The 127,517-nt window shown below is 30.2% G+C and overlaps 4 protein-coding genes across 7 annotated transcripts; all 4 read right to left on the bottom strand.

Annotated features, from left to right (window-relative positions):
- Positions 1–6,549: 6,549 nt before the first annotated feature.
- LOC111036473 lies at positions 6,550–9,840 on the bottom strand. The gene is made up of 2 exons (XM_022318501.1): positions 9,539–9,840; positions 6,550–7,919 (listed from the first exon to the last, which is right to left on the bottom strand). Exons 1-2 carry the CDS (start codon positions 9,677–9,679, stop codon positions 6,636–6,638), a joined length of 1,425 nt encoding a protein of 474 aa, XP_022174193.1. The 5' UTR covers positions 9,680–9,840; the 3' UTR covers positions 6,550–6,635.
- A 6,496-nt stretch (positions 9,841–16,336) lies between these two features.
- LOC111036467 lies at positions 16,337–21,433 on the bottom strand. 2 transcript variants are annotated; one of them, XM_022318493.1, is made up of 5 exons: positions 20,940–21,433; positions 20,554–20,819; positions 20,120–20,489; positions 18,545–18,838; positions 16,337–17,647 (listed from the first exon to the last, which is right to left on the bottom strand). In XM_022318493.1, the coding sequence occupies exons 3-5, from the start codon at positions 20,351–20,353 to the stop codon at positions 16,721–16,723; spliced, it is 1,455 nt and encodes a 484-aa protein (XP_022174185.1). In that variant the 5' UTR covers positions 20,354–20,489; positions 20,554–20,819; positions 20,940–21,433; the 3' UTR covers positions 16,337–16,720. The 2 variants fall into 2 exon arrangements, with proteins under 2 accessions (XP_022174185.1, XP_022174184.1); XM_022318492.1 differs by having other exon boundaries at positions 20,120–20,444; positions 20,940–21,432.
- A 3,388-nt stretch (positions 21,434–24,821) lies between these two features.
- Positions 24,822–28,609, bottom strand: LOC111036470. The gene is made up of 6 exons (XM_022318497.1): positions 26,260–28,609; positions 25,745–25,924; positions 25,617–25,679; positions 25,519–25,555; positions 25,310–25,411; positions 24,822–25,229 (listed from the first exon to the last, which is right to left on the bottom strand). The coding sequence occupies exons 1-6, from the start codon at positions 26,408–26,410 to the stop codon at positions 25,181–25,183; spliced, it is 582 nt and encodes a 193-aa protein (XP_022174189.1). The 5' UTR covers positions 26,411–28,609; the 3' UTR covers positions 24,822–25,180.
- Positions 28,610–28,673: 64 nt separating this feature from the next.
- Positions 28,674–79,402, bottom strand: LOC111036469 (hemicentin-2). Of its 3 annotated transcripts, none has more exons than XM_022318494.1 (12): positions 78,968–79,402; positions 37,132–37,318; positions 36,503–36,963; positions 34,367–35,542; positions 33,692–34,275; positions 33,183–33,335; positions 32,097–32,391; positions 31,843–32,017; positions 30,913–31,088; positions 30,594–30,764; positions 30,210–30,392; positions 28,674–30,129 (listed from the first exon to the last, which is right to left on the bottom strand). In XM_022318494.1, exons 1-12 carry the CDS (start codon positions 79,005–79,007, stop codon positions 29,951–29,953), a joined length of 3,780 nt encoding a protein of 1,259 aa, XP_022174186.1. In that variant the 5' UTR covers positions 79,008–79,402; the 3' UTR covers positions 28,674–29,950. The 3 variants fall into 3 exon arrangements, with proteins under 3 accessions (XP_022174186.1, XP_022174187.1, XP_022174188.1); XM_022318495.1 differs by having other exon boundaries at positions 30,919–31,088; XM_022318496.1 differs by having other exon boundaries at positions 30,913–31,076.
- Between the last annotated feature and the right edge of the window lie 48,115 nt (positions 79,403–127,517).

Genomic DNA, 127,517 nt, shown 5'->3' with positions numbered 1-127,517 from the left:
TAAACTATAGTACTACATTAGTCTATATAGCAGGGGTGGCCAAATCACGGCTCTCGTCACAGTCGTATGCGGCTCGCGGTCTTATTTACAAAAACAATTTTTTTGTATACATTTATAAAAAAATGTTTTTATTGTATTTATTTAAGGATTTAGTATTATAGTGGATAGAATATAGATTAAATCAAACAAAAAAAAAATTAATTAATATGAATAATAAATTAAAAAATTAAACATTAAGCTAATTTTGTTTGCGTGGTATTTTTTTCGTGTCTACTTTTTTAGTAAGCTTCTTAAGATCTGGTTGAATTGATGTAAGATCAGTTCTTAGTAATTCTGTAAGATGATCATCAGTCAAATTTGAACGATATTTTGACTTAATTATTTTCATTGTTGAATAAAGTGATTCACATGAATACGTCGTTCCAAAAATTGATATCAATTTTACCGCACAGTTTTTAATATTTGGGTATTTTAATATAGAAATATGCTTCCAAAATTCCAATATAGAGGGACAATTTTTTATAAACTGCTTAAGACCTTCATCTTCTAATAACTCCAAGAGTTCTATTTCGAGATCCGCTTTAATTGTTTAATCGTTTAACTGTTTATCGGCTGTTTGCTATCTTTATTACTTTTGTGGTATAAAAGTACACTAGATAATTTGGCTCTCGATATAATTTTATTAATACATGCGGCTCGCGTACATAGTCATGTTGGCCACCCCTGTTATATAGTATATACTACGATTTCGCGGGTTTTTAGGTGTGTCAGTTGTGTCACCTACGCGAACTATATTAAGGGGCAACTACGTAATAATTCAAATAGTATATAAAAGAAATTTACGGCAGTTCCTGCTTTGGTTCACCCAAATAGTGAAAATTTGATTAATTAGCAGATTACTCGTTAAGGTACACTGTCGTCGGTTACCGTATGTACCCTATAAATTCCGTGTAACTATGTAGCCCGTGTTCAGACATTTATTATTGTTCGCTACGGTGTAGAAGTTGAATATTATTTTCATATCTATTCGGTGAACTTATACTATAAAATATAAATAGTATACCTAAAAAATAGTGGTAGATCAATGTAGGGATTTAAAATTTTAAACATGGCCCACTGGTTGGATAAGATTGGTGGCCACTAACTTACACAGGGGTAAATGTGGGGGGACGTAGGAAGACTCAGTCCCCCTACCTCTGACGGCGATTAAAATGAGTCTCCTTTAACAAATTAGGATTAACATTATTCACTGTTAAAAGTGGAACAAGTATTCTTACACCAAGCCTGTGCATAAACGATTTAAGAAGTTGAAGTTGATCGTAATTCTAAACTCATTTTTTATGAGTGTCCGAATTTCAAATTTTGAAAAATTCCATAATACTCACGAAAATTTGCATATTTTTTTGAGTTAAAAATTCATTAAAAAATTTTTTTAAGTAGAAGTGTGTAAATTTAATACAAGATTCCTCATACATTTTCTACCTTAATCAAAAAAATAATAATAAATGTGTACTGGAAAGTCAAATTAAATTTTTATGAGGGTTTTTAAGTTCAAATTTTGACAACATTTATTAAATTCAAAATTTACTGACTATATTTTTGTAGTTGGAACATTTTTAATATCTTCAACTTTTATAGCTAAGGATTGAAAATTTAAAACAAGGTTGCATGTAGGTAGTTAATTCTGTAACCAACAATTTATTTAAAAATATAAAAAAAAGTTTTATTTCATAGTAATTTTATATTAAAATTTGAGCGAAATTACTTATTTAAATAAAAAATAACGATTTCAGTTATTTTGTTGAAATTTAAAAATATTATTCGTGATTACTTGAACCTTTTTAGATTAGGTATATACCTATATACTATTATAATTTATACACACAATGACATTTTCAAATGCAATTTTTTCAACAAAAATGAATTTAACCTACTATTAGTATTATAAGAGGCATTATTATGCCTCTTAAATAGTAAAATTTACAAAAAGCTAATAAAAAAAAAAAAAAAAAAAAAAAAAAAAAAAAATAGTAAAATAATAGTTACCATAACCACAATTTTATCATAAAATATACGAGTACCTATACTTAGTAAAATTAAAGGCTGGTAAACCGTCTTCATCGGTCAGAAACGTTTTTCGTATACAATGATTCTAATTCATTGAATTCAAATTTAAAATACCTATTACAGTGACTACCTAGACACATTACGTACAGCACAGTGTTAACCGGTTTTTTAAATGTATTTTTAACTTACTGATTTTTATTAAAATAAGCTTAATAAATAACAAGTTACTTTTAATCAAATCCAAATTAAGTTAATTTATAAATAATTGAATAATAAATATAATAAAATTATTATTAAAGACTCATATATTGCATAAACATTTACTTTATATTATTTTAAACCATATTGTCAAAATTTAAACTTTAAATGATTATAAAAAAAAATTGTGCCTATGCATTTTTAATATTATTTAAATGTTATTGTAACAGCATATCAAGAGTCTTGTATTAGATTTTCATAATTCTTGACCCAACTAATACAATTTTATTGACATTAATAGAAAAATATTGAAAACTGAAAATGTCCGTAAACAACTATTAAAACGAGTTAAAGTTTGAACATTTTATATTTTTATCAAGCATAGGATATGATAAAACAAACATTTTGTGTAAATTTGTGTTAATAGTTATTTGATTTTGTATTATAGCTAAATAAGAAAACCGTTCCACGGGAAATCAAGTGTATATCCATGTCATAAAAAATTTGAACTTCAAACCCTTCAAGACCCTCATAAAAATTTAATTTGACTTTCCAGTACTCATCTTTTTTTTTTTTTTGATTAAGGTAGAAAATGTATGAGGAATCTTGTACCACATTTTTAAGTCTTTGATATAATAAGAAAATTTTTTATAAATTTCTAACTCAAAATAATTTGTTAATTTTTGTGGTTGTTACAAAAGCACATTTTGCTTGGCTGATGAGTTTTCAAAATTTTAAGTGTAATATTTTAGCAATAGGTACCTGATGTTTGTAGATTTTCAGTTTCATTAAGTAATTTTTGGACTCTTGTAATGACTGGTTTTTTCTGTTTATCTGTGATTAAACTTCTTTCTCTTTGTTGCTTTGAACATGAGCTTCTTTGATATTTTACCGATTTCCATTTTGATGAATGTGATTCAGTTGATGTTGAAGGCAATTGATTAATTACCAAGTGTTATTTGCCTCAATAATAACCATACAGTTATCAAAATGATGATCATTGTCTTCTAATAGCTTTTCTGCTGGAAAATGTTTTGATGAATAATCACACTCAATATTTGTATTTACTTTTCGTTTGATTTCATTATTTCCAATTATTTGATTCAACAAAGTTATCTAACGTTCCATTCTTCAGTCCCAATTTCTTTGGAATTTTTGAATTTCTTTTCTTTTTTCGATTTATGAGTTCTTATGTGTTTATAATACACTCACCTTTTATTTGGATGTCCTATGCTACATAATTTATGCATATACAATAGTCGATTACATAAAAAGCAATAAACCTTTTGCTACAAGGTTGTAATTTATTGTACTTTGTGTATTTTCCATTTTATTATCTGTATCCTGATAATGGCCATCTAATTGTATGAAAACCTCAATATCTTCACTATTATACATATCTGATACATTACTTAGAATCCAATTCTTGATTTGTTAACTACACATTACTTTTTTTTGTTCAAATCAATATTTACTGTTTCTAAGCAATAGCCTATTAGATTTTAGGTAAACGCACTCTCCTGTAGGTTCTGATTCCATACCTAAAGTTGATGCACTGCTTCTTTGTGATGACTTTGACATCAACTTCTTTGTTTTTGTAAATATTTTAACAGATTTATCTTATTTCAACTGATTACTATAAAAACTAGTTACACACAAAATTTGTTTTTTTAATCCTGTCAAGATTTTGAATTTATCAATATTATTTTTAAATATCCCATAGTACCGAGGGTATTCGGTTTTTTCAATAGGTTCTGGATGTAATTCTCTTACAAATGTTTCGGTATCTAATATATCAGTTTCTTCCAATTTGGAAAGTATATATTAATTTTTGAATCCATTTAAAATGAAATTTTTTTTAGCCCTTCAAGTAATTTTATTTTAAAACATTGTTCAGACTCTTCAAAAGGATCATGGTGATCAGAATCTTTTGTTAGAATCAATGTTATTATTTTCAGTTATACTGCCCATAATAAAAATATAAACTTATAAACTTATTCAGTTAGATTTTAAATTCTGGAAAAAAAAACAAGCATTGCAATTTAGTTGCTTGTGTATTATAATTTATAATTCAATAAATTAAAAAAGTATCAATATAGTCTTGGTGAAGTACTTAATTATTATAATTATTTTATTTTATTTTTTTATGTTGTAAATTATAAATAACAATTTATTGTTAATTATATACATATATATAGTTTAAATGTATAAACTTTAATTTAATTGAACCAGACCAGGGGCACAAAATCTTTAACAGGATATACTAGATATATATTATAATATTTGTGTGTTACCCTTTGTATTACTTTGTATAACTAACCTTTGTATTACTTATAAGTTATTATTAATCAATTACATTTAATTTAGACTATCAGCAAAATAGTTGTTGTAAATCAAAATTTTTGAAAGTCGAAAGTAACTAAAGTGAATTGTAAACGACACGACTATCTAACTTGAAGACAAATATTTCTAAAAAAAAAGGTATAGGAAGCATATTAAATTACAAGGAGCCCTAATGAATCTCGGAACGACTCTGATAATATAACTCATTGTGTTAGTTAAAAAATAAAAACGCCAAATTAACCAAAGTAAGTAATGAAAGGTAATTATGTAAGAAAAATAAAAAGGAATAAATTTAATGAAATATTTTTAAATTGCATTATCAGTGGCATGCTTAGAGTCCATATTAATGAATTGTTAAGAGGATTCTACACTCCACTGTTGTATTTAATCTAATCACATTTTCAAGTAACAATAGATTACCTATATTCATTGAATATAATTCAGTGAATTTCATTGGTTTTAATTTTTTTAATTTTTAATTTTAAAGCTAGTTATAAATTGCATGTTTGCAAAATAAGCATAACTCCCATTTAACCAATGATTAACTCAGAATGTACATTTTACTATGTTATGCGTTTGTAAGATCAAGATGGAGACAACACATTGCGGTTTAGTATCCTCTTAAGTTAAAAATATGTCACTTCAAATTAAATTTACATAACAGTTATTAATGATTAACCCTTGATTTTATTTTCATTATATATTTTAATTAATTAATGTAGTTGAGTATATATACATAGAAAATATATTATTAGTTAAAAATATTCTCATTTTTCAATTAGGTAGGTACAGGGTACCTCCTAATAGTACAATATATCTACTTAAAATTTAAAACCATGTTTTAAAGTATAACTATATTATACAGATTGTCTAAAGCAAAATTTCATTTTAGCATCGTTCTGGTAAAATCAATACAATTTTTCTATAGTATAGGTATTAGGTACCTACCTACATTAATTCCCTTAACAATTAGTACCCTTATTAGTACCAATACCGTGCATTTTAAATGCATAATAATATTTAATAATTTAAAGCACATAATTACATACAATTGTTTATAGTTTTGATCCTAAGAACTTATGAGCTTTAGCTCTTAGATATAATATAATTCTAATTATGAACGTTTAATCCTTATAAATATAAAGTATTTAGGAACTTACCTTGAAATTTGTATGAGATGTAAGGATGTAAAATCAGGAAATATAAAATATTGTTTTAGTAAAATGAACACATGTAAGATGTAACAGTGTTTACTTCACTATACTCATCTATCATATATGTAATAAATTGTTGCAAAAAAAAATTTAAAAAATACCGATGCTAAAAACACACACATAAAGATAAGAAATCTAAAAATATCTACACAAAGATATTAACACTTTCGCCTGTACATAGTACATACTATCTAAGTTCGTGCTTCATCGGGTCTTATCAAATAACATGGCTTATTTTTTTTAACACGTTCTATTATCATACCACTGTAGCACATACACGTAAATTAATACTTTCAAAATTTCAAATATTTAATTTAATATTTATACGCAACTCTCAAGTCCTCAAGACTTCCGAAAAATTCCTCGTAATTCCTAAGACTTTCTCATAATTCCAGAGAATTCTTTGTAATTTCTACTCTTGTACACATAATGCCCAACAGTGGTTTACCCCCATTAAAATTCAGTGTGTCAGTGCCGATTTTGTTGAATTTTGTGAAGACGTATTCACATCACACTCGAAAAAAGCTATTATCTTTATACTACCTCACGCATTTTTATACTTGTGTTATTTTCTTGTGGGTGCCGGTTCTGCTCACAACACCCAAGCTCCACATTAGCTTAAACACATACGATGCATTTATAAATGAATATACTTATTTTTTTTAATTATGATTACGGGACTGCGGGGACAGAGACCATACAATATATTATTGAGTATAAATAAGACTTATTTAAATATGAATGTATATTATTATGATGACATGCGAAAATACATACAATTACAAATCTTAAAATAAAAAAAAATAATACATATTAATCGGAGAAGTCTGAAGTATCAAACATCACAGCATCATCTGCATCTAACATTTCGTCTATAATCCAGTCGATTTTGTACAATTTATCTTCCTCCTTGATTGTTTGGTTGACGAAATTGGCCCACAAATCGGGTGTTATGAGCTGGACTCCATCGCTGAGTAGTTTCTGTACATCAGTCAACTTGTACGTCGTATTATTTTTTTCTAAGTGACATTTTACCACCGGCCACGCCAACTCAAACGGATTCAGCTCATTGTGATAAGGAGGTAAATGTAAGACCACTTTGTTAGTTTTTAACGCTTCTTCGTCTATTAAATATTTATCATAAAGAGGACTGACTTGATCTACCAATTTCATTAATTGACACTTCAAACTCAGCTTATCATCAATGGAACAATTTTTAGACACCAACCATTTTATTATATTCTCTTTTGTCCAATCCATTGTAGGAATGGGTTCCTTTTTTACCAAATGGTAAGAAGCGTTGTCCATTACTATAATGCAATTGTCATTTAATCTGGGCAAAACCCCGCAGAACCACTTGTAAAAGGTATCGTTATTCATTACTTTGTTTTTCGATTTATAACATAACAGTCCACCCTCAACAAAGTGTTCAGTTGAACCTATATGGACGACTATCATGAAGTTCCCTTTGGTTGTTGGATTTTTCAGCCCCTTGGATGGAGGGTCCAAAAATGAATTTCTCTGAGATTTTAACTTAGTATCTATCCCGACGTTACTAGTACAGTCGTCGGTATTCACACACATTTCATCCAAATAGTAAATCGTTCGGCCTTCGTCACGATAACGACGTATGTCCTCAACGTATTTAAGCCGCATTAACACGAGCTCGCCTCTTTCAATTAGTGGACAGTTCGGATTTTTTTTACTAGAATATTTAAAACTCATATCTTTTAATGCCCTCTTCAAAGACCTTTCAGATATATTAGAAAAGTCTGAATCGTTCATAATGACCTGTAGAATTTTTTGAAATGTTGGTATTTCATGTCTGAGCCAAAATGACTGAATTTTTTGCCGAATTGTATTTTTACCATAGTCGTTAATTTTATAATTGATTGTCGGACATTTTTGTTTACAAGGCGGTGACTTGACATTACGTGTTCTTTTGTACTCGCTCACAGTCGTTTCAATTGTACGCAATCTAATTCCGGTTTCTTTGGACATGGATTTCATTAAATCTTCATATTTGATACCAGGTTGTTTTATCATTTTGGATTTATAAAGATTAATGACCATAATTTTTTCTCCACTTTCAAGTAACTGAAACAATAAACAGCGGGTAAGTGGATGCCGCTCTGCTGTACATTATTAGTCTAGGGGGTCGCTGTAACGGATGGTCTTAAATTTGAATTCAATGATATCATATCATTGTATACGAAAAACGATTCTTAGCGGAGACGGTATGTCAGTCTAGGATATATTATATAGGAATTACTTACAAACTACATGGTAGCTGGTAAGTTGAATTAATATTGTTCTTAAATTATCAGTGATACTAGAAAAATAATAAATGTACCTATGTAATATTGGGCTGTTTTGGTACCTAATTAAATGGTAAACGTTATTCTTTGTGTTAATATGCAATTTTGTCCAAATTCTAACTAAATATGTCTGTAAAAAATAACTGAATTTACTATTTATATATTTTTTAGATTTTTTAGTTGTAGAAAACCTGCTTAAGTAGAACCTTGTTTTAAATTGTCAATCCTTAGCTATAAAAATTGAAAATTTTATACATTTTTAACTACAAAATCATTTTCAATTTGATAATTATTGTCGACATTTGAACTTTAAATGCTTATTAAAGAAAATCATGAACATATATTTTTAATATTTTTCAACTGCTATTGTAACAGTTTATCAAGAGTCTCTTGTATTTGATTTTCATTATTTTTGACCCAACTAATACAATTTTATTGATATTTATAAAGAACAAATTGAAAATGTCCGTCATCAGCTTAAAACGAGTCAAAATATTTTGAAAAATATATCATGTGTAAGAATTGATAAAATAAACATATGGTAAAAATCATTACATGAGAAATCGAGTGAACATCCAATGTTTCCAAAAATTTTAACTTCAGAAGCTCATAAAACTGTAATTTGACTTTCCGGTAGAAATTTAATTATTTTTTGATAAAGGTAGACAAACACGTAAGGAATCTTGTATTAAATCTTAGATATATTAAGACAATTTTTTTATGGAATCTTAACTTAAAATAATTTGTTAATTTATTGTGGTTGTTACGAATTTTGTCAAGATTATAAGTTTAAACACTCATAGAAAAATTATTGTTGATTTATGCACGACTTTTTTTAAATTTTCACTAACAACAAACTTACAACTTACAAGGAACCTAATACAAGGTTGTTGTAATACAACATTTACAAAGTTTTTGACCAAGCAAAAAACTCGTTATCGACATTAGTTAAAAAAAAAACAAATAATAAAGTTTTATATGCCTATAAATAGTCCAACACAAGTCAAAATATTTTGAGAATGCTAGGGTGTATAGAAAATGCTAACGCAAATATTCAGTGAAAATGTCATGTATCTATGGTCATTTTCTTAGAGTTACACTAAAAACCTAAATCGTTTTTTTCGAAAACTGGTAGCTTCCACCGTTTTTCCTTAATTTTATGTTTGTTTTTCCTGTCGCTTTTGAAAACTATGAGGAATTAAATTTTGACCTCCCGAATGCACCAGCTAGGTTCAAATTCCTACCAGAAAAGTTGCTGTTGAAGAAAATCAAAGCATTTTTACTGCAAGAAATCGAGATGACAGGCACAAACAAAATATAAATAAATAAATAAATATAAAAACATACATCATTGTAAAATTTATTTTAATAAAACTTAAATAATTTGAAAATTCTTACCCGATCTTTTTTTTTTTTTTTTTTAACGGGAGTAGGCAATTCCATATCAACATTTTGAGCGACAGCTGGTGTCTCAAGATGGTCCACATTGGTCGATTCGTCAGTCAACAACGACTTGATTTCTTCTTTAGAATCGTTCATTTCAAAAATATTCGATCAATTACATAAAAATAATTCACAACAAAGTACGGTAAAATCAAATGCGTGGTCCGATATAGTCAAAAAATTACACAATTTCCATCATGGCTAATTGGCACACATTTCTAACCACCACGGTTGTTTTAAGCACGGCGCACATGGTTATCATGTTTTTTGTACATTTACTATCATTTTAAGCGTGAGGTAGTGATAGTGATACCAAACTATCATAATATAATATTTATAGGTAGCGACGATCCCAATTTACTGTCATGGTGCAACCGCAGCTTAACGTTCATCAACGCTGTAGAAATATGTGTTTATAATAAAATATAATAATTATTCAATAATATTTTAATTTTAAAATACAAAAATTAAGAAAAGTTTTTTTTTAATATTTGGAAAGGAAATTTAATGTTATGAAGTTGGTACAAATGCATTTTCGTTCAGCCCCGAATTATGCGTTTATTCCATGAAATTTATCTGGTGTCCATGCGATTCATCAGGCTGTTTTCGCGGACCTTTTAAAATTCACTTTAAATTGTCAAAAATAGATGCTTGTGTCATATTATTGTAATAACGCAAAAATATAATAAACAAAATATTTAAAAAATGCAAGAAGAATAACTGTAAATATAAATACGACGCCTGCCCATACTTATATCTAAAATTATCTCAATTTACGCTATTACCTTCCTCCTGATCGTCGGAGGGTTCTCGAGATCGTGTATTCGAGAATTGAATCAAGTACACCGTATTAGCGAAATACGTATAGACTAATAAATCGTAAAAATTAGTATGTATTATAAGATGCTCATGCACATTACCTTATCTGCAGCTATATGATGTGATGTAATCATCAAGTGACTCAATGAAGTTATGAAGATTCAAACACTCGAATCCAAAAATTAATACAAGCGTATACAACACAAACATATTTTCGTTGATGGAAAAAGAATCAGTTGTTGCTTGCAGAATCCGAAGTTGAGAGAATTTTCGTAGTGGTGGTTAGTGGTGCGCATGCACTCGTGAAGGGTTGTTACACTAGAGAGAAGTGCTTATGCACTGATGAGAGGTGACGACGTGGTCAAGCCAGCCAGATTCGCAGGCCGTCCCATTAAAGGCCTCCTCGTTTCTAAAGCTTTACCGTTATCTTTAGTGATGGAGACCCTGATTGTACCATCCCTTGTCTCCGGCCTTGTAAGAAACAGTTCCCACATGATGCGCCAGATGGTCATAACTGTGTGTGAGTTTCTATATGACCAAATAACGCAACTCGTTCCTTTCATCAGTGATTATTGGTATTTATTGGATTTTTAAAGGTTCTCTGCATCCGAAAACTTGACCGTTATTTTTTTTATTAAATAAAGCAATGTGTAGTGTGTACAGTTATGATATGTGAGCATTGGTATCATTACATTATTGTCTTCGTTAATCGGTAATACTTACCTTATAGTAACACACGTCTGCACCGCCTAAAATGTGCGACAATTTATTTTCATCAACTCCTGCCAAAATCATAATCGACACAATAAATTTCTCAAAAGAGCTCAAATGCCTAAAACCTTAACAGATCACTTAATAATATGTATTACCCAGTGTGTATTCTGGAGTCTAAACATAATATGTATTTTAAATAAAAATGATAACATTTCTTTGTACAAACCAATTTTTAATTTGTAATAATAATATTAAGTATTCAAATTCTCAAAATAATATACAATAATTTTATATGAAAATATTTGTTTTTCAGAGTTGTTTTTATAAATATATCTAAGTGGGCCGATTTTTTTTTTTTCCCCGGCAGAAATTTTTGACAAAATCTGGCCCTGGCTATACGTCCGTGTTGTCTCCAAAAGTAAAACTCGGCTCAACTCCGAAAATGTCCTGGTAAATTGATTATCGAATGATACTATTATATGATCATAACGACCAATACCAATCAGAATAATAATATATAAGCCACCCAAGTACCCGACACAATAAATAACTTAGCTGTGAACTAGGCTGTGTCACGTCTCATAACTTTATCCAATGCCCACCTTAGGTTTTTTTAACGGTAGGTACAGTGACATTTGGAAATTGGAAAACTCGGTAGCTATGAGTGTAGGTACCTACAGGAATCTCAAATTAATATTATTGGAGGGGCCAGAGACATTTTCGGAGTTCAAGAAGTTTTCGGAGGAAATCAATAAAATTGAGTAGCTCAAATGGGTTAGATATAATGTAGGTATATAATATCAACCCGATATCCGAAGAAAGTATATAAAATCAAAATGATAATGAATTTATATGAGTCCTCATTTCAATTTAATTAATCGTCAATAAAAATGTAAATAGGTTTTCTAGCCTTGGTGGGCCGGATAAATACCTGAAGACTGTCCATGGGCCGCCATTTGGTGACCCCTGGATGTACCTATTATACGCCAATATAACTCAATCAAATATATTACATCATTTTATAGTATGCGCTATTCGTCATGGAAACGAAGGACGAAATTTCGGCAACCTATTCGACGAAAACATCGAAAACGCCAAAACCGCGGTGCATGGTATATATAATATAAAATATACATAGCATGTTCTTATATATTATAGGCACATCGTGAAAAAACATGGACGAGTTTCCGGGCCGTGAAGACCGGAAGAAAATCGTGGCGACGGCGTCCGAGTTCCGAGTCCGCGCTCGCTTTTACGCGATCCGACAGGTTGATGGCGAACGGGTGTACGATTGGTACAGGCGGGTGCGGGCGGCCGCCGTGCCGTGCGGGTTCGGCGTCGTCAACCAGCCGCAGTGGACGCCGGTGGTCGACAAGTTCGTTACGGGGCTGCGGCCGGGTCCGGTGGCCGACCGATTGTTCGGCGAACGAGCCGACAGCCGACTGGACGTCTTGCTGGCCGCGGCGGTCGAGGCCGAAGCTGCGGCGGCCGACGGTGCCAGACGTCTGCCCGCCGGTGGGCCGTCGCCGGACTTGCTCGTCGAAATACGTGAAGGATTGAAGCTGTACCGGTTCAGCGGTGATGGATACGAGAGAGGTCTCATCAGCAGCGGCGGAGGCGACGATCGGGTAAGACATATTTTATATGATCGACATCTGCAATGGCACAACATTTTTTTATTTGAATTACTTACCTATATTATATTATTATATTTTGTCGTTTCATGTGTGCCGATAGCATGGGCCAGAGCCGTGCGCGGTTATAAGATTTGGCGCCCAGGGCAAAATTAAAAATATTCGCCCCCTATTTTATTTATCATAATGCATTTCATATCTATTTGATTACATTTTTTTTTTTTTTACAACGTATTTTGAACATTAATTTGACAAAAATCTAAAGTTGATTGTATAATAGTGATTATTAAACAAAATAGTTTGGTATAATTTATTAATTTATACCGTATTAAATAATTAAAAATTAATACAAATCACAAATTATATTATGTACCATATTATATATATAAAAGTATCATATTCTACGTATCATATAGGTACTTAGTTTAAAACTTAATTTTTCTAGACTTTATTGAAGCAAAATCTTGAATGATGTCTTCAAAATCGATGTTTTTCGTTATTTCATTCTCAATTGACAATATTTCTGAATTGGTTAATCTCTCTTGCAACATAGTTGATCGCAAATACCTACATCTTCGTTAATTTCAATTTACTAAAAAAGCGTTCCTCGGAAGCGACGGTAACAGACATGGTGAGAAACAATCTATATGCAATCATTAAGCTTCGACAAGTTGAATAAAGTTCATATTTTTTAAATTTTAATTGCATTTAAAATATTTAAAGCAGTTGCTTTTAATTGTCTGGTACAATTGCTTTTACTTAATATTTAAAAACTTCGATTTTGTTAGTTATATCCTGGTCAGTATCTTCGTTGTATTTGATTTTGAGATAAAGAATACGATAATTTATTATAAACTATAAAGCCATTTGGTATTATTTAATACCTACAATAATAAAACGTTGCAGTTGACTAATTGTGATTACTCGAAAATAGTCAGACATTTGTTCAAAAAATATTTGTAATGGTCTTAAATAATTTTAAAACAATAATCTTTCTTTTATATTTTATCTATATAAAATTTAAAATATTATAAACAATTTTTAGCACCCCTTTAAAAAATGTGATTGGGGCTTATGCTCCCCCACGGGCGGCCACGGCATGGCTCTGCCATGGCTCTCGGGACTGGTAGTTAAGTTGGTAGTCGTTATTAGCACAAATTGTGTGTTTCAGATTTAGGGGAATGGGCTGAAGTAATACAATAATAAAATAATATCGAATGAGCTTAAAAAAAATTTAGGTTATTTTTTGAGTGGGAGAGCAGCTTTAGAGACTTAGAATTTCTTCCTAAGTTCTTTAAAGGTTAGTGTTTGTTTTCGTAGACATGCACTTTGCCATGGTCTCAAAGAAAAAAATCCAGTGAGTTAGTACCTGGTAGGTACACACAACCTTGGAGGACTTCTAATTACCGATTCGTCAAAGAAGTCGGTACTCACATCCCACCACCCTGTTGAAACCACAACCATGCACGATGTACATATACTGGCATACTGCCTATGTATTTGAGTCAATCTTGTATCACAACAAAATCAATATTATTAATTAGGTTAGTCTTTACTAATGATTCATTACTTAGGTAGGTACTTATTAACTGCCGTCTGCCATACAGCAATATAGTAATTCTCATACTTGTTATACACTTAGGTACACTGCAAGTATGGTAATATGGTATATAGTTATACACTAGCTACGTTTCCTACTTTTTTATCCGTAGAACACATTTTTTTTGGAACTCCTACTTTTTTTATTTAGCTTTCATTGCTTTCAACAATTGGAGGGTACCATCGCTGGATGATTTCCCTCATCTTGTGCTTCATGTATTATTTTTATTATATATGTAGTGTTATGTCAATCATCTTTTTTACTTATTGTGTTATGTAATACAGATTGTAAATTTTCTATTAAATAATAAAAAAACAATACCTAATTGCTAATAAGTTATTACAGCTCGACTTTTAGAACCCCTAATTTGTTTCAATAGTTTTAATGGGTCGTAAGGATTTTGTGCAATAAAAATTTAAAAAGTAATGTCTATACGCTGTATTTAATACAAAAAATATTTTAAAATAAAAATAGTATAAAATAAAAATAGTATAAAATAATAAAAAAAAAATGTTATATGACAAGTGAAATTGCTTTTTTTTTTATTGTAGCTTCAAGTAAACACTAATATAGCTCAACAATTATATAAAAAGTAAATTTAAAATTAATTTAAGAACATAGATATTAAATAATAAAGCCAGCATCTAAAATAAATTTAATAATACTTTTAATAGTGAAGATGCAATTAGTATTGAGAATGGAGTGGAGATTAAAGGGACAGTTAAAAGATCTAAAATAATTAATTTAGACTAGACGTCCGGATATCAGAAATTGCTTTTTATTATTACAAATATTCTTAATACTGAGCTTTATTAATGAAACTTATATTATCAAATTGGGTTCGGCATCAAGTCACGAGTCCATAATTTGTTTTTGTTGATTCATTTTTATCAACGACGTTAAAATATTATTTCTGTATGATATGCTGTAAAAGCACTTTAAGTAGGTAGTAGGTACACTATAAAAGTATAGACTATACCATATTATACATTATTATTTAATATACAAACTTTTATCCCCCCCCCCCCCACTACTAATATTTAGTTAGATTTTTTAAAGTAATTTTCTAGAACAAATTCAAAATAAGCACTTAAGTTTTGCCAAACCCCAGGGTTCCGAGGGAACACAGTCTAAAAAACTCTGTACCCAACCTTACCTACTTTGAATTATGAAAATAAGTTACATTTGGAGCAACTGTTTTATTTTCAGAGTAACGATTATAAACATAAATCATCACAATCATCTAATGTAAAAATGATTGGTGATACGAAATCAACGCTTGATGGAAAATCGTGGTGGAAACAGAGAATTGAAAAAAATGATTACTCACCACCGTCGTTTAAAAACGGTTTTAAGCCACCAACAAAACTGTTGGAAAATGTCCAAGAAAATACTTATTCATACCAACCACCAAATATAAGTAAAAATCATGAAAAACCTTTTAGTAATATTTACAAGTCTACTAGTTACTATCACGATGATTCAAAATGTTATTGTTCGTTGCTGACAAATAACGACCGTAAGCTAACTAAACAATTTAATCGCAATTGGAGTTGAGAAATAAAAAACCATTTCAATTACAAATTATTCAGATTGTACAAGAACATTTCAAAGTGCAGTGTCGGTTACATCAGTGGCTAGTAGTTGATAAAACTGTTCCAAATAATATATCCTATTGATTTATGAATTTTATACTTTGTAGATAACAATTTAGGAATAAAAATATAAAATTATTTCTTATTATACAAATCAAAAAATATTCAGTGCTAAAATTGTTGATTTTTAGAAAATTTCAGGGGGTTCAGGCCACGGGTTATGTCCTTGAACATTCTTAACAAAAACTATATATAAGTAATACAAATCACATTTTTAATTCTTCTAGTTTTATCTTGTCACCCTGAAGTAGTGAAATCTAAATCTTTCATTATGTCTCAAGGTAGCTAAGGAATTTATTAGTATAATATTACAGTATATATTAAATCAATATTTGGTATGAAACAAAATTGGTATAATATTTATTTAACTTTGATGTACAAAAATATACCAGTTATATTTTACAATCAGTATATAGTGACATACAATATGAGCCACGTGATTGGTTATTTTTAATAATGAACAGTTAATAACCAAATCATTGACATATTAAACATTTTACAATAAAACACAAATACTAACTAACAAATACATGCCTTTACACAAATATATATTATTTATTAAACAATTTTAAGTTTGTTGAGTAAAATAATTCTAAGAACATTCCGAATACTTTTTTTCAATGTCTAAAAATGTCTGGGAAAAAATTAACAACAGTTTAACAGTTATAAAAATAAATTAACAGTAAAATATTAAACAATTTTATTACTGCTTGGATTAGTATGTATCATACCTATCCTTATAAGATCTGTTATAACATTTACAACTATCAGAACGACTATATTTAGATTTTTTACATTTGCTACAAAATGAAAAATGTGATTTAATATGTTGAGTAGTTTTATGTACTTGCTTCATAACATTTTTTATAGGGTTCAATTTTTTTGAATCACTTGTGGTAGTTGTTAGACATATTTTAGATATATTTTCTTTTTTACTAATCAAAGAAGTCAACTCGTTAATCCAAATATTTTTAGGAGAATCTGTATTAATTAGTGGTTTTTTAAGTTTATACAACTTCTTTGATTTGTCTACATTACTGTAATTTGTAGCAGAAATAGAATTATCGGCAACTGGTACATTAGAGGAATTTATATCACATTGTAAATTCATGTAACTTAAATTATTACTAGATGTGAAAAATAAATTGTATACTGCCGATTGATTTGTCGGTAAGCTATTTACGACTGTGCAACAGTTACAAGTGCATGGAGATGGTTTAGTTAAAGGTACTCCTGAAATACTGTTTTGACAATTTTTATTTAAAAACTCAAACATTTGCACTCTTAAGCTATTTTCTGTTCTAGAAATAACATTTTTGTGGGCACTTCTCTCAGATACAATTAATGTATTGTGATTTGTGGATGAAAGCTTAGCTGTACTAGAAACACTATTTGTAGAAATAAGTATAGGAGTATTAGGAATACTAATATCAGATGTATGCATGGGAGTATTATAAATACTATTTGCAGATGCAGCTGTATTAGAATCATTTTTTGTGAGCACCGGAGCCTTAGAAATATCATTTGTAGACAAATCAGTACAGTGAATCGCAGATAAATGACAAACGTCGTGTATAGACGTCAGCTGCTTCTTGACAACACTAATTTTTCCATTTGATTCATCTTCTGCTTGTTGTTTAGTCTAAATAAATAAATTTGATTAAAACATAAATATGCTGTTTAGTAAATATGTATACATTAAGACCTCAACACCAATGGTTATTATGTATAAGCTTGTCTTAAAATTTCACAATGGTTTATATTTTATAATAATAAGGAACTTCAATAATTGAAATTGAATATTAATAAGTATGGATTGTTTACATTGTTATTATATTTCGCTTATCATTTTTTAAGTTTCATACAGAAACTGTACTGTTTTTGTGGCTTAGCACTTCTGAATAAATACTTTATAAGGTATGTGCATTCATACATATTTATATATTTTGTATAAGCTATAGCTACTATAATAAATTTAAAAAATACATGGTGCATTGTTTTCAAAAGCGATGTTCCACAATAACCAGTTGTAACATGGGTAAATAAAGATAACAAAATAAACTTTTAATCTCATTATAGGTACCCATGGTATTTTATGACATTGTAGCTATTAAGATTAAACAGACACAATGGTCTAATTATTCTAATTTTACAAGGTATGTGAGGTAGGTAATATCGATGGATTCATCTTTGACTTAAGGTAACTAAAACCGATTAAAATTACTTTAATAATTTTAAATGGTATTTCCCGAGCTCGATAATATATTCTATTTGGACTAACAAATAGGGAAATTAACTATCTTTAGCTTTGTTAATATGTTATATATATATTTTAATTTTACTTAAAATGTTTTTCAAGATAATCACTAACCTTATCTATCACTTCTTCATTTAAAATTAAATTTAATATAGATTTTTAAATTATTTTGATCTATATGTTAATTAGGTATCTATTTTTAGGATATATGTATACTATACTTTCATCAATCATCCCCATAAATAGTTTTATGTATAATTACTTTAACTCAAAAATAATTACTTTATCAACATCAGTATTCTCTGCAAACAGTTTGACTGGTGAAGCTTTTGTAATTAATGGTACTTTTTTTGCAACATCTTCTGTTCTTTTTTCTGAGGAATCTAACTTATTCAGATTTTGAACGAAATCTTTTGTATTACTTGAATCTTGGGAATTGGAATGTTCAATAATTTTATCACATCTATCAATTTCTTTCAAATGTTCATGATTGAAGGCATTATCTAAACATTTTTCTTGACAACTTTGATTTGATAAAACTTTAAAATCTTCTTTATAATCATTATCAATTTTATCCTGTCAACAGAAAGAAAATAGTGTTAAAAATAAGGGCACTTCTAATTTAAAAAAAAAACAATTCTTCACTAATTCTTTTTCCACTCGCATTAAAAAGTAAAATTGGCAAAAAAATTAATCAAGAAATAAATATAAAGTGTATGCAATATCAATTTATTAGATTACCAAAAGTTGGTAAGTAAAAAAAATTGTTAAGATGATGTCGGGGAAAATAAATTATGATTTATCCTCCCAATGGCTAATTTATACAAAATATTGGTTGAATTTGATTACATAAAAAAGATCAAATTAGAGATAGCCAGCGCCAGTTAGGGTAAATACATGCCCACCGGATTATGTAACTTTTACCAGCAGAAAAAACCTGTAAAAATTGGTTAGAACAATTAAATTTGATCTTATTCTAACAAAATTTAGTTTGCCTCACAAAGTTACACTCTGTAACTTGTTGGCGGGTTTATATTGAGCCTGAATAAAGAAGATACATAATATGTAAGTGCAGTACCAACGCATGAGTTACCTACCATATTATAGACCACAAATAGGTATTTATGATTTACCTTATTGAAGTATCAAATATTCAATATTACTAAAGTAGGTACCTAACTTTTTGTTTAAGATATTTATTGTAAGATTTAAAATAAAAGTTTATATAAGTTTTTATTTTACACTTCTCCAAAGTAAATGCTATTTAAAGTATGAAAATAAATTACATCATTTATTTTGAGAAAAATAGTAATAATTTAGAAATTTGTAGGTCCAAACTGGTGTAGAATTTATCCCACAATATCCCTTACCGTGCCAATGATATGGTGCAAACATTCCATTGTTTTTATTAACACCGGTTTAGTGATTCAATATCTAGAGAGTGTGAAATGTTGTAATAAAAATTAAAATTAAGTATTAGGTAGATTAGACAACAAGCTAAACAATCTATATTTTAAGTACCAGACTATACCAACATATGTAAGTAACCTATATATCAATAATAATAAATTAAAAATAGTAAGCGAGTAGGAAATTCTAACAAACATAACAATTTACAATGCCGAAGCTACCAAGCTTTGATGAACATGGTTAAACAGTATACAGACAGAAATAATTGTTGAGGAAAATGGATGAAAAGTTTATCGAAGATATGTGATATAATAATGTTGAGCTTCAATAAATTAATAACAAACCCATTAATGATGGTGGATAGTGGTTAAATAAAAACTGTTAGGTAGGTATAAGCTCGTTGTTATTATAAATAATTGACCTAACATGAACCGCTCGTTAACATACTTGTTTGTCATCATTAGAGTTTACTTTTTCCGATTTCTTAAAAAGTGCGAGCAACTCGTACACAATTGAAGGCAGCAAACTCCACTTTTTCGCGTCATTCACGTTTTTTATATTTTCTATCGTCGGCAAAAATTGTTGAAGATCTGATCCAGTTTTAAACTTTTTCTTGTCACCATCGTCGTCATCATCCAACGGCCGTTTAGAGGCGCCTCCTTCGAGAACGGTTTTTTCCATGGTTGTCGTCGTGGTCGTCGTTAGAAAGAGAGTTCAATTTTCAGTCCAAAAGCTGGTGTTACTCGCGGTGTCCGGACAGTGCCTCATCTAACTATAAAAGCGACATAACTCAGTACTCACAAAAACAACAATATTTCTGTAAAAAAAATAAGGGAACAACAAAAAAGGTCGATTCGCTGTTTGAACAAGTGTATACTTACAATAATATTAAAGATGAGGCATTAAATCATCTACAGTTGTAATAAAGTAACTACTAACTATAGTAAGTTGTGGTTATGTCTTATGTGTGTTTATCCATTTTCATTTTCAGGCCATCGCCTGCCGGACCAGTGGGCTGTGGGCACAGGGTTGTAGCTGTTCGTGACAAGGATCGTTGCAACTCGTCCGTTAATGCGCCAGTGTGCAATTACGACTTACAAATGGCGGATGTAAGTGTAAACCAAAACAAGACGCTATTTTTAGACCACTGAATCACCGAAAAAAATCGAATTATATAATAGAGTACAAATTAAAAATCATAATATTATTATTATAAATTATAAATATAATATCATAAACAAGATTCAACAATCAACCTGCCACTTACAACTTTACAAGAGCCGTTGAAATAGTGAACACTGAGCAGTGAATAGTGATCGCATGGCTAAATAACTAGGTATGATCTTAGTTCCGTGATACGCATGTCGATGACGTCAGCCGGAAGGAATTCTTATCAATACCCGCGTATTATTAATTTGTCTTGTGAGTTGGGACTCACAATCTAAAATGAATATATCTTGTAAAGTTGTAACATAATATTCTAAATTTCTAACATCACAAGTTGAGAGAACAAATTTTTGTATCTTAAAAGTGACACTCATTACTCAATGCTCATGGGTAAGTTTTTTAAAACAGTTTACTCTCGATTATCCGCTGTCTTCCACGGAATCGTCTACATACCTGTATTTATCATGTTTGGTCTTTAAGACTTGTGCCCCGTGATGGAAAGATTAGCCGTTTATTGATAATATCACTAAAACGTTGCCTAGGGTGTACCGCGTAGAGGTTCTTTCCATACACCCCTTAGATTTTATAAAATAGAAATAAAATCAATGTATTTTAAAAAAGTAAATATAATAATTGTAGAAACAAATTGTTATTATGATATAAATTTTCTTAGTTTGTTTCTTTTGGTTTGTAATACTTTATCACGAATTATTTTATTTAAATTATTTAGTCTTATAAAAGTTCTTGTGCGAACTAAACATTGGACTACCTCATTCGGAATGGATATTTTGAGAATGTTTAATTGCTCAAGAACATCATTAGCCACTTTGGTTATTACACCTAAATAAACATTTAAAAAATGTAATTGATCCAATTATTTAGAATTATTATAAAGTAAGTACCTGGAAGTTTATTTAAATTATTTGCACCATGATAATCATTAAAAACGTTTTCAAGGAGTCTTGCAGTCTTCAACATGTCATCTGAAGGATAAATTAAATTGCCTAAAGATACACAATCTATTCAATTCTTTGTGGTTCTGTCTGAGTTATCAGTATTGCCTAAGTATGGATATTTAAAAATAAACTTTCTCGCTACTGACCCAGTAACATATTCTATACAATCGTGTTCTATTGTTGTAAGTTGAGTGTTCAAACTATTTTTTAATACCTGTAAATAATTTAAATTCAAACTTCATTGATAATACATAAGTACCTATAATAATATTATAATATATGCATGAGTATAATGTATTACTTCTTGTTCAAAATTTTTCAATAGTTCTATACTTTCTTCTGATACTTCAATATTTGTTGTACCTCCAAATTCAGTCTCTAAATTAGCCAGCTGTTCATCCACTAGATCATTATTAATAGTACTAATGTTTTTTAAGAAGTTTGCTTTTTTAAATGTAGATCCAGATAAACATTCAATTAAACAACTCTCAGTTGTATCTTCGGTGTTGTGATGGTCTGTGAATATCATATTTGAATGTTTACCTAGTAAATACCAGCGCAAACTGAAAATAAAATATTGGTAAGTATCTATCTATTCTGAATTAAAATAATTAAATTTTTAAACCAATATTTGAATTCTAGAGGTGAAATATGGGAATTTGATCCAACCATTCCTTTCAGGTAACTAAATGAATTTTCAACTACATCCGAATTGACTTTTCTTGTCATAATATATGTGATATTTTCATAATCATTATTCAAATCTATTAACAGACTTTTTATCGAAGCATTTGTTACCAATATGCCTAGAAATGAATATGAAGTTGAATTGTTGTGTTGTATGCAATGTGCATAAAAACTTAAGAAATATACCAGTTTGAAAAGGTAGTCTGCGATTACTCCCATGAACTTTCATATTTGTAATAAAGTTATCCATTTTATATAATAATGTATTTTGATTTTCTAAATCTAACCCGTAACTTTTTGTAAATTTGTCTATAGGAAGTTGTGTGTTCATGAGATCGAACCAATCATTAAACAGCTGAACTACTTCTGAAGTCTATTAGTATGTATACATTAATGATTAATAAAATAAAATAAATTAATATGATAAAAATGAAAAAGTTATGAGTATAATTTACAAACCTTTTCCCAATTGTTATTTTCTATTATTTTATTTTCACCACAATATTTGAGAGCTTTTGCTACACCATTAGAAAATAATTGGGCAGCCAACTTCACATTTTGTCTTAAACTTCCAGTCACATTTAGATGTTGTTCAGATAGTTTGTACGCAAGCTTAAAATCTGATGGTTTAGAGACTTTTAATAATTGTTCAATGATTTGTTTACCTATATAAACATCGTCAGGGAGAACAAATCCTTTATCTATAAAGTGATTCCTAGCTAGCTTGATTAAATGGGGAACATCAGCAAAAACATAAATCTTTTTATTTGTTACAGGATTATTAAAACCAGAAGAAGATGGACTTATCTTTAAGGTTTTCCATAGCCCTATGTTAGTAGGTCCCATGTCACTAACAATAGCGGCCACCTCAAATCCAACTCTATGCATTTCTGATATTATATTAAATAAAATATCCTTGGTCATTGGTGTGTCAAAATCATAGAATAGTGGTTGTTTCCACTGACTTAAAAGCCCTTTAAAAAAATTAATACAATTGTGTTACATAATACATTGTTGATGTGTAAAATAATGAAGTACAAACCCCTTGCCATCACTATTTGCACACTCTTATGAGGCCCAATAATTTGTTGCGTTTGCTTATCATAACAAATTTTATGAGAAACGTAGGTCTCATCGAATGACAAAACTGTTATTTTTTTATTTCGATTCATTGATTCACCTGTTAATAAATATTTATATCATTAATTCATAAAACAAATTACATATCATAATTATAATATCTAACCTTTAGACTTTAGCAATGTAAAAACACTTGACAATTAGCCTCTATCGACAGAAAAAGTAGCTGCCCACCGTCTCAAGGTTGAAATACCTAGGTATATTTATAAATAATTTAATAAAATATACTACTTATATCTTAATCTATTTATATTCAGCCCCTGGTAAAGGATATTGCTTTTTTTTCCCGTAAATAGCGGTACGCTTTAGGTGACACACTTCTAAGCGATATTGCTGAAGATATATCTTCAGCATTCCACTTTGCCACTTTTTTTTTCTTGTTCAAAAGTTGACTTATCTGTGTTTCAGTAAATAAGTGGGAAAGTTTTTCTTTAAATTTATGTTCAAAATTTATTTCTGATTCATCCTTTGCCAAAATAATGTCTCTTTGTTGCATGGAAATTATATTTTTTAAGTTTGTTTGTTCAATTTTTAAATTTTTAGTTTCTGAATTAGAGGTTTCAAGCAACTGTTGTAATCTATTATAACAATTATTAATTTATTACATTATTACTTTTTATTATATAGGTACAGGATGATTTTCTAAACATGGTCATCCTATGTTTATGCTTAAATTATGCATATATTCAAATTCTGATTTTTAGAAATTTTATGTACACTTGATGATTATTTTTTTGAATAGTTACTTGAGATTTTTTGTACTGCCGAAGAATGATACTGTGATATTACAAATTTCTGTTTTTCAAATAGGAACTCCCACTTCTAAATATCAGAATTTGAATGAATACTATTAAAAGAAAAAATGGGATTGAGCACACTTAAAAAATCACCCTTGACTATTTATATTATTGTATATATATTTACCTTCATTTTATATGTTTATTTCTCACATCCATTTCCAAATATGTGTATGATATACATAATATAACAATATCCAAGTATTAATCACAAAAATTATATTAAATTTACTCTACTACAGTACTACATAATATTATATACAATTTTTAATTTTATATTTTAATTTTTAATTTATTATTACAATTTTTAATTATTTTGTTTAATTATGTATGTTTTTTGACATCAACATAAATTGGCTTCAAAATAAAAAAGACAAAATAAATTTAAAATTGTAATTTTTTTTAAGATAATATATATTTAGTAGGTACTCAATTTAGTTTATCAAAGATTTATTAAAAAAGTAAGGGAGTTAACTTCAATTATATTTTAATATGACACCAGTTGGCCACTTCCAAATTGAACTATATTAATATAATATATTATTAGTTTCTTAGTAGTTAGCGTACATGCACATATAGGTAAATATATAATATAATTTAACATAACACATTAGCCTGAGAGCCTGACAATAAATGCTGCTTATAATATTTACTAATTTACTAATATACTAATTTCATCTATGTATAGGTCACAACAACAAAAATGCCAACAATTAATATTTTTAGTAAAAACACACAAAGCTAACAACTATTTTTGGTTATTAATAATATACATTATACCTTGAAATTTCTTTTTCAGCCTCGTTATACCTAAATAATTACCAATAATTACCATTTATATCTGTATTAATCTATTAATAACTTCATTAGGCTATTAATTATTATTTTACTTGGTCATTATTTCTGAAGGAATAATTTCAATATTCTCAATGTCATCATTTTTTGTAACACTGACATTATTTATATTAGATGAATTCAACCCACAATTGTATCTTAAACAGAATAATATTGTTTATTTATTTAATTTTGTTTGGCATTAGGGCTAGAATATAATTAATTAAAAAAAATTTTTTGTGAATATTTATTATTTAGTACTTACCCACTATCATCTAAAATGTCTTGGTCTTTATTAATTTCTATAAAAAAAATTTGCTTCCAAAATAAAAAAAATACTAAATTAAAATAATTAAAATTTACCAGAATCTAATAGAGTTCCAATCTCAGTAAGTTTTGGGTCCTTTAAATTGTCATCACAAATTTCTATAAACAAATATAGGTATTCTAAAATAAAAAATTCTTAATTAAAAAAAAAAAAATTAATTTACCAGTATCTGATTGAACTTTAAAATCAAGATTTTTGATTTTTTGATTTGGACCATGTACATTTATTGTTGGAATCGCATCTTGTTTTAATTTTCGTTTATGACGGGGAGAATATTCCAACAATTTTTCAATTAATGGTTTTACATAAGAGTCATCCTCAAAATGAGTTGAACAGATTCTAGCTAGAATTTAGGAACAATAAAATTATGGTTTAGTCTTGACAATATTCTTTTTTTTTTTTAAAACTAAGTCCGAGCCCCAAATTCTGATTTCAGCAACGTTTTTTTCATTGAAAAAAACACTAAGTCCAAAAAAAAATAACCAAAAAAAAGGGTGCCCGGTAAAGTAGAAAAGTTCCGAAAATTTATATATTATAATAAATACTACCATTGATTATAAATACTAGTTTATATAATCAATGATACTACCTACTAAAGACTATATTATGTATATAAAAGTTTAATATATAATTGTATAAACTATAAACAATAAATAGTTAACAATATGTATTATTTACCAGACTTTGCATTCACATTTGATTTGCCACATGCTAAAATCCATTTATTCTCAAAAACTGGATTTTTTGGGAATCTATGAAACCGTACATTAGAATCTTTATGGTTCTTTTTTTTATTTATTTCACAGTATTTTACTGTACACCAAGACATTTTTAATAATACTACAAGGATTGCAAGGTTCAAATATACAACAATACAAGACCAAGAAAGCAAGAACAATAATGACTTACAAATTGTTACTTTGTTTATTGTTATGAATAATTGCTAATTAGTACATAATATAATATAAATTACATATATGTACATAAATATGAAATTAGATACATAATAATACAATATGAACAATCTATTAAGCTAATATTAAGTCAAGGGACACACTGTCGATATTATTTGCGCCTGTGGTCCTGTAACATCTGTTTTAAACGGAGACCGAACCCGCCAAAACGGCTGGCAGTGCCCTAAAAATTTACTGCCGGTTGACGTCATAATTCAATGGAAAGAATGATAAATTAGCTTTTTTTTCCATGAATGCGCTCATTGAACCAAATTTAGTAATTATGTGATCATACCTAGTTATTTAGCCATGCCTATTATAGGTAGTAGGTTGTAGGTAGTAGGTGCCATATTTTTTTTTTGGCACAAGCCCGTTTTGCATATAGCATATTAATAAATAAATAAGAATAGTGGTAATTTTATCACTAGTGAGTTGAATTAATTTTTACTAAAAACAAATCGCATAATATAATATCACATAAATATATAATAAATAATAATTATACTCCGGCCCAGGGGCCAGGAGAGAACACTGAACAACCGTAAAATGTGTTAACAATAATTACTAGCCTTTAGGTATAATATCAAAAACTAATCAAAATTGTATGTAATATTAATACAATTTAAAATTTATATGAAATCAAGAAATATGTAATTTATATTTGCAAGTTGTAACTCAAATAGGCAAAAATATTAAAAAATAAAAAATTTTTCTAGAATCCATTCATTACGGACTGTTGATATATTTTATCAGAATTATTCTAAGTTAAGTGTAGAAGTATTCAAATATATGCATTTACATATAAATGTGGGCTTTATGCCCCAATTAATCAGTACCTAATTACATTTACAATCATAAGTCGTATAGATAATAGAAACTAAATGGACATAATAAATAAGTGAAAGTATTTATTGTTAAGACGCTTAAGGATTAATTTTAATTTTGTGTAGCATATTTTCCTAAACTTCAAAAAGTGTACTACAGTTTTGTTTAATATTAAATAAAATGTGTAAAATATGTATGTACTTCAAAGAAAAAAAAATAGTAATATGAGGTTAATTTTTGTATTATTTGTGGCAGTTAGTGAGTAAAAAAAATTTATCTGTTGAAATGAACCAAATGTGGTTGTGGGACGTAGCTTGAAGAATCCTGGTGTAACTGTGTAAGACATTGTGTTCTCAATTATATATATGTATATTGAATACACCATAATGTATTATATATGTGAATTGTATGATGATAATTGCATTTGTATGGAATACATTATTTTTGTAATTACAAAAATATTTTCAATATTTAATATTCAAACTAATACTACATTTTTTAACTTGGTTACTTTTGATTCTAAAACAGTAAGACCTTCATGTATTTTTTTAAATAGGTTATGTTTGTGAATATCACATACTAAAAATCAAAAAAATTGGTTCAGCCCTGTCAGTGATAAACCCAATTGAATTGCCTATATCTATTAATTCTATAAACTTTCAATTCATGGAAGCCTGGCTGGCTTCTTACCCAAGAATATTTTCACACAGGGTACTAGAGCGCTGCACTTAAATGGCACTTTGCAGTCATTTAAGCTATATTAATTTTAACTAATGATATTGAAGATTTTAAAGTATAATATAACATGAAGCTAACAGACAACAGTCTCATATCAGTTTAGTTGGTATTACGAATTGCAAATCATATATTTGCAAACAATAAATACATTTGATCAAGGAAAATATTTTTAAAGACTGAAATAATTTAGACAGTCATTTAGTACATAATATATTTCTTTTTCTTTTATTTCGATATAATATCCCACGCATTGCACAATGAAGAATAATGACTAACAGCAAAATCAATATGAGAAAAAAACAACAAGTCATATTTAAAAAAATTAATACTCTTGGGAAAAGTATACTTAAGTAATATTATATATATATATTATGCAACTGGTTATGGGCTGTGTGACATACAAAGCAGACCATTAACAATATTATTTTGTTGCTTACAAAATGTTATTTAAATTTTTCAAGTTTTATTCACAAAAATAAAATTTAAGTATAGGTTCTAAAAGGCTAGAATAGTATTATAATATTGCTGGGACTTAAATGTATATACAACAATACCTATTTTTTTTCTTTCTTATTTAAAAAAAAAAAAATTAAAATATAAATACAAAATAAAAACAAAATTTACAAAAAAAAAACAAATTTGAGAAACACTCATACTTGCAGCAGTCAAATTATAACTTTAATATAAATGTATTATATATTATATCATTAAAATTACTTAACTGTTCTATTAAAATAAATATACTTAAGTAAATACAATGACAGTATGAACAAAAAAAAAAATATTTACATGGTGTTTATAAGCACATTAATTTATAATGGCACATACCTAATTTGTTCTGATAATAATTATGTTCAACGTCTTCTTGACCTATCAATGTACACTCATGCTCCATTAATTCTCTTTCATTATTTTGAACCTTGTTGAAAATAGGAACCAGGCTCAAAACCATAAAACTATAGAGCATACGATACGTGACAGGATTGCTATAACTCTTCATGAGTGTACACGAGAGGTCAAGAAATTAAGTAAAATACCGGACAGTCTTGGGTCAGTTAACAACCAAAATACAAAACATAAAAAAAATAAATATAGAAAATTGATCTTTTATAATGAAGAAAAAAAATGAGGAACATGTGTCTTTTTATCGATGTGTGTTCAAATTAATACTGTAATAGGTTTAATGCCGTAATCATGTTATCACCATATTTATGTTTCAAAATCAGAGATTTAAAAAATTAACTAATGAAATTTGAACAAGTCATGATAAGAAGTAATATATCTACTATCCCTACTACCTCACACATATCACTAATGTATAATTGGCTATATTTATACAGTAAGTGAGAATGTGAGATTATACAGAGACAAGTGACAAACTCTGATAGTTACACAAAGTTATGGCGCAACCTAACATAACACAAATAATAAAATTATATTAGAAAAATAATATTGTAGTAGACATATTTTACATTTCCAATGTTATCAAAACAACTAGCATCAATACAATATTTAAAAAAAAGATGGATCACTTTACAGATGATTTTAATAATAAGTGTATTTTGTCATTAGGTTAGGCCACACGCGTTCATCAATGAAATGGAATATTTCAACGCTCGTCAAGATTGCAAATAAAAATTGTTTACATGCATAGATTGCATGTTTATAGAACACAAAGGCAGTGTGGTGGAAACTGAATATAACTAAAGTTTAAAATATGGTCTAAAGATGGATGTTGAGCACAAACAAAATTTTGAGATCTGATGACACCTTAACAACACAATGACATTTTGTTTATATACAAGAACAATGTCAAAAATAAAACACTATACACATAGGGCAATGCACGGCATCTAAACGATAATTTCTCTGATTATGCGTCGCGTCCGTGAATTTGGTGTAGAATACCCAGACTCGAGACTTTCGTCATATGACATGGACAGATGTGGTTGAGGTTTCATGTGCTCCTCATTGTCAATAAGCTGCTCGAGGTAAGGGTCAGGCAAGCCACTCACGTCACCGTATGGTGATTCTAAAAGAAAAATAAATAAGTTAAAATTAATATTATAGGTGTTGAAATGTTGAGTAGTTGTAGAAGATTATTGTACATACCAAGATGAGGGTCCCGTCTGCGGGTCTTATCGGCAGGTTGTAAATGACCGCTATGAATATAGTCTTGTCTTGAAGGTACGTGGCTGTGAGTGCTATAATCGGGGCTGGCAGATGTGAGTTGTGGATAGTGTGCGTAATCATCCATATTTCCATAGCCACCGTGAGTCAGTGGATCATAGCCTCCTGTAAGATTAAATCAATAATAAAATATTTGTCACTAACTCAATAAAAATCATAATATAATGCTTTAGTTTTGCTTGTATAAAGAATTAAAAAAGCTCAAAAGTGAATTAAATATTTGAACTTTAAAGTGAACCTGAATCCGTGTTAATTTAAAATAAACCTTTAAACATAATAGATATACTAATTTTAAAATATAATCACCATAGTGGTTCATGCGTTCAGCCATATGTAAATGATCATCGCGAGAAATATGGGTACCACCTGTGCTACCATTACCGCCCATTTTCAATTGCCACAGAGAATCTTGAGAGTTAACCGAACCACCATTATTTGAATTGGAATAACTGTTTTCAACATATCCAACATTGACCCCTGAAAAATAAATATATACATATTAGTAAACCCTTGGTAGTATATTATTTTTTTTTGTATCAGAAATCACTCAATTCCACATAATTATTAATTATTGTTTTAAAAAGTTTTTCTTTCGTTCATTTAGTCTTTATTTATTAAAGCTTACATTCACCATTCGGACGCAATCCGTTGCCCGTGTGATAAGTGTTGTATTCATTTTGGGATCCATACACACCATTTTTAGTGACATCGTGAACTAGATCTACAGACTGTTGTAATGCTTTGTTGTCAAGGCCAGGTTCGGTGTAAGGTGGGGGTCCATGTATAATACTAGGGTGAACGCTAAAAAAAAAAAAAGCTCATTTGAAAAAAAAATTACCGACAGAATTTTTAATATTAACTGATATCATCCAAAAGCATTAAATAATGGATAAGAAACTAAAATCTAAGAGTACAACAAGTTCTAGGAAGCATTGTCTAACCTAAACGTGAATGGCAAATGGCCCAAAATTGATAATACTCACCAATTACAAAAACGCCAAATGTAGCGTGTAATCATAGAAAGAATAATGTAAAATATGAATAATAGTGGTTTTACAAAGAAGATATTATAACAAATTCAATTTCGGGTTAAACACTACTTAGATTAGTTCATTGAACATTAACACATCAACACCATTTAAAACTACTAGTTATATAATATATTAGTGCAAGTAAAAAAATAAATATTTTTCAAAAACTGATTCAAACTATCATTAATAGAATGATTTGAATAAATATTTTTATATTAAATTATTAGATACTAAAATAATTGTAAATACATTAATAATAATAATGTAGTATGCACTATATTAATCTTGTAAATATCTAAATAAATCCAGTAACTATGTATTTATTCTGATACAAGAGAATTGAAAATATTAAAATAATAATTTAATTTAGATTTACATTTTTTAGAATTTCAAATTAAAGCATTTAATAAATGTAAACGAGTTTTTAAATTGTAGTAACCCATTGAATATACATTGTATTAGTTAAACACTAAAACTAGGTATACATACAAGAATAGGGAAACAAAATGGTTTAGAGAACTTACGTCGAAGAATCCATTTCATATTCTTTGCCAGTAGTTTTCTTGGCTGTTTTGCGCTTGCAACGACAGAAAATGAACAAGAGCGCCACAAACAGAATGAAAACAGCGCATGATATGACAAGAGCAATTAGTGTGGGAGTTGCCATCGCTTGTTGTTCTTTTACAAAATTTGCACCAACTAAAAAGAAAATAATAATTAATTCCATCATTCTAAAATAAGTTATTGACTAGCAGGATTATGAATCAAGACTACTTACTTTCAGCTTCTGTGTAATCACCGCATGTAGTCTGACTAGACCGAAGACACAATCGAACTCTAATGCGGACATCATCTGCTGGTTTATCAATCAAATCTTCATCTTCACTACCAGCAATTAAGTTTAGATCATCTTCATCCAATGAACGAGCACCAGTGCTTTGGCGACGCGAAACTAAGGATAGTATAGTAGCTTCACGGTGTGTAGATGTGCTGCCACTTACTGCTAGTGGCAAAGTTTCAATCAAATGCCAATCTTCACGAGCACCTCCCATAGATGCTTCAACAACACCAACCTAAAAAAAAAATGTCATGTTAACTTATTTTAAATAATAATAATTTAAATTTAGATTTTAGAAAATGTCAATACTCAATATACAACTTTTAAATAAAAATACATTTATTAAAAAAAAATATATTCTAACATAATTCAGACATTTTGTTATTCCTAAGTAAGTTATTTTTGCTGTTGAGTAAACTGTATTAATTTGTTCAAATAATAGGTATTGAGTAAAGAACTTTTAAAAGATAAATGCGGCTATGACTACCAACTTTTTTTATAGAGCATCGTTTAAAATTAAAATGAATACATGTTGACATTTAAGTAAAAGTAAAAGAAAAACGAATTATCTACTAATATTAATGTTATTAACAAATTCAATCTACTCCCAGAAATCATATCCAATAAATAGGATAAATGAATGATGGACAAAAAGAACATACTTTTAGTGAAAAGTTTTCTCAAGGGCTCAGTGCAAAAGTGATACGTGCGTGTGGAAGTTACACGTTATGATAGGTGTATAGTCTCAACTAGCATACTAATGACCATTTACTAAGCATTTAGCACACAATCACACAACACGTACTTGCATACTTGTTATAATGCCTAACATTAACTCCTTAAAAACATACCGTTTGTTTTGTAATCGCTAGAAATGTAATTTTCTTAATGGTCAGAATTATTGTCAAGAAAAATTAGACCAAAATATTTTGACAGAGTCATAAACATTTTTACAACACTATTGGCTTAAGCTTTTTTCAAGCTATTAAAATTAAAAGAAAATGTCAGTGTAAAGTTAAATCTTACTAGCTGTAGACAAGTTGCGCCGATGTTGATAGTTAAAGCATGAGATTCAGGATCAAATGTTACACGTTGAGGAGCTGGTATACGATCCACCTTAGTCATAGCTACTGTCTCTTGCGAATATTCGCTATGCCCTTTAGTATTGTAAGCTTTTACCTGAAAATAAATTAAAAATGTTAATTGGGTTTCATATTCAATTCTACATATTTAATGATTAATAGCTCACTACTATGCGTTGTATAAAACCAAAAGTAGCATAATATGTAATATTTATCACACGATACATAATACAAACATTTTTTTTAAAAATAAGCTCAGAAATTCGGTAGATACCTCAAAAGTCTTATCATTTATTAACTATGGCGTCAACTCGATTCGGTTTAACTTAACCAATAATTTGTTCTTTAACTACACCTATCTCTTGATAGGTATACATTTATTCAACCATGACGAACCCTTAAGTTAATTCAAATTTTTTTTTTAAATTTTATGTTATGTAAAACAGTATTTACCTTGAATAAGTAACTTTGATGTTGATCCAAGCCAGATACGTTGCACGGGTTTTTGGTCTGGCAATCGAACTCTTGCCATCTTTCTGGCTGATTTGACCTCTTGACCGAGTAACAATCACTGTCGAATTCGTTTTCATCCACGGAAACCTTTTTGTAGTTTACAAAGTGTTTGGTATTGATAACGCCACCGTTGAAACCGCTGTTCCATTGTAGTACGACGTTGTTGTGGCCAATATCCAAAGCCGTTACGTTTTCTGGGTGATCAGGTGGTCCTTTAGGTTGTAGTTTAATTGTAGGCTTTACGCTTCCCAAAGTGTTGGCCACACGACAACTGTAATCGCCATAATCGGTCTCTCGGAGGTTGGATACTTGCAAAACGCTAGTGTAAATGTCACCACCGCTTTCGTTGATGGTCGTGTTTATTTCGTAGTGACCGTCGCTGCCGGCCAGCAAAGGAGCCATGTGATTGTTGTAACTCCACTGGAATTCCGGTCGAGGATACGATTGCACCCGACAAATGACTTCAGCCGTCTCATACAAATCACTGGCTACTTTGTTGAATTGGTGAAGCACGATAGGTTCATCTGTATTAGGGAGAAAAAAAAACAAAAAAATACGGTATAACAAATGTCTGACGAAATATACTTAATACTCGAATATAAAACAACGACTTACGTTCGATCCTGAGGAGCATGCTGGACTCGACTTTCTTGACGTCGTTTTCGAAAGCGCAAGCATACACCCCTCGGTCCGACGGCACCAGCTGGTTGCCTCGAGGTCTCTCTTTGCCGTGGAACTTGAGCGTACTGTGCACGGTGGTCACCCCGTTGCTGTTATCCGTCTCGTCGGTGCTCACGTCGAACCAATCGGGCAGCACTTCTTTGCCGTCCTTGAACCAGGTGACCGCGGGTTTGGGTTTTCCCTGAGCGGCACATATGGCCGAGAATCCGATGTCCGATGCGCGCCTGGTGACGTGTGGCTGCAGTTTGGTGACGAACTTCGGGGCGTGGTGGACGGTCAGCAGAACCGAAGACGCGTCACCGGCGCCCATCTCGTTGATCGCCTGACACCTGTAGCGGCCCTCGCTGCCCAGGTTCACCGACGGGATGGTGTATTTGGGGCCGGTGGACAATATCGTGGCGCTGGTGGACGGGTCGGCGGAATCGAATTCACGCCACCACTTGTACTGCGGTGTCGGCCAGCCGGGCGGAGACGCCGAGCACGTGAGAGTCACCCCGGTGCCCTCGGTGGCCACGGGCCTGTCGGGAGTGATGCGGGCCACGCCAGGACGGTGCCTGACGAGGAGAGTGAGGGACGCGTTTCCGATGCGGTTAATGCGCTGCCGGGACAACGACGACGGGTACAGAATGTTGATGGCACGGCAAGTGTACACACCACCAGAGTCGGCGGTCACCTTGGGTATGCGTAGAATGTCACCGGATTGCCGGAAGTCGGGACGCCCGTCCCGGATCCACTCGATGGATATGGGCGCCGGGTTGGCGGAAACGTTGCACTGGATGGTGATGCCATCTCCCTCCTCGGCCTCTCGCTGCCTGGCAACCCCGGGTCCCACGTCCACTGTCACAACGGGCGGGTACTGAACATCCAGCACCAGCTCCGCCTCACGAGTCTGTCCCAATCCGTTGTCGGCCATGCAAGTGTAAGTGCCCGCGTCCTGGGTCGTCACCTTTTGGATGACGTGCGTAAAAGACGTAGCTATGAAACGGTCGTCGCGCATCCACCGTACGTTGTTGACGCGTGGTTTGGCGTCCACGTTGCATTGCAGCGTGATGGACTCGTCGCGTTCCACTCGCAGTGGGTTCTCCGGTCCGATCTGAACGCGAGGGTAGTCTGAAACAGGAAATGCGACCGTTAAGAGGACATGCCTTTCATAGTTAAGTTTTTGGCACACACGTTTAACGCCGGTCGACTACAACCGATTTTACGTAGAGAAATTATAGAGAAATAAATCACGAAAATCAAGATACCGGTTTTTAGAAGGCATCTCGTTTGAAATATTACAATAACAAACAGTTGCAAATTTAGAAAATTAAATAACACTAATTCTGTACTTAATGTAGGTGGTAAAAAACCCGATTATATAGATGAATTTATAATATTTGTACATTCTTATATTATTATAATTAGTGTTTATTAACAATAACATCGCACTATAACAGTAATAATATAATACTACATTATATATGCCTATAATATATTATATAATATGCGTCATAATGTTTTGGATAATGTTCAATAAAATTTCGAAAAAACACTACATCCAACAGCGGCATGAGACAACTGCAAGATAGGCACTTCGAATATATTTAAAAATGCATTTTTTTTAAATGTTCTTTAATACTTAATAAATTATACAACCAGATTTCGGAATGTTTCAGTGTTTTTATCATTGGCATTATTATTATTTGTGCATGATTGAAAATATAACACGGTATTTTCATCCATCCTAATTATATACGCTTTGATTTATTTAACGCAATGATTAGTTATTGGTAAGATTCTACTGCACCCTCTATTATAGAACCGTTAATAAACTAACACCAGCCATTAGGCGACTACAGTTAATTCTGTCTAAACAAGACGCCGAATAAATCTCTCGTCACTTATTTTAAAAGGGTCAGCGTTGCAATGTAGCGTGGGTTGTACATTCAAACATATTGTCTGTGCATCGGTATGAAATCAATACATTAAACTATTTTCGGATATTAAGAAGCCACGTGGTTTTCGTTCCTAATGAACCCTCTAACAAATTATTTTTAGATTTCAAACAACTCTATTGATAGTACTTACAGTTTACACTCAGCGTGGTCCTAGTTTCGAACTTAGTGCCTTCAACCATAGCCCTGTTCCACACCACGCACCGATACACTGCCCCATCGTCTTCACGACTTGGCGTCACTTGCAACACAGCTGATGTGATGGATTCTTTGGTGCTAGTACCACTTCGTGTCACAGATTCGATAGGATCACGAACGCCTTCACGATACCATCTCACAATAGGTTCAGGGCTGCCACCAGAACTTGTGCAAGACAACTCTAACGCACGTCCTTCTGTAGCCACGGGATTGGTTCCGGGCGAGATACGAGGTGGACCAGGTGGTGTTAAGACAGTGATTTGGAAACTCTGTGAATGAATTTCTCGGCCAGTACCAGCTTCTTTCAATCGACATTCGAACTTGCCATTATCTCTCTCATACGTCGAGTTAGAAATTAATAAATCATAAATTCCTAGTTCAGGACGGAAATCGAGCCTAAAAATATATTCATACATAATTAGATATAATTTATAATAACAAAGATCTGTTAAGTAATGAAGTTAAAAATACGGAATACTAATGTTAAATAAAATAAATTGAAATGAGTCAATTTAAAAAAAAAAATTAATAGTTCAATATTAAGCCATCAAGTTTGCTACTTACTTATAGTTTCCTTCCAATGGAGTCGCTTTGATAGCTACATTGTCTTGGTTGTGCTTGTTAGTCCTAAGCCAGTAATATTGGGTATCTGCAACAGTTGACGGCAGCTGTCCATTGAATCGACATTTCAGCGATATGTCTTCGCCTTCTCTGGTGTCGGTAAGTCCTTCTTGTCCCAGGCACGACCATCCTATAGACAAAATAAGAAAGACTTGATGAGTAAAATTGTACCTAATACCTATTCATATCATATGTGTTGACCATAATATTATCATATACAATTTAAATACGTATTCGCATTATAATAATATAAATTATATAGACTCGTATACTAGTGATGAATAATTTTTATGTTTTAATTTTCATGTAAAACAATTACACAAATCATTTTTATAGTCTCCCGCCGGGTGGGTTTCGCAAAAGCGACGTGTCTTACACGAGCATTTAGTAGGAGATAAAAAACGCGCCGAATATGCTGGAACCTGATGGGTGGGTGTGGGGGGTGGGCACCCAAAACCCGAATGTAAGCTACAGGCATCGTTCTGACAAACGGCCGGAACATTAAATGGTAATCAAGAGAAATGAGTGTCGTCGTTTTGGAATGTGGTACACGCCGGTACGTAGGTAATACGCGCATGTAATGGCCGACAAAATTACTTGTTTACTACCAGTTGGCCAGTGGTTACGATTTTATGTGTACTTAATTTGCAACCATAGCGAAACGTTCACTGATGGAGTTTTGCGAGCATTTCGCCCGAACAAATTAATTAATAATAACTACTTACCGAAAACCTAATCTAGCCCATTGGTACAACGCCAAATAGATGGTGTTCAGACTGCGGGGTACGTATTTTTATCTATTATATTATTATTATATGCTTGCTATATATTAAACAGCGAATTAAAAACTTAGGTAGGTACTATTTTATAATATCACTAAGCAACCACCACAATATATGCCGTGGATAAGTTCATATTACTTTAAAAAGAATGGTTTGTTCATTGAATTTAGATGTAGCTGGTAACTACTACTATATATTTCAGGCAAATACGGCAAACGAGTGATGCCCGCACGGGGATGATGGCCGGGCGTAATTATTTATATGGAACTGCGGCCAGGGGATAAGAGAGCAAATTTAGTTATCGTTGACTGGACACGGTGAGACGAAACTGTCGATGAACCGGGAAATTCATCGGTTTAATGATTATATATTATGATGAACAGACAACGATGCATTGATGGTATCGTGGTTTTTTTTGTTTCGTTAGGTAATGGAAATTACAGTGGGAACTGTAAATAAATCATTTTCCATTACTTAAACTGCACGATCTGTCTCGATTGAAGCATTAAACTAACATTTGTCGGAGAAAAAAATCACAACAGTTTATTATATTCCATTTGAATATTTTAAGTTATTTTTAAGAAAACTATCGTTCGTTCCAGACGAGTTCAACCATCAACCGTATAATTTAGATAAACAGTTTTGTTTTCAAATCGCACGCCAACAGCTCTTTGGTAGAAAAAAATACCCTTTTTGTGTTCTTATAACCCCAACACGCGTGTACACAAGCTGTCACAGACTTTAGAAGAACCATCCATTACCAACTAAGGGAAAAGGGCACAATTTTAATTATTTACAAACAGCCCTCTCCCCACAAAACATACAACCAATAGTACGCTACTATACGTATTGCATGATGCCAAATAATTGGCTGAGAAAAACATATCATTAATCTAAGAGAATTGGGTACCTACTTATTTCGCTTAGTTTTTCATTTTATTGAACAGCAATATGGAAAGTAAAAACTAAAATATTCTTTAAGGTGAAGTAAAATTATTCTGAACACGACGTGCCAAGAAAAATATTAAAAATAAAATTAACGATTTACAAATACTATGTTGTAGTTGGTAGATTTAAATAAATAATATCGTATTATGGATTTTCTGTTAAAGAAATCTGGTCGCGTATTGTTATGATGACTACCACGTCATACAACGTATGCATCATAATATAAAGAATAATATAAGTAAAACGAAGAAGACAAACGACCGTGACATGCGGGACACAACGACACATTTGACTGGCAGTAAACTATACTACAACGATAGAATTGTAATAAGAAAGAGTTGCGTGAAGAAGAGAAATAATAACAACCATAAAATACATCGTTCAAATTAGAAGCAACGTGTAGGACGGCGGACTATACGGATAACAATAATGTCATCAATGCATAGGATAAAACGTGGCAATTAGTAGTGATTGTGATTTAAATACAGAAATCTCGCGTAAATCGAACCCAGTAAAAAACCTAGTAAAAACACAATAGGTCCCACGACGACGAGCCTACAAACCACACACACGGCGGCGGCGATCGTTCCGTACGTGTAGGCACAGTTAACGGCGGCTGTGGTGTGTTATTCATATATAAGACCTACGTGCCTCACGTCGACGACGTTATTTCGCGGCCAATTTTTTTTCAATCAGATCCGTAATTCGGCGGACTATGTATTTTACATAATGTTTCAAAATAATAAATATTGCAATACGCGTTATATATAATAATAATATGGTGTAAGCGTATTTCTCGTGTGTCCGAGAGTCGATATTTCTTAAGCTCATTGTTATTCATAATAGGCGAAGGTAACCAAATCAGCTACGGTGGCTTACACACACACGCACACATACATCTAGATATGCGCGAGCGTACCGGTAGCATAGGACGTGTGAACGTCTTCCACGAACGAAACTGAATCGTCTTCACACGGCTTCGAGCCATTACAAATTCGTCATCACACACACTCACTCTGTAGTGAATATAATATAAATTATTATTATTATTATTATACAAGTCGAGGTATATATTATGGTAAGTGCAGTGGACGACGATGATGACGGCGACGACACATTCTTCAGCAGCGGAGCACACGCGAACGAAAAAATGACAACAGGTAACGAGAGACACACACACTGACACACGCACACCTCAAACAACGTATTAGTGGTAGCCACCGCAACAAAAAGGGTTACCGCGGTCGATGTGCAACGGACGGGTATGCGGAGTGTGGTCGCGATATCATTATATTATAACTATATACTTTATAAATAATGTTATATACGCACTACGAACATGCAGCGGTCGTTGGTGTGTGCGCATGAGCCACGAATTATTATTATAATATAGTATGAGTGTACGGTTTGTCTCGTGTCGGAGGAGGAGGCGTATGAAATATTATATTATAACATACGACTAGGGGTTTGTGTACGCAGAGGCCACAAAGGCTACTCCACAGCCCCATCGTACACCCTTGTAAAAGGGGATGAATGTCATAAAGGTTACACGCGACTGACTACGCGAGTGTGTTTTACCGCCGTTGACAATACGCGACAACAGTTGCACGATAACAATAATAATGTAACGCGTTCGACTGCTGCAGACGAGAGCGGAATTATATAATATAAAATATTTACGTTTTCGACGTGCACGCGCAAGCAGAGTACGACTGATCGCTTTTGGCACGGACCGTAAAATAATACCATTTTCACACCGTCAGCGGGCCTTTCGGCAACTTTCGACTTTTTCATCCTCCGTGATTTTCCACGTGTTGCAGTGTGTAGTGTAATTAATTAATATTTTCTCCCAATCGTCGTCATATTATTATCATTATTATTATTATTATTATTATTATCGTGTAGGTATTGCATTATACGTCTGCCGGCGCTTCTCGGGTACAATATAAATTATATAATAATATATTAATATGTAAGTAACGAGTTGTACTCGCCGCCGATTCTTCTGGTTATCCTTTGTTCGGTTTGTATAGGTTCGTCGCGTCTCTGGGATAAGGTAGGTACAAAATAAAAAAAAACCATCTTCCATGTATATAATATTACCTAGATTCGATCTCGATAATGTAATATATATATATACGTAGGTAGACCTAACCTTATTCTTCATCTTCTTCCATTTCTTGTAACGATTTTCGAGGTCATCACGATTAATCAGAGCCGCCACCGCCGCGCCGCCGCCGATGGCCCGCGGGTCGGACCGGCGCGCCGTGGCGCGGAAGGGCAGGTGGCGGCAACACGGTAAAACATCTGTCCGGGCGGTTATTTCGACGCGCGGCCAGTCGGTTTCACGCCCGCCGCCCATGCCGCTAGCCCGCGCGATAACGACGATGACACGACGAGCACCTGTTGAGCACCACGACAGCAGTGCATGCCACCACCGCGCGCTCTTTTCTCTCTCAGTCTTTCTTTTAACAACTACCCCCGACGGTAATGAAATGACCAAAACGGATTGATAATTATTATTGTTATTCGTGTGCCCGCCCCCACTACGCCGGTACTTAGTTACGATTCCGAGAAATTCGAACGCCATCATCATCTAACGTTGGGGTTTATTTTACGACTTGGAGCCGCGGGCGCCAAAAAATAAAAAAATAAAAACAAAACCAGCTATCGGCCGATCGGACGACTATATAATTACACACAATTGCAGGATAACTATACATACGACTACAATAATGTTACTTAAAACAAGGTTATTCCAAACATAAAACTACCAATACTAGTTTTAGAGCGTTTTATGTTTTCCTTGGAAACGTCATGAAAATAATATAATTAGCAATGTAGCATTAAACTTCGTATAATGAGATTTCCCGCATTAACAATCACCTATCATTAAACATGAGTCAAAACGTTTGCCGCAGAAATTGGCGAACAATTTAAGTTGGTAAAACTAGGCCGGATGCGCGATTCGATAAAACATTATTATGGGTAATATCCGAATTATAGCAGATGTTGACCCTATTTTAATACTTGTCAGTCCGTACAATTTTTTATTTAAAAATTCAAACCTATATAATACACGTATATAGATAACATATTGAAATATCGAAGTTATTCATTCTTAATGGCTTCAATGTTTCAATCAATTTAAGCAAAGTAAAGTGTAAATACTAAATAAAGAATTTTCTTATAACATCTGCAATAATATAACGACTTAAATGAATACGTTATAAACTAAAACGTTAAAAGTATACACAGAGTACATTTAAGCAATATATTTAAAATATATGTACATAAATGTAGTTTTGAGTTTTTAGTCTTCGCATAATCTTAATAATAATATACTCGTATTTACATATACTAGTAGTTGAATCAAAACATATAAAAATGTGAAATACTTAAAAGATGTATATCAAATTCAACGATAATGGGTTTTGAGAGTTTTGGCTATTGTTAAAATAATTCAGTTGATCTTCGATATAACTATAGTGTAACGGGATATTTTTTAAGTATTATCTTTATTAGCTATAACAAATGGTTGTGATCTAAAAAACAGGATGAATATTTAATTGTAAAAACAATAATGATAATCTTTTTAATTTTTATACTGGTCCGAAATCAAAACTTTTCAAATAACCCTCGCTGCCACAAATCACAATTAAAATTGAACCACTGATATTCATTTTTCGACATCCACTTCAGCCGCTCTGCGTGTTTTGAAGTTTTTTCTTTTCAACATGATTTGAGATTCCGCCCTTTTTGTTCGGGCCTCGCTCACATTCACCCAGGAATCTTAATTGCATCCTAAGGGCGGTGGGTGGGTTTTTATTTTGGAGAGGAATGTGAATACAAAAAAAAAAAATAATAATAACTCAAACACAACCCTCCCACTCTCGAGAGGGGTGAAAAAGAAACTCAAAAGTCATTCCCGACATAGTAATTACGAATAAAATATTTAACAACGCATGTATACCCTTAGAACCTTTATCAAAATTAAACGAGCACGTACGCCGGGGTAGATTCTAGCGAGTTTTGCGATTTGTGTTTACTCATGTGGCAGATGTGTTTGATTTTGGTTTTGGTTAACGCTTTGTTATATTAAAAAAACAAGCAAATTTTAGACGACCTTAGGGTTTTTGGTTATTACTTATTAGTGTATCTACCCCGTAGTTGTAAATTTTTTTTTTTATTATCATAAATCTGTAGTTACTAAACCTACTTGGGAATTAAATTTGAAAATTTAAATTGAAACCCGTTCGTCTTAACTTATGCATTTTAATATATTTATTAATAGTCATTAAAAATATATTTTCATTTAATTAATATTATGATAAGGAACCTAGTTAAAAGGCCATAAAAAGTTCAAATTATTCTTTTTAGATTGGCAATTCTACATTTTTATAAAACAAATTGCAACAATTAAACGCAGAACTGTAAAAACGTGTATCGATCGATCAGATGACTAACCATAAACATATACCTCGTTCATGGATTGTTTCATTAGTCACATCAATCAAATTTTAGGGGGAAAACACGACCTAATAGAATTCGTTCACTCCATTCTATTCACCGTTGTTCTACGGTTCAAAACGCACTTAGAATGCATATACATAATATAATCGTAGTAATTATTATTATGACGATTATGACGATGTACGTTTTCCTTTCAGCAAAAACATCTGCTTATAACTGTGGCCTTCATGGTCTACCGGGCACTGTCCGAATTGGATGGTATCATCAACAAATACATAAAACACTTTCGAGCGTGAACGCTGAGTTCAATTCTACGAGGTAAGGATATAACGTTTTCAAGTTCACATAGTCAGCCTATATTCGTATTGTGCAGATTTTGTTAAAAGATAAAAACAATTGGCTTGTTTATAAATTATAACTGTAAACAAATAAGTTCGTAGAAGAATTAAAATATAATCATTTAATCATTATAATTATATTATGCGTACTTAAGTATATTTTTAACATGGTGCCAACTGAAAAATATTTAATAAGATATTTGGCCAATGATATCAAATTAAAATAACGATTTTTTAAAGAAAATATGCACTACGACCAAAATGCAAATTATTGTGGTACATTATGTTACATACGTCTATAACAATATATTCTCGGAGCATATTTTTTTTGTACAGATAAGATCAAAAAGCAAAGTTAAAAGTTAAAATTATGATAGAATTATGATATTTTTATCTCCAAAATGGTGGAGGTAACCATAAAAAAAAATGATAGAACATTTAGTAAAACAGTTGTCGTGTCATTGTCCTGGCGCTGGACCGACCACGATGATTCGATGTAAGGAAAGTAGGCTAAAATATTGTTAAATAATGCTTAAGATGAACGAAATGAAAAAAAAATTATAATGATAAAATAAACTCATGGTCATGACTAGGCAAACACAAAACAGATGAAAATGAATGTTGCAAAACACATATGAGACCAGCAGCGCTGTTATAAGAATGATATCTGATTTAGTGATAATAGAAAAGTTTATGATGGAAAACTGATGGATGTTTAATAGGTCATTGTTGTTGCTCGTGTGCTAATATTTTCAGAGATTTGTAAGTATGATTATACACGTAGGTGCATAATATGCACGTTTAGTTGATACACGATAACTTTTTTTCTCGGTATACAGTCCGCAAATTACAAATTATGTTTTTGAAATTATCATTAACGGTCAATAGTATTTTATGAGAACAATATGACACAGTTTAATAGATTTTATTTAATCGAAGAGAACATTTTTTAAATCGTAGAATAAATTTATATCCTAAGTTTTAACTAATGCACAGCTGTATCTAGTGACCAGCTGTCATTGAAAAGTTTCTAATCAATGATTTTTATTTGCATTCCGTCTCAGAAATTTCTGATTTGTTGATCAATGAATAGTTATTTTTATAACAGATAATAAGTTGGATTCAGAAGACGTGCCAAAAGTCGATAACCACCAAGATTATCTGATCAATGTAAAAAATATACTATTTATACATTTAGACAGCAAGTAAAACCTCAAGGGATAAATAAATTAATGTTGGTTTGAGATTTAAAGAATTTTTAGATTTCTATGGTTTTATCGGTTCTATTGTTGTTTTTTAATTACCTATACTTGAAGTTTAATATATATATACACTCAAATGTACTCTAATCACGTTTCTTTAATCGATGTAACCAATAAATAAAAGCGATTGATTTAACTTATATTTATCACGCCAACACATTTAAAATATTGATTTATTACATGAAATTATTTCATTACGTCAACAAAGTAGGTATTAATTAATGATTACTTATACCAGTTAAATAACTTATAATTATTATGATAATATGATGCTGATTTTAAATTATCAAAATACCGGCTAAGACTTGCGCAAATATAAAAGTTTATTTTGTCAGAAATCAGGTCGTATTAATGGCGAATGTTTATAGCTCAGACACGTGTATAGTTTTTAGTATATTATATACACTATAATAAAAAATACTCTTTGACGGATACGCACATGGCAGTAATCAAACGAAACAGTTGGAGAAATAATATCTCCCAGGTTTTGGGTAAACACATATTATTTAAATTACATTTAAAATGTTTAATATTACAATGGGTTTCGCAAGATTTAAATTTAAGTATATGATATTAACAGATGGGAATAAGAAGAGAGAGAGATAGACAACAAGAAAAGCCATTTTATAATTTTCGATTGCAAAACAATAGGTAGGTAGCTTAAAACTTTAAAAAATGTTCGAAAAAGGTTGATCAACGGATTATAATTATATGTATATAAGAGAGTATATGAGAGAATACACATATACTAATTTCACAATCACAATAGGTTTCTATAAAAAATAAATTGAAACAAGATATGATAAATAATTTTGAATTGTTATTTTATATATACGTACCTAGGTACTATATTAACACAGTAACACTATTTTTACTACTTAACAAATTTTAAATTATTTAAGTAGATACCTACATCAATAATCATATAATTTATGTTTTAAAGCAAAACTTAATCAACGAGAAAACCTCACGGCATGACAAGAAATCCTAATAATTATATGAAAATTATTATACATAAAAAACCGTGAAAATGCAGTGAAAAAATATGTTAATTTAGGATTATTATTTAATATATGAAGCGTTATTAAATAATACAATTATAATATGTATGAAATATTATCATAACTAGTCTTATGTCGATTTATTTTTGTAGGACTGTTCTAAGATAATATTTTAAGCGGATTGAGTGTTGCAATCAAAACCTCGCATATTTCATGGAAGCGATGTATTAGGGAAAAAATAATGATATTGGTGTTTTTCGTTGCTCTGGATAAACCGGTTTTCCGTGCCGAAGGACCGCTGCGTGTACCACTTATCAGACCAGCGTTTGTCTCGAATTTACATACTCACAACACCGGTTGCACGAGATTGTCAAATAAGTTTATGGATTTACCTGAAACAACATAAAAAATAAAACCAATAAAAAACGTGGAAAATTCAAAACAAACAATGGTAATTTGAGATTAAAGTTTATCTAGTGTATCTATGCTATGTTACGATACATTAAAAATTTAAAATCGTGTGTTTTTTTTGTAAATATGTCTAAAACTAATTATTTTCTAGTCATTTATACTAAAATATGTACAGGAATAATGACAAGCATAGTGGATAAGGTGTAAAAAAAGATAAGGAAGGTTCGCGTGCTCAATGGTCTTTTTTTGTTGAAAATAAACCTGCACCTTGGTAGTATTGTTATAATATTCGAAGTGAATTTCACACGTAGTAAAAATCCTTTAACCCCAACTCAACAAATGTACGAAAATATCATGTTATTTCCGGTATAAGTAGTACTTATTACGCCTTCTCGTGTTACTCAACTAGCATTCTTTAATAACGAGTTAAAGACTTTTGAGTGGACGTAAGTATAGGTACTATTTATTCTCCGCAAAATAAAATTAAGACTTATATAGAATCGTCATTATGCGACGGATTCAAACCTCAATTTATTTAGTTAACTATAACAGTACACAATACACAAATTATAAAGGTAAATACAATATATTATTATAGCAGGTGATTGAAAAAATTTTAATTTTCAATTAAATTGTTATTAACACATGTTTACTTGAATACTATTAAGCACTACCTACCTCTACCTACAGAATTTATTATGGGTAACCGAAAAAAAAAACATCAATAATTTATGACTATTTTACATGTTTTATTTTTAATGAAAATTAACCCAAGTTATTTAAGGATGATGATAGATACTCGAAAGTAAATTATACTTATGCAAAAACAAAAGGTTATTTTTAAGGAATCAAGTTTCAAAGGGAATACCCTTTTTGATTAACCCCTAAGTAATTCAAATTTGATAACAAACTTCTGGGCAATCAAATTGAATAGGCACTGTAATAAAAAAATAACCGAGCCCAAAAAACGACATACTGCGTGCGTGTGTAATAAAAACACATTCAAATCAGTTTAAAATCATAGGGGATGGGTAAAATTCGCCGCCAGATGGACCTCGCGAGTATACATATATACGCTTAAGGGTGTATATATACAGTATACACGCTTCTCACGACACGCATCAAAAAGCACGGGGCGGTTTAATGACGAGCACTTGTTAAAAATTAAACAAGTGCAGAAGGGGACATCGGCGGCTTATCATGCAGCGACTTTCAAAATTACCACACATGTTCCAGCAACAACGGTTATTTTTATTTTTTATTTTTATTTAAATATTAAGTCCGAAACAGAAAAGTGCTCATTCTCACGTTCTATTAAATCGTTATCAGTTCACACGATAATGAAAATAATTACAAAACAGAAGGAATAAAAAACGTATATTATATCTTATTATTAACACAAACATAGTCCGGATCTTAAAAACCGGTACTTAGCAGGTTATTATGGTCATACGTCGTTTATAGAATACCGTCTAGCAAGTTCGTAGTTTTCGTCATTTATGGGTATCACCGACAAAGTATGACGCGTGTTACCCTATACGAGTTTAATGGAATAATATTTGACAGGGGTTGGATACCCTGAGAGTATCGACACCCCGACCACGATACATCTTTATTCGATTATTGGTTTGGTGCAAAGCACGCTTTAAGCGCTGTAATCCATTTATGGGGTTTAAAGTCCCTCTCCCTTTACTTTTTTCCCCGTAGGGATTTGGATTTTTCCCACAGATTTCCATTGCTCAAAACGGCCGCAGAGCCAACAGCAGATGCATTTATATGCAGAGAGTAAACAAAATATAATTTAACATGACCAGACAACTATTAGAAAGTATATGAACAACCATATTTTAAAATAACATTTCTATTTATGATAGGTATTTTTTAGTTTTTAGAATAGTTTTTTATGCACGGTAGTATAACATATACTATATACTATTAACATATTGTTATATACACTATACTGACTTTAGAATAAATATAATGATTAACAATTTTTCGAAATCTTTTAGTTTTGTAATAAATACATTTTATAATAAACGACTACATGATGTTTTTATAAACAATTATTAAATTAGTTAAATTAGATATCACGTAAAAACACAGAAAAGTATAAGAATTGATTCAAACAGATCATTAGTTGCGGTTAAGTTGAAAATTAACTAGTTAAAAAAAATAAAAAATAATGTTAAAGGCAAGTTTTTAAGAAAATAAAATCTGAGATACCGTATGATACCGTAGATATCTATATATGTTTAAACATAATATATATTTATTTTATTTTACATCCGATAACCTAGATCCATGCATTCAAAACAAATAAAAACTCAGTTGTGTCGTCGTAAGACAGCAATTTGTCTAGCTTAAGTGCTGACAAGCGGACAAGTCTCGGCGGGTTGACAGCAGGTCTTCGAATTCCTATGTATATTTCTTTAAGCACACACACCCGAGAAACCCCGCACTTTGATTCATTGTTACATTTTAGCTCCTATTTTTTAGTAGGTATTCGTTTGTCTTTTTATATTTGTAATTCAAACAGACTACATAATTAGACGAACAAAATTATCATTCGTAACACTATACTTCGTTTACTGACCCCTACAGTGGTATTCACTTATTTACAATTTTTTTCTGTTTGTTAGTTATTTGTGTGGGATGAATACGTAGGATGCGTCCTGTTGTCATGCAGATTTGAATGCGACAGGTGAATTAATGCCCACTTAACAGCGCATGCACATGCAGACACTAAGACTTGCCGAAAACAATAGGCAGTTCATTTTCGTTTTAGCACGATTATTTTTAAGAAAACAATATTACGCAAACATATTTTTTTCATTTGTTATAAAATAGCATTGAACAGAATAAGCCCAAAGTACTTTGAAATATGGTTAGATTGTCAGAACAATGTAAAATCATAATTTCTATCATGAAATAAAAAATTATAAAATATGTCACACAAAAGAAAATATATATTACTACCCAAGGGTCAGGAATTTTAGTTGAACTTATCTTGGAAACTTGAATCAAAATTATACTATCATATCATATAATTTACCATGTGTCAGTATGTACTTATAATACAAGTAATCAAACGACCAAATATATCATATTTTTTGGTGTACCCATACATAAACCACCGTTACACTAGATCAATGTGGATATATCGTACACAAATCATACTTTAAAATAAATATTTATTATGCATTAATATTTATATTACGTATAGTATGATAAATTAATTTAAACTAATTGTTGGGAACCTAGTGTTATACTGAACGCTATCTATATAAAAATTTAAGTTCAACAATTTAAGGAGATATATCTTTATCTTACTCATCCTTTCGGCTTTATCGACGAGACACATTTATTTTCGAGCTGAGTGGAGAGAATGTGCGTTAATGGGCTAAATACCACGACGGCATTCTACGTATCCTTGTCAATGTGGTGATTTATAAACGGACCCCTTTCGCAAAGGCCACATATTTGCCTCGACGCACCCGTAAATTCGTCAAATTCAGAACGTAAACCTTACCTTTCCGAATGTCAGTAAAAAAGGGGAGTTTGTTTTATTTTTGTGTCGTAAAGTGATGAACTATGTTTTTATGACCAATAACACAATTTATTCATAAACATTCTTCTTACTTTCTAGGAAGTAGGAATTAACATTTGAATTCATATTTAATTTAATAATAATAAATTGAAATTATTTAATAAGGTGATTCAAAAATTAATAGTAGGTTCCTATATAAATAAAAATATACATAAAACCAAAGGCTTTATATAAGTAAATGAATATATTTACCTATACTTTTTGGAGTCAAATTGTATTTGATGAACTGTAATTATTAAAACGAAGAAAGTAATAATATGAATAAACCACAATCCAAAAAATATGCTTCCTCCAATCACTCTGGCAAAATATTTATATATATTTTTTTTATCTAATTAAGAAATAATAGAATTAATTTTAATGAAGACAAACATTCGCTTTTAATTCGGAAAGAAAACAGAATTTTAAAGCCATTAAAACACCTGGTATATAATATATTCTAAAGGCGTAGAAACTATCGGTGTCGAGGCGTTGACCCTGAATAGAACAATTTAATGAGAATTAATTATTTTTTTCAAGAAGCCTTTTTTTAAAAATGAATATTTTCTCAAAGTTATACACCAATATCACATTAAATTTAGATAATTGTTTAAATGAAAAAAATATAAACCTAACTATAGTTAATGTGTTCAACATTTTATACCAAAGAATTTTGCACTGTTTCTTCATTTGTGGTAAATTAATCTACAAAAAATTATAGGTTGGATGTTGAACGGAACCTTTTCCTGCCCTAAGGGATCTCTAGAAGCATTGAATTACACGTAGTGATGTTGCAAGACCAAAACGGTACGGAAGAATTATTTAACACGATATAACTATACAAAAGAGGGTTCAAAAGGATATAAAATAAAATTAATAATAATGGTATGTATAAATTATTTTCTACATACAAACTTAAGGTACATTTAAAATAGACACGTATGTCTTATACACAATATTTTTTTGAAAAAAATAAATATGAAATTATTAGTTCAAATTATATTTAAAATAATTAGTTATAGCGATTTATTGTTGGTGTATTTTTAAAAGGGGTTTCTATAATGCGATATAATATAATTCTATATAATATGTGAGTAAAATACGAATTTAACAACATAATTGAAAATAATATTATTTTAAAATTATTTGAATATTTAGAACAGTGTGTTTATAGAATAAAAAAATATTATATTATATTCCAACAGTTTATAAAATATAAATGTACACAAAGCATGTTATAGTTTATTTTTGAATATAAGATAGGCTTGATTACTTTTCACTTTTCAGTTTATTCACCAAAAATATTTTTTTTGATGTTGAGGAAATTATATTGGTTGTTTCAAACCATTTGTAGGTTTGTTGCGGGGCGACATAGAAAACGGGGAACTGCATTGGAACATGAAAAGTAGCACAACGGGCCCCTGAGGCTGTGATATCAGTATGCGGCGTGTACACACATATATATTTGTATATATTATACATTTGTACATATTTACAATACACACACTCATACGTGTACCATAAACATATAGTTTACGCAATATGCTAGAAAGAATAATCGGTTATTTTTCCACAATGAATATTTTCAACCGATTATAAAATATCATCAGCGTTGCGTTTTCCCTTTTGAAAAATACCAATAAAAATACTTGACAAATTCTCTTTAACATTGCACCGTGCAACACAAAAGAAAGAACAGCCGCCAGTTTGCACGGCACTTCAAGTGAATAAATCGATATGTGCATTGTGCATGAAGGAGGATTTTGGTTACCATAAGATGCACAGCATGGGGTGGTGTACGCCCAGGTATGAAATTCATTTTTATTTCATAAAGGCTCTTCTGATATTTTACAGACGATTGGGCATAGACATCTATCAAATAAAATAACGTTTGTCGGGAAAAATTAATAGCCATTGACATCAAACATTATACCCCTGAAGGGATGTTATAAGTTTCATAAACAATTATAAAAAAAAAATACATTACACTTATATGATCGTGCTAATAATTTTGAATGGTGAAACGATTCATGCGATTTCAACTGAAATGTGGATAAAATGTCATAAAAGAAATAATCAAATGAATAGTTAGGTACTATGAATTTTGAATTTCATGTACCTATTTATTAAACACTTATTTTTTTAAATATCTAAAACGGGAATGTTATCGACATTTTTTAATTTATTTTCAAAATGTAAACTGTTAAACTCAATTTCGTAGTTTTGTCCGATTCTTGCTTGTCTTACGTGTTCATAGTTTTAACAATCGATCCAAATAAAATAAGTTTTATATATGTCAGTTTTTATGCAAATATTAGAAGCATGTATGGTATCAAGAAAATGAGTTAAAATCTGCAAACCAAGAGAATTATGCATATGCATTTTCGTTTTACTTAGGAAGACACTTGAAATTCATCGTGTTATATAAGTGGACTGTTTTTAAATATGTAATGTAAGCGACATATTCAGCGTATTTTTTTAATTCTCTTTTCACACAAAAGCCATGTAAAAGTAAAACGAATAATCGACTAGCAAACAACAAACACTTTTGTTTCACCACCCTAAATTTGTTTGCATATAAAATACCGTTAGAAATTAAATAGAGGCAAAACCGTTTTTCTACCTACTGAAATACAACTTGAAAGATTTCAATCTTCGATAAAGAATGGAATAAATTGAAAAATTCAAGTAGGTACCCAAAAAGTAGGTGTTTTTTTAAAAAAGAATAATCATGTAGAAAATAATATGTATAAATGCATCTGCTCTGTTGTATAGCGATTAGGGGGTACGTTATACCCACCATGTCCACAGCACAACACGGTCAGCATTATGATATTCAACGAGTACAGAATCTATTGTTGTTATGAGGCGAGTAAGAAAATTACTCGGGTCAACACCGTGTAAAGGAGTGGGGTGAAGTTTTTTTCATCGTCTTCTTTTGAAAACCATAACAGGGAATGGGAGGGGCACGGCAACTGGACACACAAAGAAATCAAATTTCCACACCCCACATGCATAATGTCGGGATCGATTCTCGGGGTTCACACTTCAATGACTCCGCTGGCTATTCAACATGTATACTTATTATTTTTATTATTATTGAAAATAAAATATTCTGAAATTCGGTACGCACCACTTGAGAGGAGCCTACTATATGTCAGCTTAATGACAGCTAAGGCCCCGACATGGATTCGCAGCTGCCGCATGGAGGTATAATTTTTTTTTTAAATCAGTGTTTTGGAACAAATCATAGCTCTCATCGTCAGTACTATTTATGCTTGTTCCTACATACTTAAGAAAGTAGTTTATGGTCTAAAATGTCTTGTGACTGACAGCAATTAAAATGTTTCAATAGTTATTATAATATTAAATAGTTTGTAAACATCACATTTATTCGTGACGATTGAATACAATAAAAGAAGGTGAATCTGTTTGAACAATGAGCGGAAAGAAATAAGCAAATCAATATAACGACATGCGCAAGTGTACAATGCCACGAAGTATAAGACAAAACACGACAATTTAAACTTTAAAGAATAGTATATTAGTGAATTGTAAATGTATACTATATAAACATACTTTGTACATTAGCGTCTAACCCACTAAAGACTTTAATATACGTTAGATAGTCGGTTGGAAAAAAATAACAGTTGACAAACACTGCACGTGTCAACACTACTGAATGTACTAGCGAAGATATGTTTGCGATTTTTAATGCTCTAGAGGTGTAGGCAGGTGCACGTTCACAGTCAGCACAGAACTTACTGCGCGTTACCTGGTAAAAACCATCATGCAACCACGGTAGGTACATATAGGTGGTTTACATCGTTCATGTCGCTGTTATCGATGTCAAATGAGCGAGGGAGTATAGTACGAAGGCATACAGCGTAGGTGTTATTCGCTTAGAACGCAATCGTCATGTACCTTTTCTGTCTGTGGACGACCTATTGTTAGAAAACAATTGACAGTTTCCTCATACGTAAATAATATATATATAACAAACACACATACGCGCACGCGCGCAAAAATATGCTGATTTTCTACTGTACGACTACGGCGAACAGGGCGCGGTCGGCACACTCTGGCAATGCGCGCCCGCGTCGCTGATCTGAACTCTTGACCGGGCGCGGTAGCGCGAAAACTGGTTCATGACCACGATTCTGTACCACCGAAGCGAGCATGATATATTTTACACGAGTGCGCCGTCAGAGTTACTTTTAATTTACTGTTGCGGAAGGCGATAAAAATATTGGCGATTGTACGCAATCGGTATGCCGTATAACTATAGGTATATTGTTTTTTCTTACTTATTATTCACGTAGGTACCTACAGTGCAATGACGAGGAAATGCAAAAATATTAATTATATACGTAACTACTATTTTATAGTACCTACATAAATATATTTGATTTACCTATTGGACTTATTCAAGAAGTTAATGTATATAATATTTTGAATGTATGTAAAAAGAAGTTTCAGATAAAAGTTTGTATCCATATAAATATTATTATTATGATAGATTCAATGATGAGCAACATATTTCATTTTATGAGTTTATATTTGACCAAACGAAATGAAAGCTCACCAATATTTACATTTCCAATTTTATGATACGTTATTATGTATCGACTATATTTAATATTTGTAAATATTTCCAATATTATTATGATGTCTTATCTACTTTTCTCTTTATCACCATTCGTTTCAACAAAAATAGCAAATCAAGTTTGATTATGGTTTCCGTCTTGAAATATCCATTAAATCTAGAGTTGACGTTTTACATTATAACTATATTGGTACTAGGTAGGTATTTTAATAAAATAGTTGCTGATATATATTTTTATTTTTCTTATTATTATTTGTTTTTTTTTTAGAAATACTAATAAAAAAGTTTTAACCATGTTCGTAATTAAATATACATAAATGTACTCCGTCGAAAATAAAAAATTGTAACCCAGTCGCAGAATTATTAAAAAACTTTCAATAACTACAATTTCAAATTCACAGTAATATTTATTTAGAGACTAATTATTAATTTTCCAAAACATTCAAAATCATCATAATACTCAGAACCGGCGTTACAATGTTTGGATTTCTCTGTACTCAGCGGCCGTGGAGCATACAAAACAATATTGCACAACAACTATCGGTTGGAACTCCCGGGGGCCACTATAATCCTTGGACCGGCGCCCGATAAATATTATCATACGCTTGCGACCATTTATATAACAATATTATTATATGCATGTACATTGGGCGTGTTTAATCATATATGTGTATTGTGTATGAAACTAGAGCAGTTTTTTTCCTTTCTATCTCTGCTAGCTCTTTCTCTCTCTCTCCATAATATATGTATATTTCAATTGCTAACTCTATTTGGTGTCGTTCCAAAACGCACTATAAAAAATCCGACGATAATTGGACCGATACACATTTTGCACTCATTTTGCATGACGATAATGGTCCCGGGTACATATATGACCGGGTAGTGTTAATCACGTCTGATCAACCCCCCCCATCCAAGTAAATACTTATATGTATATATAAACGCTATGCACATTTTCACAAGTGCAGATTTCTCTTCCGCACGAACGTGTAGTGGTGCTTGGGACAAAATGTAAAACTAATCTGCATAAATTAACTGCGAATTGTTACGTTTACAAACGCAATTAATTTGCATGTGCCAAGTTTAAAAAAAATGAAAATAATAATTTAATATCTCAGAAGCGGTCAATAATCTGACAATATTTTATTTATAAGCGTCGTTAAATATATGAAATGTAAAAATTAATTGATTTATCAGCTGATTGTGGCATTGTACATTTGTATTTATATAATAATTAATAACAGTTACTTAAGTAGAACAATAACTATATTATGTCTAAACTGAACGGATACAACGTTATGAAGTCAATTAAGAACAAGTTGTGGATCACAACCAGATGGGTACTGTTTAGTAAACAGTGGTAAAAGTGGCGGGGAAGGGGGGGGGGGTGGTACGGTGGGATGGCATCCCTCCTATAATTATACACAAAGATTATCGATTTATTATATTGGTGTTTTTCATAAAAATTGTATTTTTTTACTAATAAATACATTCTAATAATATGCAGTGCATAATAGTAGGTACTTGCAATGTTTTTATGTACTGAAGTAGAAATCTAAAATAGTTCTAAATTGTACTTGTTGTAGAGACAGTTGTCTGTTTTGGAAGTTAATACTCTTGAAAAATGATTTTTAACAATATTGTACAAAAATAAAAATAACTTAACAAAAATATCAATACGACGAGGTGTGTTTTGAGCTATATATTTTTGTTTCATCTGTTTGGTTAGGAAGTAGTTATAATTGTCTAAAAGAAAATAACAAAAAAAAATGAAGCAATTTAGGCGATGGCTTCATTATTCCCCGTCAAACATTCCACCTCGTCCTTTCGACATAAACTTTTGGCGCGTTTAAGTTGTTCACCCTCTCTTGCAACAGCAAAACTCGCGACAGTCATTAGGTACATACTACCTCCGCACTTTACCATCTTGTGATTGTCTCCGGAAATATTTTCAGGGATTTTATTTCCCGTCTAAACACAACGAACTTATTGTTTGTATTCAACTGACTATATAAAAATAGCTACACAGTGTGCAGGTGGTAATGTTGGTTTTTCTTTAATAAAGTAAAAACTAAAAAGAAAAACAATTTGGAAAATGTACCGAATTGCAACATCATTGTTTTGCTTGAATTTTTACTTAAAATCTACCTACAATATTCTAATATTGAATTTTCCTATAATGACTGTTAAATAATAAAAAAACCATCCCTAAATTAAATTTAGTATAGTTTTTGCGCACTACAACTTTCAAGAAAGTGCTTATATAAAGAGAAAAATAAATAAAAATATTATATAAGTACTGTCATTTTTACAAATTCTAAAAAAATAAAATGGTAAAATTATAAAAAAGACGAGAGTATTATTAAAAACAAATGTAAGAAAACTTGGTAAAGCACATAAATGAAAGTATATTACTATATGTATAAGTTATTGGATGGCTTTGTTTAAGGATTAAACCGGTTTTTTTTTTGTTTTGACAAGGATTTTTGCATAAGCCCTGCGTCATGTTAAATTCAATACCAGTAATATATTCTTGTAAATAAACGTTATGTTGGGGTATGTGCTCTTGTATAAAGCTTTAATATAGACCCGCATCTATCTCATATTTTGTATAATAATAATGTATACGTGCGCGTAAAGGGGAAATGTCTTTTGTTCTGTAGCTCTCTAATCTTGTTTGATATTATATTCCTAGTCGGATTTCTCAGGTTCTCTTCGACCAGGAATGATTTAAATTCATATAACTAATAATAGCACATAGGTGTATCATAAGGGTCATAATATTTTCTGAACTATTCACATATCTTTTTTATTGCCCATAAATCTTGCACACTTAATGTGTTTGAAAAACAGTTTAAAAATATTTGACTACAAAAAGTTGTTTTGCATTCTACATTTTACTTTAAAGCTTGTCCTTTAGTGCAAATTAATAGTAATAGAGGGATACAATAATTGAATAAAAAATTAAAGATACATTTCTTATAAAGATGAACAGTAAAATTATTTTATTTTAAAACATATCAAAACATATCAAATTTAAGATATCTTAGATATTTTTTAACTAAACGATTAAATATAATATATTCGTACTTTTATTTATATTTTTAAGTACGAAATACATATTTAAAAAAAATGGTATGTAACAATCGCCTATAGTATTGTTATTTAAACTTAAGCAAACTCCATAGTAACAAGTGGTCACATTGATTTTCAGCAACCTGTAAGGCTGTAACTCAATATAATGCCAAAATCTGATAGTGCTGTATCGGTGTTGTATGTAAGTGAACGTTGACACCCAATATCGTGAGACGATACACTACCCTGAGCACCCGTATAAAATATTATAATCGATTGGATTACAACAAAAAACATATGTCCCACAAGGTGGGGGGCACCAACATTTTTATAGTTAATTACCGTACCTATATTATAATAATATAGTAGATTACATGTGATATTGTGTGTCCTGAGTATAGTAAATAAACCACAAAGAAAAGTACACAAAAAATAGGATTTTTAAATGTATTCTTTCTTTTTTTAAAGTACAATACCTATTGTACTAGTTTAAGCCATCAACTTATTAAGCTATTCATCAATTTACAGAAATTTAATTATCTGTGTTCTGCTGTGGGCAAAAAATAGTATAACCGTTATAAAAGAATTAACTAGATTATTAACTGTTAGACTTAGCTATGTTACATTGCATTTTATAAAACTTTTTAGTATTTATATCAAGTATCCAAGTACAGAATTTATATAATATACAAACGAAGATGTTATATAAAAAAATAATTTTAATATTTTTGATTATCAAGTGCCTATAGTAAGTTTATAGTTAAAATGGACACTATTAAATTTATTGCTAAATATCATATTTTATACTCACATTTGAATTATTTATTTAACAAAGTTGAGAGCAACTGTAACATACCTGAAACAAAAACAAAATAAAAATAGTTAATTTGGAGTATAGGCATATTGAAAAATTATTTCATTTATACTTTGAAATTAAGGTTCAGCAAAGTGGAGTCATTGAATAACTGATTTATTACCATGGTTTATAGGTGGCTCGATTAGCAGATAAATACGAGATTAAATACATAAACTTTGTAGTCTCACTGAGTGAGCAATGAGCATATGCTTCGATGGCTCTCAATAAAAATGGCATATAGGTACAGTAGGTACACCCTTTAATTTTAAGTCATTTAATTTATAATTTGTTCATACTTATTATTATTATTATTTTATCTAGATTAATTTTTTATAATGTTTGGTTATTGCGAACAATTTTAGAGAAAAGTATAAGCTCGTGTGTGTCCAAATTAATTACATAGGACGGTGAAAAAAGACTGGCTGAAGTAGTTATGAAATGGGTCGCCCAGTTCACAAGCAAAACTTTCTCTTATCCACTAGTAGGACTGTGCGAAAGGATAATATGACGCGTACTTGGGGTACATGCACACACGCATACACATACAAAATGTCGTGTAAATCCATAGAATTCGTGATATCGAAAACTCTAGTTGACATTAGGAAATTGAAAGTGACGCACGCATGCACTTCACTACTACGACTACCTACTTAAGTCATATAGTATGCGGAAGAACAGTTAGGTTCAACTATTATCACAGATAGAGCAATTGATAATTCTGTATAATAAAATAATACGATTCATTTCTGTTTATGTTAGTGTGTAGTTTTGAATCAAATTATACAAAAACAAAAGGTAGTTTAATTTTATTAATGTAAAAAAAGGAAAAATGATTTTTAAATAAATAGAGAATATAAAAGAAATTATATAAAAAATATTTTCATTAATTAGGATTTTGCATTTTCTCGTAGGTATTTATTTTACTATAGAAAAAATAAAACCAAAATTATTATTTTTATTTTCATATTAAATTTAACGATTAACCTACCTAAGCAAGTGTATACAACTTAATAACTGATCTAAGAGTAACAAAGTAGATGGGTAACAAAGGTATATATTATAATAGGTATAGTTTGATTGGAAGATAGCAGTACAAGCCCGACTCTGTATCATATTTGATGCAAAATCACTTCATCACTTTGGAGTTTAGAGTAGTCTATGATGTCTAGTCTTATCCATTATGTACAATAATAAATTAACCATTCTACATTTCTACGTAGTAATAACATACTGGTCCAGCTTTTCACAATGACCTAGATATGTATATATTAGTCTATTGGTAACCCTATACGTATAATCACATTCAACGTGTTTTTTAAGTAATTACTCAGAGTTTCAACACAAAGGCATAATTGTGGCCATTTTTTAAATTTGATTTGGAATTGTGATTGCAATTCTCTGACACACAAACAATATTTTAAGTCTTGATGTTATACATTAAACAAGCATAATCAATCTATTGCTAATGTAAGTTAACTGTAATAGGTAGGTAATAGGTTTAATACAACTTTGTTTCATTAAGGCAACTAAATATTAAAAAAATACACTTATATAAAACTAAATTGATTACTCATAAGACATATTTATTAAAAATGTAATCGTATATAAAAACTAATAGTTGGTTCAATGTTTTTAGACGCATGCAAATAAATACATACAAACTAAGATTAAATGAAATATTTGTATTCGCTCCTTCGAACACGACATCGAGAAGTTTGCATGTAATAAATTTAAATTTGGTCATCTTGACTCTTGAGTGACCCAAATAATAAATATGTCAATGATCAATTATAGTTTTCTTATCGGAATAAGGGTTGAAAAGAGGTAATAACAAATAGGATAGCGTGACCGTATATAATAACTATAACAAGAGAGAACGAGCTTTGGATTCGACTTATTTCTTATTTTTTTTTATTTTTTATTATGTGTATTTCTATTTTTTTTTGTTTTTATTAGTTGGGCGATTACAAGAAAAAACATTAAAACAATTAGCTATAAAAAGCCATACATACAATACACACAAAAAACCTTTTAAAAGTCGATCATTTTGCACGGAACCACTAAAAATGGTCAAGAGTTTGCATGACTGGTCGTCGGTTTTTTATTATTTTTTTTCAACCCAGTAACAATAATTATCTGAATTTTAATGAATTCCCGTTTTTTAATCGCCAAATAACCTCTGCACCAACGTCCACTACTACAACATAACCAGCCCATTTTCTCTATCTGATCAAAATATTTACGGTGGTATGGATATAGTCGTTGATTTTCATGTTCAATTTTTTGTGGCTAATAACTATATATACAGGAGAAATATTGTAATTTTTTGCAATCGACACACGCTTATGCATTTGTAAATCATATAAAACAAAGTCACAAGTTTGACGCTATCGCGGCCATTGTGAACTGACCACAATAATATGTTTACTAGTTTACTAAACAGCTTGGCGAAAAACATTCGAAAAACTTCGATTTTTTCCCACGAGCGTTATTATAAATAGGTAAATGTTTTGATGACTTTTTCTTCAAACAGAACCCAGCCTAAGCTTATCCCTATAATATTGTAGCTTATCCTATGTGTATCCGGTGTGTATCCGCCATTTATATATAGGTATATATTATAAGACTCCCGATCAAGTTTTATTTTTCCCCAGGATATTATGACAGTTGTTTTTCATCCCCACTTTGCAGCATTCTCTGGGGATTTCCAATTCAACATGACGGCAAACAAGACGACCCCTTAAACGTATATATACATGTAAAATATAGAAAAAATATACAATTGAATGATTTACCAAGGATGTGTGTTTAGTTAAAAGAACAATTCAAAACACGTACAAATCTTCCATGAGCAATTCCTTCATACTTTATACACTATTCAAATTATTTCTAGCAGACTGTACACGCATTTTTCCAAAAATTTTACTCCATATTATTAAAATTATGTAAAATGTTAAAAGAAGCTAGCCGTGTGAGATGACTCAAGTATTTCACATAAATATACTTAATTGAATTTGCATGAGCCAAAATCTTGTGGCACGCGGAAAATAATTCAATTTGTGCAGTTTTAAAGAATAAAAATAACATGTCGTGAACACACTATATTTCGGATAATTGAATATTTCAAATGATCTGTGCGAGTACATTACATATAAATAATGGACGATGGCCGTCAGAACAATTTGTTTTATAAATTGGCTTCGATCTTTTTAACGCGATAATAACGCGTACAGTGTTTGAAAAAAGAGATGAATCTATTGTTGATGTGGTATAAAAAAATGAACGCTTTAGAATAATAATGAATAAAAAAAAAATAGTGTATAAACATAAACAAAATCCAATTGAACAAGCAAGTCCGTGAGCAAATACAATTCGTTTCGGTTATAACGTGCCCGCGTGTTTGTTCTCTCCATCTCTCTCACTATTTTACTATGTTTAACTCTTAGTCGATCTACATTTTTATAAGCTTCATACACTCTCGTGTGAAGCAGTGTTATTTTATTCTTCTCATTTTTTTTACTCTACTAGGTTAGATATTTTCACGTTCCCCCGGGAAAATTAATCGCCATTTCAGGCCATTGATTCCTGAAACGAACATGAGCTAATTGAAAGTAGCTTCCAAGGAAAAACCAAAACGATTTTCCTCTCATAGTTGTGGAAGTTATAATATATTATCTCAAATTTCACAGTATTGTCCACTACCATAATCACGATCATGTATGAAAATATAAAAAGTAATATACTTGTGACAAAGCAACTTGACTGATAAAAAAATACAATTACAGGTCTATAAAATATTAACAAAATTCACACAGCTACGCTTTAAAAATTATAGAATATTCACGAACACTACCAAAAAAAAATAAACAATTTACATGTTCTGATTAAATTAAAGAAATATTTTATTAATCTATAATATTAGTCAGAATTTTTACGGGTGTGTTCGTGTACAGAAGATTTTACATAAGAGTTAAAAATTGTATTTGAAAAATATTGTGAACAATTTATATATCTTCTATTACTATATTAGTAAAGTTCGTTAAATTAATGTTACTAGAAGGATCATAATAATAATAACAGCGTTGAATTTTAAGTTGCAATAAAATTGGTAAAACGAAATAAATATAACTTTTTGCGCAAATATATCATTTGGAAGGATTTTCAAGCATCAGATGTACCTTTTCATGACCTCAATAATCTTGTCCATCAAAGTTCTATTTCTTTAACTTTAAACAGGCGCAATAAAATAAATAAATATTATATAAATAATTTGTCCAACGATTTTATTTCCCAGTGGATTAGTATACTAATTATTTATATATATATATAAACTTGCTAACGTAAATATACCTCTGTCTTATTTTTCTATCAATCTATTCTAACACGCATTATAATATAAGATACAATACAACATACATAGTATGAGTATATATAATAATATATGTATGTACTATATACTGCACGTTAATACGTTATACCTTCCAACGCGGTTTGTATTTGAATAACGTTAGAAACTGCTACCTATACATAGATACACGACCACAAATTGTGGTTTTTTACCAACATAGAGCCGCTCCTTCTGCAAGAGAAAAATGCAATAATGTATAATATATGTATTATGTACATATAATAGTGGCCACTGTTGTGTGTATATTTTCCGAGGCTTTCTACTCATGATATCATTTACACGCAAAAAGAATCAGATGACCGACAGACATTTATTATTGTATTACCATTTACAACACAACCAAGTGCCCTCACGCCACCACGTCAGAATTTCTATGATAGGTACATATTTTTCGTGCACTATGTTAATATAAGTAGGTAGGTATAACTATAATAATAACAATATGATTATGCTATGAAAAATACCGGAAAGGAAACGACATGTGTCATAGTACTATATTATAGTTATGACAGCAGACTGTCAGCGGGATAGTTTCCCGAAGACAGCAATCAGATGACCACTATATACTATAAGACGTATTATACAACGATATGCATTAAATATTTTGCAGAGAATATAACAATACTATAGTGATGAATCTTTTTGAACTCTATGCATAAAAAATAGACCAATACAAAAAAAATATTAAAATGTTGTAGTTTTATTTACGTTTTTTTTAAATTTAAAATTGCATAATGTCGAGTTACTAAAAAAAATGATTATTTATTAACATTGAAAAGCGTAGGTATATGAGTATTTTTAAGGTTTGAGTATATATTCTTCATAAATTACAGCCATTAAGCAAGCAGGTAGTTCATCCAATTTTTAAATACTAAACTTTTATAAATAGTTTAAAATATCCTGAAATCAAGAGCAATTTAATACTGCTACCAGTTCAGTAGATATTATATGCAAATCCTCCACCATAGCCTGCGAGCCAATCTAAGGCCACGTGAATAATTAATTAAATTCCTATGCATATCTGCCGTATTCTACCCAGCAGCCCGGAGACGTTTTGTTACTGTTATTATACCTACACACAGTATCTACCTATATAGACGGCAGCCTGCACCAACCACTGCAGCCGGGCACAATGACGGACCATAATTATTTTTTTCTTTTCCATCATAATCAGATAGCCAAGCAAAATCACATACAAACACCAGAGTCGTTATAATAATTATTATTATTATTTTACTATTTTTTCCCTCTCGTAAAATTACCCGGGAGCCATACGCCGGGTGAGGGGGGATGCACCGTCTACGTCTGTACAATATATAAACACAACGAACGAGTCGCCGCCATAGCACAATTAAAACGCTTCTGGAGGCCATGAGGACGGAGTGGATGACCGCTCGCTCGTATTGATATGCCCGTGTAGTTAATATTATATACGCACTCGTGGCTTCTAGGTATAACGACGGTGGTAACCAGTTTTTCTACGTAACATGTGCACCTGTTTTTTTAAAACTTTTTTTTACTTCCCCTTCTCTTTATCGTGTTGTTGTCTCGGTTTATTTCTTTTCCATCTCGATGTTACATATTATTATTATTAACGGACGATGGTAATCTAAAGTCTTGCTGGCCCATTAGTATCCTCCCCACCCCTCCTCTATAGCACACAACCATCATAATATATCTGTTTCTTTTCCCTCTCTCACTGTTTCTCGTTTTTAATACATTTAAATGCAATTTAGAATCGGGCGTATCATGGACGGGTTAAAAAAATAAATAAAACGCCTCGAGCTAGAAATGCCAGAGAAATGTTATACTGAGAAACAGCCACCAATGTTATTAATATACTAGTAACGAGTATATGTATAGATCCATAATAAACATAAATGTAGTACCCACTGTATCAACAGGCACGTACCTATATGTTAAACTGAATTATTGTATGTGTAGGTAAATTAATTTTCGTCTATTAACTACTTTTATACGAGAAGGTAAAAATACATTAACTTAACAATGAGCTATGTTTGTGAGTATTTGAAGGGTTTATAAACAGTGCATCAAATTGATTCAAAATATTCGAAAGTGTACCTACCTAGGTTTTTTTTAAATAGGCATTTTGGAATTGCTAAAAAAATTTCACATTCCCTATAATATACAAATCGCAGAGCACCAAAATAATAATAAAACAAAAGTGTGGTACCTATGGCGAAAATAAAGATATTGGGATGTAAATTTGTTAAATATTGTCTAATAAATATAATTATAATGGTTCAGTTATTTTGTTTAAGTCTTAAACGTTGATACCTTTTATTTATATGACGTGATCTAGCTTAAAACCAATCTACCTAATATTTGAAAATAATTATGCAAGTAAATAATTATTTACATTATTATTTCATTACTTGTAGGTACATTTAAGTTAAATACTCGTAGCTTATATATTGTATACCTATGAAATATGTTTGATTTTAGAGTTATTATCAATGCATAGCAATACACGTTAAGTTATATAGTAGAGTCTAAGAACGTGAAAAAATATTTTATACATCTTTAAAACTACGTGGTTGTTCAGAAAAAGGACTAGCTAGCACAATATCGTTGTAATTTGCAACATGCCAATGGGTCACACGTACTCTCAACTAATGCTACGGTTTACAACAGATGAACTCGCGTAATAAGATTTTCTACCAATTTAGACCAAAAACTCCCTTTCAGTATAACCTTTAGGCATTTTCAAAAATGAAGAATCCAAGAGTCAAACAATTCCGGTAAGTACGTGATACATAATAATTTTATCAGCTAAACTTCAGTGATACATTTACTTTATATTATTATTATTATTATATAGTACATAGGTACATAGTTTCATTAAACTTAGTAGTATAATACAATAAAACTTTAAAATAAACAAAACCTTATATGATATCTCTCCCCACTATGATATTGTCTATAGTTATGTTTGCTATAGGTGTAAATATTTTATTTGTATCATTATTTTCCCGCACAACGTTTACCGTCAATAATATTAAATAGGTACCATGAAATTGCAACCGGAACATTACTCGGCTTGAGAGCACCAAGTGACTATTGTCATTTTATATCACTGCTTGTTGCTACACTGACCAATATTTTTTTTTATCTTACCTACTGACCGACAGGATAAAAAATTGGAACAGGTATTTTTTTAAATTTTATTTAAACAGCAAAATCATTACTTACATTTAACAACCGTTTGGTGGTATAGAAAACAATTGCGATGAGAAAATTACAACTGACTGCTGCGAATCATATACATTAATCTTAACAGTAAAACATTTGTTATAGTTTTTATATATTATATGTTTATACTTATATAGAGTGTGCAATTAAAAATATAACGGCACAGGTCACAATAGTTTTCCTACATTAATGTTTGGATACCAAATCATTAAAATATTATAAAAAATAAAATACTGATTGTCAATAGTATATTATTAGGTAGTTAGAGAGAAACTATGCTCAAAAACAATTGTATTTTAATAGAATGATAAGTTAATGTATCTTAGGTGGATACAAATTTACCTTGAGTGTTCAAATGTATGTTTGCAAAAAGATAAACCAGATATATTTGGGTAATCAATATATTTTATCGTTAAACAGGAAACGATTTTGAATCAACCGAATCAAGACGAATCTTTAAAGAAGACAATTTAATAGTTTATAGAGTGATATATAAACCATTAATAACACAAAGGTTTTCTATACAACAAACGATTGGAATAAAAACCACAGTACGAGTACGTATATAATTTATTTGGATTGTTAAAGTAGTTAATGGTAAGAAAGAAGTTTCGACTGTTCTTCAATTAGTTGAATTATGTACTTCAAACTTATTTTGCTCCATACAAACCAACCCAATAAACAGTGCTTTTACTGATATGTTTGTTTTCATTAAAAAGTTTTTTTTTCATTCAGTTTGTTATGTTAGATACTTACAATAGACTTCAAACCAATCGTCTAATTAAATATCGTAAGTAGGTAAATATTTTTAATTCTAACTTAATCAAATGGTTTTATAACAATTGGAAACGACCTGATACCGCTAAACATTAAGTTCCGTTGTTAGTAATTTCAAAAAATTTAAAACGTTGACACCATCAGGATGGTATTGCCACTGTAAGTCTATCTAGGATACAACCTAGTGCGAACAATTTTGAAAAGTGGCAACCAAATATTGCAAGACATTTTTGCACATAATAGGTAGCAACAATATCAGATCTATATTAATTAGATTACGATAAAGTCTTCACATACCTATTCAATTTCAATAAACAAGCATGTACGCTATGAAATTAAATATTTATAAATCGTAAATTTGTTTAAAAAACATTAAAACTTATAAACAGAAAAGTATATTAATTTTCATTGATTAAATTGAATTATATTAGTGATTGAGAGAGTAAAACATTTTGAGATCGTGAGAAAGTGCCTTTACAATTAATTAAAATGAACGTTATAAATGGTACATGCCAATTAGGTAATTTAAATCAATTTGATAATATTTAACAATTTATACGTATATATGTATAATGTATATGTATACATGTTACGTTTAGTCAACCTATAACACCTTGGGGCTATCGAAATTATATTTTAGTTGAAAATAATAATATATTCCCGTGTTATTTCCCTCCCATAAGGGACTAAGAGATGAATAGTGCTATTTATCAAGTGGGAAAACATAATTGTTGACGGCATTATCACAGCCCATCGCAAAAGGCACGGTTTATCCCTTTAATATCGTACCCTCGTAAATAACAACGTCCATCGATATTATACTCCTTTTTTTTTACACGCCAGGGGGTGGTCTATTGTTCTACATGGGAAAAGAATCATAAATATTTCCATTTTCTCTTGTATCGTCATAATTAAATTTTTGCATGATACAAATAATAATAAATAAAATATAAATTATTTACTATAAATAAAATACAATTTAATATTTATGCATTTTATGTATGTTAATACAAAAGAAATATACGTCTATTACCTGGAAAAAATCACGAAACTCGTAGACATTATAAAATAATAGGATAAAATAACAATTATAAATAATATAATTCTATAAAATAAATTACTTAATCAATATAATACAACCCATAATAATAGTCAATAAACATACCTATACGTATTTTGTAAAATGTATAAATGTTATATTGTATTAAACGAGATTTCTAACAATAATTTTTTCACTCATTGTTAAATATGTGACCGGGTCGCTGGTTTAAAATGCATGTATTTATTTTTTCCCAAAAAGTTAAATATATATATTTTTTACTCGAAATATAAGTTTTAAAAAATTGTAGAAATAAAGTACGTGTGTGTATATAATACTTATACAGTGTACAAAGTTGTTAAATTTTGACAATCTAGAACTCAATGAGAAAAATCAAGTTTAATAAAAAATAAACATATTGTCAGCGTTTTGTAGAAAACGGCAATAGAAACTCTCTCCTACATGACCACAAAACCCGACTATAGGGAAACCTAGTAATTTATTTGGTACTCACTTTTTTTTTGCCATTACAATTTTAGTGGGTAACCAAAAAACCATATTTATACGTGATAACAAAACATACCTGCAACAAAACAAACAATAGACAATTAGATAGTATATTTAGTGTGCGATTAACGTACATTTCGTCAAGTCTACATTCTGGAGAATATGTATCAGTATCAATGTGAGATCATTATACTTATAATCAACTGGCACTCTAAGATACCTACTAAGTGTAACATTTTAAGTATTAATAATTAAGAAACAACTTGTAAGTTATAGGGTGTACATCAATCTTAATTTTCAAACCACTTACTTTCTCGAACTGCATTTTTAAAACTCAAAAACTTTCCAATTGATAACGCATAGACAAGTTAAGAATAGAAAGTATAAGCGCTTAACAATGGCAATTTGTTTATAAACATGTAAAAATGACGCGTGTTTAGATTTATCGGCATCGGAGGCTGCTCGCCACATATTACAACCATTTATAACGGTATTCCGGGGAGCACAAATAATTATATATGCGAACGTGACTCTTTTAACATATAATTTTGTAGGAAATCATTTTTTCGCGTGTACGAATCTCCATTTAGGATTATTATTAGTACCTAGTATGGAGTATATTTTCTTTCACAAGCCCTAGTATCTAATTTAATTATTAATACCAAAGCTGGATAGCCCAAAATATGCACGGTTGGTCTCGATTCGTGCGACTGTCCCTGGTTACCTACATTATGGATGGTTGTTCTAGTAAAGTTGAAAGCCGTAATAAGCTCTATAATATACAAATGAATACATAATATATGTACATGTAAGCAAAAGTTTTAATTATTTTACTATACATACACTTTTTTAATAATGATAATAATAGTTGTACCGCCGAAATTTTTCAGAATATTAATAGACAAGTAAGCTGTCTATAATGATTAAGTTGTGGTTAAAACTTAGAATGAATAAATATGATATTATGTATACACTAACCAAGACAAAATATCTTCCTTCGCTAATTAACACCAAAAGTTGAGTTATCTCATCCGTCTAAAATTTCGAAAGTTACTTAGAACTTCCTTGTTAAACATCTTACTACAAAATAATGTAGTAAAAAATATTCTACAGTGAAAGTTCGGAAATATTTAAAATAGCCTAATTTCCTGATACGTTGAACACAAATACACACCCGAAACATGACTTTTGATATTGAATAAGGTTATATTAAGAATTTTAGTTTATTTTTTTAAAGGCTCGATAGTTTTCATGACATATATTTAGTATCACACGATCTATGAAAACAATTTTTTTTTTAGACGAAATTGCAGCAGTTGACCACTAAAATATTGGGTTTGTAGGCTCAATAAATGCATATATATATGTGTGTGTAGCCGGATCTACGTATGTTTTAAAAGTAACACATGACCGCGGGTCAAAGTCAATAGATAGGTCTCGGTGTAGCGGTTTGGGTAGCCTCAAGACATGATATTATATGTGGACGACGCGAGCCTGCTCCAGCGCTAACTCGTTCCACTGGTTTCTTTTTTTCTTTCTTGCACTCTTTCACCGCGTCTCTTACTCACTCTCGTCTGTCTGGTACGGCAGCAACCACTTCTGTTTTATAACCTCAAAACCGGGTATCAAATTTACCTCTCTTTCTATCAACTACTTCTGTTGCATCAAGCGCACGCCATACACACATTTATAATAATATACCTATATATATGAAGAGAGATTAACAGTGGCCGTAAACTTGGTTGCTGTTGAAGTTGGGTCAACGTCCTGGGTTGTCCACAGAATATTATAATTATAATGGCAATCTCGAAAATTTAATGTACCTACGTGTATTATAGAGCTATAATATTACAATGATTACTTATAGCAAGTAAACAATAAAATATTGAATTATTGAAGGATTAATATACATCATAAAATCACAAGTCATAACAATTGTATAAATGCAATGAACTTTGCATGATTATTTATAATTCTTAAATTATACTCCATGAATATTGTGATACCACTTAAAATTCATGAAATATCACTATTAATTAGAGTTGATAACGACCTTTTTAATGCACTTGTTTACTTCGTTTTTACCTATTTTCCACGAAACAACTCTCTTGAACTCATTTCTCAGGGGGTAGATCCTAGTTTTTTGACAAAGCGCTGCTAACGACCGAAAGATTCAAACTAATAAATTACTAAGGGACTAAGTTATTGCTATTTTTTTACACTCTTGTTAGTTTTTTTTTATATAAATTAATCCGTTACGTTCCCAAATCCCTGAGTTGAATGTTTATTAATGAACCAGGTAAAAATACAACTAGGTCAAAAAGAGAAAAATTCTGAAAACAATTCATATTTTTTTTATTTGTGTGTTTTTGGATGGTTAAATACAAAACATTTGGGTGTAATATGCTTAATATATCTACAGTCTATATTATATATTATATCCTATATCCAACCATTTTTGAATTAAAAAAATATATTTACAACAGTCAGATTAACATGCCTATTTAATTGCTAAAATATCGTGGTCTAGATTGGTATTACTGCATTTGTACGGATACTACAGAATAATCTCATTTATATATAATGCTAATATTCAAGTGGTCAACTACATTCATTCGCAAAGAAGAATACATATCCATAAAAAAGTAATATGTAGACCCGTTATAGATGTATAATATCTATATGTTAGCAACTATTTTATTTAAAATATGATGCAATTTTCATTCTGATTTGTGGATCGGTATAATAATTACATAATATATTTTTAACTTTTCTAATATTATACACATGTAATTGACTAAATGTATATAATAATTAATAAAGGTACAAGTAAAGAGCATTAGTTTAGCTCGCCCTCGGATTGATATCGAGAGATTCGACTGGATCGCTAAACGCCTATTGGAGTCTGGGGTAAAAAATTTTAATCAGACTTACAGTGGTGTTACACTTAAACAATAGCGTGGGCTGTACAAAGAACGCATCTAGTCAGAACCGGTTTTATATAATACCTATACTTCAGTCTTAAGTACATAAAATGCAATTTTTTAATAAAAAACGATTGTCTCAAAAACACTGAAACATATGTAAAAAAGACAAAATCAACGTACACGTGAAAAGAATAGATTATTCATAATGTACATATAGGTATATTTTGTTAATAACTAATTACTATAAGTAATGACTCATACGCATTTTATGTATAATATATGATGTAAGTTCAAATCAATTCCTGTTTTTAAAAATACTTAATAGGTATAAACAAAAATGATTGATCAAAACAAATATTGAGAACAATTTTCTCCAAAATTTGATTTTTGAAATAAGTTTAAAAGATTTATAGTAGTAAATAATAATTTTAATAACATTTATAAATTGTGTAAGAACACAAGTAATATAATAACCATAAATTGACGATGAGTACTAAAATCATTTTTTAAGGAATTTTTAATTTTACTTGTATTAAACAAAATCTAAATTAAATTGAAAATTCCTGCAAAGAATTGAAGTATATAATATAAACACTTAACAGTTATAATAAACATTTTTAATAGCTTAATTAATTATCTATTGCTTAATATCTGTACATCACGATTAATTTATTGTAAGACGTCTAAGTTTATGGTTCTATAAATAACCTAAGACATCTATAGTAAAGTAAATGCGTATTCAGTAGGTTTTCAAGAATAAATAACTTTGAATATTGTCATCACGTATATAAAACAACGAAAGTCGTTTGCATGAGTTCACAATTACATTAGTCCAATGACAGCTGAATACAGCGTCAAAAAGTAATACACAAGGTAATACATTTTCGTAGACTAATAATATTTAATTTTACAGGAAAATGTCCGATAAAAACGGTCTTTTTCGCTTACACGCGGGTATCAAACAAGGGTGGTCGTAGAAAATATCCCGGAGAATCGCTGCAGGGCCGACATTAAAAAGCAATCTGGCAGATGGCCGCCGTTTTTGTACACGCGTTGTGTGTATATGTGTCACATACGTATTATTACGGCCCCGCAGGATTTGCAGAACCGACCCCGAGTGCCAAAACAGTTGAAATTGAATATTCTGAGAGGGCATGGTAAACGAGAAGGAGAGTGGTGGCGGTGTTTTAGTGACACTAAGGGGGAAATAATTTTTAAAAAATCCGAAAATCCCGAGACGGATAAACATGTCAACACACTTTTTGTCCAGTTTTCGTAGTTTTTAATTACATTATGACGTATCAGATGATAATATTATGTAAAATGTACATTTAAGTTATTACATTATAGTCCATACTAGAAGTATAATATAGCTGCATATTGAAGCCGAACTGTTTATTTTGTCAACATAATTTACATAAACATATCTATATCGATTTAAAAAAAAAGAGAAAATATTTGGAATTATTCATGGACGATAAATGTTCTATAGTCATAGCAGAACTTGACACTCGCTTCGGTCAATCGTAATAATTTAAGATGATAATGTAACGCTCGGGCTGATGGGAGGAGGAAAACGAGTTTTCGGTCAAACTGTATACAAGTACTATAATAGTATAATGTAATATTAATATAATTATATTTTTTGACAACTTGCCAGGTTCTTAGAGAGGCATTTATAGGATTATACCAAAAATGCACAATCTTATCTATACCTACGTCCTACGCACTGCCGACAGAGTATTTTATAATTTACATGGCATTCGTGTGTTATCCACAAGCGATTTTTTTTTTTTTGGTAACTTCTTATTGGACAAAAAAAATTTCGTCAACGAGGCCCCCTTACATAACGTGCAAATCTCAATTAGCACCTTTTTTCAGAATATTTTATTACTCTGGTCTGCACGTCGGTATTGTCGCCAGTCACGCACTAGGTCGGCTCGTGGCACGGACAAAACCATTATTATTTCGATTTTTTTCTTTCTATTCTTCGTAGTCCTATTATTATTATTATTATTATATCCTTTCCTCTCTTTGCCACTGTGTCTTTAATCGTCGTGTATACACTCTTATGAGTCTAACCGACTACGACGACGGTTAATGGACGCGAACTGGTCGTCCGCCGCCGTCGACTGGGTGGACCGCAGACGTACTGCCACCGTCCATTGTTTCCTAGTCACGACAAGTCGTGTGCCTTCACCGCCGCGGCTGTCGTAGAGCATACACGCGCGCGCTGGCTCGCGTTCGACCGACCACCGCTTTCAAAATACAAACACACCGCAGACGACCACAGCAGTAGTTTGTTGTAGCTGTTGCTGCGATTGCACAACTTTGACATTTAAAAAAATCGTGCGCACCCGCTTATATCATTCTGGTCAACTAATAAGAATATTATGATAGTCAAAATAATGAAAAAATCTCAGAAAAACGGTATGTATGCATAGCAGTAATAAAAAGTAAAAACACACAATAATAACTCAAGAAAAGTATCGAGTTTCCTTAATTGTGTGAGGCATTTATGGTTAATATTATGATTTATTTAAAAGTTATAATATTATAATATCTAGGTAGGTACTTCAATTGATTATTAGTTCATGATCTAAATAATAACATAATATACATCTATATTTTTCGTGCAAAGTACCAATATAGCAACAATAATATTATAATACTTATATTATATTATATATACGTCAACATTCATTGCATAAAAAAAAACAACAGTCACGTTTAACATACCATAAAGTTTGCTCATCTTCGATTAGAATAAAGGAAACAGCCAGACGCAAATTAATGTCATTAGCATAGAAAACGTATTAAGAGAGAGGAAGGAGAGCTGAGTTATAAAAATTGTCTTGCGACCGGCGCCCTATCGATCATACATACTGTGCTGCTGCTGCTGCTGCAACGGCCCACGTATAATATGCGTGTAGTGTCCGCTATATTAAAACTGGTTCCAATATCGTGTAAAACCAGTTTCTCAGCAACATTTATTACAATATATAAATAAAAAAAATAATAAAAACACGACAAAAAACTAAAAATATTATACCTACACTACACTACGCCCACGGCTTACACACATTTACAGACCTGTGTCGGGATAAAATATCATAGCAATAACGTTGCGTAGTTTAGTGTTATGGTCCGAAAATTTATTCGACGGTAATGAGATTCGACATTAGTGCCGACAGTATATTACGATGGGGCCCTCTTTGTCTTGTACACAGCAAGAGAGCTCCGTAGAACATGTCTGTGAGATTTATCGCCAGGGAAATTGAATATTTACATGCATTTCAACCCCATCGACCTCAAACAGTAGCTGGGGAAGATAACATTTAAATGTAACATGCAACCGGTTTTTTCTCATCATAATTGTACATAATAGCCTCGAAATTAATTTATTTCATTGGTAGTTATCATTACTTTAAAATATCAAATGCACAATTCGAAGAAAAATATTATGTTTATAGAGATTTGGTTATTACCAGGGCCGTTATGTAAGTACTGCACGTTCATAGAATTCCAAATAGGTATTCATAAATACATTGTCCCTAAACGATTGAGAAATATGAAAACATAATATAATATAGTATGTAAATAACATCACAAATAACGGAGTTTATATAGCATTACTATTGTCGAATAATCTAATACCTTATACCAGTATAATGTCTTCAAAACATGTGTGAAAACGATTTAGGCCAATTGCTATTTAGAGATTATAGAATACATCACAAAAAATGTTATGTTTAATACGCCAAAATTGTCGTAAAATATACAACGTGACGTTTTTCTTATTGCAGATTTTAGACTCTAAGACTTGTAGATTTCAAGACTCCTAAATCTTGCGAAAATCGTAATACTTTTACAAAAAGTCATAATATATTATAACTATCAGACCGATCTTATCCGACGGTGACAATGATTGACAATAAACAATAGACAATTAGATGTAATAGACCATAAAAATAAAATTAACACGAATCATAGAAGTTTAGGTAAGAAAACAAAAAATACCAATTACAGAGTTAAGAAAAAGATTCCAGTGCCAACAAATATTGTTTAATAAATTATTATTAAATGAGACACTATTATTTGTTCTGCGCATTCTGCTACCACTATATTATTAATTTTGTCAATTTCAACATTATAAATACAGAAAAGTAGGCTAGGAAATGTATTAGTTTATTAATATTGGGTCACATAAAATATTAGTGGGGCATTTTAGATTAAATAGGATAATAGATCACCGTATCGGAATATTTCGTTGCGGGTAGTAAACGATCCATTTTCTGTACCCTAGGTGAAAGAATTAGAGCGCCGCCACCATGGGGGCCCAAGAACAATGCTGAACGTTGTGCAACCAGCGAAAATATATAAACGGTCGTTAGGCCGTCATGTGGCGACAATAATTAAGATGTTTGAAAACAGAATCATAGAGAGAGAAAAACACATAACACTGTCGGGATTTCAGCACAACTGTGTAAAAGAATCGTTTATTATGCAATAAACCGAAATAATTAAGACGGTATCACCGTTAGTATCGGATAGAAAAATAAAAAAAACCGTTGAGATACAGCCAATGATGCACTGTAATTTGGGAGCCATGTGTTCCCGTTTTTTTAAATAATCGAAATAAATAATTTTATGTACGAACAGAATAATATGTAATCAATTCGTTTAATATTTCGAAGAAACATGACGGCGATTCATAAAAAATACCAGCTAGAGAGAAAGTATTCCCTGTCGTACAGACTCCACTAGGCACGGATTAAGTGCTTTTCCTAATATAATAAAAAAACAAGGTGACTAAAACACACTGAAGAAATAAAAACCTATGTGTCACCGCGCAATTATAGTAATCTCATGTTACTACAAAAAAACTGTAGGTTATGTACATTTTAATACATTCAAATTACCCTAAGTAATTCCAAGAAAACTAAATATAAAAATTATGACCATATTAACATATTTAAAAGGTATTATCTAATATACCTCTGGAATGGGTTATATTGGTTAAATCGGTGAGTCCTTAAACCTCGGACATAGGGTAAGCGTTCAATTGTACCTATAATAATTGTTAGTTGATCACATTGTCAAATGCAAACGTAGAATCCGAGGTCATATCAGTTATTTTACTTATTTTAATTTCTAACCAAATACTAGAACATTTGGATTTATTAATAATGATTAATTAAAAATGTATTTTTAGTAAACATGTTATTAGGTTATGTTTCATATAATAATATTAATAATGTTAATATATTAATAATAAACAAAATGTTACGAAATTAATCCATTAATATTATATTCCTTATGAATATCAGAATTCAGTTATGTGTATGAACTATGAGTAGACTGAGTAGTATAGATCCACTACTACGACATAGTGTATAATATATTATATTCACCGACGCAAAACGAATTAATTTTTATCACACATGGTTTACACCAAGAAATAACGAGCAGAAAATTATAAAACTATCATAAGAGATTGAAAATATAATAATAATTGAATTATTTGAAGGGATTCTGGATAAAGGGTAAAACCCCAGTAAAACACTATACAATATTATGATTTTTTTTATTATTTTTGCCATATAAAAACGAGTCTAGGGTTACGGAACAGACCACCCCGGAGGTAAATAATATATTTTTCGCTAATTTCGTCGGCTGCGCGACGTTTTAAAGAAAAAAATATAAAACGTTTTTTAACCACCAGAACATGACTGCGATTCGAGCTGACATTTACGCATGAATACATCAAATCCTTCAGACATTCATGCTGACGTCTTGGGTCAAGTCCAAACATTGTCGATTTACTATTGAACAAATTACGATACACGCATATACCCAATTATTTTATATTTATACATATAATTTTATATTTGAAATCCGTCCCCTATGGATTTTATATGCACATAGGCCGTCCAAGCACACTATAGAAACCGGGCCACTCTGAATGCACGCACAAAAATACCCAATAATATTATCATGCGTAAAGAAAGGAAAGTGAAAAAAAATACCGAAATATTATTTTACACTAAAAGACCTTCGGTCGTTCAGACACAATAAACATACGGACACACTACACCGGCATGTCAATAATATGTTGCACGTCCAAAGTAATACTACACACGTTTTACCTGAGCAAATGCTCACATCCCCATCATTGTGAAAACTGGAAACCCTTATTCCCTACAGTGGTTCTCAACAATAGGCACATTTATTTTAGACTATCAGTTTTGTAGATCTCGATCGAACGCCGCCGATTTCGACGTCCGAGATTTTAACGGCGCGCAGAACGTTGCATGAATATACCAATAGGTAATAATAGTCCGACGAGTATTGAATGAAAGAAAATAAAGTACCTAAGAAGAAAAAATACGAAGGACGGGCAAAATGTGCACAATCGGTAGGAAACAGTTGTATTTCCATGACAAGCGGAAAATCGGTTTCCAAACTCATTAAAAATTCAACAACATTACACCACAAATTTCTGCAACTACAATTCAAATCATAACAGTACGAAAATATTTGCCTATACAATATCTACAAGACTATAAATTACAATATTATTACTATATACCTATATAGGAACGTAGAATGAAGTAAATGCTAAATGCAGTACCTACTATTTTTGTTTGTAAAATAACGTAAAAAATATTTTTATAGGTATCTGGTATACTGTTTAAAGTATAAAAATAATAAAGAAAAATAAAGAAATAACGTTTATAAAAACGTTACTCGCGAAGCATTGTTTTTGTTTATCCTGGCCAAAGTGCAGATAAATAAAGTCTTTGTTTAACGAGTCTCATCTCAAAAGACGCATTAAAAAAAATGTAATAATTATTTTTTATTGTTCTTATTGAATAAGCATTAAATCTACTCAGTTTTAACTTTTTTTCAGTATTAGGGTTTATCGATATCTTAGAATCAGAAAAAAAAAATATTATCATACATGTATACATCATGTATGATTATATAGTTTATAATACACTAAAATTTTCGAAACTATAAAAAAAATATATCAACGGAACGGAAAATGTAATAATATATTTGAAATATTTGAAATCGGGTAGAAAACGGTTGGAATAGGTCGAAAAATAATATTATTTGTATGTATCAGTTTCGGCCGAGTGTTTTTCGAACGTCCCATACTACAAAACTATCTATAATGGCACAGCGGTGTCCGATCCGTTTTTTTTCCGCCGTCGCGTTGTCCGGATTGTTGCCTCGTGCCATAGTATAATATTTAATTCAGGTAAAAAAAAACGTGGATCCCAAATAAAAGAACGGCGCATACACGTACCACGAGGGGTTTTTCCACATAAAACGAAATTTATCGTTGTCGGTCGAATATATATTTTTTACCTACCCGCACACACACATGTACACATAGGATTTACCGAGCTTAAGACGATCGCGATAAATTTTGAGAGCTGCAACCCCGCGGGGCAGTCAGGGTCGGTCGTTCGAGGACTACATTATATTTATTTCGGATGGAAGACTGCACGACGAATGATTAATATTTTAATAACAATAGTGAATTTTTAAAAGCACCAACCTGATAAGTAGACGACGAAAACGCACAGGAGAATCCTCATGGCTCTGCTGCTGTAGTTATTCGTAGTCCGGACTAGTCGAGATCAACACCAACACATCATCGTGGAGGATTGGAAAAAACCGATTTGTCGCGTGTCAGCGGTCGCACACATCCGGCGCGAAATTTTACAAAAATTAAAAATAAAATCGCCACTTATACAATTTCGAGTTTAATATTTAACTAATAACGTATTATATTAGTTGGCGGCGACGCGTCGTAAAGCGTTTTGCGAGGGAACCGAAATTTCCGATTCGTTATAAATTTATAATCGTACCTATGTTATGGTAAAAATATCGTGATATAATATTATGCTCGCGGACGAATTGATACGGAGCGCACACACAAGAACACACGACACTCACAGAAAGCCACCGGCCGAATGCTGGGCCGTCGGACGCGCGCTACACGCGGACGTGGTGGGGCCGCCGGCGGAGCCGGTTTTTTCCATCGTTTGCCGCCGTCGCCTGGGCGCGCGCGACCGTACAGTGTCGACCTCTGCCGGCCGGTCGCGACACCGTTTAAGAAAAACAATTTACGCGTTCCCCGATAATAATATTATTGTTATTATTTTACACGATATTATTATTATTATTTATAATATTAAATGGCCGCGCAGAATGGCTCATTGCTATATTATTGCTTTGTGTTTTTCCAACCCACAATCGATGGAATTATCGTCCGCGTGTTATTGTTATTATCATTATCATCGTCATTATTATTTTAACCGTTGTTTGGACCCATAAAATACGTTTATGTGTTATTATAATTTATATTATTATTAGTGTATTCAGTGGGAAAATCGTTTTCGTTTAAAAAATATAAACCCCAAACATTTGAGTTTAGACCGTTCGAGTTTAAAACCACCGGCCGTTGAATTATTAATCGACGAGTAGGCATCTAAATAATATAGAATGTAGATGCTTGTAACACCCACATTGCTGGTGATGATAATTTAATAAACTAGGTATCAGAGATCTTGAACAAATTGAAACCAAAATACTGCAAGATGGGATATTCAAATGATCGTAGGAAATTACAGTTGGTTTATGGTTATCAAACCTTAGATGCTGAAGCCTGAATATTGTGTTAGCTGTATTTATTATAGGCTATGGTGAAGAGTAGATTGTATTATTAAAGGTGGGAAAATACAAATCGATGTAACTAAGTAAATGTATACTATTTTAAAACGTGAATTGGTAATATTGGTTAGCTTCGGATAATACCTATTATGTAAAACTGCGTTTTACATTTATATTTTATTTCAAATAAATACCCAATGAAATATAATATAATATCAACAATTACGACCATCGTATCATGGCGTTATTGTTTTTTTTCAATTCTAATCATCGTAAATCAGTTTCAGCCGTTACAGGTATAAAAATAATAATATATTTAAATGCATTTACATATGTGCATGTAAGTATCATATTTGATGAATATAATATTATTATCAAAAGATTAAAAAAATGAAGTTTAATTTAAATCATATAATTTTATAATATTATCTTTTTTAATCAAGTTATAGCATAAGCTTATGCTTTATCTAAGAAAATACTATAGTTTTAAAACTGTTCGAAAATTAATTTTTTCATAGTAAAATATTTTAAAATGTATACACTTTAAATACTTTCTATGTACCTATGTATCATTATAAATTATAATACTTTTTCGGTTTTCCCTGAATTACTTGTTAAATAACAATATTTTAGTGGGGTGCTCAGAGATACCAATATGTATCAAAGTGCAATATTTTTTTTTGAACTTAAGCATTGGCAATTATAGTTATTACCATAGAAGTGTATTATTATTAATAATTATTTTTTAGCTTATTACTCATTTTAATAATATGCGTATTTGATCAAAAATTGTATATATATGTTTAAAATGCTAAAAATAAATAATCAAATCAATATTTACAAAATTCAATATATTATATTCAATTTTCATATAAATCTATTGTTAGATAAACTAAGCGTTCAAAAACGATGCAATTGTGCAATGTATAAATCGCTTACATAGCCGCCTAATATAATAGATTAATAATTAGTACCCAATTGCATACGAGTATTATACGACTAACATACTGAACTAATCATCTTATTCAAATTATTTTATGATTAATGATTTCGAAAAGGACAATATTTTTACATACATTTGTAACCTTTTACTTTTTAAAATTCATTTATGTGAAACAAAAACAAAACTCGTATAAGTACAAGGTAAGTGAGAAAATTGCAATTATATTATTATGGTTATTATTTTTTATTTATGAATCATGTACATTTTTATACTTATAAGAATATACAATTTTATAAAAAAAACATCCAGCTAGGAGGGCGCTAGGCAATGATTTAATCTAAGAAACATTGTAGTAATACACACAAGTATTTTAAAATCAAAAAGGAAAAAAAAGTATTCTGATAATGTTCTTAATCCACAGTGTTTTTCCACTCTTCAAATGAAAATATGTACATTGGTATATTAACATGAACTATTATTACTATTATATTATAAATGCGTGATATTGAAACTTTCAGAAAATTGTTATCATACTACAATCTGTCTCTAAAACCACACTGGCAAAACACGCAAAAACATACAAATTACACTATGGGCGTTTTATATTCATATATAATTGGTTTTTTAGTTACTAGTTAGGTACTTTATTACAGTTTATTGAAAAAAATATTTATTTTTAATTTCTTTAAAATCGTGTACATGCAGGTATATTTATGTTTATGATCGATAAAAAATACAACGGGCTATTAATTATAGCTGACCATAGCTTAGCATTACTGTTCGAAGTAAAGACTGATTTAATATCTAAAATAAATATCTGAATAGGAAATACATTTTATTATTTTATTTAAGGCCTAAAATTTTATAATCGACAAAAGACATTCATCATAATTTATAGTAATCTAAATATCTACGAATACTCCTTTATTCCTTCTTAATTTTTTATACTCCTATAATATTAATATATATTACATTCATTTATTATGCTCTCAGAAATTAAAGTAATGTTAATAATTTTAACAATCACATGATGCAATAATGTATTATTATTTATTATTGTTATAATAAAAATTATTTTTAATTTTACTTATTAATTCATATGTTAAGGGATTTACTTTTAACAACCACCTAATGTCCTAATCGCGAAAATTTGAAATCAGCTGGGTAGTTAATATACCCCATAGGTACCTTTTCAATCAGTAGGTAATTAATATTATGTTACAGTAAATTTTAGTTTAATACAAAATTACAAAAAACGGAATAATAATATGTGTAGTGTGTTATTCTTATGCATTTATAATAAAATTGTATAAATATATACGTAGGTTAGTACGAAAAAATGCTCTTATAAAATTGTATACCTACAGAAAATAAAAGTGGTTATTTGTTTAATTGTTTGTTCAACGATTTTAAACACTGAATAAATTGTGAAAACACGTTTCGACTGATGTTTGTATTATACATATTTTATACATTGTCCACTGAAAGAATATACCTACCTACATATTGAATATTATATTATAGGTGTTGTAGCAGACGACTACAGACACAGATATAGATATACCTACCTATAAAAGTAGATTCTTTTTGTTGTTGCAAATAGCTATTGTGGAAAGTCCATTATGTGATGAAAAAAGGGCAAAAAAGTATTATTGTTAGAAATATTAATTTTAAATGTATCCGGTATTTTAATCGAGTAAAAGAAACTTGGCAATGTTCCTAATGCCCTAATGGTGTAAGTGAATTATTATTTTTTTGTGTGTATATTTTGAAAATATTAAATAATTTACAATGTGAAAAAATATAATATATAATATGGATTATGATGTAAGTATAAATTTATTAGTAAGAATATTTTTCATCACAATAAAAAAGTAGTGCATGCCATAGAATTAATATCGTTCTGGAAGAAAAATAATTGGTACAATGGTACCTACATACATTTTAAAATATATAATATTATCAAATGATCTTGGTTAAGTGCCTACCATTAGTGTAAATACTAAATGGTATAAATCAATTTTTAAATAATCATTTGTATGTATGTACTATGCCATATTATATACTTATCCGAAATATGTAATATTTTTATCGGCTTTAGTTATTATAGGTCTAATATATATATTTTATAAACGCGTACCTATAGTTTAATGTTTTATGATACTTATACAATATTGTAGGCCTTCTCTGTTATAATATGGGTACTTATATGTGAAAAATGCATTGTTGCTATTTTATTATTTGAATATCTTTTGATCGTTTTCTGTAAGCAATAAAGAGTAATACTATTTACCAATAACCACGCGAGCCGTCACGTTTACCTGTGCATAATATTATTATAATGTGAGTACTGAGCATAGTTTCTCATGGCATACCATTGTCAGTATTGTCACGTTATAACCGTTTGAATCAATTTTTTTTTTCGTCCACTCATTATTAATTTATTTATCGACTGACATTAAAATGTGGGAATTTTTGAAAAATAGTGAACACATTGGTGGTAATATTATAATGGCATTTGGCTGTACTTTACATAATTAGGATGTGATTTGTGGTGACCTAATGCTTCTGCACACTGTAGTTTAAATAGTTTATTGGTATTTAATAGTGTTCATAACAATTGCTTAAAATTATTCTTGAAATATCTATGTAATTATTAATTTGAGTTAGAACTTGGTTTTCTAATGGCATTTATATACTATAATACTACAAATAAATTACATTTTAATCGCATAATAATTGTTTTATAATAATTTCGTATTCTCATGGTTGATTTATTCGGAGAATAACTATAATACTGAACTGCTTATTCCATAAATTTGAGTTAGCCGCAAATACATTTCTTGGTTCGTTTTTGTGATCTCGTTCTATATTGTGGTTAATCTGAGGAGACTTTTTATTATAATAATATTAACTACCTATTTGAATATTTTACAATTACCTATGTATAGTATGGAACATTTTACGTTTTTAAAAGCAACTTTGTGTATTATATGCCTGCAATAGAGTAAACGAGAATATATTTTGTTTTTCCTTATAAATTATAATTAATGAAAAAATTATATTTAATTATAATTTGTTAACATTATTTTTTTTTTGTAATTGTATTAAGGAAAATTAACTAAAACAAATAATATTGAAAAAAAATTAGAGAATTTATAACTAAAAAAAAAAATAACTTTCCCCCCTTATTTTTTACTTTTTTGGCCGTGATAAATGTAATTAAATTAAATGAAACTACATATTCAAAAAAGTGGACAAACCAGATACTCCTAGATTATAATATGATTTAATAATATCTATATTACGCAAATAACACTTCAACGCCTGTCTCGCACTCTCGTCTCTCGCCCTAAGAAATTGATTATTTATTATTTCCGATCATTATGTTTATGTAAATGAATATGTTGAGACCAAGTTATAATAAAAATGATTAGTTTTGTTTCTTCTACAATTATAAACATAACACAAATTGCACTGATCAATATAGCATTCATTTAATCATTCAAATATATACCATATTGCCCCCACACGAACCTGTTCAGTGGAGCTCATTGCTCATATTTTCAAAAAAGTAAACAATAATATTATAATAATAATATACGCGTTACTATAATATTAGTCAACTATATAACCTAGCCTTTTAAAACAATATCATATATTTTAATTTTTAACATAATACTGAATTAACCTTTTTAGACTTATCCGATGTATTATTTAGACCATATTCGGTCTGTACAACATATTCAGAGTTTGCATTACAAGTTTCACCAAAATGTTGTATAATAGGTCCTGTACTTGTGCTGTAGGTGCATAAACATATTATAACGTAATTGCATAACTGTTACAGCTTATATTTTCACCTTGGTGTTTATGCGATTATCCGCGTTTACTCGGAATGTTCAAAACGTACAAACCTGCAGTATATATTATAGTAATACATGATGATTTGGATAATGGGTGCTTTTTTCACAATGATGTGCGATGTGTCTGCGAGATAGTCAAATCCGTATAGAGTTCGTTACATTTGAACGCACTCGGAATTCGGAAACCGGCGAAAACTATAAAAAAATATAACCATTTATATATTCGCATGCATGCATAATGGACTCATGCCAGGAGTCTTGTTATTGGGTCAAAGTTTCGTAAAAAAAAAAAAACAACAACAACAACTTGAAATCTTTAAACCTTTTATATCGATGACCGGTTTTTGGTAATACTACGCGTGTGTACACATGTAAAAATAAACCATTTCGATCATTTCATTACGCGTCTGCAAACGGGAGTATATAATCATAATTTATGTTTGGTCTTGAAATGTGTGTGCGAGTTGTAAGTGCGTGCATTTCGTGTGAGCGTGTGCGTGTGCGTGTGCGACGATGTATATATTATAAATATATATATATATATATATATATAGTAGTTCTGAGACGTTTGTAGAATATTAATTAGTGACGGAGGAAAGAAAAATAAAGAAACAGCGACAGCAGTTATTACTATTATTATTACTATATATACCTACAATAATAATAATAATGTATTATTCTCTTCTCTTATATGTAGCAGCTCGCAGTGCCCATATAAGAAACAGTCAGTTCTTCGACGGTTACCGCGCTGAATCGTGTGTATATATATTACCCAGATAATATAGGTTCAGTCGCAAGTCGCAGGTGTACTCGGTATACCTACCTTCCTATCTATATAATAGGTACTAGTATACCTACATATACCATGCCTTATTCCTTCCTACCTACCCACCACTACAACCGACTACCCGCCATTGCCGTACGACGACGTGCGTTTTATCCGCTGCAGCCGTTCGTCTTGCCCGCAGGCGTGGAAACGAAAGGTGCCCTCAAGACGTGTTGGACACCGAGCCAAACACACTTGTACGGCAGTCGACCTGCGTACAATATAATGTAACATTATAAATTATAATAATATTAAATTTATAAACGCATAGTGCATACGTCAAACTGCAAAACATACTACATACATATTATATCAATTACAATATTGTGTAGGTACGCATAATATAGGTAATAAATAATAATGTTACAATATATCATTGAACGGGTAGGCGCATTTGATATTTAATATTACATTGCATGTGTAAATTATCTGCTACATATTTGTCTATATTATGTTCATTTGAAGCCGAAATCAAAATGACCAATATCGTGCCACATATGGATGTAAAATAATATGATATAATATTGTGTTACATAATATTATATATTTATATCCCATAATATATTATCATGTCCCTATATACAACCATTACATGTATGTCAATAATATTATACATAAATGATAAATGTATTATTCATTATTATGTCACATTATTATAGATTCATCAATGATTATTCCTCACGTTAACATATTTATTAATAGTCAGTGGTATATTTTTAATATTTTTCTGGGTGATGATCCATAATGGTTTTACAGTTTATGCCTTAATGGTACACTGTACAGCATATTATACATATACCTATTTTCTTTGTACTTGTAGCTAATGATGGGTATTGTTTTCTGTATAGTCTAAGGTCTAACTATTATTTATTATACATAATATCTCGTACTTACCTGTGTATTTCAGTATTTTTTCTTCTTTTTTTTTAGTTCTGTGGGGACGGAGCTCTAGTTGGTAACCCTGCCACCCATAAATACACGAAACTGATAGTGTTCATTTATATTTGAAAATAAATATGAGAATATCGTTTAACTATCTGCGGCACGTATCCGGTAAAATATCACTAAGTAATGGAAACAAAGCATTTTTTTTTCGTGGAATTACTTATAAAACAATAACAACTACATAGATTTAAGTTTAAATCAATGGGGTGTATTATTAAAATTATTATTTCTCGGCAGTTATCTTAAATGCTAACGAGTAACGGTGGTTCAATAAATATGTACGTACGTGAGGTCTGTGATCGGAATGGCGGCCAACTGCAGCAGAAGCCAAATTTATTATTATTGATCAAATCACCGCGGTTACAGTTTGAAACGAATAACATAAAAAACGATCACTTCAGTTTCTTATCATTCAATTACAACGATTCTGGTGATGTTATCCATTCCTCTATTATGTATGGACCACGAGTCCAATTTGTATACAGTCGGTTTATATGCTAATATTTACCAAGTATAAAAAAACCGCGAACGTAAATGACATATTGATTACGAATAGTTTGCGTTTTTTTTTGGCTGCGACGTTTTCTTCTTTACTCTACAATCTACGACTTCCGTACCTACTACACACAATTTAATATTTATTTTTTAAACTCAATGAAAATTGTATAAAGATGATGAAATACAAAAACGAAATCGAATGGCGCATGTTAATAGATATTTATAAACTGCTCTTCCCTTCTATATATTTAATATATATGATATTATTACACGTGCAATGTTATAATATGGTATTTGGTTTATTACTATATTTACTGTTCCTTGCCTTTAAGTATATGGCGTACTGTGCATTATAATAATGTACAATGTCTGCTGCGGATTACGGAAAATTGCCCTTGTAGCCGAGCCAGAAATACGAGAACAAAATCCAATCGCCATGCGACGCAGACTATCCTCTTGCAGTATACCTACAACAAATCTGTATTATATAATATTATTGTTGTTATTGTGTTAATGTACGAATTCGGTCGTGTTTTACTAGCGGTGAACCTACGCGTATAGCACAACTACTGCCATTTGTGTAATTCGTTTCGTATTTTTCCGTAACAGGAATATGTCATAAACTCTTAGGCTATTATTAAAGAACCCGTGTCATATATCATTGTTGTATACGTTTATCGTACATAAATTATTATATCAAATTTACAACAACCAAAAAGTAGAACGCAAAATGTTTGAATGAAGTGTTGTTATATATAAATGTTGGCAATGTATGCTAAGGAATAAAAATATTGTTGTAATACGTATTGAATGAAGAAAATTGATTCCTAGTCTAAAATGTTAAGTTATGTAAGCAACTTATATTATTAATAAAATTGTCAATATTCAGAATATTATTGTGTGCTGAAATTACACGTCTTATAGAGTTACGAGAATTGACTTCAAGAAATTAAACATATATGCTTTTTATAAATACAAAGTTTTTGCAGTAATTATAAAAAATCTAACAGTTGATGTTGGTGTATATTATTTTAAAATTCATCATATTATCTTTCATTTTGGTTGGATCCCCCAAAACATAATTTCCATATCAGGTTTAATAATTTTTAAAGAAAAATTTTAAATAATTTCATGGCATTTCTCAGTTTGTTTCGTGTTTTTAACAAGCTTTCCATGCTGTACAAAGTCCAGAGATTTTATTTGGTTTACGTCATTCACAAAGTCTCCGGACAATACCCTATGAATTATTTCCATGGACCATAAAATCCAAAGCCGCTTTAAACCGTTTTAATATATTCCGACAATTATTCAAAAAAACCCGGAAGTCAACAAAATTAAAATTTAAACAGAAGTAATGAAATATTCAGTAGGTCTAGTTCATCATTGTCTACGACACTGCATTTTTAAGTTTTAACTGATGAGTGGTGACTTATCACAAATAAAATAATTTTGAAAAGCTCATTGATCAGCTTGACTTCAGAAATAACCTATCAGCTATCACCCGTTATGACCCATGGAAATTTTACAACGGGCATTGACAAGACAAGTACTCAGTGTGAAGTAAAAATCACTGTTTATTATAAGATATATGTTGAAAACGTATAAATACTAAAATTTGTATTATGAATTATGATAATAAACCTACCTCATATACTATATAATAGTTGAAGTGGAGAACGGCGGTAGTTGTGTCCCTACTCCTACACATAGATTTAATATTAATAAATTACTATGGAATACTAAATACTTTGAAACATTTAAAACATATTATTTAAAAGTTCGCGGTGTCTAGTAATTTGAATTATTTTTTAAATCAATATTGTATATACTTGTCTATATATTTCGATTACTACGTAAACCTACTAGCTATAAGTTATAACATACACGATGAGAAAATATCCAAATAACTTGTATGATAGTTTATCATGTTTTGCACTTTGTAACCTTTCTTCAAAGTTTGAACCCAATGCGGTATTTGCGAAACATAAAGCGGGGGTAGTCAAAAGTAACCTATCTTATATTAGATGATGTGTACCTAACGTTATATACCGTGCTGATGTAATAACTTATAAGTAGATTTACCAGGTTTGATCTTATATATTCAATATTCATAACGATATTATACAGTCTATATCTTTTACTCAACTATTTAACTAGGTACCTATATTGGCTATCATAATACAGTTTCTATTCACTCGTGTATTGCGCATGGCATGCCATGCCATGTATGAGCTGATTTGGTTACAATAACACTGCAGGTGGTTAATACAATGTTGTGATGAATAGGTATACTTGATTATGAGTATTTATATACGATTGTTTTCTCTAAATCATAAGAACATCGCTACAGTGTCGGCAAATAGGTACTTTGGAAAAGGCAGTTGACATTGCGCTCATATTATTTTGTTATTATTGATCAGTACTTACAATCAAAATATACGGGCCAGATTATGTACATTATATTATAGTTTATAGTTAATAGTTATATCTATAATCACCACGTTTCACAACGAGTTTGTCCGTAGAAATAAGGCTTTGTGGTCGGTTAATATAACGTGGGCGTAATCGGAGTGATCAAAGAAATTAATAAGATAAAATCTTTATAAAAAAATATTAAATTATTATTTTTATCTCAGAAAATATATTACGTGTAAGAATAGATACTACGCAGTAATGATTAAAAATAAATCGATTGTACGAATATTTCACCTTTGTTAACATTGAATAACGATGGGTTTATCGTATCATTTCTGATGAGGATTTTTCTTTTCTATTCGTTTTAATTTTTGGGATAGAATGAATTTTTCAGTTAATTATAAAAATTAGTTATGTTTCATTAATATTTAGTGCCTTGACTTGGTAATGATTACTATGAATATTAAAATATTATAAAACAGGATGAGGGAAAACTGATCGGCTGTTGTAGGTACTTATAAACTTTGTATAGGTAATAGTGTTGAAACCGTTATACCAAATACGAATACCATCGATGCTGCAGTATCATAATATTATGATGTAATAAAAATTACCGTTTAAGAATACGTACCGTTATCCATTAATGCAGTATAAAAGAGTATTACTAATCTAAATCATTTTTATATTCACACCACGGCACCATGGTAATATCTATTATCGAAGAAAAATCTGTTCATTTTAGATACTTTATATCAGGTGGTGGATACTTCAAATCGTATTTCCTACGATCATTTGTTTCATGGACGACTGGACGAGTCCCGTGTTGTACATGATGTCTTATGACGAGGAAAAGAATAAAACAAAATTCGATTGCATGTTGAAATGCATTGCTATTTGCTATAATATTATGTCATATTATTTAGTTGATAATATAAATACCTTTATAACGATTTGATTGAATTCAAATAATTCCATACGGTTATAGATTTTTTTAAGTTTTTCAGAAGAACAGAAGTTAAATTACTTAAATAGAAATCACGAAATGGCAATTGTTGCTAAAACTGCATGTATATACGTCATAGCCGAGTCTCATATGTTTTAAGTACTTTAAACGTTCATACATAATATTGCACAATAATACAGTATAAACACAATATAGTAGGTACATTATACATATTGCATGCTGTTATTATATATACAGGTAAAAATAAAAATAAAATAAACATATTTGCAGCGTTTGAACGGTTAAAAGACTACAAAATGAAATGGTATTATTTTGTATTAAAATAATATGAGAATGCTAAATCCATATAATGGTAGTATAGCCTGAAAATTTTCTGACGCAGGCATTTTTTATGTAAAAAGTACAATCGATTTTATAATGTTTAACTGATATTGTCGCAGTGTGTCAAGTCGAACACCTTGGTAGAAATGCAACGTGTTATTTTCGTGTACCTACAGCTCAATATAAAAATTGATATCAAATTACCATTGAAATATATGAATAGCACCAACACGTGGGCCGTTAAACTGCAGAAAATACATCAATTTGTATAAGTGCCGATGTATATAATATTATTTTGTTCGTTTCGGTAATATAATAATCATTGTTCTCGGTTTTTTACTTTTAAAGAAAATATTAAAAGACAAAAAACAATTTTTGAAAAAATAACAGTATACGTACGTGATTATTTTCGTAGATTCCATTATAATATTTTAATGTATTCTGATATTTACTAAAAGAGTACAAATAGTAATACAACAATACAGACAAATAATGCTTTGTTGTGTTGTGCGTATGATTGACAAGGAGGTACAACGCATTTCGATGTGGTGTAATTTTAAGTATTATGTAAAGAATATTTTATCGAACAAAATATAGTTATTTTAAAATATTCGTATATGGTATATACTATATACATGACAATGTTGATAGATGCTGAAATAATGTTGGAATTGTTTACCGTGTGGGAGGAAAATATGATAAATTTCAAGTCACAAAATATCTCAAAGACTTAAATTGCTACACATATATAGTATGACAAAGTATGATATTTTTTCCACTCACCCCATTACATCGGCAAAGCTCGAAAAGTCGCAAACACCGTTCATCGATAAAAAGAAAAGCCAATTTATCACCTTTATGACGAGCGATTTTTTCGCCCTATTTTTTTTTTCATCTCGGTTAACCACGAACAACACATATCCTCGTCTTTGCGATTTTACGAATCTATATGAATACAAACGGAAGAAATAAACTGAACAAATTTTGTATTACTAGTGAATTCATTCCGCGTGTGTTGTGTAGGTACTTGTGTTTATATAATATTATTTAAATCGTGCGTGTTATACGGTGGCCAATGAATTATTATACAAGGTGTTACATAATAAGTGCTCAAACAATAAATAATACACACCTACGGCCGAAATAAAGACATTTATCTGTACTTTTAAAAAATAATAAAATTTTGGACAGTTTATGGAAAACATTTAAAATGTTATTAATGTTATTATTTGTGTACAACACAATTTTATTATTATATTTAAGACAAGTAGGTGTTATCCTTATATTATTATGTACAAAATATGTACAATGCAAATGTATTTACGTAACGCTGTACAAACAATATATTTTGCATTATATAACTTAACTTGGTTATTAAGAATAAAAGTGGCTTACATTTATAAATAATATTTAATGTTGAATACGAAGTAGGTACCTAATATTATACTGTATATGATTAGACGTAAGTACTATTATGTCTATAACTACAAGTCTATAACCAAACATTACTATGTAGGACATGTAGGTATACAATATTTCATTATTGTAGATTTAGTATATGTTTACTCAATGTATTTACTATAGATTTAATATTTAATACTTTAGTCATTTTATTTTCTATATTGATGAGAAATAATTTGGTATAAATATAGATATAAATTATAATATATTGTAGTTGATAGGTATATATGCATATAATAGGTACCTATAAATCTACCTACCTACTCGTGATAAAAACCGAATATTGATCGATTAAATTTCAATTTTTAAATTTGTCATATTAAGTACATAATCATAATAATAAACTAATCAAATTCAAAGTGATATTTTTTTGCTGATCCTGTACGGCTTTGTTCTGTTGAATTTAAACTACACCGATATTTAACACAGTAATTAGGGTGGTTTTGACTAAGTATAAAATACAGGTCTAAAATTATATCCAGTCATAATAAGTAATAACTATTCTATTTTCTGCAACCAATGAGTAATGATTACCCTATACAAACAAAACCGTGAGCCGACAAATCCCTAAGTGAGCACCTGTTTAAAAAGTGAATTTTGGAAAATGTGTACTGTACATGGTGATTGGTGGTAAGAAGGTACAATGAAAATGTCAAGTTATCATAGTTTTGACTGCACATTGATTATGAATCAGTCAGCCAGGACTTCTTTTATATTGTATACAAAATTAGTAATTACTGATACTTAAGTTATGTTTATATCTTATCGAGTTTATCATCTATAATATATTTATGATACCATCAACTATTTAAATACTATATTATTTTTTAATACTTAAATTTGACTTATTTTTAGTAACCAATGTATTTCATTTGTAGAAATATACATTTTCCCTAATGTTGTATAAAAAAACGCTACCTACGTGTCTCGACTGCAATACCGATAAATACGATGCACATAATAAAATGCATTTATAATGAGAATTCCCAATATAGGTTTGTATATTTTCTTCTAATAAATAATAAAATATAAGTATACTTTAAATGGGAAAAAAACGATATTACTCCCCAACTTTGAAATAGACTCAAAGTTCCACGTATACTACAAACAGCGCTTGGAGATGGGATATGTCACAATTTCGGGAGAATGTCGTTTTATTTATTCGGAGCTTTTGAGAATTTTAAATTGTTTAATTTTACGTTCTATTTTTCACTTACCAAGCACATGTTCTCCAGTAACGTCTTCGGTTTTAATATATATATGGACAAATCCCAGTGTAGTTTCAAGCAGTGCTATGAAATTGCTTTTCACAAAACCATTAGCCACAAAGCTCCTAACAGCGGTTTAAAAAGGAGATACAATTCCCTTACGCATAAGTACACATGCATTAAAAAAAAACATTTATTAATAATAACAATAATAATAATAAAAAAAAAACAGAAAAATAAACGACGAATACAATTCACATTTTATTTATCAAAATGCTCTTTATGTCTATATATATTATTATAATCAATTGTTTTCGCTAACGTTATGCGTCATTTGTGTCGATCATTGAACATTTTACCTGTAGGATTAGAACTATATATATATTGTCTAATTTAATTTAATTGCATTGGCTTTCTTCATAACCGTAAACCTGATAAAAAAGGTAGTTAAAATGTTGTTTTAATTATTTTTAAAATGGTTTGAAAAACATTAGTTAAAATAGTTAATAAATAAAATTATAACGAGGTTCAATTTCACCATAAATAATTGATTCACTTAGTACCGTTTTAAGTGTATATAATGAGTCATAACATCAAATTTAAATCAATAGCATTCTCACAAGTTACCCATACTTGGTATATTGAATCGAATCACGTAGGTAGGTAAAGGTAAGAGAACACTATACTTTAAAAATGTAATCAGTTATTCAAATGTCTTATCTGGTATTATTTGTTGTAGGTATCCTAACTATATGTTTGGCATAGGCACTTGCCAAAACCATTACGCAAACTTGTTAATCCAACGCACAAAAATGAACATTTACTGAGCCAAAACTCCGTGATTCATCAAAAACACGACTTACATTTTTTGAAATAAAAGGAAAATGTGTAAACAAAATATTATTTTATATACCTTTAATAATTGCCATATCCATTACGAAATTTGACAGCTGTCATAACTATTTTACTCACCTATTTCTTGTTAACACGAGAGTTGGTGTTAAGCTGTATAGTGTTACCACCACTGTTCAGGGCAATGAGTCGTATTTTTCTACGAATGTTTATGGTATAATGCAGAAGATGTTTTAGACAATATTGTACTTTCCATTCTTTGTAAACGTACCTAATATTATTTGTTCACATTTACTTCACTATTTTACTTCAGCTATTTTATTTTTCTTCGGTCGATGAAGTTCCAAGACGACCCTTCAGTAAATAATTCCATGTTACAGAAATTTAAACTATATAGAATTTGATATACTCATTGACACAGAAACTTCGTATATTACCTATGCTACTCCACATCATGAATGATGCAACCGTCAAGTACATGTTTAAATAATGTTCCAATTTTATTTCAGCCCGCACATCCTCGAATAAGTCGAATAGATCTCAATCGCCGCTTAAAGGACGCCCACGGACTCGATAAAGAAACAAACTGATTATTATTTTAATCAAAAAATGTCCATTAATAATATATAATTACCATAATGTTTGGTCGAGTTGCATTCATTTCTACTAATTTATTCCTCTGAACCACTTACAGAGGGTTAATAACTATAATTGAATGTTAATTCTAAATACATAATAATAATTGGTAGGTACAATTAAAAAATAAAAATATGGTCAAAAAAATAAATTATTAATAATAATAAAATTATAACTATTTTAATACATACCCTACATTCAGAATTCACACTATAGGTACTTCTCATACTCACCCAGTCACCCCATTTACCGGGGTATAGCTTAAGTTAAATAGGTATTTAATAAACTGTTTTTATAATTTCTTTACCATCCATTTCAGTAAATACTGCTCAGGATCCTGTTTGTATTTATATACATATTATACAAGTGCATATCATGCTTGCTTAATGTGTATTGCTTTTAAGGTTTGCTCATTGATGCAAAATAAAACATCGATGTATTTCAAATTCTATATTTCTTAAGACCTTACTTCTAACGATATGTACCTATCAGCATACCAGTTGATGTGGAATAGTTTGTCAGTTCACTGTTGGTATATTACAAAGTCAAATCTAAAAATCAATAGTTATGAGCCAAACGGTCTTAAAGCTATAAGGAAGCTCGTAAACAAACATAGGTAAATGAATTCGTTTAAAGTTCTCGTTTCAATTTATGGTATTACGCGTATATTATTATTTTTATAGTCCTCATGTAAATTTGCTATATTATTCGAAATTCTATTAGTCTGCTGCTTAAGCGCTTAAATTTACTAAAACCTTATATAACACTATTATATACTATAAATATAAGTTTGAATACCGATACTACACGGCCTATTACCACAAAATAATTTTATAGACTATAATATTATCGTGTTATATAATAAACTTAATATTCTTTGACTAGATTATAAATATCATAGTTTCTGAAATAATATAAGTTTTTATTTGCATATATATAATTGTTTAATTCATATCACTTTAGATAGTAATTACTAATTAATTGTGTATTACGTTACGATATCAAAAAATGTAATATAGAAAATTCGATATTTTGGGGGATCTATTATTATTAATTACAGAGACATTTAATGGTTAGGTTTTGTCATAATTATAGTTATTTCCATGCCAAAAAAGAAAAAAAAAACTATATAATTTATGTGATAGTAAAATAATAAACGAAATAAATTCTAAATTTTGAACGTATTGATTTTACAATGATGCATGTGGGTTTCTTTGGTGTGTCTAAAGACACTATTTTTTATAATGCTAATAGTGTATACCATTTCTAAATAAAAATATTTAGATTTTTAACTTTGAAGGTTGGTTTTGGTAGAAAAATGATTCTAGTTGGTACTTTGGGAAGATAAAAAGTAAAATATTACAAGTATTTTTTAAAATTAGGAAATACAAAAACTGGTATTTTTACTCAAAATCAGTTTTTGAGAAAATTAGTAGGTACCTATATAGTTTATTTAGTGTACCTAACTCAAAAAAAAAATATCAGTTTGATTGGTTGGTCCTTAAGTCTTAATTAAACTATTATATTTTATACTCACGATGACATTTTAAAATTCAATGATTTTGGCAAAAACTAATTCATCCTACTCTGTTACTACTTACTATTAGTAAAATTAATTACTGCAATATCTAATATCAATATAAATATATCACAAAATAATGAACTTAGTGAATAAGCTGACAGACTGTCTTCACTCAGGATGGATTTTCGTATGCATTCAAATGTGACACATATACCTACCTGCATTACATGGACTTACTCCTCAATGTCGATGTAGACTCGACAACTAGCTACTGTACAGCAGCTGTTGACTGTTGTTAGGATTTTCCTTCTTTTTTTAAATGTAAATTGAAATATTCAGTACACATTGCTATTACCTATTTCTTTTCTAATTTTTAACAATACTCATAATATTAATCTTATAGGTACATAATATTTTGTCCTGCACTTACAAAATATGATAATATGTACAATACTAAATTTGAGGATTTGTATATGATAGTTCATAGATTATTGCAGTATTGTAACGGAGTCACGGAGAATGTGCAGTTATTGATATTGAATTACGAGGCATGACCAACATAAAGTATACTATAATACTTATCAAGTTTAATAATATAAACTATTTTTATATGATGTATGGTGGTCAATGGAGAAAATCAAAATATGATTATAATAAGCGTTTATAAAATAAATTGCACGTGTGAATACATTTTGATTTCATTAAATCAACACTTTTTGATAGGTACCTGATAATAATGTTTCAACAGTTAACGGAGTTTAATTATTATTTATTACAACAGGTACCTTTGCAATATGACTGGTTCTTACTTTCACTGAATACATATATTGAAGTGGGTTTGATAAAATATTTTAGTTATTTATTTTTAGATTTCTGGGTTAAACATTTAATCACTCGAATTGTTTATCCAGTACGTACTCCCCAGCAATAAGGCTCTCAGTATCACTGGTGTTTCTGTTTAAAAGAAAACCAACGTTAACGTTAAATACCTATTATTGCCGGCGAGGATTTTCACAGTTATTATGATGTATAAAAGTTCTTTTTCAGAGGTCACCAGTACATTTTCCATTTAGAGAATGATATGGGATGACCGAGGGCGATTTACTCGTTTCGACTGGAAATCCTTTTAGTATCTTTCATTAGGGTTTATATACTGATTATACCGTGTTGACCATAATACAATAATAAATACTAGAGTTAAATATAATTTAACTGCAATGGCGAAATTATAGTGGCAAAAATGATATTTTTTCTGTGCATTTACTACGTATCACTTACTAATGCACAAATACATCTTCTCTATATTATCACAATGTTATTGATACGGATTTTGAACGATAACGAAAAAATTATAGGTATTCGGTGATCGGTGGGTAGAGATGTATTCGTGTAAACAATAAAAATAAAATTACCAAACATATGATTTCAGATATTGTTGTTTTTAGTTATATTTTTTGCTAGCATAATCTTTAAATACACATACCTATATTTAGCTATGTAGGTATCTATTATGTGCAACTTTGTGTTGTTAGAAATTAAACTGGTTCCTTACCATCAGATTCTAGATATTTACCATTTAAAAATATAAAATTAAAATTAATTATATTTGTTTTATAATTAAAATTACACTGTTATAGGTACAATACAGAATAATGCTACATAATAAAGCAACGATACCTATGCGTTTTGTGTGCTATTATATTAGAGTGGGTGTATTTAAATTTGAAGACATGCATGTGTACATCATCATATTTAAATATCGATCTAATTAATGATAAAAATCATATAACATAAGGAAATCAATTAATCTTTTGCTCAACTTATAATCTAAAAATATAAAAACAGTTAAAGTATAACGCATAACGTAAAAACTTTTGAACTATAGTAATTTTTATTATTTTGTCTGTAATATATTTCGTTTTATTTTGAGAATTTAACATTTTTTTTTTGTCAGTATACAGTAGCTTTAGAGAAACTATTCTATATTTGATAGTGATACAAATGATTAGCTAATAGTTGTATGTGTTAGTTATTGATATAATATATTAGTTTATTTCGATTACAAAGCATTTGAACAACTGGAACAACATTGGCGATTTGTATTTTATTTACAAAATGTCTCAATAAATTTCAAGATGGAGCTGGGCAAAGCAACACTAGCCCACTAGTTGCGCCAATGTTACGAACGTGTGTCGATAATTAATATCGTCTATTGTAATATTATTAATACATTTTTGTTAGATATTTTATTTATTTATTTTATTTTATTGTTGATATTATAAAATCTAAAATGTGACCAACGTAGAATTGAAACTTATCATTAAGTTTTCGTATTTATTCTAAAACTAGTTTTAGGTCTGATGAAACTATTGACGATTTCACAGATAAGATTATATAGTATACTAGCTGGTGACTGGGCTACAATCTCGGTTTGATTAAAAACCCACATTAAATTATACGCAAATATTATACGACGAACTTTATGATGTACAATTTTTTGTATACTCGCACATTTGTTTCATCTTATGTTATGAACCATAACCATTATTATAATTTATAATGTATGTCTAAAAATGGTATAAATTTGTATGTATTTTTAATACGTATTCTGAGTATGCCCAATGAGTAACCGGCTTGGTATTATTATAGTAATATAATTTATTATGCTCGACGTAGGTGTAATATTTTGGTGGACAAAATAACACGAGGGAGTGCCCAGTGGACGAGTGGTATCTAAGATGATGTGACCGGACCAGAACGTTGTATTATGACTTGGCTATAATATTCTCTACGAATGATTTCGCTGGGTACGAACCAGCTGATATCATAGTCACACACACACACACACACACACGCGCGCGCTCAAAACATTTACTATAATATAATATAACAACATTTAACATTTTATTATAAATTTGAAATGATGCAAATGTACTTATACATTCGTACAATATGCATAAAAACGCTTATACTATAATATAATAATAGCATAAAATACACGATTTTCTTCGGTGTGACTATGCGTGTTTTACAGTTTATTATGGTGAAGACCTGACTGGATGTATGCGCGTGTGTGTGTGTGTGTGTATATGTTTATTTATATTATAATTTATAACTGTTCTGGTTCAGTTTCGGCTTATGATCGCATTATGCAGTTACTTGGCCGGTCGGCTCACGTCGTGTTAAATTGTTTACATTATTGTAAACGCGTATCCACGATTATACGGCATTTATCCGGAAAAATTACCTATACGTTGGGCATGATATAACTAAAATATTATTAATAATATTACTTTGTTTATTATTATTATTACGCCCGTGTCACTCACGAGTGACATCAAGTGGATCGCCAAGGGTAAATCTGAGTAATACCTAGTAACTCTGACACGCTTGCAAGTGTTAGGCGTAGGACAGCCGACAGGTGATACGAAAAACCATTAAAATAAGATACACTACTGAAAAAGTTACGAAACGGGTATAACCAAAATTATGTGTTTAATTAAAACAATGAAATATATATAATATGTGATGTCTTCATTGAAAACGACTTGTGTGTAACTATTTTTGGGCTTTTAGAGATTTAAAATCACCTGGGTGATTATAATAGACGAACACAAATTAATAGTCGCGTCAAGTCCTCGGGTCATGTTAGGAATCGACATTGAAAATTTCCTCAACTGTACAAATTTTGTCGTAAGAATCTAATTGTTACGGAAAAAAAAATGTCAATAAGGAGGCGATGTGAAACGTGCGCTTCCTCCCATAGATACGTGCCCTCAGCGAAGTCATCGAGATAAAATACGCATATTATACTGTAATGACCGTGACGATCGTTATTATGATATATAGGTAATCATAAAATAATCACGAGGTAATCGTAATAATGATGCAAATGCGAACGGATGGCAGCGACTGAGTTGTAGCTTATATAAGTTATAAGAGCTGCGAGTGGGTACGGGGCGCGGGTACCCACTCGTAGCAGCCACGGCGGGTTGGCTGTGGGCTCTTGCAGCAGCAGTGCACTCGACATCCAAGTCACGCGTGAAAACTTTCGAGTGGCTCCCGTCAGTCAGCGGTGGACTGGTGGACGGGCGGCAGCGGCTGTGGAGGATACGCTACCCGATTTATTATTAGCCGCGCGTGTACAACATACAATATTATTATATATGGTTAGGCGCATATAATAATAATAATAAAAAAAACGTAATAATAATAATAGTATATGAATGCATTAAGACCGACTCCAGATTGCCCGGACAAAGGTTTTATTACTTATTATAATGTACGTTTTCCGTTCAGACCTCCCGGAAACGCTTTTAAGCATCTATAAGGGATATCAAAAGGAACCGGCGCCGCACCGTTCGAAAACGGCCAAGTTCGAGTGCTTTGAAAACGCAATTAACAAAAAAACTTTTTTCCGATTTCATTTTGGTGTACGACTTTTATACGAACGACTGCAAGCCGTATAATACCTATATAATATAATATATTATATGTAACCTATTCGGCGGGACTAAACTCGATTTTTTTTTCATGAACAGAAATGTTTTGGCTTATTCCAGTTTATGTCCGACATTTTTATTTTCGAATAGGGAATCGATAAATCGTAGATAAATGATCGTCACATTTCGTTTGAATGCTTTCATCTTTTTTAGTTCAGCGTGCACTGTGCAGCTTGCGATCGTTTCGCGTAACTGCTTCTAATAACACGACCGTCGAAAATTTTGTTTAATGATTTATTCAACACTTTATTATTATTTATATTTATAGAGAAATTCTATTTGAAAATGTGTTTTTTGCAGCAAAAGCAGCTGGCCTTCTACGTGACATAATGCCAAAAAAATAATAACTACCCAAATTAGTGTGTGCATATTGTGTTTGGATAATAATAATCCAAGTACCTATATAGTATAAAGTATAAGGTTGGTACACCATGGGGTTATTATGATTAACTCAAGTCTGCATTATTTTAGTGCACATTATATAATATTTTATAGACATATTGTATTAGGTATAGTTATTACCTATAACCTAATTTGATGGTAATACAACTCATTTTCCAACATTATTCGTTCCATATTACAGCTTCATATTTTATACATGGATGCAGAGCGACAAAGCGTAGTCTTGAACTCCAATGTAATGCGTTTAAGTTTATTAGATTTTGTAGCACTTTTTTTTCAACTGGAGGATTTTCTTTTATATAAGTAGGTACATCTGAAACCAATTTGGCCAATAGAAATGTAGGAGATAAGCAGATTCTACAATTCAAACGAATCGTACATTCGTTTTACATTCGAAAATATTCCCACGATTAACATTTGGTTTACTGGAGGTTCGTGGAAAATGTAAAAGAATATAAATCTTTCGTACCTGAAAATTGAAGATATTGACCAATGATAGATTTTAAGTCAAGTTTTCATTAAAATTTGATTAGTATTTTCGTAATCAATTTATTTTATACGAAACTTGTAACGGTGGATAGTAATGTTAAACTTAAAAGTTTATATCAAACTTTGTACACATAGGGATTTTGAGGTGTAATGTTATTGGGTTACTAAGACGAGATCAAATTAAAGTATGGTTGTCTGTAAGTTTATTACATTTTCCGTTTCCAACATATATTAAATTGCAATTCACAAAAAAGTGCCATTAGAAGTCAACAAGTATTTTTTTTTTTTATTAAAAAAAGTACTTTAGAACTGTAAATGGTTTTTAATTTAATATATTAAATAGGCGTGTATTGTAGATGATACTTAGATGATTGTTACATTTCTATTTTATTACTCTAACTTTAGTATTTTATTGTTGATTATAATATAAGTTGTATATTTTTCAAAGCACAATATAATATTAGCGTATTGTGCTAATAAATGTTAGACACGTAAAGGAAATGTACTACTTTTGTTTCTAGTCCGTGTAAACTAACTTAATATTTAAATTGTCTTTTAAAATTATCAGCTAAATATTAATATAACTTATAAGTATACAAAAATAATTTTTGAACGTCATGCTAAGAGGAGTCATCCGACGTATGATTTTTTTAATTTGATTTCCAAAAAATTCCATAAAAATAGTTCCATGTACATATTTGAATGGATATGAAATTATATGAAAAATAATTAATCTCAAAAGTAGTATTTTTATATAACATTCTTTTAAATTTAAAAATAAATTATATTATTACTGCATGGTGTTGCAAAAATATTTATTTTATGGATTTCATATCAATTTTGTTTTCATCACAGAGAAAAATCGATATTTAAAAAGAAAACTAACAAAGTCGATACATTTTTATTGCTTAGTTTAAGTGCAGCATAATTTATTAAACAAATATTATTTTAATTTGAGAGTTAAAATTTTTAACTTTATTGTATAAGATTTTAATTCAATAAATGCTAATTATGGAACATAATATACACGTTTCAACTGATGTATTGATTAACCCAGTACTGCCTTATTAAACCATATTTAGCTGATAAAGGAAATATTATTATTACGTATACCTATTTACTCAAAATGGAGTTTCTATTGGTACATCAGACGTACACGTTACAACATAGTTGACTTTATATACATATAACTTACTATTCAATAAAATATATAGATATATAGCTATTTCAGTGCAATGAATATGGTTTCCAAATTGTAATGAAGTGAAAATGCACGAGTATGGCTTGAATATATTGTATCTGTCGATTAAGCGCACAAACACAATTATTTGAAAGACGTATCATTCGAGAACCGAATTTGACATTAAATTTGTCTACATAATATAGGTTATAATATATTATATAAACGGTAATTGATAATAATGTTCATTAAAATATACCTTTGGTTACGATCCAGTCGTTGCATTATAAATGACAACCATTATCATTTCAAAAGGATGTATATAGTAATATATGTATGGACATATTATTATACATGCACATAGTCTAAGCTATATATGTTCAACAATTACCATTTATACCTACTAATTACTAATTAACAAACATATTGGAATGTATACTCATACACTTGTATAAGATATTCTATAAAATAAATCCATTGTGAAATGCAATTTTAAAAGTCCATTCCCAAAGTCACTCAGACATCAAAATCATGCATTTTTATGTATTTAAAATTTAACAATACAATATTAATTAGTATAAAATAGAAACAATATCAATCTGCATTTGAGGTATAAACCAACATTAATAAGGATTAAAATACAGTTTAATATATTAATATGTTCTGTATTTAATTTATAATTTTAAGTTGGTGATCAAAATTTGATAATATATGTTAAATAGATCCACAATGCGGCAATGTTTGTTGTTATTTTAAGACACGTGAACTCGTTTAAATATATATACCCCAAAAAATCTTGAACACATTGTTTTCGAAAATTCAGTACTTCTTTTCCCGTATTCTCGTACTTATAAATTGCTTGACGCTTCCGATTATTTGAATTTAAAACATCCGTCGTGTCGTCCATCCCTATGCCGATTATATACGATATATCAAAATTGTATGCACAAGAGTACAAAAGCTATAATATATACTTTTGCTTATAATAATATGTACCTGCTACAGTGGTACACCGCGTAAAAGTAGTAACAACTACATACAGAGATTTAATATTTCTATCGAAGAAAATGTTAACGAGTGAAAAAAAAAACAATTTAAAATGTGCCATTGATAACTATAGCTCCCTGTCGCGTTTGCATTTTTGTGTCTTACCATCAACCAAGTCTGCAATATATAAGTGCGTATTTTGCGTATACTTACCATAACAAATATAGTTTAGTGGTTGGTGAAACGGAATGATTAACTGTCAGACAATTAAAGTAAATCTGAGTCATATTATATGCTCATTAATAATCGTCGATGTTAATCGTATATAATTTATCGTTCGCGTGCACGGCAACTCTGAACTTGTCTCGAAGCTTACTCGCGATAATAATAGTTGATTTAATTTGACAATTTATATTGAGTAAAGCATCATAGAGTTGTTCTGAATGCCGTATATTATCCATTACTAATGACCTGTTGGTACACCTTACTCGAGTGGCGTTGAACATAGAGAGTGCTAGATTTGCCTAACTTTGCCCCCATACTTATTCTGTCGCCGTGTTTTTTTCGTTATTGTATAAATCAAACTGTTAAATGCCGTCCTAGGCGACTGCCTATCTTGGCCACCCCTTATAAGCCAGACCGGCCGTTAAGACTTTAAGACCGTGAAAATTCGTGTTACCATAGATGGCCGGTGCGCGGTATATAACCGAACTAAATAGCCGTAAACCAGATTTGAATTGATGGTCGAAAGGTTTAGTATATACTGTAGATATAGACACTGTAATGTAAAATTATAAAGAACTTGAAGTTTCTATACTACACAAGTCACAATATGTATATATACCTAGTGTATTATACAGAGCCGGATTATTCGGATTTAGGCTTCTAGGGCCGTAAGCACATTCACATAAATGGCTAATAATATGACGTCTTTATATCCCTTTAAATAATTTAATAACCTTTTCGACTATTTATTTCTAAAAATGTCATATTTTACACAAATTAGCTTACAAAAACATTATTTCGAACCTATCCAATTGAAAAAACAGTTTAAATTTAAAATAAACACACAATACACATTGTTCATAAAAAAAAAAATATAATTACCTACCTATTATTAATATGATGTCTTTGTGCGTTATTGCGTATAACTGTACTATACACATTACGTTGTGGGTGTGTTTCATTTAACATTTTGATTTGTGACTAAACGGTTATTACAAAAATAATGGCCCGTAACTAAAAGTACGATTAAGATTTTATTAAGATTCTCGGAAAGACACAAGCAGCGATCATAACAGCCCGTTTTCCATCGATCACACATTCGAAATGTTAAAATAATAATAAAATGCTCTGTATTCCTACAAATTGGGGCTCAATTACGGTCCACCTAACTGTGCGGGGGAAACATGGAACCTTCAACATCTACTCATTAATTTTCCCTCTATTTCAGGTGACAGATTTTATTTAAATTACCTTTTTCCTTAAAAGGAGTTGAAAAAGTCGAGAAACTTGAGAAACTTTACTTATCTACTGCTCTTTCCTCCGAAAATGTCTCATTAATAAATGCCATCCTTAATTTTATTATTTATAAGTACCTACTTCAGACAGGTTAAAAAATGTGTGAGCTTTACGTTTGTTCTTTTCGTTTTTGTCATAATTGTAATTGTTTTTGTTTTACATTGTATAGTTGAGAATGTTGAGGTACAATAATGTCGTTGTTGGCATCTCATTCGATAAAAAAAATATAGAAATGCTCTGTGGTCTATTTTTAGAACCATTTAGTACAAAATAACAATAAATAATAGGTGCGATAAAATGGGCACAATAAATTTTAATGAACACTATATTTTACTAACTTCTGAAAATAAACATTTATTATTTTAATTTTAAAATGTCACAAAAATGTTAATATATCAAACTCCAGGTCGAATATACTTTGGGATGTAAGCTACTACTTATTTCACGAATCCGTTGATCCGGCCCCTTATGAAGAGTGCAAAATCAATCTAACCACGTCAAGCACCGTAGAGATGATACCAAACGGCTATGGTTATAATAATAAAGTGTTCTGACCTCTTTATCGTAATATGCAGAACTCATAATACTCTAGGCATGAAAACTTCGAATATGTCCACAAGTCCACTGTACATATTATTATTATCATCGTAATAGTTAAGTCACTGTATAGTGTAACGGTGTTGTGGAGATAGGAGATATCGCCAAGCATTAATATTTCAAATCGTAAAGCATACACAGCATGCATTAGTTGCATTCAGAAAACCCCTGTATGGCTGCACGCCATCATAACCGTGTTCAATCTTTACGTCGCCGTCGTCGCCTCGTTGACTCGAGTGGACAGTATTTCAAGAGCTAAACGTCGTCGTGTCATTGTGAGATCCGTTATAGTCGTTTTTGAAGACGCCATCGTTTTACACTCTGTACTTTACAGGAGAGGTATCATCGTTTCTCGATGCAGCCACGAGGTGCTTATTATTATACTACGGTCTACGAGTGATTTGTCGCAAGTTTGCAACGACCCAGAGTCAAAATAAATCTTTTGCTTTTATACTCGTAGATGACCTAGAAGTTTGGTCTTTTAAATGCATTTGAATATTCCATCCCACCTCCTACCAGATTCAAAAGTCGATTTTTGAAGTAAATTTTCTTCTCACACAAATTTAAGGGGATCGGGCTATAGTGGCGGTAGTGAGTCAAGGAAGACTAACTTTGAAATCTATCCAAAAATATCAGAGTACTAAAAATGTTAAAGTAAATTATAAGAAGAAAACATTTCGTTTATCTATATTAAGTGTTATTTATTGTATTTATTTATAACACTCTATATTGTGTAAGTTTTACAAAAAACTAAACTTATTTTTTGTCGGTTTGCAACTACCTGTATGAAATATTATAGTACACATACTTTATATAGTATATATATATACATAATATATTCATTATACTTAAATTATGTTAATGCCTTAGAGAACTATCTTATCATTAATTTCATGAACACAAATATCTTTATAAAGGCTTCAATCATTTTAATTTGTCAAATATCAACTGAGTAAATATTAATCAGTATCTATTTCTTATTCGTCAAAAGCTAATTACCTGTAAAATGACTATGAAGAAAACAAACTTAAATAGTGAGTAATAACCTATTATGTTGTACAATATAGGTAAGTTTATTATAACTGTACACTTTCCACCAAAAACAAAACATAAATATTTGTAATTGAATTATTTTTTTTTTATAATATTACATTTTAAACTTAACTTTCGTATTTTTAGTTTCAAAGGGTTGTAAGGATTTCGTTTCATCTTGAGTTCTTAATCGACATAACTGTATAGTAGGTACAAAATAATTTAATCTTAATCCTTTAGAAAGTTATACTAATCCATTTTAATTAGAAGAGGAGACGAAAATTAAGCTTGTAGTTCCATACGATCAACTGTAGTATGAAATGATTCCGAATTCACGTCCATAGTATATAATCCCACAGATAAAATATCAACTAAACTAGTAGTGACTTTAGCGTTGAACATCTGAACTCAATATACTGAAAACATCGATTATAATCCAATAATACTGTAAAATAAATTAATAGCCTTAGAGAATACCAAAGTCGATGAGTTTGTTATAAGATTTACCCCTCTTAACGGCAAATCAATTTTCTTTATTATTATTATAACTATTATTGTAATAAAACATTTTGAATGAAATGCGTGAGGACATTAAATGTGTGTTTTTATTTAAATAAAGTAAAGAGTTATTTGCAACATCGTATTATAATAAATTGTGGCAATAAATAACGGTATCAAAACATCACATCCCCAATGGCACAATATACGAAAAATATCAACGAAATTGAATTTAATTTCATGAAATATCTTGAGCCTATGCACTATGCAGTGACATAATAATATACTGCGAGATCTATAAAAAAAAAAAAAAACAAATCAGAGGTCCAAGCACATTATAACATTATACCTATAAAATATATGCTATAATATATTATCTAACACTGTCCCAGAAAATTGGAATATTTTAGGGGAGAATCAACTTTTTTTTCACTTATCATAATAATTATTTTTCAAAATATCTCCTCATTTTTTATTTGTCTTATACAAGCGTACCACAGTTAATTAATATTTATCCCGTTAAATATACGAGTGTTTTAAATAATAGATTTAATTTTGTGAAGACCTTATATTGTGTGGTAATTTTTGCCCTCGAGATCAATTAGAATCATCAGTCCTGAAATATACGCTACTGTTCCGCATAATATTAGTTGTATCAATGTAGGTGTAGGTACTGCGGTTTTCATAGAATATGAGTTATGTAAAATACTAGTAGATAATATCGTCGGATCTCCTATAATCTATTATTCCGAAATGGCCACACACGCGTATATAAAATATCATATAATAATCTACTCGAAACGCACACGACTACTATACGTCATAGTGTAGCAGGAATATTATTATCGTAATAATAACCGTTCTGTTCGTACAAATGCAATTAAATTTCGATACGTGTGCCGCGGCAACAGGACTAGCCAGGCACTCCCATTAAAAAAAAAAATGTTTATAATTTTCCGGCCTTATATAGAGAGTGAGAGAGAGAAAGAGAGGGGAGAGCTGACGGATAGAGAGACTCGCTGATTCCACCCGACAACTACTGCTCCTGCTCCTGCTGCTCCTAAGACGATGGGTTTATTAATATGTTCCGTCCGCCGCCACGTCCCAGATGCGTGTTAATAATTTTGTTTTCTCCATCGGTATTACTATACATTATACATAATACATTAGTAATATATATGAATAACATATGTATAATACTTATTCCACATTATATTATGCTGATAATATGTATTTTCTTAAATTTTACACACCGCCGAACTCATTTCCAAGGTGTCCTTGAACATTTTCGAAATTATACATCAACAAAATATCTTGTTTCTCGTGCACTGTATACTTAAATATTAATGTATAGTAGGCCAGACGAACTGTGTTCTGAGTTTCTGGTGGAAGTGGTCGTCTCTATATGCTACTACCCGTCGCTACCACAAAATAAGAACACAGCGTGGTCGACATATACAATGTATTTGCAACATTATATAGGTGTAATTCTATCGATTAAAAAATAATGAATTTTTAGTACCTTAAATTATAGCTTTAGTCAAAGCCACTGTAAGTTGTTATTATGGCGTAATTTGATCAATCTCTTGGATGCGGAATGCAACTATTTCAAAATATGTAACTACAGTTATCACACGTCTGTAGTACATCTATATATCTTAAGCTAGAGCGTCGAGCACCTTTAGAGTATTTTTAGGGTTTTTTTTCTTTTATTTTAGGATTAATACTGAATATTTTATCAACAAATAGGTAAGTAGGTATCTTATGAAACACCTAGTTAAAATTCAATTAATAAAATAATATGAGAAATAACATATCAATTTATTTGTTATACTAAAACACAAACTAACGACTGTAAATTGTATACGTAAGACAATAAAAACTTACCTATATACATATTATTATAAACCCATTAATAGTTTTATATAATACAACAATTTACATTATTTTGAGCTTAATACGTCTGTTGCTATTCAAAACTAAACAGTATGAGTCATTGCCCTATCCCAGATATGCGACATTCATAACGTTGAATATTTGTTTTATATTATTAAAAAATTGAATTTCGTATTAAAAAAAGAAATATATGCTTCATGTATCTGCCAGCTACCCGTAACGGATCTTGGAAAATTGGGGTTGATCTAAACCTAGTATTCAAAATCTTGTGGGATTCATCCTTCGTGTCATCGTTCTGAGTACTATTTTCTACGGTTAAACAACGTTTTTTTTTGTCATCAACACTCCTCAAATCTGCTTTGAAGTTTCAACTCTCGCGTGCTATAATTTCCTAATTTTCCGCCTATAAAACAATTATTATGAACCGCTGCTACCCCTTTCGTTTCCTCGGGCTGGATCCGGCCACACAGGTATAGAATTTCATATCAGATCGGTGTTTTGTTAGGGATTCGCTTGGGAGTGTTGCTGCAGCACACAAGCGATTTAATTTCAGACCTATAGAAAGTCGGTATTGTTACATGATACAGTCAAACAGACAGACGTATTATATTGTACATTAAAAAGTGCAGTAATTTAATTTGTATATACCGATATACCCGTGACCTATAATCTATATACACATATATACTTGTACAGTTATACATAATATACTATGCACATAATGTTTAAGTTCTGTGTGTGTGCATACATATCGAACAAATGTGCAAATCACGATTATTATCACGCGGAATTGGAGTGTTATACTTTGGCGGTTTATTGCTTCAGGTTATTTTTATTTCTCATACGGTAATAATATACTAGGGAATAACAATTTATCGTTATGGGGTAGAAGAGTTATTTTATTTGAGAACGTTGAGTGGTGGAATGGTTTATTGGTAACTCGATCAATTGGATTGGTTTCTATAAAAGCAAAAGAGAATCAACATAAAAGATAATCGCATGCACCTATATATACCGGTTCTTAAATCGATTTTTTTTCAAGTACATTATTACGTAAGTTTTAAGTTTAAATTTTGAACTTAACCTTTTCTATTTTGATTAAGCCTTTATACTGTTTGCAAACAAATGGAAAAGCCAAGCCAAGTCAAGTATTAATTATTATTATCGTCATTATTAAAAGTAGTAAATAAATAGTTAAATATATTACACAATAATAATGTATAATAATAGTATATAAAATGGATGGAAATATAAATTTATATCTTATCCAGAGTTTACTGCACCAGTGTTCATAAATATTAAACGACCGGCTATATTCTATTTGAGTACCAGAAGCGGAAAAAAAATAAAAGAAAACACTATATACGTATTCAATTTGCTTACTTTGTATGGAGATCGGGTTCTATAGACTAAAACTATACTGTTCGTTAAATTAGAATTTACCTCTGAGATAATTGAGTCTCTCCGGGTCACTCTTTAATTTTATCTATGTGCAATATGCATAGTAAATGTCATGCATTTTGGAAATAATTAACAATTTTGCAAAATGGAAATTAGTTGTATTTCAATTTAATAATTTACCTAATTTTATATTGGTTTATACTTGTGTTGTTAACCAGACTGTTGATAGTTAATATAACTAAATTAAATAGAATGATAACGAAGACATTTTTATAAGTGTTAAAATAATTTTATGGATTGGTTAGAAAGTTACTCATAATATTTTAATCATATTTTATTTGAATTAGGTAATACGATTCTCAATACGATTCGTCTTGACCAGGTCTTAAATTCTAAAAATATTTAATATAAATATATATTTCTCTAATATTTCAACTTTATACGATATTAATGTTTATTGTTATTGTACTTTCAAATGTTACTTGATTTTTTTCCATTTATCGTTATTATACTATTAAACATTATTTAAATTTTTTTATTTTCTGTTTAACTCAAAAAAAAATTTTTATATCTTGTACTTCATGTTACTTAATTGTTAAAACTAATTGTAACACAAAGTTTAAATTAAAGAAATAAAAAATTTAAATTTTTTAAAAATAAATTATACTTTTATTTACGGTATAAATAAGAAAAATGTAATTAAAAACACTGTAGTGATGTAAGAATTATTAAGTTAGAATTTTTTGGTTAGGTTATTTTAAACCATCATAGAGTTTTTAGTAGGTAGCCATAACTGGCAAGTTAGTGTCAGTTTAGGTGTCAAATATTGCTTAAATATTATGGCATGAATGAAAATTAAAAAAATAGATTTTATAAAAAAAAAAAATATTAATAACAATAATACTGATATAATTATGTTATATGAGTATTTATTAGCTACACGTAACCACACATTCGCAGTTTTGTATCTAATTGGAATTTGAATTACAGAAATAAACAAATATTCTATTTAATTCAATATTAGTAAATTAAACAGGGATAAGGTATTAAAAACAAAAGTGATGTTTTAAAGTTCAACGTAAAATAAAAGCATAAACATTATTTCGAATAATGTTATTTACGATTCTTTCATGCTACATATACGTTTATTGTTAATTTTTAAGCATTAATTACGATTAATGATATTCCATGTTTTTCGTTTTTCATTTATTGATTTCGTTTATTTGTTTTCATTATTTTCCGTTATAAACGTATAACGTTAATACGTTATAAATAACATTTTGAAGCACTGGATTTGGCTGTACATATTAATTACTTTTAAGACATTTATGATTCAGTCTTGAAATTATCTTTCATAAAGTTTTTTAAATTTCAAACAACCTCAAGAATCAGGATATTATACTTTTTTAATAAAATTAAAAACAATAATGAACTCTTTGCAGATACTAATATGTTTTAGTCTTTGTTTTGAAATTTTAAGTTATTATGTGCGGACGTACGTAAACTAATTCATGTAGTATTGCTTCCAAAAACAACAAAAACAAACTTTAATAAGCATTACGCTCCAAACTAAAAGTATGAAATAATTAAAATAATGTCAAAAGGACTCTTTTGACGCTCGTAAATGTACAGATTGTAACTAACATACACATTTCAAATAATTACCATTGTCATTTGTCGTTATTACTTGTTATAAATGTATAATGATAACGTAAGATAGTTGGAAGTAGACATATGCATACATACATACTATATATTCATTATACAATTTAGGTAATACATAGTAATCACGATTATATTATAGATGTGCAATATGCTAGATATATTACAGACTATAGTATATGTATATATAATCGTGACAAACATCGTAATTTTATTTTTCTGATAAATATTATAATGTGATTAGCATTTGATAATTATTACCATCTAAGTTAATAGCTTGACAGCTAGTCATTAGTCAATAGAAAATTGATTATTGACCATAGTTAGGTCATATAATATTATAAATATCAATTGATGCCACATCATCGATTGTTGTTTTCGTAGAATCGTATGATTGATTTTGCCGATATTTACGAGTATATTTAAAAATTATTTATAGTACATTGTAACTTCATAGTTATTCGATATATTTGTCGGTGAAAACCGAATCTAAATTGCTTGTAAATCGGCTATCGCCTGTGTTGTATAGTGTGCATTAGACAATATTGCGAATAAAACTGAAAAAATAAGTAAAGTAACACAATTTACAATTTGGTCCTTAATTAGAAAATATTATTAGGATAATAACAATTAAGGTTTTATGTACATCAACACAGGAGGTCAGGAACTGAGGTTAAGCCAAAATATATAAATATATAAGAAACATGTAGAGAAGACGGAAAATGGTTCTTCAGTGGTTATCGCTTGATGCGGTCTATGGATGTCGTATGCTCGTATGGACCACCACTGTGTTAATAATGTGTTTATATTTTAAATGTGTCTCGATTTATTATTGAAGGTTTACGTCAGTAGTATCGGAGTTTAAGACATTTACCATAATACTATTATTTTGTACCCACACGACGCGACGCCGCCCTCGAATATGGCTTATTCACACAACACCGCATCACCGCAATAAAAAATAAAAAAACCTCTCCAATAATTAATTGCAGAGTTAAAAATTATTTAAACTACACAATAAATGATAGTTCACAACAATAGACATAAAACTATTGCCGACGTAAGTCATAATTTATGATTACAATGTTACTGGAACGTCGTCTTAATAATAATTCTTACATAATATACCCGAATCTCGAACTATGTTATACCATTGGTCGGAGGCCGAGAAAATCCACGACCGACCACGGTGTGAATGTGTGACACGTATACCGATGAAGTATGAACAGAATAATATTACGTGCCTAATAAACTTCCTTTCAATATTCTGCCTGTTCGTCGCACGAAATATAAATCACGATTGCAAGTCAACAGCCACCGTTGCACCGTGATTTCATAGTGAATCACGTGCCGGGTGGACAGTAGGTAGGTATATAGTAAGTACTCACAATTTACGGGACATGGGCCATAGCACTTTTTATGTGCTTTTTAAAAAAAATATGTCAGTTCAGATAAGACGCATATAGTAGTATTGCATAGCGTATTAACATTTTATACCCTAAAAAGTGTAGTCAATCTTAAAATATCATAATCCATGGACAAACAACTACTGCATAAAATATATTGTCTCACGGCACACCGATATTTCGTTTATGATATTCAATCGAAAAGAATTTTGTGTCTAAATAAATCTGTTCATTATATAGAAAACGGATTCCTCGATCGGGCCACTATATGATACTCACCACGGCTTGAGGACGTTCGCGATGCGTACTCTTATGACGACGATGAATGAATTAATGTTTGGTACCTGTCAGATAAATGGATGCGACGAGACTCAAAAAAGGGGATAGTCTAGTTAAAAGGAGTAATATTAGCATGAATCATGAGAAGACCATTTTAATTGTCATGCCCGTGTAAAAGTTTGGAGATGAACGGCAGGAATCCAACCGAAACAGCTGTACCTTGATCGACGAAATGGTTAATTGTGTATTGTACGTATGTCATGATAAAGTTGCGTTTAAATAAACCTTTTCGCTTCCCAGGAATGCATTATGCGTGGATATACTTGAACAACGAAAATTAATGACATTATAACTACTATAAACTTGTTATCTTTAATCATTGTTATGGCTTTAAGTTTACAATTTTTCTAGAGTATCTTAATTACATATTATTTCTTAGGCACTTTAAATGTCCTTATTTATTTAAATGCTTTTACGTGTATTTCAATATTATTATTATGCTTAGTGATATAATAAATTACATCTACATTATATTAAAACAATATTCTTATTGTTTTAATTACCTAGCTTAATAACTAATTAGTAATTATTACTTATTACTTTTGGCGTGAGTCTTATATTTTATTTAATGAAGTGTATAATGTTATATCTTATGTTCAGGGTTTATTATGTTAACCTTTATAGCTTATCATATTGACTTTCAAGTCGCTATTATTTGCTTCATAGGATTATTAAAATTCAAACGAATATTATTAATTTTTATCATAACATAGTTTACCCACTATACTTAATTAATAATTATCAGATTTCATAGAATACATTATATCATGGTAAAATTAAAACTCTTTGTATCTATACACGATACTATTACGGGTATCTGTACGCCAACAAACTAATATACTTATATATAAGGGAATTCTTTTATTGAAGAACACTCTTATTAATTCTTAAGGTATTGATTTTTTTCAACATTTTAAATGAACGCTTTTCTGAAATCCTCAAAGTTAGGTCTACCTGGAAAGTATTTATGTATTTTTGTTTGAAAAAGACCAAGAGATGGGTATTTAACTAATAAGTAATAATTTTCATATCGATCGAGCCAATAGCTAATGAATAAGTAATAACGATTAATAATAATTATACCTACAATAATTTAGGATTTATTATGATGAACCGTCTTTTACCACTGTCACACCAGCTTCCCTCTGATGCATATAATTACTGATTCACTGAGAATGAGAAAAACTGTAGAAGATTTAAAATAAAACAATAATGATAAACAAAAATTATTTAAAATGTCGAAAAGCCGCCAAAGCATCTCTAAAAATCAAATTTAGAAACAGTTGTAAATTTGTTGATCGGATTATTGTAAATTAAAAATATAAACCAAATTTCATAAAAAAATAAATAATTTTTCAGGCTTCTGGTAGCTTGAATTAATAATAGATATTGTCACTTAAAAATCGATAACTAGCTTCTGTACAATACAAGTTACAACAAATACAAGAATACCAAACAGTTATAGGAATAATTCATACATTCAAACATTTTTATAAGGAAAGAAAATTGTTTAGAAAGGTTAATACTTTTCAAAATAATGAGTGTTTTCTAATAAAAGAATCACTCTGTAATCTGTATGTATTGTTTATTTTATAATTTATACTTTTGTTCTCTTTTGAGAGCAGACTTTGATATAAAAAAACTCGCTTCACCACTTTGTATAAAATATTCCTATTAAAAAATAATAATAAACGTTTTCGAGTACTACTACTGTTGTTCAGTTTTCGTAAAAGCGTGGAACACCTGATAAATATACCCAAAAATAAAAATTCTCAATAAACCATCGTGTTTTGATTACTGGTCTGGACTTGTATTAGGTGTTAGCTCCAAAAAGACTGCAGACCTACACCTAGGTGGTATTATGATTGTAAGGTAACCAGAATTCATCATAAACCAATACTGTTATCGAAATTCAAATTACAAAGTTTTAGTTCGGCTTAGAAAAATGTGAATAAAGACTAACCAATAATAATTGCCAAGTTTATATTTATTCGTACCTATATAAACCTATTCTTATATTTTACTCACATGACTTTATTTTTCATTAGTTGTATAATGAAGTAAATTTGAATTTTTTAAAGTATTTATGCTCATGAGATGGTCTGACTATTATAATTCAAAACATAACATGCGGATGTGGTTATAAAATATTATACACAATACACATACATGTTTATTTATTTGATTTGACCATCGGCAGCAAAAGCCATTGGAATTTACAAACAATATATAACATACAATAAGATATTATACATATTTTACAATAGTAATTAGTAGAGCTCGGATGTTTATGACCAACATTTCATTAAAATATGCATTTAAAAATGTCAAAATATGCAATTATATGCCATAAAAAAAAATTAAATATACCTAACTATTTGTTCAGCATATATATATAAAAAATGTATAAACTATTTTAAATGTGTGTTTAAAACTACTTTATTACAAAATACACATTTATTAAATATGAAAATAATATTAATTAGTGCCTAAACTATTAAAGTTAAATTTTACATTGGTTTAGCACTTTAAGTATCAGGATTACACTGTACAACAATTATTTTGCTGATATTTTCAAATTTGATGGACCTTCGACGATCCGACAATATGTTTTTGTAGACTGAAAATGACCGCTCCACGTCCACAGAGTTCATCGGTGCGTACTTAAAGTTTACAATGTCGTCAGCTTCAATAACATCAGGAAGTCCATCAAATGAATCCGTTTCGCCTACTAGTATTTTAGAAATTTTGGACAGTACTTTATACCCAGAATTTTTATCCAAGACTTGTTGAAATTTTGTGTTGATTGATTTACCTTGAGGAGTTAATGCTGCAATCGCTAGTTTTTCTGAAACAATGTTTATAATGGCAACCGAGTTGGATAGAGGTTTCCCCTTTTCTTCAAGAGATGTTAGAGCTGAAGATAAGAACGAAAAATTTGATTTTATAAAAGCTAAATTGGCTTCAACTCTTCGTTCACCAAAAACTTCTTGAGCTGTTCTTATAGACAAAGCATCATTGGGATCAAATTTGTTAATAATTTTTTTAATGGTTTGATACGAATCACAGTAATAAATAGCCGCCGTCAACCATGTTCCCCAACGCGTTATGACTGGTTCTGGGGGCAAACTTAACTCTGGTGCTTCACTTTTAAATATCTGTATTCTTGCTGGACATTTAAGGAAGACTTTTTTGACGGACGAAATAAGTTTGTCAACCAACGGAAAATCGCTACGGATTTGCTCAGCTACTCGATGTAAAGCGTGAGCGAGGCAAGTTACATGAAGCATTTTTGGGTAAAATATTTGGATCGCTGATCCAGCCTTTACCATATATGGTGCGGCGTCGCTAACTAGCAACAAAACATTATTGTGTTCTATTCCTTGAGGCCAAATTAAATTCATCGTTCTATCAAAAAGTTGAGCTATTGTTGTACTGTTTGTTTTTTCAAGATGTTCACAATTAACAAGCATGACTTTGCCAGGTACCTCAGAATCAAGTACACCAACAATAACATTTGCTACATAGCGCCCGTCAACATCCGTGGTCTCGTCGATTGATACCCAAATTTTACGGTTAAAGACCTCGGTTTGTATGTTAGTTAGAGTTTTTTGATAAATACTGTCTACATAATTTTTCCTCAAGGTCGATTCATCAGGTATATTTTTAGATGTATACTTTTCTTAGAAGTTTTTAAATTTAAAATTATTTACCTTGTAGAGTGGAATATTAGCAAAAACTAAAGCTTCAGTAAGATCGGAGTTAAAATCAGATTTCTTGTTTGTATTTTCAGTTAATAACAATTGACTTGTACTCTGTTCGCGTCTTTTTCTTTGATTAAACGCATGCTTATGCTTTGCAGTCGTTAAGTGTTGCGTAACTAAAAATCGTTTAGTTGCAGATACTTTAACCTCACATAATTTGCAAAATAATATTTTTCCGTCGGAAGTAAATATATGTTCCCCAAACTCTTTCACAAAACTACTTAATGAATTTTTCGGCATTTTTATTAGTATATATATATCAAATGTAAGTTAGAAAAAATATTTAAATTCAGCGTTGAACATGCGAACTGCAGCAAACAAACACAACTAAATACTGAATGTCGACAAAAATAATATTCAATTTAAACGCGTCGTAATCTCGTAACTTCACACTTATTGGTAAAACCCACTGACTCGCTCATAATATAATAAAATAATAATAATAAAATCTGATAATAACATGCGGGTCTTACTCATAAACACAATTAACAAAAATAATTGTTAGTTATATGGACAATTTTTAATATTATACATATAGATATAATTTATAAAATAAATGCTACTTAATCTAGAAATAATCAATATATGCATTTATATGCTCAAAAATGACATATATGCAAAAATATGCAAAATAAGTTTGATTATTTGTAATCTAGACTTCATGAATCGGATTTATATCATACTCCGGTGTAATTCTGGCTGTGCGAAAAAAATATGCTAAGTCATAAACATCCGCGCTCTACTATTATATCATGACATTTAGACTTTATACATTAGTGAATTATATATTAGTAAGTAATAATTACAATAACATGTCATATTAATTGACTATAAGAAATGTTCATTGTGTATGATATATGGATATCATTACATAAATAAATAACTTGATGATATATAAGTGGGGAAGATTTGTATTTAAACGAAATATTATACAACATGATTACGATTTATAATTCAATGCCAACATTTTACCTATGTATGTTGGCATACAGGGGTAAACAAAGGCACGATTTTTTTATGATCATTTAAAGTTCAAATTTGACAGAATTTTATCTTAAATAACCAAGAATAATGAGTTAAGGTATTTTGTTGTAATTTAAAAAATATTATTCGTGGGTAAGTACTTAGGACTTTTAGAGTTACTATTATATTTAATACACATAATGACTTTTCAAATGTATTTTTTTTTTCGTCCAAAATGAATTAAATCTACTGTAGGATTATAATGCTTCATAGCAAAATAAATTTCTTAAATCACAATAAATTGAACTATATACTTAAATAGACCGATGGGGCCTAAAATTGATCTAAAATACCTTGCAGTAAAAAAAAGGATTATTGTTTTAATTGCACAAGCAGTACTTAAAGTCTATATGGGTACAATAATATATATAATATTATAAGCCCAACAATATAAATTAAGTAAAGTTAACTATACTTCGGTAAAATCAATCAATATATATCAATATTTTTATCAATTTAGTTGGATAATTAAATTCAATTTATTGAAAGGTATATTCACTTAAACAGATATTTCTGTATATTGGGCTTAGTCATTTAGCGTGTTTCACTTGGTAAAACAATTAATTGACATCTGAAGTACTAAAAATCTGAGTTTTAATTTCGTACATTTTATATTTGTTATTATTGAATTAATCATAAATATGTAAATTATAACTTCAAGTAAAAGAAGTTACAAATTATGTTATAATAGTTATTTATTCGTAATTTACAAGATAATGAATACTTAATTTTGAATTTATAAAACATTATGACATAATAATATTGTGATCATATTATGATAGTACAATTCTATGTCACTCACATGGACTTTGGCTGCCCCCGTATGGGTTTTTCCATTGTCTTTTTACCTACTGCCGATGGAGCCACAACCGGTGCACATGGATTGCGTACCAAGTCAGCTAAATCAACCTTTTTGAACGAATTGTGTCCCTGGCCCAATTCATGTTACTTTTTGCTTTAACATTTTTTTTAGTGGTTCCCAAATTTATTTTTAATTTTGATAATATTTTTAAATATTTTAACAAAAATAATTATAGTTAATAATATTAATAATAAAATAATGAAATCACTATTAATATTAAAGATTATGTCTTATGATTTATACCTATGATATGTTCTCACACTGCCAATTATCTTTTTAAATATGTGAATATGACGATTTAAACCTATGATATTATATTTTCATAGTTTAAATTTTTTTTTGTAACATGTGCATTTTACAATTTATACCTATGATATTATGATTACACTGATTTCAGTTTCAATTTTTTGTATAAACTGACATATTTGTTATTTCAATATCACTTTAGGAACCACTCAACTATAGATAAAAAGGTAACATGAATTGAGTGCGAGACGCAATTCGTTCAAAAAGATTCGTTTACCTAGTTGGGTACGCAATTCGTGTGCGCCCGCCGCAACATGATCTATTAGGTAAATGAAGTAAATCGGAACAAAAAAATGCTAATGTCATACTTCTATAGATTTTAACCTTAAATTTGGATACTTTAATGTTTTTCTAAAATTCTAATGAAATTACTAATTAATAATTTTAATTTTTAATTTTTTTGAAATTCGAATGAAAATCCAGTCGCAAACGAAGGTCAGCCAATTCTGTGTATTAAGCGTATATAATGTTAGTTTTATACGTTCTCGATGATAACGTTTTACTCACCCGTACTTACAATTTACACACACCTATAATACGATCATTAGGTAAGTAGGTACCTAATTAGGTACTAAACATACGACGACGTTCACATAATGCGAGGCAATGTAAGCATGTAGGTATAGATAATACGTGTGTTCGTATGATGTGTGTTTGTTTTGTTACCGCCGGGGCGCCGGATGGATAAATATTTCGTACGGACTTATTTTGTTTTGACACGGGAACGACGTCGTATGTTCGGCGCTTGTAAGTAGGTCGGTATATATTCACCGGCCTCCAAGACATCTTTTCTCACCACAAGCGTAGCGTTGAGGTGTTATTATATTTTATTGGTGTACATATAATAACATATGCCATCTGTCCACACAAACGTGACATGTTAACACACGACATTATATTATTATATTTACACAGGTGTGAGGTGTTGCCGGAGTGTTTATTGTTGTGTTTATAAAACCTACAGACCTATGGTTTATAATCTATGTTTGTGTCGGCACACATTCACGATCTCCACCGCACAGATAGTATAGGAGAAACGGGTACAAGACGTCATTCTAACCGGTCAAAAAATAATATGCATGCTGGTTAGCTCTAGTAAACACGTCTATAAAACGGCATAGCATTGTCTGTATAGAAAATATTGAACGATAAGAGTAAAAAGATTAATCTCTTGACTGTTTGTCTGTTTATTTTAGATTCTGCGTGGTATTAGGGTGGGAACTGTATATTATTATTTACTAGTTTTCCCATAACCAGTATAACGTTGCTTTTTTCTTCGCAGATATGACTACCGATAGATTAGATTATGCTGGTATAAAGGCACAACGATCTGCCTAGTCTAAAATATAATGACTATAGAATAATATACCTTTGTTAATTGTTATTGTTAATGTATATTGTATTGTAGTAGAATAATTTTTCGAATGGTTCGGGTTGTAATTGTAGAGACTTAATTAAGGGGATGAAGGAGGGATTACGCTAAAGTATTATTTGTCGTGTATTAGTCTTATTGGTAACGCGAAAGAGGAAGTACATAATAGATAGTTAGGTATCTACTATTTACATACGGTTTACCTACAGTATTTAGTATTGAAATCTGAGTTGTATTAATTTAAAAACTTAATATTCATTAAAATTAAAATAAATTACCTAGTACTTTTAATTATGTACATTCATTCATCATTATTCAATGTTGTAGGTAATTTAGTTCTATTTAAGGTTCTATTATGAAAAAAATAATATAGTTTATTTATAGAATACATGGGTAGATATTATTGATCGTATTGTTGTTTAATTAAAATTATCATACTCACATAGGTACAGCAAAATTCTCAANTGTAATCTAGACTTCATGAATCGGATTTATATCATACTCCGGTGTAATTCTGGCTGTGCGAAAAAAATATGCTAAGTCATAAACATCCGCGCTCTAGTAATTAGTTTTACAATTTATTTATTAATTTTGACAAGAATATGATGTTGTTTATTGATTTAGTTAAGTCTGAGGAATTTCTTAGTGATATGTGGAAATGTAGGTTCCTACTCAAGGTTGGGCTTTTCTCTGAACTCTGTATATGAGGCATTCCGTTTGAATTTGCTTGGTTGTCAGTTGGACTCTGCATGAAGGAAAAATCGGTGGGAATTCTTTGTTCAATAGGAACCTGTGCGATATTTGTGAATGGCTTGTGCGAAAACTTTTCAATTTTCCGTGGCATACCTGGTAGATGTGACCAATAATATTATATTAATATGTAATATATACGGTAGAGGTACAATCGTTTTGATGTTATATCACAATCTATAATGTAGAGGATTTTATTAGCGATTGAAGTTAATTACATAGAATACTCATACACAATATTGTTAACTAATATAAATTGTATGGCTGTTTCTACTTTAATTTTATCTTATATTCTTTGGAATTTGTTTTTTTCTCGATTTTCTACTTTATATTACTTTAATTATTATAAAAATTCAGAAAAATTAACATTAACAGGGGCGATTCCACTATTTATGGTACGCGTGTTGAATCAAATAATTTATAAAATTGTTTGGGAATATACGTAATTCAAGTAATATTTTGTCAAGTAAAAAAACTCTAGGTTTTAAATGAGTTATATTATGTTATCCCAACATAGGTTTATAATTTATATAATTATGTCCATTCTTGGAAACAAGAAAATACTTTTTATGATACCTGATATCTTTGTCTATTTATTTTGTATATATTGTTAAACTCTTGGTTGGTTTTCAAGATTTTTCAAATATTATGCAAATAACTAATATAAAGGTATTCAAACAAAATATTTTTTTATAATTAATGATTTCTAACCTAATTTTTTTGGGAGTGCAATAGGTATGTACGAATATAAAATGATAATAAATCAATATGAAATTAATATTTAATACCCTCAAAGACTTATGGTAAGATGGAGTATATTTTATTAAAAACCATAATTTTTATAATGTTCTATTATAGTCTACTTGAGTTATTTATACGAAATGGTTCAATTAATTAATTATAGGTACTTTAACATTTAATCGTCCATTTACAGACCTATAATTTAATTTATTTACCTATGTAATTTTTTAATTAAATATAGAATAGGTGTAATTTTTTATTAATTTATATTGGCGATACTATATATAGTGAGGGACTAAATACTAAGGCCTCAAGGTACCAGGGTACGTATTTTGAAACTATGTGGGTCACATTTAAACGAGTCACATGCGAGCGTGAATAATAAATTATATGAAGGTTGAACATACAAAAATATGATAACTACACGACATAAAATATTGTAAATTATTCCATATTTTAGAGTTTTTATACAGTTTAATGATCTCCTAAAAGGAATAAAGTTCAATTCTTTTTCATACCTATTTAAAATATTTTCCCTGTTTTTAAATATTAAACATTTTTTATGCATGGTAGTCTTCGGAGGAGAATTTTCTTTCATATGAGACGACTGATGTACCCTGTAACTGCAGCTGAGCCTAAAGTTTTGTTGAAAACAGTACAAAAAGTTAATATATAACAATGAAGGAGTAAGATTATTAAAAAACGAAAAAAGCTATGAAACATATATTTTTTGAATTATAATTTTATACATAAATATAACAGATTTTGTAATATACAGAGCTATTAGTAATCGCTAAATATTGATGAGTAAACTCGTTGCCAGCATAATGCTTTAAAAAAATTAATGTAGGTCCACGGTTTATAAACTGTTTTATTTAGAATACCTACAATAAATATAATAATACAATATACATTTTTACATCTACACATAGTTTGGTTTTTGGTAGGTAAGAACATAATTTCTTTGACAAGAACATTATTGTAATTATAAATATTCAATTGAAGTGGTGGGAAAGGATGGTATTTTCACTTTGTCCGTAATTTTCAAACATTTTCATGGACATTATTTTTCATTTAGAAACTACTAAGGCATTTCCCAAGTAGATTGAGAAAATTCCAAGTGAAGTTTTACTGTGTAACCTACCGGCGCATAAACAAAATAATATAGTCTTTGCCTTTTTGCAAAGGCGTATTTAGGATTTTGCTGTCCTATGTAAACATTTATTTAAATACCTTCTTACCCCCCTCCCCCCAACAGTTTTTTTATAGTTGCAATTTTTCTCTCCCATAAAAAAACTTACAACACATGTATAAGATGTGCTGCCCCCCAAAAAAGTGATGCCCGTGGAGGAATTGCCCCTATATCCCCCTAAATACGCCCCGGGTCCTTTGGTAAAAATGTCAGAAAAATATTCATCTTGTAATCTAGTATACGAATCTAATATTATTTATTGAGATACCCAAAGATTCTACTTTCTTGTATTCGTCTACTTTAATATAATTTATCTGATATCGGAGTGCCTATATGTTTAGTTATAAGTTATAACTTATAGTTTATATGATTAGGGAATTGAAGCAATCAAGTCTTGGAATTTAGAAATATTGTAATGCAATTTTTAATAATTTGTATTGAAAACTTTTTTTCGAATATCTGTTTTGCCAAAATGTAGTGTAACTCGATAATCCGAGAAGAGATAATATACACGTACCTGCAGTCCTTACATAATATGTACTGGCATTTGGCTATTTAAAATTTAAGTCTCATCAGCTTATAAAATTATGTCTACCTACAATATTTTACTAAAATGGTTAATTATTAACAAGTATAATATTTATTTTCCAGCTAGTTATACATTTATTGAAGTATTTAAAGCAGGTAAATTATAAATATTTTTTATTTGTATTTAAAGTTGCTCGTTAATAAATAATAATCCTTACGATATTCGTTCAGACATATTACTTACAAATGTATAGCGTTATAATGGTAGTTTTTATTGATTTATTCCAATTCATAATTTGTTAATGAAATACAGAAAGAGAAACTTATCAAAAACCCTTATGATTATGGTAAAATATAATTAATAGTTTAATCATGCATTTGAAATTAGTGTCATACTCTTGTGTGGTCCAATTTTTTTTAGTATAATAACACAAATCACATAATACGCTTCTTTTAATAATATATTTTTAAAGATATTATTTGAACTTGGCAAAGTAAAATGTTTAGTACCAAAAAAAAAAAAACAAAATAAGAAACCTTAAATGTATCTGCTCATAGTTGATCATTCAAATTTGTATCCCCAATCTTGTAATTTATACAATATTATACTTCGCAAGATGCAAATTCATATTTTAAAAGTATTCATATTGATTATAATTACCTATCTAAACACTTTAAAACTTAATACAAAATGTTGGTATAAATTTGTAATTAAGTTTACTTTTATAATTTTTCATCATCTTCAGGTTAATTATTAATAATAATGAGAAAATGTTCAATTTAGTTTTAGAATAATTTAAGAAATTTGTTTTAAAAATGCATTAAAACTTTATATTAGATTACAAATGGTAAAAGTGTAAAAGTGTATAACATTAAACTATTTTAGAATGATTTTATTCAATTGATATATTTTAATTTGAACGTAATATTTAATTATTTCATACGGTTCTAAAGAAGCTACTGATTGTCTTTGTCAATTTAACCTTCTGCTACGTCAATCCTATTAAGAAGAAGTACTAATTAATTAAAACCAATCAACTTCAACATTTAGATCTAATGAGTTGGACATTTAAAAATCAACTATAATTACAGCAGTGTATAGGGCCTGCAAACTTCATAACCTTATTATAAACGGTGCGCATTATTAATAACGTATTAATGTATCATTATGTTAAAGAAACAAAAGATATATTGTCTCCTATTGTTTAAATACCTATGCGGGGATTAGAAACACAAGAATTGATCTCGATGAAACTCACCTGCTTAGGTCTTCACGTTATTATAATAAACTGTATAATACGTTAAGTTTAATATGTTTCCACACCCACAGTTTAAATATCTATTATTATTACTGTTTATATATGCACGGTTTTGTAAATACTTAAACGGAATATAATACTTAAAATACTAATAATGCTTAACAAAATTATAATATATTGAGCTCAATCTGTCTTCGTTTCAATGAAAACATGTCGATAACACCGTCAGAACTATAGGTACATCGGGTATAAAACTTACATTTTTCGTGAAAACACTATACATTCATAAAAAATATACGTATGCGTACCATATTATATTATAATATTAATTGAAATAATATGGAATAGCTATAGTGATTATCTTGTCGATTCTTGCAATCGACAAGCTTTGTGTAGACAAAGGCTCGATTGTGTTTGTGTAATTGTGTGTGTAGGGTACATAATGTCGAGTGCGTCAGACATCAAAGAGAATGGTCGTACCTATAGCTACTTTATGTGTATACCTATAGACACGTGTTGCAACTTTGCTCCTAAAATATCCGAATAATATCGGTCATCCGGCTTATCTATATAGTCATATATGTATCAATAGTTTGTTATAATATGACATGGCTAGATGTCATAATAATAATATGATAATGCGTACTATGCCACAAACGCTGATAGCTCAGTGAACTATATCATTATTAAAATACGACGGTCAGTCAGTACAGACTTTCTGCTCTTCGATTCAGCATCGACGATCAGTCGGGAGCGAATGAAAAAAAAATATGAAAAAAATCTATAGGTATATGTATACATCTTTGTTTTTTCTTCTGTTCTCCAACAGACTGCCACTATATTGTATTAAATATAACCGGACTCTACTCCAATTATTCCATAAACAGGATTACGGCCAAGCCGCAACCAGTTTTTCCGTTCACAATTATCTCTTCATTTTATATGGCTTTTGCACGAAACGACACGTTAGCCTATAGGATGGTGTATATACTATATACTCGTGCTCGATGTCGTATATTATATGCTCGAACTGACAACAGAATTTATATAATTTATTTTTAAAAATTTTTATTTTTTTCCAATTTTTTAAGTATACCGTTCTTCCACCTCCCACCGGCCGCGGAATGACAGACGTCAATTATTTCAACCAACACTGCAGCAGATGTCAGCAGCTTGAGGTCATAGTATCGATTGGTTTTGTTTCATCGTTTTTCTTCTTACAGAATCTATCCCAGTAAATAATATACGGTGTGTATGGGATGATTA

This window comes from Myzus persicae, unplaced genomic scaffold (genome assembly GCF_001856785.1).
Source record: "Myzus persicae strain clone G006 unplaced genomic scaffold, MPER_G0061.0, whole genome shotgun sequence".
Lineage (NCBI taxonomy): Eukaryota > Metazoa > Arthropoda > Insecta > Hemiptera > Aphididae > Myzus > Myzus persicae.
Note: the sequence above shows the minus strand (reverse complement) of the source record. Positions and strands in the feature narration are given on the sequence as shown.

What these genes read in the sequence shown, in the direction of transcription:
- LOC111036467 (XM_022318493.1), bottom strand. Translation starts at nt 20,353, where the DNA reads ATGGAAAAAACCGTTCTCGAAGGAGGCGCCTCTAAACGGCCGTTGGAT. An exon ending in ACTCTAATGATGACAAACAA is followed by an intron (nt 18,839 to 20,119) that starts GTATGTTAACGA and finishes TTCTGTTGACAG; the next exon opens with GATAAAATTGATAATGATTA. An exon ending in AGAATACTGATGTTGATAAA is followed by an intron (nt 17,648 to 18,544) that starts GTAATTATTTTT and finishes TTATTTATTTAG; the next exon opens with ACTAAACAACAAGCAGAAGA.
- LOC111036470 (XM_022318497.1), bottom strand. Translation starts at nt 26,410, where the DNA reads ATGTCTTGGTGTACAGTAAAATACTGTGAAATAAATAAAAAAAAGAAC. An exon ending in TAAAGTTCAATCAGATACTG is followed by an intron (nt 25,680 to 25,744) that starts GTAAATTAATTT and finishes ATTTGTTTATAG; the next exon opens with AAATTTGTGATGACAATTTA. An exon ending in GACATTTTAGATGATAGTGG is followed by an intron (nt 25,412 to 25,518) that starts GTAAGTACTAAA and finishes ATTCTGTTTAAG; the next exon opens with ATACAATTGTGGGTTGAATT.
- LOC111036473 (XM_022318501.1), bottom strand. Translation starts at nt 9,679, where the DNA reads ATGAACGATTCTAAAGAAGAAATCAAGTCGTTGTTGACTGACGAATCG. An exon ending in AAAAAAAAAAAAAAGATCGG is followed by an intron (nt 7,920 to 9,538) that starts GTAAGAATTTTC and finishes TTATTGTTTCAG; the next exon opens with TTACTTGAAAGTGGAGAAAA.
- LOC111036469 (XM_022318494.1), bottom strand. Translation starts at nt 79,007, where the DNA reads ATGAGGATTCTCCTGTGCGTTTTCGTCGTCTACTTATCAG. An exon ending in ATTGCGTCCGAATGGTGAAT is followed by an intron (nt 30,765 to 30,912) that starts GTAAGCTTTAAT and finishes TTTATTTTTCAG; the next exon opens with GGGTCAATGTTGGATATGTT. An exon ending in CAGACGGGACCCTCATCTTG is followed by an intron (nt 30,130 to 30,209) that starts GTATGTACAATA and finishes TTTTTCTTTTAG; the next exon opens with AATCACCATACGGTGACGTG.